The sequence below is a fragment of the Anser anser genome (genome assembly GCF_964211835.1).
Source record: "Anser anser genome assembly, chromosome: 3".
In the NCBI taxonomy this organism is placed as follows: domain Eukaryota; kingdom Metazoa; phylum Chordata; class Aves; order Anseriformes; family Anatidae; genus Anser; species Anser anser.
Window position 1 is genome coordinate 119,049,502 of NC_139722.1, and position 144,179 is coordinate 119,193,680.

Here is a 144,179-nt window from a genome sequence, read left to right on the forward strand (position 1 = left end):
TATTCCAAAGAGTGCGTGTCCACTTAGGGAAGATGGCTTCCCTGTATACATGATTGAGGCTGTTCAGAACATTGCTGATAGCTACCGTTTTAACCGAGACCACCCATCTCCCCACCCCGTGCACGACGACCGTGCCTGGTATATAGATGAACCAAGGAAAATGTACATGAACATTAACTTCCTTGTCAGGGCAGGAGACGTTCTGTCTCTACAGAAAGCATTTGAGGAGGGTGTGCCAGTAGACATAAAAGATAAGTATTACAAAACACCTTTGATGGCTGCATGTGCAAGTGGGAACATAGACTTTGTGCAGTATCTTCTGGAAAAGGGGTAAGATCATTCCAAAGATTTTTTTTTAATTGCTATTTTGGGAGCATAAATTTCCAATAAACATTTGGATGCAACAGACTATAGTTTTCGTATGCATGCTATTTAACATAATAATTCCATAAGATGCTGAATTATGGAGGTTTAGTTTATTATTTTTTTACATTTTAGTAATGAGGAAATAAAAACATCTAAAGGCAAGTTTCCCAGACCTGAAATTGTTGTCTGAGCTACTGACATTTCACTTAGATGCAGGGTACCTAATCTACTGAAGCTGTGGCTAGTTTATATCCACGTCTCAAGTAGTGCATCTTCAAAAGAACTTTCAAAATTAGATGAATGATTTTTTGGAAATCTGACTTAAGTGGCTAGCCTGAAATCATTGAGATACTCCTAGATGAATCATCAAGGAAGTCTCAGACTTCCCTGTTCCACATGCCAGAGCTTTTGCATGCAAATGTTTTAAGAGAATCAGCCCTACCACGAATCACTTTCCTCTGCAGCCTCAGCAGGCTGAGGCAGCAGGATTTACACCAGAAGTGCACGTTGCTATTTAGTCTGTTCCCCTCTTCAGAAGTGCTTCAGCAGTTTTGTAGCCTACAGATACGCCTGTGAAAAACCTTCATAACAGCTTAAAAATGAAAGCAATTTAAGAAAAAATCAGTCATATTTATGTAATAGCATAATCTCTTCTTTTTTTATGATCAAACTGCCGTAGTCCTACATTCAGATAACTGCTTAAGTGAACATTTTTCAAAGACAATATTTACGTTAGCTTTGTTCTCTACCTATTGCTGGAATTCATTTTAATGTTCATTTCTAAGGATAAGTGTCTCTAGTCATTGCTCTAGATCCTGCAGAGACTTAACAGCACATACAAATTTATGCACCCTGGTAATTACACTGACATTCCTGCAGCATATGTAAAGCTGCGTAAGTGTGTATATTCTGGTCTTCCAAAGATAAGGATGCAAGAGTTATCAAATTAATCTAGCAAATTTATCTCCACTGCTTTCATCAGACCTCATTAGACAGTACAGGAGTCACATCTCATCATATTTAGACCTAGAAATGCAATAATAGTTTAAAAAAATGTTCTAGTTTTGAGATTTTAAATTGATTGAAATCAGAAAGGAGAGGAAAGTTTTCAGTACAGTTTTAGCTTTGCATCTTTCAACATTGTGGACTTTCCAACACTTCCATTTTGGCATGGGAATTTAAATACTTTTTACAATATGACCATTTCAGTATTACAAATACATACCAAATAGAAAATGAAATATTTATCTAGAGCTATAAAAAACGCTGAGGTTTAAGCATAAATCAGTGGTATCTACTTTCTACCTTGTTCCAGAAAGATTCAGAAATAAGGCAAATTCACCAATGTTTGATCCAAAGAAAATGCTGAAGAATTTTTAAGTCAGTGGTGTGTCTTTCCTGTTCCCTTCAATCAGTTTGTTTCCAACAGAATGAAGTTAACAAAAGAGACTCAGGGACAGAAAGAGGATCGGTCCAGGCATGGGGAGTGGGAAGGGAGAGAAAGTAGAATAAGTGGAACCCTGTATTTTAAATGAGAAATATAGAGGAAATGACATCTGCATACAAGTAAGTCATAATAGCTAAGCAACTGAAAGATAACAAAGATAAAACCGTTAGATCTGGGGAATTTACTGCTATATGATCTCAACAAAGGCAGAATTCTGAAACAGATTAAAAATTTAAGCAAGAAGAGATGAATAGATTAGTCTGTTCTTTTGATCTACAGTTAAATATTAACCATCTGATCAGATAAGCAAAAAAGCTCTCTGGGCAAGCAGCTTTCTTCTTAGTTTTTCTTCCCTCTCCCTCCCTCTGTGTCTTTCGGGCAGACATCAGCTCTTTGTCCCTTATTCAGTTCAGGACCTCTAGGCTGTCCTAAACACAATGGAAAGTACTTCATTGTGCAGGAGTTTTACGGGACTCCCTCAGGAGGTTTTGACCCCTTCTGAACCCACGCATGGCACACGTGGGAGACAACAGATCCAGGTATGGTCATGGACCATGCTTTGTTCAAAGACATTGGGAACCATATTTCTTCCCTTTTAACGCTACAAAGGGGCACTAGTGGCTCTTGTTCCCCGAGCCTTGCCTTTCCATGACCCCGGCTGAAAAGCTCCCAAGGCAGCCAGCTGCTAAAGAGCTGGTAATGCTTTTCCCCAAGATTCATCTGAAGGCAGCACACTGCAAATATCACCCCAAAACCAGCCCTTGCAGCCTCCAGAACATGCCATTACTAACCTGGGAGGCAGAAGGATCTAGACCAGTGACACGGTAGCTGAAAAGGTTTTAAATCCTCAGCTTTTCTGTAATAGATCTTCTCTAACTCATTTTTAAATAGTGCAGGAAGCAGTTTTGCCATATATTTTGGAGCACGTGTTCTTGGCCTAGAAGTTTTCTTTTTTGGATTCCTTAACCTGTCTTTGGCCATCCTCAGTGAAGCTGGAGCACAAACACTACGAGCATTTTACAGAAGGACTAAGTTGCCCCAAAGCTTATTTTACTCTGTATGTGTGAAAACTTCCCTGGGGAGGACCCTGTATCAGCTTAGAGAGGACCATGATCACCACTCAGGCACACACTTACAATGAATATGACAAGCTACATATCACATTCTAAAACAGTTTCAAAGTAGCAGTAGCAATATGAAAACACTTATTTACATTGAATATGCCACTACAGTGTGGAGTTATCATTGATTGTACTTAGAGCTGTGGAAGTTACTGTATTTAGTATCTGGCATCATCTGCCACAACTCCTCTTACTCTTTTGTAGGGCCGACGTGAACGCAACAGACAATTTCATGTGGACTCCCCTCCACCACGCTTGCTATAATGGACATCTAGAGATTGCTGAGCTGATAGTGAAGGCTGGAGGAGCAGTGGATGCACCTGCAATAGGCAATGCAACCCCACTAATGAGAGCCATTGAGATCTGTAGATTGGACATGGTACATTTTTTAATCAATGCAGGTGCTGACATCCAAACAACAAACAGCAACGGTAAATATCAATGTCTCCCCAAAAGGACTGCTTAAGTGCATACAGGTTTTATAAGAAAAATAAGTTATTGGAATGTTTTGAGTAGTATTCTGAATTTATGACTGGTGTCAGGATTACAATGAAGGTAAAGTTAAGTTCATTTAGTTTTCTACAGTATGGAATCACTATTCTAACTAGTCAGCTTTCCTGCTTTTTATGCACCTATAAAATAAAGTTACATGATTAATTACATGATTAATAAGTACAACCTCCCAAACCAAGACTGTGGCTGAAAACATCCCTGATAAAGCTGTTACTCCTCACACGATAACATCTAGAGATGTAAGTGGCTTTAAATGAAAAAAAAATCTAGGCAGTTATTAGTATTATTGAAAGGAAAAGTAGATTTTAGTTCTGGCCAGTGTGTATTCTGCCACACATTTAGACTGCCTGTAATTTTGTATGCACAGACAACACTAGTTAAATAAAAAATTTCTTGCTGCTTAGCCTGTAAATACTACTCCCCGAGATAAAAGCGACTAACAGAAAGACAAATCTGAACTGATACTGAAGGGTTGCCTCCTCACAGCAGACCCTTCAATGACTATTATTGTCTCTGTTTTAAGAGTAATTTAAACAGTTAACATCGCTTTTTCAGCCCTTGCTATGATGTAGGAAGCAACGCTGCTACGTAATGAGACTTCCTTTCCCAAAATGCCTAGAAGGTGAAACCCTGCTTGTAGAAGCACTGTGTACTCTGCATTTCTGTTATCATGGGAAATTCTATATAACTGATGGTGGCAGTTTGGTCTCGCCATTACTTTAAGGCCTCATCTCATAAGATTTAGAAGAGTTTTTCCTTTATTAGGTTCTGAAGGGGTTCAGCCCCACTTAGACCACAGGGCTTTCCCTTGACTCCTTGCCAGCCACAGAGCAACCACTGGCAGGGGCAGATACCAACAATAACTGTCTAAATTCCAAACCCCGTAATATACTAGCCATTCCCAAGTGCTAAATGCTCTCACCTCTCAAAGATCAAGGTTACAACCTGCAGGACCAGTATATTAAGATGCAAACATCAGGACATTTAGAGCAAAGCAACCACTTCCAAGAATTCCTTCAATATCTTGTTTCAGGGCTCGTTTCTGCAAGCCCTTATTTCTGCAAGCAGTGCTGATGCCTGCCAGCCCTCACACCAACATCAGGCAGCCTACTGGCACATTGAAGGGCTAATAAATTAGATGCCTAATTAAGTTCTGTTGACTGTAGTGTCATTATTCAGTTACAACAACAAGTGTCAAGATTTATTTTCATGGCTTAAACAGGTGTTTATTTTCAAATACAGGAAAGAACGCTCTTGATATTGCTAAGGTATTTGCAGATTCTAGAATAATCGATCTGCTTCAAAATAAACTGGACAATTTACTAAAGGTATCAGAAAAAAAAGGAGCAGAGAAAGAAAAAGTTGCAAAGCCAAGGTCACCTTCTACACTGATACCTGCAGAGATGCAAGCTGTGAAAAAAGAGGTATGAGAGATGGGGAGAAAGGACTGATTTGTTAGTAGAGCATTTATTTCTTCAGTTGCCATCAAAGTCTGTATAAAGCAGTAAGGTTTGTTAAAGTATTCTCAGAAGCAGGGCTTGTTTTTGCCAGTACTACTACTTGTTCATTGTTCAAAACGGTGACTTGATAATTTATATGAATTTTGTGGCTTCTCTGAACTCACTGCAGAATTATGTCCTTTACCACTGACAAGGAATGTAAAAATCTTTCCTCCTTTCCTTCCCCCTAAAGTTAATGATCACCTAACTTTGATACCCAAATACTGAAAACTGCTAACCATAGTTTCTCAAAGGAAGCACATGTTTCTTCAAAGGATAAGACCAATTCAAGGCCCTTCAAGTCGGCAGAAGCATCTTTTTCCTCTTCTAAATTGAGCATACTGGGTTGATATCAGGCTTGCTGACTTCTGATTTTCCCATTTGTCTCATATCCAACTTCCACTGTTGAGAAGAGTCCTATTTCTTAAAGCCCACAGCGATGCGTTTGGCTGTTGTACTTGCCAATGCATTTTCTGCACCCTCCTGGAGCCTTGAGTACCTTACTATTTTCCCATCACGCACTGACATCAGCCTCAGTGACCATATTCTGATTACCTTATTGTGGATGAAGTCTTCCTGATTTACCAGTGTTACCTGCTAATCAGACCTAGGATTCTATTTAGAGAGAAAATGCAGTTATATCTGCATTGCTGGCAGTCTCCTTCATCAGTCCCGCCCTGGATGTCATAGTAAACGTGTCACAGTAGCCACATGGCTGGTTTCTGCCTTTTGAAAGTGTTTTAAGTTTCTTAGGGGTAGTTTCTTAGGGTTAGCATAGGATTTTCACAGAAGGGAGGACGACAACTTCTGACACTCACTCATCACCTGCCACAGGATGGAAACACCAGTGGTACTAGGTGATAGTCTAGTGAGTCTTGAAAAGCAGTTAATGTTTTAATGTCCAAGAAGGAGAGTCATCCCCTACTTTTTAAAGTACTTCCCTCACAAATTTCTGATATATAAAAAAACAGCTTCAAGAAAAACAGATCCTGAATATATTCAGAAAACACATACACACTGTGAATGGATGGTAAAACAAGTATCAGAGGATGTATGCTTTGCTTCCAAACGCAACATGTTTGTGCAATGGATTAACCACTTCTCTTTTAGCTTTTACAGGTATCTCTGGCAGTTGTAGAAAAACCTGATATTGAAAAAGCAGCAGATTCCCTTAAGGACAGTGTTATTTATCTGAACTCGCTGATAACCAGTGGTGCTACTAAGAAAGAAGACATCACATTCGAACCCAGAAAAGTATGTACAGTAGCAAACCTTAAGTACAGTTTATGTTAAAGGTAGACAGATCACATTCTTTGCAGGTCAGTATGTAGAGTTTGGTCACTTCATTAGTGGAAGCTGGACCAATTATACTAGCAAGGAGTCTGGCCCAGAGTCAAAGTGTATTAGCAAAGCGCCCAGCATTTTGCATGACGTGCAGCTCAGAGCCAATGCTTCATTCCAGTCATGTCTTCAGAAGCTGACATTTCTCACATTGTACATTTCTGAACAGCTGATTAGAAAACTTGGCATTCCAACAAAATTCAATGGCTTCACAGTTTTAGCAAAGATGTTGTAGAAGGGTTCACAGTTGATTCCAGTAGGTTTGTTCTAGATCTTGTTTGCTTTCACCTTCAGTTACTGAAAGTCAGGAACATAGGAATAGCTTCTTTCAGAGAGAGAAAGATCTCTTGAAAAGTAGGTGTTTCCAACATGATTCAATCCTGGATCAATTCTGTTTTCTAGCTAGTTATGATTTTGTTAGTTTTTTTTTTGTCTCCTCTGTGAGCAGGCCTTACTGTAGATCCAAAACAAGAATAAACTGATGAAAGGACTTTACAATTTAACTAACTTATAGGTGATATGACATGGAGTAGAGATTGCCACAAACCAACGATAAACCTAAAAGGTGATATGTATGTCTGTATGTATGTCTATGTGTATTATAACAAATCATGGAAATTGAGCTTTCCTTTAAAACTAGGATGAAAGTAGACCACATTAAATAAAAATGCAACCATGTTCATGGTATGAATTTTAATATTCACACAGAACACTTAAGGGATAGGAGTCATTGTTTATGGAACCAGCACCAACTTCTAACTTGCCTTATCAAACACTTATTACCTGATTACTTATGTCGGTGACACTGAATGAAATGAATCACAGCACATTAAACATTTACCTCCTGGAGTTAAAATAATGAAGGTATCACTTTTGTATTAGGGACCTGTTAATACTCACTCACAAATAATTGAGAAAAGGAAACAGGATCATGGAGACAATTATATATATATATATATATATACACGCACACACACATGTATATATGTTAAAGGAAACAAATACCATTACTGACCAAGAAGTTTTGAAGTTTTGTTTGGAATTTACCGTTTCCCTAACTCTGACTTGTGCTAGTTTCTGCAGTGGTCTCAGGGAAATAAGGCTATGCTGCCAATGACTCTGGTTAATTACTGTATTCCACTCAGAGGATCTTGGGCCTGAGTCAGTCATTCTAAACAAACAGCTTTGGGTCTTCTTCCCTGCCATTAGCCCTGAGCTGGGCCCTCAGCATATTACAGATTAGAAGTGACAAGAGTGCTCTGCTTGTATATACAAGATGATGTGGTACCTGCAGGGAAGCTGCACTGGTTTTCTTCTACATCTCAGGATAGAAAGGGGGGCTACAACATAGCTTGGTTTAACTGTTTTCTTAATGCAGAAGCCCTGCCCAGATTAACTACAACTACCTTCATTTTCTAGATTTGGACCCCTGAAGCCACAACAAAGGAACTGGTAAGAAAGCAAGAATTGCTCCGGGAGCGCTCTACTCTTGACGGCAACTCAGAAGTCTTCTTGACCCCCTTTAAGAGAAAGGTTATGGAATAAGCATATCAGCAACAAGAAGCTACTTCAACACATATTTCAAGGGGACAAAGATCAAAGAAGGCTACACCTTTGTAAGAAAAGAATCACGTAGTGCTTAGTAAATGCATCTCAGTTATGATAAAACATCTAGCAGGTTTTTCCTCTGTAAATTACGTTGCTCATACAGACTTTTGTTAAGAGCTTAGTACTGAAAAAGGTTTATCCTCATTATTCTAAGTATTGGAGCTCAGTGTATTTTACAGAACAGCAACTTGTGACACATTCTTTTTAAGGGGTTGGCTTTATGAGGCTATTTTTCACCCCAAGATAAAACTTTTTCATAGACAGTTATAGGGTTGCCCTTCCCACTGAAAGGGCATTAAAATATAAGGATAGGAATATGGGATTTCAGATTTCAGACATGTTCTTGGTTGTCTGCAAAGTCAAGAGAAAATATAGGAGTTAATAGCCCAGACTACCACTGTTGAGTATGCTGCCTTAATGTTCTCTCTCAGACACATACCTCTCCCCTCACTCACTGAGGATATATGACCCAACCGCACTATTGCAAAGCTGTTATCAGAATAATTGTATATTTTCAAACCTTGAGAAACATTCAGAAATTTTGTGAAGGCAGGTTCTTGCATTAAGAGCTACATACAAAACCAATCCAAACCAACCCTTGCCCTCTCACATGAGGTAAGTCATTTGAGATGTTGTCCTGCCACTGAGTTATATGGATGGGGAGAAGTTAGCATCTTAAAAAAATGATCTGACCAGGCTGCTGTAATTTAGTGTAGAGGTTCTGAAATTTTGTTGTAGCAAGCATATAACATCAAGATTTGTGTTATGACCAGGATGAAATAGCACAGATTCTGCTGAAGGATGGAGCATCTCTTGAATTCTGTTCGGTATATCTGCAAAATAGTTGAGAGCACAGAAGTGAGCTTGATTTGGAGCTTCTAAAAGGTAACAACAGATGAGCTTTGGGTGGGCAGAGGCTGAAAATACTGGAAATGTTTAGCTAAGAAGTGGGAGGGAATGCTATGAAAGATATCTAAAGCAGCAAAGAACGTGGAGAACTGAACCAAAACCTATTCTTTTGTAGAGTACAAGAACAGCCAGAACACTGAAAAAACAGGAAAGCAGCACACATTAAATAACACTGTACAATGTGTAAATATCCTACGGAACCCTCTGCCCAATTATCCTTGGAAGCTTAAAAAAATATTTACATAGAGCATGAGAAGAGTCTCGTTAGCTAATGCATAAGGGATAAAATCCCTTGTGTTTCAGGACCTCAGCTAATTACTGTCTGCACATAGTACAGAGTTTTCTAGCAATGCAGTTCACTCCTTGATCATCCAGTGTAGTGATGTTCATGTTCCCCAGGAAAGAAAGCCACTGGCCTGGACAAACACTGTAAATTTGATCAGCATCTGGTTTGATAGCATGCATTTTAAAATTTATTTTTATGCTGAGATAAAATATGCTGAGATGGCCTCAAGAGCCATCTGGCTCCAGAATACAGCTACTTTTCAAGATTTGTTTTCAATTTTACTGGTTTTTAAACTGCAAGTCTCTGGAATCTGAGCTTCAGAAGGTGTTCTTTCCTTCTGGTAGCACTATTTGTAATAAGGACAGATTTTTGCCCTTGTTGATGTGTGCAATACAGCATTTCCATGCCTGAGTTTGTCTAGGTACGAGAAGAGCAGAAGTGCTTTTGGTGGAACTTTGCTGGGGAAAGACCGTGCAGTCATCTTGAAAACACCACTGCTCTCATGACACCACATGCAGCAAACCCTCTTCAACTCTAGCTGCACATCCAAACGTAGAATTCACACCCAAGACAAATGCAAAGCAAGGAGATAAGTCTAGTGAGGTACTACTTGTATTTTCGAATACCGCTACAGAACATATCATTTGGATGAACACAGTTGTGTATGATTAGTTTATGACAAGTTGCTTACTTTCAGAAAATTTCCCTATATGTTTAGCATTTTAATAGTCCAGTATGAAGACAGACTTTAAAGGCAAGTGAGATACCATTTCAACGTATCAGCTGTCTTGGAATTCTTAACATCAGCATATCATCTCCGCCTGTCAGCATAAAACTACTTCTTGGCTGCAGATGATTGCAAGTAACAAAAATAAGTGTTAAAGCTGGGTGCAGAAGACAGTGCAGGCAAGGAGCAGGATGCCCATAAACAGTTATAAATAAAAACCCATCTCTCAAAGGAGAGGCACGGGTTCAATTCACTAAACAATAGCCATCAAAATAAATCAAGCAGGGCTGTCAGAAACTCCTAGTTCATCCTACAAGGTAAAACTGTTTCTGGCAGAGCTATGTTGTGGAGATTAATCAGGAGAGTTCACCCTCAGAGCCAGCTGCTCAGCTCTCCTCTGCATGCGCACTGCAGAGACACTCCTCACTTGGTAACTTGGCTTGTGTCCATTAGGGTAACTGTAAGCAAACGGAAGGGAAAGTAAGTGTGAAGGGAACAAGCTAACCTGGTCAGCAGAAGGGGCCATCAGTTCAGATCACAATGTAGAAGTTAGGTTTGCTATCAAGTAGCCTCTGAAAAGGGCCCCTCTCAGTGCTTTTTTCTTCTGACAGCCGTTTTCAGCTCCCTCAACAAATCCTTATCAGCCTCATCCATGAGCTTTTTCATCCCAGCCAGAATAAGCTGCAAAGTCTTACACAACCTTCATGCGTTGCCCCCCCCCCAAAGGGGGGAACTTGTGCTTCCACTGTATGTAGCACAATGGAGGAGTAGAAATACTTGTGCTCCTTTCACCTGTGTTACTGTTCTACACAGCAGGCAGCCACTCCATCCCTGCACAAATGTGTGTGTGCATGTGGCCCGAAGCAGATAGGAGGGCTCCAGCTTGGAGAAGCACTTTCAGGGACTCTCCCAGTCACGCTACATACCACAGCAACACCCCATGCATGCAGCATAGAGGTGCCTGGAGACATGTCCTTTGCCTGTGAGTGCATTGTACCATCAAGATAACCAGGTCTGGGCAGTAAAGCAGTCCTGGATAGACCTCTAAGTGAAGAACAGGGCAGTCAGCATCCATCTGCTCAGTTCTCCTGTGCATATTAGAGTTATGTCATGTATTTTCAAATAATAAATAATGCCAGGCACACACACAACAAAAACGGAAAACAGGCATTTGTGTATGTCCTTACATTTGTGTCAAATGGTGCACTCCCCAGGAGGAGACCAACCTGTTAGAAGCCATCCAGCCTCTCTGCCCAGATGATTTTCCATACATCCCAGGATGTGGTGAACCCACACATTCTGTCTGACCTTGGTGTGCTGATTACACCCCACAATTGGGAGCAGAGTCATTAGTACCCCCTTGGACTGCTGATGTGAACTACTTAAATGTTTAAAGACCAACTATAAGCTAAACATTTAAAGGAGTAGCAATTCACGCAACAAAAATCTTAATGAACTGGATGCAAAACATCACGTGGTCTTTACACACTAACAGCAAAGCACACACGTACATCAATATGGCACAGTAAGAACGAGCTGTGCTTGTTTTGCCTTCAGTATTAGTCTGTAGGTGTTATAACCTCTATAAATTTAAGAAGCCATCACCCTGTGTGAACAAAAGATGTGCACAGGTAAAGTCATCCATTCATTTATTTTGAAATAGGGGTTCATATATTAAGAATCCAGAGAACTGCATTACTAGAAACAAGCATCCCAGGTAAAGCAGAATGCATCAGCACAACCATGGCAAGGGGTTCTTACCGCTCCTCTCAGTCACCTCAGTGCGGGACTGGCTTCCTGCAGCAGCACAGCACCAAAATAATGGGAGAGGTGAGAGAAGTGTCACTGCATGCAACCTGATGTTAGTCACCCAGCTGCACGCAGCTGGAGACAGCTCACTTTGTGCAAACACCATGATCTGCACAGGAAGGGGGCTTTATTCAACAATTATACTTCTGTGATTTACAACTATTTTAAGCCCTCAATAACAGAGGGCTTCCGTGGCCAAGGCACTGTCTGCCTTATGTCACTTTGCAGCAATGGGGTTAGAGCTGCCTGCTGTCCCTCCCGAGACATCGAGCAGCAGCTTTTCTTCATTCAGAAAGAGCTGCACGGGGCTCTCCCCTCCACAGCTCCAAACATACCCAAGGGACATTACATAGGACTCCCTGACCCAGGAATTTCTACTCCCACCCCCAATTCTTTTCTTCAGCTGGTTTGGTTAGGGCTTTTTGCAGATGATACAAGGCTGTGTTACTGTTTACGGCTTTCAAAGTCTGTCTCAACATTAAGAGTGTATGATCTGAGCAACCACAATGCTGTCCGCTGATGGTATCAAACAATAAATGGTGTCGCTATTGTATATCAGAGCCTTCCCTGCTGTTCCTGTACTCCTTTCCAGGAGGAAAAGGCAGTGATGTTTATTTTTCAGCATGTAAACAAACACATAACTACCTTGTGGCATTTTCAGAGAACAGAGTATAATGAGCATCTAACGCTGACTTGATTGGGTGTTAGATGTCAAAACACCATTAAAGAATTCCAGTGCTCAGAAAACATTTCTGCATGAATAGCCAACTGATTCAGGTAGCCTAAGGCCAGAAGCCAGTGGCTGGGCTCTTTCATCTTTTCTTTTTAATGCTACTGCAGCCTCACTGAACAAGCAATACTGTGCCAGGAGAAGAACCTGGATGCCAGCTTCTGTCAGAGCAGCTGGGTGCACTGAGATGGAAAGTGAGGGTAGAAGGGGTCTAAGGCAGAGCTAAGCTCTTAGACTCTCAGTAGAAGCCAGCCACTAAACACATGCTTTTGGTTAAAAACAAAACAAAAAAGCAACACTAACCCCAAATCCACACCACACAGATATTCCTGAGTCCCAAGTCACATAGCAAGTTATAGATATGGATGCAACAGGTCTGTATGTAAGCAAAATGGGTTCATGACAGCTGGGAAGGTGCTGAGCAAAAACCAAATGCACACACTGAAGAACACGGGCAACATCTCTGGCAGTCTGCCACTATAAAAAGAGCAGAAAAGAGACCAAGCTTAGCAAGAGCCATGTATTTTGCAATAGTTTGAACATGAATATTTATTAGTGCTTTATCTCTGCTGTCCTCAGATAACCACATCTAACCAAGTACAGAAGTGTCAGAAGGGTTTGATTCAGTCTGGCCTTAGACAAGCTCACACAATTTGGGACACCACAAGTCAGCACAGATGTAAGTTTCTTGAGCCTGTTTGACTACTAGTCACATCAGGGTTTTAGTCAGTGTTGACTGAACATCCTTTTGGTCCTCAAACTTAGCAGCTGCATCCAACTGCTCCAGTAGTAAGCGAAAGCTTGGAAGCACCCATTATGTTTTGGCCTCCTACATAGGAAGGGAGGTATACCAGTTTGGCCACAACAGAAGAGAACAGTAAGTCAGATTCTGCAAAAATAGAGGGGTAAAACCCACAATCCATATTTATTCCCCACTCCCCAAGATTTTCCACAAGAAAGCATTGGCATTTGTTTCAAGGTCTCCCCAAGACAGCTTGTTCTTTAGTCAGGGCAGTCAGCAAGACTAAGTAAGCACCAAGATTTATTCCCCATGAAAGCCAACATTCATCAGCCCAAGGCAGGTGTGGTGCCAAACACATGCAGGTCCCTATGGAAGTGTTCAGAGATGACTTACTCCTCCAAGTTGTGAGGCCCAACATTTGCCTCTCACGAATTCCGAGTTCCCACAGCTTGCAGCTCATCCTGCAGCACCCAGACCCAACCTCCACATTGCAGCTTCATGCCTGGGAGGTATTTTTCCCCCCAGTTGTTCATCTTGCTTTCCCCTTGTGAGAATGCTGACAACATACGTTCTTGCTTCAGAAGTCACTTGAAAGTCACCCAAGCATCCTCAGCTGGCAGCACGATTATCAGGAAACCTGGACATAGACCAAGAAACAGATGAGAATCAATGACACCCAGTTTACAAGGCTGAGCAATAGGTAGGATGGGGAAGCTGTCCAGTGGAGAGTGGAAAAAAAAGGCCTGGAAGGGACAATAAGAATTGTTTCCATATTCGTTGGACTTGAGCTCAGTGAGATGAAGGCAGGTATGAGAAGAACAAGCTGAGGGGTTTGGCTGGAGTTGAGAAGCACCTTTCACTATTGTCACCGTCAAGCAAGGTGATGAGTATGTGTCTAGACTTGTACACCAGAGAGCGAGTAGGAGAGTTGTGTGATGCAGCATCAGTGTAAGAAGTTTTTAGGAATACGTAAGTAGGTATCACAAGGGGAGTCGAGCTGCAGAACTTAAAATCGGCACCAGAGGAAGGAAGGGCTTGAGCTTGAAGGGGAGGGATAGCCAGTTCTAATGGACTAGTCACTGAAAAGCTGAGTGGTGATTTGATGGACAGTGTTAAAGGGTATCAAGTGATAGAGGGAGACCTTGGTAGCGGAGAGAAAAGCACCATTCTCCAGGTGAGGGAGCCTTCTGGAAAGCTGGATCAGCTGTGTGCCAGAAAGGGTATCAAGAAAAAGAAAACTTACAGGTAGGAGGTCAAACAGATTGAGGCAGAATCGTGATCTCTTGATACAGGCAGCACAAGTGAGAAATAAATCAAAGCAGAAAACCAATGCAGAAGAATTAAGCAGAGGTCAGCCACACTGAAAGGAGCTGGAAAGAGGACCTCTGCACATCCATGCAACTGAAGACTAGAGGCATTGTACAGCAGTTTTGGCTGATAGTCAGGCCGTAATCTAGCCTTAGTCACCCTTTACAATTTTCCTTCAAAGTTTAAGACACTTCTGAAATCTTCAAGATTGGTTTAAACTAAGGGAAGTACCCGAGGAAGCCTCAGTGCCGAGTAACAAATTCAAAACTCACCAGGTAATGCAGGACACAATAACAACTGTGCACCAAAACGCATTTGATGGCTGAGACCTCACTGGATTATAAACTTCTTCAGGCCTATCTTGAGCTGAAGCTTTGCAACACCTCACCATTGTGCTCCTTTCTTCTCCCATATGGGGATGTGTGTGAAGCCAGCTAATTCCCCTTTACATCACCCCCCCCCAACCCAAATGCACACATTTCTACCTGACGTCAAAATGCAACGTGGCCCTTGTGCAGATCCTCTGTCCCTGAGGCTTCTCTAAGCCACAAGGTAGTTTCACCAGCTTGCCTCCACTGTTGCTGTTGAAGCACTTACAAGCTCTGATCATGTTGTCTAGGCACACAGTAGAAGTCATCACTTGGGGATGACATTAGTGCAGCTTCTGTAACAGCCATAAAACAAAATACATCTGACGAGAAGTCCTCTCACCTCTGACCTCAGGTAATCTTACAGGCTTCCCACATTCAGTCCACGTAGTTCTTCCCATATATCCCCGTTCCAAGAAATACATATTTATGAATTGAAATGTAAGCATATGCTTTTTCTTCCTGCTTCTCATTTTCGATACATTTGCTATTCACAACTACTTTTTGAAGGCAAATTGCAACACAAATATTGTTCCAGTCACAGCAATCTATTCTCTTTTGTTAATACAGAACAGGCAGTACAAAAAGTTGAATTCCTCAGCTGGTGTAAACACAATGGAAGTAATAAATATGGTTATGGCTTATGACCTTTGAATGGCTCTCAAATAGCCCAGATTATGAATTGTTTGAGATTGAACCCCAGGAAATTTAATTTACCCTTACTACTGCTACAACTCACTTGCCATAGCTCCAAGGAACATCTCATTTGTAATAACAGATCAGGGAAGAGTTCCAGCAAAAAGAACTAAAGAGGCTTTAAAGAGCTGGAGGAAGGAGGATTTCCTCATCCCCAGTGAAGGACTCCCCTGGTATCCCCCAAAATGAACTTAGCTTGAACAAGACTAAGCCACAATACATTGTCATTATAAGCATTAGAGACTCTCAGAAGATTTAAAAAAAAAAAAAAGGCAGCAAGAAACATAAAATAGTGAAAAAAAAATATAGTGAAATAAGTAGCGTGCTATTCCCAAAGGGGTAGTAGAGGTGAGGAAGCCCACTCCTACCACCCGTAAGCATAAACCTGACACCCTGCTTACAGGGGAGATGGAGCTCAGGTGCCCTGAAAAAAAGAAGATGGAAGAGCCACAGAAAGATGAGGAGTGGACTATAAGAACAGGAGTCTGCTGGGCTAGGGCAACACAGCTCCAACCTACTGGCTGAAAGAAACAGGAGGAGCCTAGCACGTTACAGGGAGCTGCTGCTGAGCTGTAAAACCATTATGGGGGGACAACCAGAAACATTCACGTGCACCAAAAGTAACTTCACATTGCCCACTAATTCTGAGTGTCTGTGCCAGCAGTTACTATCTGATGGACCAGAACAACATAGCATCCACTAAGGAGAAATGAAATAAATACAAACATTATTTGAAAGAACTTTAAAAAAAAAAAAAAAGACTTTTCATCACAACTTTCATCCCCTCCCTCCTATCAGCCCCCAGTACCTCCATCCTCCTGACAGCACCTCTCTGAAACAGCCTGCACCTCTCCCACCATCCCTCCTGCCCAGCTGAGGGCATCTCATTTACAAAGGAGCACAGCCCTCCCCCTCCCAGCTGCCTCTGGTTGACTTGGCTGTTAATTGCAAACCACTGGGTTCTTCCCTTACCAGCCTCAGAGTTTCATGGTGTCTGTGTCCCTTAAAGCCTAGCTGCTTGAACAAATTTTAGATTCTGCTAACTACAAATACTCAAGTTTGATAGTCAAACCTCTTTCTGTGTGCTAAAAGGCGCCGTCCATTTTTGAAACACTCCTTTGCATTATTTTTTTTTTAAACAAATTTGTTGAGGCCAGGCTCTTAACCCCATGTGGTTTGCTTTCTGTGAGCAGCTGTGGGAGGGAACTTTTCCTGAATACAAAAAATATGCAGCGAAAATGAATTTCAGAGATGCATGTTGCTTTGTTTACAGAAACCAATTTTAAAATGAGCCTTCAGCATTCACAGCGAGACCTGCTGGGGGAATGCTGAAAAGATGCTGAAATATTTCCTCAATACATATTTGATGAGGTTTGTAGTCAAAAACTTCAAAACTGGAAAACTGGCCGTTTTCTTTTGAGCTCCAGATAAGATTGTAAATAACTTAAAAAAAAAACAATTTTTTTTTTGATCCTTAAAATCTCTTTTTAACAGACTTTTCGGAATTCCCACTAATAGTTTTCACCCCAAATATACGTATACCTGTGGGCTTTGGCCAGTTGTATCTCCTTGTATATATTTACATGCTTGGGAGAGGTGGGATCGCTCCCAGGGATGAGTGAGCCCTCGGCAGAAGAGTGGGTATCCTTGCTAGAGCCCTACATTTAAAAATCTGCTCCAAATCTTCAAAAAATCTTCCTGGATGCCAACAAACACCATTCAACCCCATATGCTAAGTCCCTTGTCACCTGGCAGGGCTGCTTATTTATCTCATGCTCAGCACCTTAGGGCCCATGTACAGAATATGCCTCAGAAACTCCCCAGCACCCGTCCTCAGCATTACCACAGCTGCTGCCAACATTTTCAGCCTGAAACCCAGCTGCAGCAAGAAACTGTGGTAAAGATGGTGCTGAGCCCACTCATGTGGAGATCCGTATCTAGAGACTGCTTGTCAGTCTTGCATCAAAGAGGCAGAGGGGAAAAAAGAGCTTAATAACCATGCAGAGGAAGGAGGAGGAAGGATGCAATCCCGGTATGCCCCATCGGAGCGCAGAGAGGCAAGAAGCACCCTGCTCCTTCCTTTTGTGGTAAGAAATGCCTGAAAGCTTACAGAGGCTGATGCTGCAGCAGCTGAGATTTCAGTACTTTTTCATTTGGTTTTCTGCCTGGGATACTGACAACTGTCAGAAACTTGCCTGGAAGCAATAAACTAAGCCAAAAAAAAAAATATAACAAAGCACAAGCGAAAGGCACAATTGAAAGTCATATCTGAACAGTCGAGACACCGTGCCAAAGCAGTCAGCAGCCCAGTGGATATTTTAGACTGTTTAATCCTTCAAAGATATGCCAAATATATATCTGCAAGTCCTCAGCAGACAGCTTTGCTTCAGTGAGAGGCTCACGCCAAAGAAAAGCAACGTTGGTGCCTTCCTTCTGCTGCGGCTTCTAGTAAGCAAAAGTTATAATTTAAATTAATAATTGTCATACGGTGGAAATAATTGGAGGCCTAACGACCCTGTTCTACAGCCCAGCAAGTAGTGTTCCCGAAATGTAAAGCTCAATCACTTTATGAGGAAATTCCCCCATGTTTGAGGTAGCAGGCAGCAAGCAGAGCTGGGGCAGTCGCTACCCAGTGCCTTCCCTTTGGTTTCTGGTAACATTTCCTGGCCTGTCTTGCTGGGCGTTGCCCCAGAAAGCAACGTGCAGCAGCCTGAGAAACGGGGTGATGCTGAGGTGCTGTGGCACTCGCTGGTGCCGTGTTTTACCCTGCTGCAGAGATCTGCTCCCCTGCTGCACACCCGCATGAGCCCAGCCCCAGGAGACAACCAGAAGCTGCCCGGCACCGTCTCGGTTGTGTGTCTGCTGCTGAAGCCAACGGAGGGAAAGGGGCCGACTGCCGCCACGCCGTGAACCCAAATCGCTGCCGGGGGAAAGGTCCCGCCTCGAGGCTTTTCCCTCCGCTGGGCAGGAGGCACCGAGAGCATTTTGCACGCTCTATTTTCCTGGCAGCTCAAAGCAAGGCCTGGGGCTCGGATGTCATTCTGAATTGCTTTTTTTTCCATTCCCTGCAAATATTTAACCACTGCATTTTCCTCCTGCCAGCCAGCTGACAGGAGCGAGATCCTGGTGCAAAGCGCAGGCCAAAAGGACAGAAATATATTTGCATTCCTTCGAAGTTCATCAGCGATGCAGGGCTGAGCCCTCGCTGGGGTTTCTGAGCTGGCTGGGAACCAGGAGGGACTGGGGGCGACCTGCACCCGCCTAGCACACGCAGGTTGCTCGTGTAAACGCACAGCAAGGATAATTCCCCCCTCCCCTTCCTGGCCACTGCTGCAGATTTTTGTCGCGGTGTTTTCTTCCAATCTCTGCCGCCCTCTGCCGACGCAAAGCCGAGGCAGAGAGGAGAGCCCTTGTGATTAGCCGAAGTGTCAGGATTTTTGCTGCAAAAGATAATTCTCATCCTCATTAAAACGTCAGCGCGGTCATCACAGCCTGTGTTCTCCTCCTCTTTGTCCCCAGCATAAACCCTGAAGCCATGAAGCACATCCCTCAGGGCGGCATTTCTTGTTTAATCATGCCACAGTGCTTTAGGAGTTCATTCATCATCACTGCCTTGCGTGAAGCAAATACTGGTTTAACCAATTTACACATAAGTAGGGAAAAAAGGGTGTGTGTGTGTGTGTGTGTGTAAGAAACGGGTTAAAGGCTCTGGCTTGAAACTGGGCCCCTGCACTTTTGGGATTTTCCACCTGAATTTCTCCCTGCACCTCAGGAGCCATTCTGGGAAACTTAGCCCTGACCCATGTATGGCCGCTAACAACCCCAAATTCTCAAGGGGCATCAGCTTCCCATCAGCAACCCCGTGACGGGACTGCTCCTTGCACAGGCTTGCCTGTGCCCTGTGCAGATGTCATTTTTAAGTAAGTTAAGAGAAAAGCTGGCTTTTTGAGAGAGAGAAACACAGTGACAAGCGAGCACAGATGGAGTCACACAGCTACTTGTGTATATCAAGCATCAGCACTTCCCGAGCGCTGCTGTTCCCATTGCCTGCTGCAAAACAGAGGCTTAAACCATGCGTAGACTGCTTCGCTTCTGCTGCGTGTGCAGAACCCAAGCAGGAGACAAAACCCCTCAGGCAGGCTCCTGTCTGCAGGGGCAGACCAAGAGTCTGGTGCCCAGCAGGAAAAGCTCCCCCAGACACCTGCTGGAGAGCCACAAAATGCCAGCGAGGCTGCTCCCGCACGGATCCGCTCAGTCGTGGGAGGGAGGCAACGCAGCCCTGCGGAGAACGCACCGACACAGAAATCCAGCCCCTCGCTTCTCTCCTGCATCTCTAGGAACAATCGCTTCGTTCCTCGACGCCTCAATTTTCCCCTCTGCAAAGCGAGAGCATCATTTCCATCATAAAGCAGCTTGAGAGCTGTTGGTAACGAGATTTATGATTATTGAGGAGTTATTTAGTACGGCTTTTAGATCCTGCATCATTGATTTTGCTTTACAGACTCAGTGGCTCCTGCTGCTATTACCGGTTAACTCGTGCCGGCCACTCGGTAGCTTCTGGATGCTGTTTCTCGAGCAGGACCCAGCATGCTCGGAGCTGCACAGAGAGGAGCATCGGCTGTGACCACCAGAGGATTTAGGCAAAATTAGATCTTGAGTATTTCCGATGAGCTCTGTGGAAAGTGGCAGGTGATGACAGCCCCTTGAGAAGGCCATTCCTCATTGTTCCTGCTGCTTGTAGGACCTGCAGCCACTTCAACACCCCTGGCTGAGCTCTGCACTTCTCTTCTCCTCCATATAACCCCTTGGGAAGTTTGCAAAACAACAGGGCAAAGGGAGATGTCCTGTTCAGGTTACGGTACTTGGTTTCAGGTGAGGAGGTGGGCACACACCTGGTACACACACCTGCTGGCTCCTGGACTTCATTAGCTTGCGTGAAATGGATAGCAACTAGCAGTTTTTCCCCTCAGCACAATCTATACCATTTGGCTTAGTGGGATTAATAACAAACAGCAACAACAACAAAGCAGGTTTGCCACAAGCAGATTGCCTGAACATCCTTTGTGTGCACGTTTCTGAGCGTGTGAAGGACAAGATCCTGAGTCACCGAAGAGAAAGGTCTCGGGAAGCCCAGATAAAACACAAACCACTCAGCAGCGTTTCTGCTTTGTTCACACAGCTGTCATTCAGCCATACTCACAAAACTAAGTCTCCCTCTAAGTAGCTGAGCTGCCAGTTCATGGTCCGGTGTGAAAGAGCAGAAGTTCAGGACTGGTGCTGCCCATGCTTCACCTCTCTGGCCGTCAGTGCCTGGTCCTCACCAAAATCCCACAGCTTCAGTTGCATGCACCAAGGAACCTTGTTGCTCTCACAGGCGATGCCCTGAGGAAGGCAGAAGATGCTGCCAAAGCCTGAGGTGCAGATTGTGCCCAGCTTTCCATGGGCAGGTGAGGAAGAGCATGTACACAGCCCCATTTCTATAGGTTCTAGGCTCAGCAATGCTTCTGACACATCCTCTGAATGCATCATCCCCAATTGCATCATCCTACCTTACGGTTGCTTTTAACCCCAAACAAAATCCCAAGCAGGAGCTCAGAGCTTGGCTTCCAGCCCCCAGAGCTGGGTTTTCATTCAAGCACATTTCTGTTTTGCTCTGACCCCCATTCACAAAGCGATGCAGGACAGACGGCATCTGCAGGCAGGAGACGTCGCGGCAGGAGACGTGAAAACAGCCTCGTGGTACCGGGAGATTTGGCATGCACTGGAGCATCTCGGCAGCAGCACTGAGCCCTTTCCTCTTCAGGACACAAGAAATCATCATTGAGCTGCACTGACAGATTTTGATTTTCATATACTGGGTGAGAATGGTCAATTCTTAATACGGTAATTGAAGTTCCTCTTTAATAAACCAGCATAAAGCATTTTATGGCTCCCGGCTAGCGTCCAGTGTAACTGAAGTTCAGATAAAGGCATCGACAAAGAAACATCTATTGCATCTAATGTTTATTGACCAGATATAAAAGCAGCAGTCTGTGGCAAGAGTTCTCCAGAGAGCTCGCTGCTTCGGCTCCGGTGGGGGATGTCTTTGCGTTTTGGCTGGCATTGCTTTACTGCACGCAACGAGCGCCTTTGCAGCTCCTGTCTCCCCACGGGGAGATCTGAGCTCCTCCGCGTTTTTTCACCATCCAATTCCATCCATTATTGCGACAGTGGCTGGAAGCTAGGCATGAGGCAGCCTGCCTTGAATCAGGCAGCAAGGCTTGGCTTATCACCACCAAAACACGGCTCCCCGCGTTCATTGTTAGGGTGCCGCGCTAATTACTGTATCCGAGGGGGCTGCGGGAGCGCTTGCTGCTTTAGCGCGAGTGCAGTGCAGAGGGGCTGGGTGGAAGTGTGATGCTGGATCCCGTTGCTTTATTTAACTCCAGATTTCTTTGCCTCCCTACAGCGGCAGATTTCTGCCTGCACTTCTCTAATGCTCTCTCCATCACAGCCTCAGGCATCACAACAACTTTGATTTCTTAAAGACAGACAACTGTATTTGTACTGAATTATTTTTACCCGCAAATATCACAGATGTGAAGACGGTACAAGAAATGAGATAGTCTTGACAAAACCAACCGCTCAGAGCCCTGCCATTGCAAGCTGCCTGTGAATAATCTGGAGTTTTCAGGTCAAACTAAAGGCTCGAAAATAACATCCTAGCATCGTCTGATGGCAAAAGCACAGTGGCCTATTCCTGCTGTAATTTTTGCTGGAGAACAGACTTTCTCAGTTTCTGCTACCTGCTTTCATCTTCCCTTTGCACTGCTTTAATCCTTTGCGCCCTTCTGCCTCATTGCAACCACTGAAACCCATCCGTCCTACTCATTTCTCCTCCTCCCCATTGCTTCCATCCCTCCCCTCCTCCTGAGCTGCACCCCACCCTGGGTTCCCATTCCTTCCCTGGGATGAACACCGCTCTTGGTTTCTCCTCCGCTCGCAGTGGTGTTTCCTCTACATCACTTCCAGTGCCGTATGCTTCTCCCTCTTGCATCTGCCCCTTCCTCCCCACAGTTGCCTTCTTTTTTTGTCCCTCCTTTCACTAAAACAGGCAGCCAGTTGGTATTCCCACCCGGGAGGAAGAGCACTAGGCTCCATTCTTGGGTACGGTTTTGAATTCCCATTGCTAACACAGCCAGTCTCCTCCGGTTACCCAAAAGGGAGCTCAGCAGACGAGTTTTCAGCTGCCAGCTAGGAAGCATCCTCAGGAGTATTCTCTATTTCTGTCGATAGCTCCTCCATTGCTGCCACCACACACTGAGATCATATATCCTAGTACTTTTCCAGGGGAAAAGACGAATTAGCTAGAATCTTGCAACTTTCAAGCGGCAATCCTTAATTCTCTCAAGCCTCACAAGAAGCAGCACAAGTGCAGCCGCAACCTGACGTGGGCTGGCTTTGGTGCCCAGTATCTCAACACAATACCACAACGCACCACACCTGCCCTGAGCAACCACCGGCACTGACAGAACCCAGCTCAGGGACTGAAGGGAGTCAGTGGACATTTTATAGGGGTGGCCTCTAGACTAAGGGAATGATATCTGTATCTATACCAAAGGACAGGAAGGGAGCGGTCGTTGATGAGGATGTGCTGGGTAGTATGGGACCTGACCACGACACAAATGGTAAGGAATGAAGGGTGGAGACTGTACTGCCTTTGGCTGGCATAGAGTTGATTATCTTCACAGTATCCCGTATGGTGCTGTGTTTTGGGTTTGTGACCAAAACAGTGCTGATGACACACCGATGTTTTAGCTGCTGCCGAGCAGTGCTTACACGGTGTTAAGGCCTTCCCTGTTTCTCCTGCTGCCCTGCCAGCAACTAGGCAGGGGGTGCACAAGAAGCTTGGAGGGGACACAGCCAGGACAGCTGTCCAAAGGGATATTTCATGCTGTGTGACACTGCGCTTGCCCCACTTGGCATTATAACTGGGGGGAAGGAGAATAAACTTGGGGGTGACATTTAGAGTGATGACATTTACCTTCCCAAGTAGCTGTTACATGCGATGAAGCCCTGCTTTCCTAGAAATGGCTGAACATCTGCCTGCCAATGGGAAGCAGTGAATGAGTTCCTTATTTTGCTTTGCTTGCGTGCACAGCTTTTGCTTTATCTATTAAGCTGACTTTATATCAACCCACGAGTTTTCTCACTTTTACCTTCCTGATTCTGTTCCCCATCCCACTGTGAGTGGGTGAGCATGCAGCTGCACGGTGTTTGGCTGCCTACCGGGGTTAACCCACAACACAGTTGCAGTCAGGAACGCCTCAAGGAAACTTGTAGCTTTTAATGCGGTGGGACACATGCAAACATTTGTCTCATTGGCAGGATTACAATTTGCATTTGTGCTGCTAAAATGCAAATGCAGCTGTGGACCAGCTGAAAACTCCAGCTCTTATACTATGCATGACTGAGCGGCCTTGGCCACTTTGCAATTATAACAGGAGTCCACTGGGTTCCCACCTTCAGGTTAGGCCAGCAGGATACACCTGGAGGCTGCAACAAGACCAAGCAACCCAGTTCCTCTGGCCTAGAGTTTCAGGGAACCCTGCCTGGGTTGACCAAGGGAGGTGAGGGCAGGTGTGGGAGGACAGGCAGCACAAGAGGCCCTGCAGATGTGTCCCTACCAGAGCTGTCAACCCCTCCTCACTCTCCTTCTGCTGCCCGCAGGCAAAGGCCCCTACTCCCCATCCATCGGCCCTGCCCCAGGCTTGCAGGACACCTGTGGTCCCACAGCTCTTCACCTGAGGCTTTGCAGAGACATGCCCACGGAGCTCTGGTTGCAGCATTCAGCCACTCTCCAGTGCTTGCTTCCGGCTTCGCCATCTGCTTCTAAATATATTCTGTTACCGCAGTATTTTGCAGGGGCCGTTGGTGCATAGAAGTAAGCAGGTTTAACAAACGCCATCACGCTGGATTTCTGAAAAGCCAAATACTACGTGCAGCAATCCCTTCGGTGAGTTTAAGTGCTCTGACCTTTACGACTCCACAAAGCGTTGGGAGGCAGGGGAGGGAAAGCGTGGAGAGGAATAAACCCACCCACTGCTGCTGGTGCCGCTGCTACCTCCCCCATGCCCCAGGCGGCTCCTCTCTTCTGCGTGGGTTTGGCCACGCTCTGCAGATGTGCTGGATGCACCAGGCTCTGAGGCCAAACCCCATGGAAAGCACCAGGGCTCTTCCCTCAGGGCTCAGAGGGCTGTGGGTAAGTCACAGTACAGGAGGAAAGACATGATCACAGTCTCCTCTACCCGAGGAAGCTCAAAACTCCCTCCATGGTAGGGGTGGTGACTCGCCAAGGTCCGCAGTCCACAGGAAATTGCAGTGCTTGCTTTTCCTGGAAAATATGCACACTGCTTTTATCAGAGCTGGATCTCTATATTCTTCTGTATTAACTCACTACCCTGTATGTGATATAAAGAAAACTATCACAGACGGAGCTGTGTCTCTGCAAACACCAGCCACATGCCTGAGCCTCACCTTTGACAAAGGTGGGATCCAAAGGACAACAAAGGTAACAGACACCTCTCCAAACTGTTAGACCAGGCTGTTTGCCTAGCTACACATCTCTAAAAGGTAAAAAGAAAATCCCTTCTAAAGATTGGCTGTACATGGTCATATACATAAACTACAATTACATATATGCACGTAAGCTTTATATATATATACACATAGTCTATGTTTACACACATACACACGTTAAAGCCTTTGGTAGTGTTGATTGATTCCTACAGGCTGAGCTATTTGAATTCCTTGAGATAAGACTTAGGCACCTAATTGTATTCACTGCACTGGGGACATTACGCTATGACATTTATATGAAAAATCTCTTATTTTTCAATAGTTGAAACTCTTAAGGCCTTAATCAGGTTAGAGGGATTTAGAAGCTAGATAGTGATCTGCACCATGTTGGAAGTAGAATTGCTTTTTTCTAACTCCCTAAAATAATGATTTGAAAAGGAAAGAAAATCCCACCATTGCAGCAGGCTTCTCTTCTCCATGTCTGCATAAGACTTGCTCCAGCAGCCCTGTGCCACCCTTCTGGTTTCCAGGAGCTCCGTGGCATTTCAAGGCAGTACTGCAGAAAACAGATGTATTTTTATGGTAATCATTTTAACACCTTTGACATTGTTTTATAACTACCTTGGATCCTGTTATGCTTCACAAAGCTGGAGAGAGAGATGAGGGCTGACAAGTCTAAATTTAAGGAGCAGGGCAGACCTGATTCACTTTCTGGCACTGTTGCTGGGTCCCTCCGCGAGCGGGTAAATCACCGGTGTCTGTGCAACGTCTCAGCTTCGTACAGGTCGGCCCAGGAGCCCTTCTTGCTTCAGCCATGTGTGCCAGGAGAAGCTTTCGTGGTGAGAAAGTCAGTGGCATCCAGGCACAAGGCAGTATGTCCCCACCACATGCACACAGGGTTGAGTCTGAGGCCATGGCTGGTCTGGGCTAATGCAAGATCTGCCCAGCAGTACGTTGTGTGGGCAGGCCAAGCCTAAACTCGGTGCTTTGCTGCAGAAATGCCTGTGCCAATGTGTGCCTCAGCAGCAGTGCCTGTGTTTGACAAGTGCTCTGTTTACGAGATCCACATATTAGTCTGTCTTTCTTATGCTACAAGTATTCACCAGGTTTTTTAGAGGGAGGAAATTGATGGCGAGTTGACGATAACATCTGCAACGTGATTTTGCTGTTAATATTTCTGTGCTGTGACTTCTGCCACGTCCAGTGTCAGCAGTGCTCCTTGGAGAGAGTCTCCTTCAAAGCCATCTGCCTGCGTGGGTGATACCTCAGGTACCTGAGAGGAAACGAGCAGAGAGTCACGGCTGCTCCCTTCCCCCTGCCCAACCACCCGGAGCGAATAAAGGCTAAGCCAGGCTAAGGAAACAAATATCAGGCTGGAATACCAAAGATCTCACTGCCCTGAAACAAAGTAAATATCTCTAGTATTTACAGTACCAAAGTTATATTGGAAAATGTTTCCACGGAGACACTGACTCAACGGGAAGTGTTAGTGGGGTTTTGGCTAGCATGTGGACTTAAGCCCCTGCCGCAGAGCCTGCTGCCATCTCCTAAGGAGAGGAGGGCCAGGGACGTGCAGCCCCCAGCTGCCTGGATAAGAAGCAGCAGAGCATTGCTAAGACTGGGGGAAAGGAATAAGGAATATTCAGCCTCCATTTGTCCTCAGTGATATAACTAAGGACCAGGTTATAATTCACATGCCTGCTCCATTGACCCCGTCGCCCTCCTGCTCAACATGTTTCCAAATCCCTCACGATAGCCCGGGGCCATGGGGCCCCACTGCCCCAGCACCCAGACTTCCCCACCACACCACGCCAGCAGCTTTGCTGCAGACATGGGGCAGGGGTTGGTTTGGATTTGCTCTCTCCTGGCTGCCAGGAGGCTGGGTCTGCCCAGCCACAGGGCTGAATGCAGGACCTGGCAAAATCTGAGGCTGAACAACTCACGCTGCCGGGAACAGGGGAAGGCAAGGATTTACCTCTCGCTCGCTACACCCCAAGTCCTCTGTGACCATGTTTTGCTGGAGCTTCAGGCCCTCTGATGGCTTCAGTCCCCAGCCATGGAGCTGCAGGCTCTTGCTGCAGCGTCAGATCAGTATTTCCCAACGTGCTCCTGACTCAGCCTCCGGGTGCAGCACATAGCAGACAGAGGCTGGCGTGCCCTGCTTGGCAAGCTGCTTTCCCTAACTAACTTTCCTCCCAACGTACGTGATTCCTGAATCTCAAACAATCAGGTTTCAGGAGGAAGGCAAGAAAAAGAAAGGCCTTAAGGGATTTGCTTTGTTTCTGGGGAAATCAAAGACTGCGAGGAACCAAGATAAATAACCCTCAGCAGAAGCGTGGAGCAGCTGCTCCACACACAGCACCCTTTCCGTACCGCTCACCCTCAGCAGACCGCATGGAGGACATGCAGCCCTGTCCCAGGAGCCTCACGCCTCTCTCACAGAGAAAGCAGCAGCCCGCCTTCCCCAGCATCTCATTCCCAGCCCTTCCTTTTGCCCTCTCAATGTACACGGATGGTTTCAGCTGCCAGTCGCTCTTCACTCCCCCAAAATCCTCCTTCCCCAGGTCTCTGCAGGCCCACCACCCCCAGGGAGAAGCTGCTTGCTGTTCCAGCACCGTGTCTGTGGTCTCAGCTTCTAAAGATGCTCAGGGCACTCTGAGCTGCAACCCTGGGGACTCCCACACTGAAAGCTCTTTGGTTTTTGTATCCCACACCCATTTTGTTTTGGGCAATGCTGGCCAGGGGAGCAGGGCTGCAGAAAGCAGAACAGTGAGGGGAGCTCCTCGGGCCAGCCACCAGGGCAGCGTTCCCACCAGCACAGGCAAAGAAAGGAAGAAAATATATCTATTTTCACTCAGATGTAAAAGCAAAACCTTCCTAGGCTTAGAGTTTCTTGTTTCTCATTTTGTTCCTCAGACCCACTCCAATGCTTTCAACCCATCTTTGGGGATGGGTTGAGAAGGATTCCCCTCCTCATTTCCCAACAGGTAAAGTCCAGCTGTAAAAATATCCACGTTTACAGCTTCTAACCACATTGCAGCTACCAGCTCATCCCAGGCAGGTTTGAATCAGGATCCTTCGACATCCTCCCTGTGCTCTGCCTTCCCCTCCTGCTACTCAGTGCATCTGGTCAGCAAAGGAGCTCTTTGCGTTTCCCCACTTGGTGAGAGAGCATTCATGTCTCACTTTGCTGCAGAACGGCGTGTAGGTGTTTTCTCATTGCCAGCCACCCCCTCAGCCCTCCCGAGGGGAAGCTCACGTCCCTTGAGCTCGATCTGTGTGCTGAATCCACCGACGCTACCGGCAGTCTGAGCATTTATCGCTAATAACACTATTTCCTGGGGAGCGGAGAGGGAAAGTAACCCAGACGGCCATGGGAACAAGCACAGACCTAAAGTGATGAATCAGAGAAACACAGGCTCATTGAGTACAGCAGGGCTTACGGTAACCATCTCCTTTAAGGCAGAAAACCACTCCTGGGGTCCGTGCTTTGCATTCCTCTCCATCGAGAGAGGAAAACCTGCAAGTACTGACCAGGGGTGGACTCAAACTGCAGGATTTGTCCTAAAAGGGGCAGCTTTCAGTCTTGTTTTGGCCCACAAAACTTTGTAGCAGAGCTGGCTGCCCAGCAAAGCTGCTGCAGTGCCTGCACGCCTGCATGGGGCAGATGGAGGTGCTGAGGGGACAGCAGCTGCTGCAAAAGCAGAAAGGCTGCACTGCTTGCAATTCATTTGACTTACAAAAACTAACTCACCAAAAGCAGCCAGACTGTGGCTAAAAATGTTTACCTCCCTCACCCTTCTGTAAGCTTAACATTAATAGCAATATTTCATTTTATTTTTTATTGCTTCCAATCTGAAACTTCACTTTCCAAATTCCAGCCCAGACCGAACTTCCACCGCTGAGTTACAAACCCTGAAATTAGACACTGAGGGATATGTGACTGCAATAGAAACGATGGCACTGCCTCGACTCAAAAGGGACAGGATCACAGCTTATAAATATCTTCAAGGTGACAGTATATGAGAAGACTGGGAATTATGAATATTTTTAACAGATAGCAGGAGAGGGAGCATTCACTTACAGGTAGTACGGAAGGAAAATATCTGTAGCCAGGGGGAAATTCTTGGTACGGAAGGGGTAGAGAAGCTCACTGCTAGAGGTACCTTGGGCCTGTTTCCTGCCACCCAGCTGATGCAAAGGATGCTGGTGGGCAATGGGGCCAGGTCCCTTTGGTTGGCCATGTCATGGCTCAGAATTATAACACAGGTACAGATTTATAACCTAAGGTACAAAAGGACAGCAGGCCACAACCAGCCCAAGTGTTGGCACGCATAGCATTACCTTCAGCTTCTAATGAAAGGTCACCAATACAAGCGACCAGTAAGTTTGGTTTTTCTCCTCCACATGGAATAGCAAAACTCACCTCTAGCCATCTCCACAGCACGAGGAAACTGTAGGTACTGGGCACCAAAGGTGCACATTTGCTGCTAATTTAATTATCAATCAAGCTAACAGCATCCCAATTTGGCGGTTTGCCATTGCATTTGCAGGCTGATGAAAGAGCACAAAAAGCGGAGGACTGACTTTTGGGTGAGGGTTATCACGTTCCCTTGATAAGCTCTGTGACACCTCGCTGCTGCTGTTGGACAGTTTGACCCAGGCAAGCCTGCAGCATGCTTGCCTTCAGCACACACGGTGTTGGGCTCGCGCAGAAACGCGTGACCCACACTTACACGCGCTGCGTAAGCTGTGGAGTGCTGGTGCCTCCAGCCTGGTGTTTCTAAAAGGTGGAAATAAAATATTAGAAGAGATCACATTTTCTTTCAAGGACTTAACAGGTCGCTTGTATTTCTTTGCAGCTTTTCCAGCTTACAGCTGCAACACAACAGCCTTCAGCAGCAGCACAACAGCCTCTGGGCCCGCTCCAAATCTATGATTTTCTTCACAATTTTCCACGGCAATGCTTCACGCTGTCAGTTTATGTCTGCGTCCCCATCATCCTGAGTACATCTGGGCAGGAGGGAAGGGCTTGGGCAATGCTTCCAGCTGCCCTCGGCTTTGCAAGCAGCTTCGAGACTGCTTCTTTCACTATGGCTTCAATATTTCTCTCCTGTTTGAGAGTCTCAGCACATGATGCTCTACTTTGGCTAATTAATTTTTAAAGAAGCTTTGTATATTAATGCAAATTCTATTAGCGATGCCTCTTGGCAGCCTGTGTATTAAATGTGATGCCAGTAGCATGACAACACTTGACAGTCTCCACAGTGGTAAATTACATATATTATTATTTCATGCCCCTTTTAATGCTTAAGACACATCCTTAAAATAAGTCAGGATTGTTAGCGTGCTTCTCCTAAAGCACAAAAATATTCCTTCTTAATTTAGCAAAGCGTATGTTCCTATTAGAGCTATAGATGCCAGATAAAGACTGGCACACACCATGTGTGGTGTGAAATGGCGTAGTTGTGTTGCCTTCAGCGGGATTGCAGAGACCAGTATCAACAGAGACTCTGACTCGCTATTCCTTCGTGACTGTAACTTGATATTCCAAGTTGGGTGATCATCACCAGGGGTTAATCACAACATCTAATAGCAAGCCCATCTACACTACAAACTGTTTTCGTGATACGAGTTCAAAAATCTCTGCATGCGTACCATCCACTACGGAGGGACAAAGGGAGATGCTGTGCAAGTGAGAACCACCGCTTGGGAGAGTTCATCGCACAAAGCTCAGTGCCTACACTGACTGCCTTGGATTCCACCATTTCATGTTAAAGGAGAAAAATCTGCTGAGAAGTTGTATCCCACAGTGAATAAATTGTGCTGACTGCTCATCATCCAGCAGACCTTGGACACAGGAAGGGCACCGGGCAAGATCCACGCATAGATGATCAGAAGCAGGAGGTGTTACAGAGGGACAGGAAAACTAAACAGGGTCAGAGCACAAATGAATTGAATATCTCAGGGCCACATTCATGGGATCAGCAGGGCTGAAAGCCTGGGATGGGGCAAGAAGCAAGAGGAGAGAGAAAAAACCGGAAAAAGGAGCAGCTTTGGAACAGATGTGGACACAGCTGGCCCCACAGGGATCAGATGTGAAAGACACTTTAAGCAGTGGGAATATGTTAAATCCCAGAGGAGAAACAGAGGCTGAAAATCATTGTGTAACAAAAAAAAAACAACACCAAAAACACATTGGCAAACGCCCTCTGCCTTTCCATGCCTGGTCCAGGTATTCAACATCTTACTGCTCTGCTAGTCCATAAAAGTAAAACTAATCGAAAGATCTCAGACCCTCGTGGGTGTTAAATGTGATGCCACACAATAAAATTTATTTTTTTTTTTTCACATGAGGAAAGGCACGCACAGAGGAGATGGGAATATTAACAATTAAGCTCTCAGAAGTTGGGACATGCCAGAAGCGAGGCCATGCAGGTAACCTCCACTCAGCCCTCCTGGCATCGTACTGACCTTGAGCTGCATGGTCGCACCCTGGTCTTTGTCCTGGCTCCCCGCCGCACTTCGCTGTGAAATACTGGCTGTTTTGCTCCAGCAAACGTCTGCCGTCTCCTGCCTTTCACTTGGTAACCTTAGCATCCTTCAAATGAAAGGGGCAGATCCACTGATAAGGTCAAGCTGCTCCCTGTCCCTGAGGTCTCTGTGGTTGCTCAGATGACTTTACCTAGGTAAGACAGGTATTGTAACAGAAGGCAAGCAGGCAGCAGGCAAAACATGGCCAGAAGATGTTAAGTACCCTTGTGAAAATGATTTGTGACCGGATAACATTTTGCCTGTGTCAGGATCCAGCAAGATAAAATAGGTCAGCTCAGCTTTACGGCCGGCTCCTGCTACAGATGGACCTTCTGGAGATGTTGCTGCCTGCAGACATCTTTGGTTGTGCGCACGATGTTTTTGCTTCCCCCTGCAGTTCGTCAGCTGTGACGAATAACGCTTGCAAACACCACAACACCAGCCAGTGCGCTGTGTGACCGCAGAGGCAGCTGGCTCTGCAGTGGGCAGGCTGCTAAAAAAAAAAAACCACACACAAAAAAAACAACAAAAAAACCACTTCTGTCCATGTTCACTTGCATCTTCTTCATCCCCTTCTTCACTGAAAAATAGATAAAACACGTCCTTAGCCATGTCAAAAAGGGAGAGGGAAAGAAAAAAAGAAGCATTGGCACAGCTGGGCCCAGGGCCACGGTATGCTACTCTACGAGTCCTCCCTCTTGCCCTCTGAATAACCACTTCTGTTCACGGCTCGCAGACATAGCGATCAAAATAGCAGAGGAAAATTATCCGTACTTTTCCCAGCTGTAACTATGACATCTCCAATGCCAGCACCTGCCCTTCGCTCACCCTACTCGGTCTGAGGCAGACGTTTCTTTTCCACTCACTGAGATCTGATTGGTGGCAAGAGACACTTTGGTGCAACATGCTATTCTGAAGCACATGGCACAGATGAGATATCAATGGCAATCATCCCACCCGTAATGTCAGCCCTAAAGAGAGATTTAATCCTACGATATTTGAAGACTTTGCAAGAACAAGTTTCCTTTTTTTAATTCGACTGTGGGATTTCCTGTAACTGAAATAATCTTCAAATTATTCTTTCCTGTTGGAAGGAAAATTTTGCTTTACAAAACATACAGTGATACCTCAGAGCACTTCTTAATCTACCTCCTAGGAACAAAAGGTCACCACGAGAAAAGTGAAGGAAGAGGAGAACTTGCACACTGCAAAGACTGAATGTAGGTCAAGCCTAACCTGCTTTGAATATTTTTTTCCTCTGCACTGAAGAACCAGAGGTCAGCTCCTCCACAGGCCTGGCTGTGCAGGGAGGGAGCGTGGCTCTCCTCCACCTCTAGGCTCCTTTCTAGGCTGCAGTTCAAAGCAGCCCCAAGTCTTGCAGCCAGCAGCAGAGCACAAGAATTAAAGAGATCTCAGCCCAAACACTTTGGTTTTTCCTGAAGGATGGGGGTGCAAAAGGCAGGTTTATCCCAGATGGAGCATTCATACAGTAACTGAAGCTAACTCAGACGTGCTCACACAGCTGCAACCAGACCTGCAGCTGCAGGACATGTGCTGCAAGGTGCTGGGGGTGTTGGCTCCCCATGTGTCCCAGCAGAATCAGCTCCACCGTCAGGTCAGTGAACTTGCCTCTGCAGACTGCGCTCTGTTCCTGCAGTGAACCAAGCTTTTCAACACTGCAGCAATGGACTTTAGGGACTCGCTGAAGGCAACCTCCGTATCTCCATAAAGAGAGATTAAGGCATCAGCAGCTGCAGTCAGGAGCGCTTGCCAACAGCTCATTCACAAAGAGCAAGAAGTAGGGAAAAAGCATCCATCAACATTGGTGTAAGTTCCGGCTTGCTAAAAAGCAGGTGAGCCTTGAAACCTTGGAAGTAGTGTACGGGAGAGTCTTTGAAAGGCCTGATCCAGTCCTGAGTCTCTGGAAGTGCCTGGCACAAAGGGAACTCAGCAAACAGCAGTTTCAGCGGTGCAGGGGGAAGCAATTCGTTCTGTAGCAGAAAGTGAAGGCTCCTGTGAAACACCAGCGTGGAAAAGAAAGAACATAAGTCTTCAATAAACCCAGCTTTATATCCCAGAGTTACAGGAAACCGCTTGGAAATGAAAGCGAATGAAAATGCAACTATCCTGGGTGTTCACTGGTGACTCTAGGGCAGGAGGGCTTTTTTTTTTTTTTTTTTTCTCTATAAGAAAGAGGATTTTGTCCAGCAGGGACAGACAGACCCAACAACCAAACCAAAACCAGCTCTGTAAGGCAAAGGTCCCTTCTCCCCAGTAGCCAATGAGAGGACGTGTGGTGGCAGCACAAAGCTGTGTCAGGGGAGGGTCAGACAGGGCATTAGGAACAATTTCTTTGCCGTGAGGGTGGCCAGACACTGGGACAGGCTTCCTAGAGAGGGGGCGGATGCCCTGTGCCTGCTGGCATTAAGAGGCACCTGGACAATGCCCTCAATGTGCTAACTTTTGGTTAGCCCTGAAGAGGTCAGGCAGCTGGACTCAATCTTTAAAGGCCCCTTCCAGCTGAGCTATTCTAAAATGCTGAAATCCAGGAAAATTCATTGCCATCAGCCCCTTCCTCAGGTTGTTTGAACTTAATCCATCAAGGAAAATGAGGCAAGTTTCCTCATTCTGCCAGTGCCCAGCCTCTTTGCTGAATCCCCGCTGAGCCTTCCTGAATGTCTGTCAGTAGATGACAAAATGTTTCTTGAAGTGCAGCTTACAGATTGCTGCACAAAAATAGTTTATTTGCTTACAGTGCTGGGGATGCAGCATTACAGATACTTTCAAGTCACTTGATGTATAGTACGACTACATGAGCTACTGGAACAGAAAGCCTAAAAAGGGGGTGGGAACAAAAAATTCAGGCTGCCTTTAATGCTATAAGCTTTGGTGTTTTGGTTTTTTTTTGTTCCCTAATGTGACACAATAGGCTGCTTAGGAGCGTGGGGTAACATGCGGCTCCTGCATGGATCCCTATATTGATAAAACAAAATTAAAACCGCATTTGTGATGCTCAAATGTTTCTTTGCATTTATAGAGTAACTTTCAACATTAAGCCCAAAGATTTTTCATGACTATCTTAGTCACAAAATGGCTTTTGAGGAAGATTCTGGATACTCTGTGAAACCCCAGAAGATCACGAATTAGGGCTGCCTACATCACAAAATTATGCTCATCAACTGAGTCAGCACTGGAACAAGATTAGCATTAACAAGACTTGATAGACAATAACAAGACAAATTTAAGGTACTGCAAAAAGTTTATTACAGTGCAGATGCACCGTGCAATGGTTGGCACTGGAAAAATTACTACAGAGTGCGTTTAAAAGCTAATTTTCAAAAATGTTTTGCATCAACTTTGAACGCTTGAATGAAAAATGGGTGTTGCAGAAGTGAAAGGGTTTTGAGCCAGATTTTGCTTTTAGCTAGATGTGCTGTTACTGCAGCTCTTAATGAGATCTGGTCTTAGAACTGAGAATCAGAGCAGTAACATGCTTTTTTTTTTTTTTTTAACTGAAATAGTGTTGATTCAGAGCTTGGTGGAGGAGTAGAGTTATATAAAAAGAGTTCTAAAAAAATAAATATATTTTTTACACCTGTATCTTGGTAGCTGTCAGCCTTTCATAAGTTAAAACATGTCAAATTCCCCATGACCTCCTTCCCTGAAGTGACCCATTGCCATTTGACCTTTGCTTTTGCCTGCCTCCAAGAGCCCCCTCAGAGAGCTGGCTCTTTTTGGAGGATGACAGCCCTCACCATCTCCTCCAAAAGCAGGGACAGTACGACATCCACAGCCAGAGGTGACCAAAACTAGTGACCATCACAATGATATTTCTATCATGAGCACCCCTGAGGCCTCAGATGTTTGGGATGGAGACAGCTTCTGCTCCCACAAGTGCCCCTTTGCTGGACTTAGCCAGTGGGGGAATATCACTCCTTCCAACACTTGCTATTCAGCCTCCTTTCTCCAAAGCTGTTCTGCCTTGTTACTGTTTTGCTCCAGTTTTAGCCATCTCTTACACGGCCGCTGAGAATCAGCTCCCCAGACCTCCCCTGGCAGAGCTAAATATGTTGGTGCTATAGGAAAAACAGCACCATATGGCAGTTGTTTGATCTCTAAGCAGAAGTTACAGTTTTTTGAAAATTGATGAGCTCCACCTGTCTAGAAAGTTCTCCCCCTCCCAGACACCGCAAGCTTGTTTGTGCACTGCACATGTCCCCAGAGTCCAGGATAAGGAAACTTTAGAGGTTTGTTCTAGGCAGTCACTAATTCCTGACACATTACCCACAAGCTGCAGCGGCAAGTATTTGTCTTGAAAGATGATCTAGGGTTGAATTTTCCTCACCATGAACATTTCCAGTCTTTGGTACTCAGGCATCCATAGCCAATGTCTTTTTTCCTGCACATTTCATGGGGTATAGACCCAAATTACAGCCACTATATTTGCACATAACCTCAGGGACATTATATAGAAGACAGTTCAACATTCAACTACATGATTGGGACATACCACATTAATATTCTGCTTTTAAGAGCCTCGGACATTATCTTGGGCTAATTCTGCAGGCCAACAATTCTTGTTGAATGCATCTATGACATTTGTACCTACACTGAAATCACTTAAGTACAGCAGAAGGATTGAGCCTCTCCTGGGACACGCCGAGGTGCTCACTGACCTGCCCCACAGTGCCAACAGGAGACAGATGCCCAGTTGGGTACGTTTTGTGCCTCGCACGCTGGTGTGGACCGGCTGCATCTGTAGCACAAAAAAGGCCTAGCTAAGACACGAGGAGAGGGAGAGTAAGCATGATTTTCCTGCTCAAGATGCTGGCTCTGCTTTCTTTCTTCATGCTGTGCAACTATTTGCTAAAGGAAATCATTTTGCTAAGACGCTCCACTTCCTTTGTGAAATTACTCTTTAAATGCTGATTCTCCATCTGGTGCAGAGCTCCAGATTTTGAAAGATATTTAGGGACCTGGCTCCCAACAATTTCAAATAGATGTCTGACTTGTTTTAAAAATTAAATTCCTCTGTCTTTACTTGCACATATGAGTTTAAGCCTTGATTTTTGGCAGGGGGGAACCACTATAGAAGTCATCTGGAAGTCACACAAGAAAAACTCGACCTTGAAACAAGATGCAGATCATTTACCTTGAAAGGGAGGTTTTTGACCACATCTGCCTCCTACACAAGAATAATAACCGTGCGTTACACCAAAGAGTTCACCTGTTTGTAATAGGTTCTCAAGCACAAACACATGAAAGACGAAATCTCTTCTCACCACACGTGCTGCAGAAGAGGGCTTACTTTAGATAAATTCACTTGCCTCTAACATCTGGCTCCCAGGAAGCTTGGCTGCAAGCCCTACAAGAAGTACCTACTTTCACACTAGCTGAGGTATGTGGAGTGAGTGGAAGTAGGAAACTGCCTCAGTAAGGACTTTCCTGTAGGTTTGCCTATCAAAGCTCCTATCATCTTGTGGGGGTCAGGCATGGAACCACAAGGGTAGGGCGGAAGGGACTGGAGATACCAACAGAGGCAGTGCTCTCTGGTCTTCACTGAGGCTCCTGGACCTCCACCCCTCACCACTGCCTTCACTTTAGCCCTCTGACAAGTCTGCAAGTCACTGATTAGAAAGGTGCCTTGACAATAAACAGTCTTGATAGGGCTGAGCTGCTGACTGCTTGCACATTTTCTCCTTGTCAGTAACTTGGAAATATTGCGCCTTCACCATAGGAACTCCAGGAGTTAAATTTCCCTGGACTGTTCATTTTTAAACAGGTCTTTTTTATCCACACATTTTCACACTCACACCATATTTATACATGCATTCACATTTTGAATCCTTCAGGTTCTATAATTTAAAGGGAGTTATTTTAAAGATTCTTTAAAAAGGAAACACTTTTTGAGTCATCTATCCATGAAGTTGAGCACTTTCACTATCATGAGTCTATCCACAGAGGGCTCCAAGGGAGACCAAACCTAAAATGAATAGCTGTCCTAAAAACCTTTTGAGGTATGAACAATAATTGAAGACCAATCTGTAAGAATCTTTCAGGGCTGATGAATGACTTATTGGAAATTTGAACTAATCTCCCCATAGGTGAAGGTCCCAAACAGCTTTCTTGTTTTTTATATGAAGCCTGAACTCAGACATCATGGCAAAGGCACATAATGCATTTAGCACAAGAAATGTAACAAATCACTGTAAGTCAGTCATATATTCTACTTTTCTGTCACCATGGGATCTTCCGGAAAATTGGAATCTCACTGCAGCTTTCATTTCTCATCACAGTTCCAACAAATTGCCGTGGAGCTGATATGCGGCTGTTTTAAATTTTCTGTTGAAGCAACTAATTCAAGCTTATCGTTCACCCTCTGTATAAGAATTAAGATTCAGCACAGTGCCAAGTTTTCTTCTTGGATATGCAAAGGTCCAAAAAGTTTGCTCCAAGAAATGACTAGCTCTTCCATTCACCCTCGGACCTGTTCATTCTGCAACCAGATGACTGTCTTCCTTCACGTTACCCGAGTATTTGTGCACTGTCCCTCTCATCTTAGGATAGCGCTGGCACAGACTGAACCACTTAAAACCACTTAAAACAACATATTCAAATAAGACCGCACTTCTATATTATTCATTTCCAGAGGCCATTGAATAAAAACCTATTATATTTGTTTTCTTAATAGCTTTGTATGTTTTGCCACATTTGGGTGAAAACTAGCAAACTGCTGTATCTCATAAGAGTACCAATGACACCGATAACTTTGACATACAGCCTAAGTTCTGCTGGTGTTTACAGAATGGGGCATTTTTGGTCCCAGCAGCCCCACAAGACACCCATATAAGCAGCAGTCACTGCCTGCAGACCACATTGGCACAACAGTTTGGGAAGGGCTCTAACAGCCCTCACCATGGCTCTGGAAAGAGCAGAGCATAACCCTGCTTTGCCCTTGGGAGCAGGCACTCAGGGAAGACAAGCAGCAGCCCATCCTTGGGGAGGCAGGGAAGCCAAAACCCCACCCCGGGGGAAAGCAACCCCAGTGGGCTAAGGGCAGCACAGCTTCCATCACAAGCTCCAGGAAGAGGATTTTCTTCCTGAAGGCAAGGCTGTGGTACAGAGGCTGATGGAAAAGTCATGGTGAGGAAGAACCACTGCCCTGGGGAAGAGACAGAGACTAGGTTAAAACCATATCCCCATTTTGGTTATTTGGGGTCAGAAAGAGAGCCCTGGTCTTTCCTCATTCCCCTTCCTTCACAAAGGAAAACGTGCTTCTCCTGGCCCTTCCAGGTCTGCAATATTCATCTCCCCCACGCTGGGGTTTGATGCAGGACCAGGCGGTGGCTCCCAACCAAAGCGAAGCCTGCTGGCCACCACACAAGCTGCTTATGCACCGCTGTCCTCAGAGTCCTTTTTATAGCCACCGCACCTGCTCCCTCAGACCCAGGGGGAAGAACAAGCAGCACTGGTGGCCTGCGGGAGTACCGCAGTTGTTTTGCAGCAGCTCAGAGTTGTTGTACTACATCCTCAGCTGACAGACTTCAGCTATGTCAAGCAGCAGAAATTCACTGCTGCCAGCAGGGCAGTGCTGCAGGAAAAGCAGCCTTGGCTTTGACAGGGTGGGAGGGGAGGGAAGAGAGCTGAGGATTTTGTGAATTGTGCTGTGCTGCTGGCCTCAAACACTTACACGGCAGCACCTCAGTGGCTCTCACAGCCTACCAGGATTAGCTCCTTCCTGAGAAAGTGCTGCACTTGGGGGAGAAGAGCAGCTGTAGGAACAAGTGACAATCCCAGAAATGCCATACCTCTCCCCGCATCTGGGGTCTACAGAAAGCTCTTCCTCCCAGTCTTGCTGTCCTCCTCCCGTTGCACTCCTTGGTGTCAGAAAAATAAGTCAAGCGCCTGCTGAACACCACACTGGAGCAAAGGAAAAAGCACCAAGAAGCACTGGCATGTGTCAAGCCAGGGCTGTGGCAAATCCATGCTGCCACACTGCAGCAATGTGTTGAGCATGGTGCTGTGTGCTTCCCGTCCATGGCAGCCCCAGCCCCACTGACATATCTGCTGTTTTCCCACAGGACTCTGGTCACCACAGCTTTAAGTATTTTGCTTCCTTCTTAGCACAGTATCCAAGAAGGAGGCAGTCGAAGAGCACAGAGGTCCAGGATTTATCGATTCAGACAGGTTATTTTGTTGGCAGGGTGCATCACTGCTCTCACCAGCTGCCTCCCACCTCCTTGTCCTTCCCCCACACAACACTCCTGATGTTTAGGCACTAATGAAGAAGCTTATAGGACTCTGGGGACCGCTTATCAGAAATTCTATGTCTATTTTAAAGGCCTGTTTCATTCACAAATGTAAAAACTTCTCTCCTAAGGGTACTCCTCATCAGCTGATTTACTGGATAGAATGGATGCAATTTAGTTGAAAAGTAGAGAAATGTCTCTGCTGTGTTACTATAAAGAGAGGGGGTGATCAATATTCACCTGCATACTTGCCCACTACCCTACAGGACAGATGCTCCGACACATGGGAAGAGATGAGTAAGGGCACAAAACAAAAATTTTATCCTCTCACCCCCTTTATAGGGCAAACACAACTTTAAAAAAGGAAAAATAGAGACTGCTAGAGCAGTGCAATCGTAGCCTGGAGTTTTCATCTGCCATTCACAACTCACCACTGCTGCTGGACAAACCTGTGCCTGGGCGAGCAGCACAAAGGGGTACTGATGAATTTCATCCACAAAGCATGACTTGGAGCAGAATGAGGTTGCTTTTGGTAGGTTATCCTGTAACCCACTTAAGTAATTTGGTATCAGAGGAGGCTTTGGTATTCTGCTTTCTGTAGGAGAGTCACAGACCCACGGAAATAACAAAGATAGCAGTTACCTTTACATACATACACCAGCATTTTGAGGTTCTCAACCAAACTAGACTCAAGAATGGATTCAGCAAACTTGAAGGTTCAGACCTCTAAGCTGGTTGGAAAATTCAACCTCACCGGCCTGATGTGCCCAGGGATTTGGGTTGCCTCAGGTCTACGATAGCTCCAGTTTTAATTTTGCCCTGTCTGGAAGAGACAGATTGATGAGAACAAGGATAAGACACGTTATCAGGGGATGGTGGAACCAACATCCCATCCCTGCCTTCCCAGGCTGTCCACGTATGACCCCTCATCAGTGCTGTGGGCTCTGGAACTCCTCACACCTAGAAGGGCTGAGTTTCAATGACTGAAAGAATCCTAAGAGATCTCTAAGGGAACAAAGCGATGGACTTGCCCAAGCCATGTGACTTTTGAAGACTCTGCAAGTGAAGTAACCTGTGCAGTCTGCTCTAGTGAACCACAGGGAATAGAGGCACCTCTGTAAGCTGGTCTGCCAGCATTTCAGAGATCAATGCAAGTAAACAGACAACCGTCAAAAACGGGGAGGGGGGAAGTGTCAAATACTTGCTGTCAGGAGGGATTTTCCCCAGAAAGTAAGCTGAACAGTAATCCTGCCCCAGCATCAGTTAGAAACTGACAGTTGGTTTTCCTGAAAGCTCATTTAAGCTCTGATTCCAGCAGATCCTTACACAAACCCGCTGTGGGTATAAGAGCACGAAGTACTTTCCTCCCTTCGCATCACCCTCCTACAGCTGCTGTGGGATTGCAGCTAAGAGCTGCAGAGCCCTTCAGAAAGGGACAGGAGACATATATGCAGCATCCTGAGTAGTCTTATAGCCAGCCCAACCGATGCAGTTGGGTTTGCACACAGTGAGCAGCCACCTGCCCCTCATTAAAAGCCTTGCTGTCGCCCACTCTTCCTGGGAAAGCTAGCTGTCACCATTGCAAAGAACTGACATTACAAGCTGGTGCCAGTACTGGTGCTTTTCCCTTCCTGGCTAAATAAATAACGACAGCAGTACTCTTCGTACGAGAAGGAAACCTGCAATTAAGAACTCAGTCAGGTTCGGATCTAATTGGCTTCTCCTAGGGGAAGGGGAGACTCAGCAGTGTGTTGTGTATGCCGAGAATCAAACAGGACTCCAGAATATGATACCTTAGGAAGTTGTTGGGGTCCTTTCCAGCAGGACAGGAAGTGCAAGGGAAGAGAAACATACACGATCCACTGTCAGAAGAAAATATTTAAGGTTTTTCACCTAATATTTACAAGTTAAATTTTTTGAAATGGATGCCTCCCCCTCTGAAGACTTGCAAATTGCAAGACTCAATAAAAACATGCACTCTGAAGCAGCCAACTGCTGCCTGCCATCTCCCCCACACCAATACAAAAGCAATACAGAAAGTGGGCTAAATTACTGCAGCATCTTCCCTTGCTTTGTTTTTTTTTTTTCTTTTTTTTCCCTCTTTTGTTTTATTTTTAGCTCTCTTCCCTCAGTTCCCAGAACAGCTCCAGCACACCCCTGTCATTTCAGACTCATTTCCCCCAGCGGAGTTCAGATTCTTGTGATATTTCGAGTATCCCTAGATGGTGTCAGGACAGATTAATTTTATTTTGCTTGATCTCAGTACCCCTTTTAATTTTTTATTTACTTTCACCAGGCTTCTGAGAAGTACTTTCTTCTGAAGAGACGGATAGCAGGACCACATTGCACAGTCCTATTTCTTCTACCCAGAAGTTTTGATGCTGGTTAGGCAATGCTGCTACAGCACAGGTTACCCAAAATCAACCCCTTCCACTACCTCAAGCCAACAAACCAGTCTTAGACCACGTGTTCTGAGAACAGCAACAAAACACTGGGACTTCCTCCACCAGATAAACTATGGCTTGGAAGTGGAAGGGATAGTTGGGCAAGTCACCATTTTAGTTCATTTCCACCTGAGACTTCTGTCCTATTATCCACTGTTGATACAATTTCTCATTAAACTACCCTTGAACCTTAAACCAGCATGTTCCCTGCAGCAGGCTTCAGAATATTTTCAAGCCTCCTGGTTGTTATTGACTCATGGAAGAGCAAACTACAACTCCATAAAACAAGCAAACAGCCACCAGGCAGCCTTCCTGGTCTCATAACCATCACTGATGTCTCTTCCATAACCAGTAGTCACGGGAGAACAAATGGGTGAACCTGGCAGCATGTAGGTTGATTCCCCAAAACTGAGCTCTCAACTTCACTTACCTGAAATGCACAGCACTATGAAAGACTTCATATTTTGAGACATAAATCTAATCCTCCTTTCTCAGATGAAAACAGCTAATTCATAGATATTTACAGGCAAAGCTTATTGCACTAGAACACGGGTATTGTGATCTTCCCGTTCCCTCACAGCTTCCACAGAGGATGAAAGATTTGAGCCAGATCTTGACCTAGGAAGGGAGCCATCAGAAGGAATCTGCACTTGGTTGGCCTAGGTAAGCATTGAGTGTTGAGGGTTTCATTGACATTGACTACTGATAAGTAAGCTTATCTGAAAAATACCAGACCTAACATAACAAAGAATATTTTTTAAGATAAGAATATTACATTAATGAATCACGGATTTTGTCCTGCCAAAACAGGTTTCTGCAAGCAGTTTGAGAACTGTGAACCAAACTCATACCTTTATGATGGGTTTTTCCAACAAAAAACTTGTCTGGTTTGGACCTTGTCCTTCCTTGCCCCCATTCAAAATAAGCTATAGACACTTTGCGTGCACATACACATCTGCAGAGACAAAACCCAATGATCCAAGACTGATAATGACTGTTAGACCAGCCCTCCCCCAACCTGCACACTGGCTCAGAGCTACCACACCAAAGAACTGGCACTCCAATGCCCCACGTCCTGAAGCCATTGTCTTCATGGTCTTCCTTAAATCTGGTATTTTAGGCTTGATGGCCATTGGGAGTTTCCCCAGTGCTTCTGACCCCTTTTTCCTAAGGAATCTTCAGGTCTTCATCATGTGGGCTGAACTAGTGTCCACAACAAAACTTCTTATTTGAAGAGTTTTTGCTACTTGAAGTCCTACGCACGGCTGCGTTACACACAGAACATACATCTTGCCATGACATGCTAAGAGCCCACGGGACACTGGGTGAGCACTTGACCCAATGAGCTGCCTTGTTCCTGGTTTGTTTGCGGGCCACTTAGCAATGCAATAACTGCACTGTCCTACCAAGCATTCGTATCACAGGACAGCTTCACACACACCCAATAACTACACTGGGAGACTGCAGACCACTTGCTTACAGCAGAAGCCCTGAGCCAGCTCATGAGAAGGAGGCTTCAAGGACCACTCAATGTACAGTTGTATTCAGTTTGCGGAGCACAGGTTTTCTGTGCAAGGACACTATCCGCATGCAACAACACACATGCACAGGAAACCTGTGCTGTATGGCTCTGCTGGTAGTCTAGCCTAATATGTAGAGTAGGAGCAGTAATGAGGAGTCAGAAAATTCGTCTCTTCCCACCTGCTTCATCCCCCAGTAAGGCAGTTACAAGACTCTCTCTAGAAAATCAGCACCAGGAAAGATTGTTTCCTCAGAGAGGCTGAGTTATGACCAGCAGCATATCAGTGTAAATACCTCCAGAACTCCTGAATTAAAAATAACCATTACCTGGTACAGTCTGGGAGTTCTCAGCATACAGGAAAAGCCTACTGAAAGCAGGAAGGCATAGAGCAGAAATGACTATTTTCTACTGCCTTCTGCCAGGCATTAGACTGCAGACTCACTGGGCAGGGAATACCTCAGTCATTGTATTTGCACACGACAAGCTGTGCTCAGTCTTGCTTTAGGCACTACTGCCATGCTAGTTATTTATATGAGTTACCTTCAAGTTGTGATACACCCACCCCTCCCAAAGCCCCAGTGCTACCCCTCTGGGAAAGTGCTATAGACCAAGAGAAAAAATAGATGCTTTCCATAGTGTTTAAAAAGTCAACATATATAATTCAATAACAACAGAACTGTAACTTTAAAATATTCAGGTTATATCTTACTGAATTTTCCTGCACTGAGAGACAACCACGTCACACACTGCTTTACTCCAGATGCTGTCCCATAAACACTGACGGGGGCAAAACTACAGTTTAGCTCTATAGGATGGCTCGCAACAACAACAAAAACTCTGCTGGAAGCCTCGTTCTTCCCTGCATTCTGATTTTTAGTGCAGGCAGGTGGAGCCAAGGGCTCCAGCCAGCACAGTGTTTTGCTGGCTAGGGATGCAGCAGTCTGAACAGAGATTGCTCAGAGAGCACAGGGAGGGTTGCTAGCAGATTGGTTTTGAAAGATCTCTAATACAGCCAAAAGGATAGAATTAATTTACTCAGAGAAGATGGACCATTTTCAGTAATATCAATAAAATCTTTCAATCTCTACCCCCAAATCCCCACTGCAAATTTAGCAGGGATTTATTATTAGCTGGCTGAGACATGCAATTAAAATACGTTAGAAGATACCTAGGTGAATTCAGCACCTTGTGTGGATATGTAGCAACAAATTTGTTCTCCGGCAGTGTGTGGGAGAATTCCTCCCTGCTGTGGATTCATACCCAGTACCAGGCAAAGCTCCTCCAGCTTATTGCCAAATAAGCAGTGGGACTGGTGCATAGGATGGCAGCAGTCCCAATCTCTGTGCAGGAAGAAAACAGTGCCAGTGCTAATTTCTCATACAGGTAAACTAGATGCATCTCCTGTTCTCCAAGGAAATGTCATGCCAAATATTAATACACACAGGCTGCTTTTCCCTTCAGCCTGTGCTGTATAGTTTTCTGTTTATGGGTGAAGATAAACAGAAAGGTGCAGAGCCTTGACCCTCTCCCAAGACAAAATAACAACCAACATCCCCCCCCAGACCATTACATAGAGTCAAATCCCAATACCTTTGCTCACAGCCAGAGTTTCCTTCAGCTTTTAATATGAATAAGGCTGTGCAAGGAATGATGACCCCATGCAATGAAGTTTTAAGTCTGTTTTGTTGAGCAGCCCCTGTGCTAACACAGGAGGGCACAGCAGCACTGCCCTACCCATGCAGGGTCACATCCCGGCTCCTAACAGAAGCACAGCTACATGGGGAACAAGGAAAGCAATGGAGAAGCCAAGAAAAATTCCTGGGAGGACTCCACAAAGCTAATCAGGCAGAAAGCTTAGCATATGATCCAGCTCCCCTGACACCAGTAAGGCAGCTCCTGCACTGGCCAGCTCTGCGCTGTCTCAATGTTTGGTCCATTTTCACCCCCTGCGGCTGGAGGCATAATGCAGAAAGCTGGGCGTTTAAACAGCTGAGAGCTAGAAAGCCAGGCTCCAAAGGACCAGATCACTTCTAATTTCTTTGAGTACTATGTGTTTGGGGCTGGATTCCCAATGAAGTCAAATAGCTGAGGTTCCTGACACACCAGCACTGCTGAAATCTCCCAGATGAATGATTCCTGCCTTGAAAGGACCTTGGCTCCAGCGTGAAGCTATTTCTGCCTTCGCGTGATCGATCCTGCAAGCCTGCTGGGTTTGTGCAGAAGATCTCGGATCAGCTGAAGGGTACGTTCTGCAGAGAGGCTCCAGCACCGAGACAGAAAGCAATGCACGTAGCAAGGCACTGGGGCCACATGCCAGGTGACTCACAGGAACAAGGGGAAGCTCATAAACCAAATGCAAGATCTTAACTACTGTCTAGGCCTTCCCTGCAGACCTTTCAGACTCAAGGGAGTCTTGTGGGGCATGCTTCCAGCCCTCTGGAAATAGGAGCAGCTCAGCTCCCTCTGCAGCACAACAGCCACAGTCCTGCCAGCCCCAGGGGCTCTGCACCACATCGGGGCATGGCTGGGAAGGCAGAACGGACATCCTGGAGAAAAACAGGAGGAACACAACCAGGATTTTTCATATTTAGACTTGCATGAAAGCAGATGTGACTGGGGGCACTGCTCAGCTGAATGTGTCCCCTGCTTTGGAGCCGGGGTGAAGCTTCACCCCTTCTCCCCCTTCAACTATTATAATCAAGAGCCAGATATAAACGTAATCACATCTTAACCAGGCTTACATGGATGCAGAGTGGTGGAAAACCCCACAGGAACAGATCATTCCTCCAAACACCTCATAACTGTTTCAGATCCACTACTGACGGAGTTTGGAATAAGAACAAGGGAAAAGCAAATGCTCAAGCATGTTTGGTATTGAGGGATATTCAGTCCTGTGACAGCACCCAAGTAGCGCTGAGAAGTGGAGATCGTATTGGGCACTCTGGTGGGGTTAAGCCTTTGAGCAGAATCCCTCCCTTCCTTAGGGGGAGAGAGAGATAACCAGCATAACCAGCCAATAGCTACACCAAAGGCTTACCCCTCCAGTCGTCCCCCATCCCCCCCCTCCCCCCGGATGTAGGAAAAGACAAATAGCAAACGATAAATCTAAACCATGACCAGGAAAGGTGTGGGAAAGAGGCTGCTCTGCCTTGGAGGTGCTCCAAGGGCCACCCCACCCTTCATTCCTGGGGCAACCAAGGAACCCCAGCCCACTTGCTAAGCACATGACTGCAGAGGTGATATCAAATCAATTTCCCACCCACCTCCCCCTGCAACTTTTCTTCTACCAAGACTCACAAAGCCTGCAGAGATGCACATGAGGAGGCCCCAGCTCCTCTGCCCAGCCACAGAGCCACAATGACAGCCTTGCTCCCAGCACAGCAGTCAAGGCCCACAGCACCCCATGAGCCCTCAACAGTGAGCAATGGGAGCACCAGATGCAACGGTCTACTACAGTCTCCCAGTTATCTGCATCACCATGCTCATGAGGAACATATTATTCACAAGCTATGGCTTAAGAACCATTGCTTCAACTGTAGTAAGCAACACTAAAGTAACAAGCCAAACAGAATTTATATGCATTATTTCTCTAGTCACCTTTTAACTTCACCTCTTGCTTTGGAAAAATGCTGGGAGATGAATGAGGAAGCACCAGTCTCCCTGGACATCTTTCAGAAGCAGATTTGGTACAAGCCAGACAGGTGCCACAGGCCTGCTCCGAGGCCAAGAGCAAGAGGCAGCATTGCTGGAGGCTCTGGTGGGAGCTGGGAAGGCAGCTGAGCCACATAATGAGGGCTGTAATGGGCTTCACAGGGGTCACATGGCAAGCACATCTACCTGGGGGTGCTCATTTGTGGTCTGTGCAAGCTCTGAGGGACCCCTCTTAATAAAGGGTCTTTTTTTTTTTAATTTTTTTATTTTGACAGGTGAGAGGTGCAGTCTAACTTGTGGGTGGCTGCTCAGACAGTCATCCAGTAACAAGGATCTCTCCAGCTCAGGAAACAATCTATAAAGAACTATTTAAGTGATCTAACAGCAATCCATACCATCCCACAGTCCAGAGCTGTCCACAGAAGTCCACAGGAAAACTCCTTTGGATTTTGGATTAGACGTCTACTTTGTCCAGTCCTTTGTTTTCTCACACAGCAAGAGCACACCATGATCAGACAAGATGAGAGCTTTCCCTCCAGTGTGTTAAATGCACCCCAGCCTGACCTTCAGCTCCCCCTGCCAAGCCAGGACTGGGCTTCGCAGTAGTGCAGGCTGTCAAGTATCATCACGCTCAAATGGTTGGTACCTGTGTGAGGTGTGTAGGGGGAGTAAATGAAGAAATGTAGATGAGTCAATAAGCTGACATCCCCCAGGTTCAGATGCGTGTTATTCACATGCCCATGCGAAAGCAAGGCATACTAATTACTCAAGAAAAGCCCATATCATGCATATTTTGGAAATATACAGGCCAAAGAACACTCCTTAAAAAATGCTGGGAGCAAGAATTGGGTTAAGAGAAACAGAGTATTCCTCAGTGAGCTCTGGTTCCTCAAAATAATTTGAATGTTTTAGGTTTTCATGAGAGAAGGTAAAAATATTCCACATTCAGAAACTGGGGATTTCTTGACAGATTAACTCCTCACCTGCAAGTTTCTCCAGCAAGTTTCTCCATTAAAAAGTTATTTGCAGAACACAAGGAGGGAAGATGGGAAATTGAAATAACTCTCAGGAAGCTTCCAGGACAATTTTCACTTCCATTTAAGATTTTGGCCAAAAAGCAGAGAAATCACTTTTTCCAATCACGCTCAGGTATATTAAGAGATTGACCTGTAAATCCAGAGATGGACTTTCAGTTAGACTGATGCATAAAATGCATTTTTGCCTTAAAACAGGGTGAGAAACACTACCAGGTATAATTTAAACCTACTTCTACAACATATGAAAGGTAAAGGAAGACAAGGGTGAAAACCTTAAGCCAAATATCTTGCTGCTGTATCTCTAAACTCAGCCTTTCTATTGTACAGAGTAAGCCTGGCCTCCTTTGAGTCACCTGAATTATTCCAGATGCACAGCCATGTGACGGAAAGTCCAAATCATTGCCCAGAGGAGCACTTGCTGTTTCCCCTCAAGTAGGTTCCCTGACTGATATATTTCCCCTTTGGGCAAAGATTAAACAGACTCATCAGGTATTCCTGAGAGCCCTCGGTGACAAATGAGCCTCCAAGAGGATGAGCAAGCTCACATCTTCCCTTCATCCAACAAACAGAAACCTCCTCTCCAGGCAATTGCCCTGTTGCTTTCCGGGCTCTCCTCAGAGAGGTAAGTTACAGAGGCAGCACCAAGTCCCACTGCACTGAGTGCAGGCCAGATACATAGTAAACAGATTAAGAGAAAATATTTACTGACTTAATGGGGGGAGAAAAAGCAATTGGAACAGAGGCTCTCAGGGAAAAATACAACCGCAGCAGCACAGTGTTTTCTGTAGGCCACCACCAAGGACTGTGCTGCTCAGCCTTTACAAGGGGAGGTAACACTTCAATACCTCAGCCCAGAGCACTAACTTTCAAGGTGGAAGTGACTTTTTCCAGAATGGTACACAAAGACTAAGAAAAAGCCTCAGGTCCCTGCCCTTCTCCTAGAGCTTGGCCTCTTCCACTGCTCTGCACAGCCAGTAGCATGAGGCTTGGCCAAGGAGAAAGCACCATTTCTTGCACAGATGAGTGTAAATGAAAACCAGAGGAGTTACCCAACAGTCACAACTGGGTATGTACAATAACCTTGTTCTGATGTGCAGCATACACTTGTGGACTCCGTAAGGAACAGTAACTCAGCCTGTCTGACATACATAACAGCATTAATTAATCTAATCTGGAGCAACAGCTACCAGCGAGCCGCACAGCCTGTGTCTGCATACACTCGGGAAACAGATTAGGCCCATCAGCCCAAGCCCTCCGCTTTTGAATCCCCTAGGCCTGAAGTCCTTTAACAGCTCACCTGGAGCTGGACTCCAACTTCCTCCTCAGAGGGACTCAGCTCAACATCACATTTTCCATTGAAAGCAGCAGCAGGGGATGGCTTAGGCAGCCCTAGAGTAACATGGTCTCGTGGGCAAAAGAGTCCCTGGGTCAGTGCCTGCATTAAAAATCACATCAGCATGCTTGTCTGGGCTGCACATCTCGTGTCATTTAGTCTGAGGGTGATCTGAAATACTATTGCATGGCAATCAACAGCTCTCAGATAAATATTGCTAATACGTGAGGAAGCCTTTATTTTTTTTTTTCTGGATTATTTCTAGAGGTGCCTGGAATGACTGCAAACTATTGCATCAACACTGTGCTATTCCTTCCCATGCATATCTAAGTACAGCCTATCCCCTTTGTAACGTTTTGTCATTCCATTGAACCAAAAATACAAATAATAGGGAGAGGGAAGCCATCCAACAACCTCACTTTCAGCTTCCTGAGTCATTTAGCCTCAACTTGAATTTTAACTACACAGTCAGGCAGCAGCACTAGCTGTTACATCAGGGCCTTGGAAGCAAAGGGAAAGGAGGAGGTGAAGCAAGCCCAGGAGACAGCCAAGAGGAAAACATCTTTAAAGCTCCCCTGAATCAGTGACACTTACCTGTTTGTACTCTTTTATGCCTCTGGGTTTCTCTGAAATGGAGAAGAGCAATTATGAAGTGACCCACTTTCCTCCTGTTTAGCGTAAGGAGGAAATGGGGGGAAGGGGAAGAAGAGGAGGAGAGGGAGAGTTGCAGAAGGAGAATATCAAAGGGGAGAGAGGGAAAGAAACTTGCAAAAGGTAGGAGGGTAAATTGTGATGACCCAGTTTAAAGGAAGAGCAGGAACTAGACCTACTAACAGTCAACACCTTCCCACACACTCCAAGGAAAGGAAACAGCAAGGGAGAGGAACAAACCTATTGCTCATAGCACTTTTTTGTGCTACAAGCTCATTACTCCAGGACAAACCTTGCACGGGGGAAGCTCCACAGCAAAAGAGGGGACTGCTCCCATCAACCTTTTTATCTGCTGGTTTGGTGGGTCAAATTCCAAACGCGAGGTCTCTATTTCCTCCCTTAAAACCTCACACAGTATGACCAAGTGCAACTCTAATGAAGTCAGTAGTGCTGCACCACTTCACGCCAGCCAAAACTGGTGAAATAGATAATGTAGTAAATATATGTATTCTATGTGTGGCAATTATAACCATAAAGGAAGGATTATCCATCCCCTTATCTCCAGGTGATTGTCACCAGCCAGCTTGCTGAACCCACCACAGCTCCACCAATTTCAAAGCCTACAAACCATGAATTGCACTTCTCCATCCTGTAAGTCTGCTCACAGTTTGAAATAGCTGGTGTTTCCTGCAAGTGAGCAATATTCCCAAAAGTATAACCACATTTTAAGTATACAATAAACCAGCAGGTTAACTTGCACTCACTTTAAGCTTAGTGGTCAGACACAGTAGATGGCCACAATTATGTGGGGAACTGCAAATAAATTAGCATTGCTCTACTGTATTTCTGTCCTCACACAAAAATTAGGCAAAAGAAACAGAATTGTTTTACTCAGTAGACTGTTAAATTTAACAGTGATGGGACATTAAAGAAGCCTTCAAAGGACAAATTTGAAGGTCTGTTTTCCAACTACTATCCTACATCTTTGTTGTTGTTTTCAGAGGCAGAAAGTGCCCCCGATGCTGTAGGGCAGTGAGTGCACGAGGCACCAGCCCGCCATGGCTGCTGGGAGCTCAGGGTCCCTGCTCCAGTCGCTGGCTGGGTTGCAGCTGAATGTCGAGACTTTGTTTCTGCAGCTCACAGCTTGAGGTAGTTGGAGCTGGACTCCAAGCGCCTGGCATCTCCCTCCTTTTTCCAGGCTTGAAGGTAAGGCCCGTTTGGGAACAGCTTTACCCAAACAGGCCTTACCTGGATGGTGTTGGCAATGCCCAGCAATGCAGCTGAAGGAGCAGCAGGTGTTTTGAGATCAAACAGAAACCCCTTGTGCCTTTAGGTGGCTTCAGGTCTGCACAGCAGCTAGGAGCGGTTTTATCCCAGGCTTGATGTTCACACCTCTCAGTGCAGCCTTCTGTCCTTTCTTTAATTCGGCTGTTAGACAAGTTTTGAAATGGTTCCCAAGCTAAAGTCACATGCACAGGAGAGGAATTCAAATCCAACGAGGATTTATTTTATTAAAGCAAAGATTGCTGTAATGAAAAATGGAGTTGAACCCTTACCTGCTGTCTCTCTCACAGGCACTGACACACTTGTGTGTATACCCACTTTTGTCCATAAAACATAGAATAAAAGGTCCTATTGTCCCTTCCTCACATCCCATACCCTTGTCACTCTCTCTGTGCCTGGTGTGACTTGCGCAGAGCCTTCTTCTCACATCAGGAATAAGGTGAAGCTTTATCATGCATCCTGGTAGCACACCACTATGGGGCTGATTCTGAATGTGGAGCCTCCTCATGCTATGAGACATCTCCCTAGGAGAAGGAAGGCTCCTCTGTCCCTCTCTGCCGTGCTTGCTAGAGTTACCCAGTTGGCGGGGATGTTTCCCTTCTGGAACCTGAGGGCCTACAGCTCATTCCTCTGAGCCTGAGAACAGCGGCCTCCTTTTCAACTGCTTCCCATGCCTTGCTGTTGAGCCTGGCCTAAAACCCCCATTGCAAGGCTCCTGGAGACCTCAGGCCAGTCACACCTCCACGCCAAATCATAATACCCAGAGATTTGATTATGCTGCGGCTATTGCCCCTTTATATGTTGGGTAATAGATATTAAAGACTGGCATTGTGGGAAATGCCTTGGTCAAAGCACGCTGCGTAGCTGTGGGAAGGCACCCAGCCAGGGCTGTGGGACATGGGGTCAGCAGCGGGCACTCAGATCCACTGAATATTTAAGTCCTAATTGTTCATCAAGCAGCTCATCAGGAATCAGATACCAAAGCACTTTGGGATATGGCTCTGCATGTCTGAAAGAGTAAGCAGGAAATCAGCGGGGACTTGTCTCCGAGGGTTTATGTTAAAATCTTCTTTTAAATCTCTCTACTTTTGAACAAAAGCCTCAGAGGAATCTTGGCTTGGTTTGAATTGGGACACCCTATCATCGACAGGTCCTTAGAAAAGCCCACAGATTAACTGTGTATCTAGAGAATCTGAAAATGCAGAGAAAAAAAAGTAACTTGGGCCTAGCTACTCCCTCAGACTTGACTAGAAGCAGCCTGGGGCACACAGATGCAACTGCCACTGATGGCCAAAATTCACTAGTTACATAAACAGCAGTAAATTCCACAAAATGATTAGAAACTGGGCATAAAGGGCTCAATCCTCAAACTGGTCCAATTGCCCAGCCTTTTAGAGGCTGGGGCATGGTTTGACATCTACGTCCAGGAAAATGCAGAAATCGGAGAGGCTATGAAATGTTCACTGCCAAAGCAGGCGCGTTTTTCTCCTCTCCTTCTTTGACTAGTTCAGTTAGGATTTATTTCCCATCCACATACCTGAGGCACAGATGAGCAGCACTTGGATAAAGAGGGTATTTCCCTCTGCTTAGAGAAAATGGAAATGCCTGTGGCAGGTGGAGGGGACCAAGGCAGTCTCTGTGTTACATCTGACTTGGGGAGAGCCCGGGAATTAACATCCAGGACCTGGTGGCACTGCTCAGCATTTTGGCATTGCGCTTGCTTTCTGCCTCACTGCACAGCTCTGCAGCATGCAGGCACGCGGGCTGGAGGCTGAAGGTGATTCTGTGAGAAGCCAGTGAGCTTCCACTGCGATCAGACCTCAGATTGTGGACAAAAAAGGGTTGTTGTTTCCTCCCTGCTAACGTGCTGCAGGATCTGCCCTTCACTGGCTCCTGGCCGGTAAGACGGGAACCCACATCACGGGAACCCACAGCATGCCACTCACACAAGCAAAAGCATGTTCCCCATCTCATTATTCATGGGCTGTGCCCACAGGTACTAGTTGTTCAGCTTACTGAACATTTGCCTGAATAACTGGGAGGGAGCTGAATCATTCTTAGAGCAAATTCCGGTTTTCTCTCTCTTCCTACTTCATTTTCAGGCTTCACTTCTCACAGCTCTCCTGTACCCAATGTGAAATGAGTGTTTAAATATTATCAGATAAACTCAATAAACCCCTGATGTGTCTTTTTTTTTTTTTTTTAAATACCATCCTCCAATGATGCTAGCGAATCAGCTAAAATTGCTTAGTAGCACTTATTGCGACAGAAATCCCGGTGCTGTGGTGCAAAAGGCTGCCCCCCTCTGCATCTCCTGGGGTAGAGGCATAGACTCTCTCAGCTTAAAAATAACTGTAGGAAAGGTAGCTGTTCCTACTAAGCTTAATGGGCAATGTTCATGATCCATTTAATGATTCTGCCTTCTGTTGTTTTATTAAAATACATGATTTCTGCTGCAGCAGAGCTTGAAAATTAATCTTAAATGGACTCCAGTTTTCTCACTGGAAACCTACCTCTCCTCCTCCCACCCCCTCCTTCCTCTGTCTTCCTTTTGCCATCCTTTAGCCCTCTTTCTCGAAGTTATGCTGCATTTTACTTTGCCTTCACTGCATTTTCCTCCCAGGCTTTTGACACCAGGAGCCAAATTCATCCCTGCTGGTATCCAATGGACTGAAATTCTTCTCAAAGGCGTTATTCAGCTGAATCCAGACACAGCCAGGATTTTGCAGTGCTGGTGGCTTAGTCAGAACAACAGTTTATAATTTCTCTTTCGCTTCCCTTATCTCCCATCAATATGAATAATTAATAAGACCTAGTATTGCTCTCTTGAAAATCGTACTTCATTTCAAAACCACCTATCAGACAAGCCGTCTGAAAATTTCTTCTTAACTTTCTGTGTGCACTAGGAACTCGCAAGGCACAACGCATGCACATGGACAGCCTGGATTTGAGACCGAGCCGTGCTCTGGGATTCCTCCTGCCATCTGCACTGCATGCCGAACTGAAGTGCTGGGTACTCTTACCCCATGAGCCAGCCAGGAAAGGTTTGCCTTCCCAAACTGCCATTTATGATGCTAAATCTGTGCCCTCGTCAGGCTGAAGAGGGCTGCTGTTCCAGATTCCTCGCCTAGGAGGGGGGGTGTCTGCAGAGCGTTTATCTTATGCTGCCAGTCTGCCTTTACAGCCCTTAAACCTGACAGGTTCTCTCCTTCCCTGCGGTTTTCATGTGCACAGCTCATTAGATACTCTAATGCAGCAGGGAGCCCCTCTTGCCTGAGAATTCCTTTGTCGTATATTTAGCAAACTTTTGACTGTTTCCTTCCAAATGAGACTGAAGGACATATTTTCGTAGGAGAGGGTGAGAATTGCAAAGCACGATCTACAATCACGTTTTTCTGTGGGGAACTACAGAGCAGGGGAGGAGGAATCACCGCAGCTCTCCTTCCCCCCGCGCCTTCCCTCCTGTCCCGCCCCCACCCCCGTACAACCATAACACGAGATGAACACGCTCCAAAATACAGCTGCATAGCCTTCCCTCTCTTCCGGTTTTCCCTGCCATGGCAAAAGGGAGAAAAAAAAATGATTAGGGTAGAATTATCGCTAATGTGGGACTGATATTTTGACTCTCCGTCATCCGCAGACTATTTAGAAAAGCCTTTAGCAGGGTGTCAGAGTTAAACATAGCCAGTGCTCGATGATTGCTCACAAGAGAGGCTCAGGCAAGGAAGACGGAGGCATCTCTGCTCATCTGTAGGTCTGGATGGTTCCACAAACGAACGCATGAAGGCTTGTGGAATAGAAAGGAAGGGATCACTGAGGTTACGAAAGAGTGTCGCACTTCAGATGCAATCCCCATCCTTCATTAAATTCCCCATTAAGAGATACCTTTTACAAAAAGACAGCATTTTGTATGAAATTAAATGATTTCCTCCCCATTAGAAATCACACTAGAGACAGCTCCATTTGCTCCAAATTAGGTACACTCTGAACGAAAATTTTAATTAATCCGTGATAAATAAGCCAGTCTCTTTCCTGGAACAGAATTACTGTTTTCCTCCTCGGTGGCAGTGGGATGTTCTCTCTCTGCCGTGTGCATGCACGTCTGTGCCTGGGCTTTTATTATTATTATTATTTTTGTCTTATCTTTCTCTCTCTTATTTTTGAACCTGTCCCTCAAATGATCGGTTACAGCACATGTCCTTAACCGCGGATTTCCTTGTGTTTGGCTGCTCTTACTCGGGGGGGGGGGGGGGGGGGGGAGGCGAGGGGGGAACAACCAGACCAACGCACCCAGACCCCCGGAAGGATGCTCCGAGAAATAAAAAGAGGGAGAGAAGGAAGAATTTGCACATAAAAATAGAAGCCCACGTAGACTGGCCATATATGGAGTACCGGGGACTTCGGAGGGATACCCTCTTCGGACCACCCCTTTGGCGGAGGAAATGGCTGCAGCGGGAGGCCCCCTTCCCCCCTCCCCGGGCGGTTCAGCCCCCGGCCATGGGGCCAGGGCCGGGGCTGGGGCCAGGGCCGTGTAGGGGCGGCGGAGGGGCGGCGGGGCCTCCCGGCCGCCGGAGCGCGGTGCGGCGGCGGCGGCGATGACTCAAAGCCGCCCGGGCCCCGCTCTGCCCCCCGCCCGCTCCCTCCTCCCCTCTCCGCTTCTCCCCCCCCGACCCCCCCGCCGGGAAGGGCTATTAAAAGCTGCTGACGTAGGAGCGGACGGCCATCTTTGATGAGGGCACGGCTCCCGGTCCATTGAAGAAGGAGCCCCGCAGGTCAGCAGCGGCTGTCCTTGCCTCCCAGCTGCGGCACCGAGCACCGACCCCGGCGGAGCACTGCACAAACCCAGGTACGGGCGGGGGGGCACCGGGGCACCGGCTGCGCAGGGGGGAGGGGGCCGTGAAAACGAAGCGAGAAAAGGTGTGATTTAAGGAGGAACCCGCTAGGCATTTTGTCCGCAGCCTCTCGGCTGCCGCAGGGCTGGAGGAAGGCGAGGGTGCGACGCCGCCAGCCTCATCCCCGGCTGGACCAGGGGGGAGGGAGCCGAGCTCTGCCTCTCCGCCGTGCCGGGCTGCCTCGGGGGGGCCGGGAGGCCGGAGGAGAAGGGGAACAAACCTCCATCCTCGGGGAGGCCGGGAGGAGCGGGCTGCGGGCTCCCGGGGGCTGCGCTGCGGCCGCGCGGGCACTGCAGCGCCCTTCCCGCAGCGCGGCGCCGTCAGCACCGCGGACAGCGGCGGCGGGAGGGGGGCTTCAGCACCACGGACAGCTCCGGGGCACCGGCCCCCCGGCAGCCGGGGGTCGGCCCTTCAGCACCACGGACAGCTCCGGGGCTCGGCCCCTTAGCTCCGGGGGGGGTCTGTCCCTTCAGCACCACGGACAGCTCCCGGGGCAGCTCCGCGCGGGGCCCGCCGCAGGCAGCGCGCAGGCGGAGGCGGGCGCGCTGCAGAGCCCTGCGGCTCCGACACCCCCCCAAACACACACACCCCCTTCGACAGACAACCCCCCCTTACTGCCCCAAGCTGGCTCTTCCCCGGACGGGACCTCGGGCACAAAGCGTTGTGGGTTTGTGGGGTCTGACGGTGCCTCGACGTGATAATTTTTTAAAAGTTATTAATAATAATAATAATAAAAAAATGTATATAGGGCGGGATGGCGGAATTGCGCGGCGTTCGGCCTCTCTCCCAGCCCGCTGGTGGGTGGCCTAAGGGCAGCGGGGTTACATAACCCTCGGTCTGGGGGCTCTGCAGCCTTGGGACAGGGGCACTGAGCCCCCTACGCAATGCGACACCCCCGGCTCCCCCGGCCCTCTCCCCTCTGTCCTTCCTGCTGCCCTGCACCCCAGTTTTCCGGTTCCCATGGGCGCAGCTCGCTACTGGCAAAGTTGGGAACTTTGCTGCTTGCTGCAGGGCGAATAAACAAGGGGAGAAAGGGGGAGCGGGCTGGGTGTCCAGACACTGCGCCGCGTAGCTGCGTCAAACGAGGGCCGCGGGATCTGCCAGATTTACGTGCTTGGCTTGAGTAATTGCTGCTGGTTTCATTCCCAGCTGAAAAGGGGGCGGGGGGGGGAGGGGGGGGGGAAGGCTGGTCTGCGGTGGAGCCCGGGGGTGGCACAGCAGCCCCGCAAACCGTACCTGGCTGCAGCATCCACAAGGACGTACCTGTCCCTCTCCTCCCCATGCCGTCCTGGCTCTGGGCATGGAGCAGCTCTCCCAGCACCACGACAACACGAGGCTGGTGTGGGGCAGTCACCTCTGTGGGGTCCCAGGGAAGGGCTGGGGCCAGCCAGGAGGCTGCGAGTGCTCCAGAGGGTACGGCTGGGGAAGCAGCTCCGTCCCAGGGCACCCGTCTCCCTGCATGTCACTACGTCATGGCCAGAGATGCCAGTCTAGGAAAAAAGCAGCAGTGGTTTTCTGTTGCTTCTGCGTAGTGCAGAAGGGGTCAGCCAGGAGGACACCGCTGAAGAGTTTGATACCTAGGGCGAGTGACAAAGAGCCTGCAGAAGTCACAAAAAAAAAAAAAAAAAAAAAAAAGGTGCAGGCAGGACTGTTTGGAAAAGCAAGAGCTTGAGGCTGCCGCTGAAGTCAAGAGGACTTGCAGAAACTCAGCATGTTACGAAACAAAATGCAGCTAAATAGCAACCCCCAAATAAATGTAGTTTAACTTTCTACAGCTAACTAGAAAATTAGAGTGGGATATCCAAGAGCAGTCAGGACCAGGCTCTGTGACCATTGCACTCACGGGGGCAGGAAAATAAAGAACAGCAGAATCCAGCCAGCACCAAGCCCTCAAAATATATCTAATGAGACACAGCTCCAATTTGCCGATTTATTGCACTGGAGGTGGGAGCTGCTTTTCAGGTCAATGGAAAGCTTTTCATTCATTTCCATACGCTTTGGGCATGGCAACAAATAGCAAGATTAAATTGCTAAGGCAAATAAAGCACAGTCTATGCCTAATGCTTGCACTGCTTTAACTGAGCAAGGTAACTAATCAACATACTTCCCTCTTGGTATTAACAACTTAAGCAATTTTTAGGCTTTTGTGTCACAAGGCTACAGCTTCTGCATATGTAGCAACCCTCGGGGAAAAAAGGAAAATATATTGCAGAGTGCAGAGCTCACTTTGTTAACAGTTTCTTTTCTCAGGAATGTAGGAAAGCCTAGGAAGAGAGGGAATTGGTTTACATTTACCCTGGCTCTTCACACAATTACTCTTTTTCTGATAATTTTTCCTGAATCTCTCATAAGTCTTTATAATATAATCACAGTACTTTCATTTATACATATCTAAACACAGGCTCGCACACACATATTTCAGAAATTTCTAGGGTTAGAAGCCAGGTAAAACCACAACAAATGTAGACTGACTTTGGCCTTCACTATTTTTCTACCTGGGAAGTTTCTTCCACCACTACAAACAGTCACCTTTGGGCTGGGCGGGTGCCAGGTAACCTGTAACAGTAGAATTGTTTGAGCTTTTGAGAGCATCTAACGGAGAGAAGAAAAACGCATTGCTTGAGAACTGCAGCAGGATGCAGGGCTCAGGCAGATCACAATTACCTCCAGGAAGCTCAACTTTGGAGCAGGCACAAGGGCTCACATATCTACTCCTGGGAGAATTGGATATAGTTTGTCAAGGCCATCAGTTGTCAGAGAATAGTTAATTTCTTTTGCCCCGTCATTTTTGAGCCTTAACGGATATCTGTGCCCTTAGCTTTGATAAACTCTGTCTTTCTTCCTTACTGACTTTGCAGATTCAGCTCCTGCATCGAATTATAACAAACACTGAAATAAACAAATTGTGTTCCTAGCTCTCGTCTATCGCCCCTTTGTTACTGCCTCCACAAATATGCAGATACGCACTCCCACCAGCAAAAGCTGCTTCTCATCAGATGATAATTGTCAATATGCTGTTCCACATCCCACTGCATTTTCTAGGACTTTGCTTTCTACTGGGCACAAACAGAATTCAACTCCATAGGCTCACAGTTGTTCCTTCCTGCTTTACGATCATCCTATGGCTGATGTTGTGAGACTCAAAATGGCTTGAGCATTAGTGGGTTGGAGTGGCCTAGAGGAAGTGTTTGGACCATTTGCCCTGGTATTCGAGAATGAAGTTTAGATTTGCCTTTACATCTTTCATTGTTTTTGCTTGCTATTTCCTCCTCTCTTACCTCATCTTTGTGCCCACCTGCAATCTTCTTTTCCTTGTTTTAAAGAGCACCATAATGAAAGAAACAAACTTGGACAAAGGATTAACACCCTGATGGGCAGAGAGCTGAATGTGGACTTCTGATTTTGATTATTCCAAGGTGTCTTATCCAAAGCCAGATGAAATCAAGGAAACTACTTCCAGTGGTAACTTTGGATGAGGCTCTGAATAAGCTCGTCAGTCAGGCTGCATGGTGCTAGAGATAAGCACAGGGTATGGAAAACATCTTGCTCCCAGCAATGGGCATGTATTGATTAGCCCTGCAGTCCAAGAGGAAATCCTGCACGTCATTTTGTGGGACTTGTAACAGAGACGACATTTAGTAGTTCAGGTTTTTCAAAGGGAAAAAAGTGGTGTGGATATATCCCCTCTGAAATATAGTGGCACACTGTAATATTGAAGAGAATTCAATAATTGCATTACATCTTTTGCTTTTTCCCTTTCCTTCCTTCCTTCCTTCCTTCCTTCCTTCCTTCCTTCCTTCCTTCCTTCCTTCTTTTCTTTTTTCTTTCTTTCTTTCTTTCTTTCTTGAGAGATAAGGTATCTCACTCACTGAAGAAAGCTGTATTCTAGTACAAGCATGTGGAGAAGAAAGAAAGAAATACTGAGTAATTAATCATGGTTGTTTCTGGCCTTTGAAAGCTTTTTTTTTTTTTTTTTTTTTTTTTTTTAAGATAACAATGCACCATTTCTCTTTTTATAGGGGATTTAACTTATTATTGGGCCACACTGTTGATTGGTGTGCATTGGCATACCTGAGTGCTGCGTTATACTGCAAGCTGATGAATTCCCGAGCTGGGGCTCACCATTCATGTTTTAAAACAGAAAGCCGTGTACTTGCTGAAGGAGTGCTTTTTTTTCTAGGAACAGAAGTATCTCGAAATGGTTTTCCCCCAAACCCTATTTGCACCAGTCTGGTTGTCCGTTGTCGCAGATTCTCAGACAACGTTCAAGTAGCTGTCTGCCTCACGAACGGTGACAGCAAGCAATGATGAAGCAGTGGAGCGGGAATACTGCATGTTCTGGCTGTATTTCAGGTTGGGTTCTGCTGCACTCTGCTGGTATATAACTTCAGCAGAACTTTTTCGATGCTGTAAAACCCAGGAACACAGTCAAGTTTTCCCCAGGTGCACATTTGTGTGCAGAAAAAGTCAGAACTGTATAAATGAATGTGTAATAAAATGAAACCTGCACTTTCAGGTGAATTGATGTGGTCTGATTTCACGGACTGCATTTCCTAGCAGTACTCATTCATTCTTTCCCCACTGGGAAGTAATGGAAAGTTTTTGTGCATTCCAATAAATACACAGGAAAATTATGCATCTTCCCCCAAGTCCTTTAAGGCAGTGTTTTTAATTCTTTGGCTACTCAGCCACATTGCTGGTGCAGTAGAACAAAGTCAAAGCAAAGTCTTACTGTACACATTTCTAAACCAGAAAGAGAACTTTTTTAATACATTTTTATACGTTATAGCGTACTTTGTGCTTTTAATATGATGGAGTTATTCTACCAGAGTTTACTGGCAGAATTCACTAGCAAAATTATAGTTACCAGAGCCTGTGTCGGTGCTAATAACTAAAACGCATATCTTAGACCATGATTATAGAAGGATGCTTCATGTACGTGATTTTTAAAATTATTGCAAGATTTCCTATTTCTTACTCAGAAGCTACCAAATGACAGGGAGTTGCACATGCAGAGGCACTAAAGAGTGTTTTCTGGGGCACGTTTGCGATTTCCCATTGATCACTTCCATCTCCTACATTTTCTCAGTTCTGTATTCTCACTAAAAATCCCAGCCTGCGAATCTCCAAATGCTTTCACAGTCACCGGCCTGTAAAAGAGACTAGAGCACTACTGCAGAGTGGGCTGAAAACTGAAGGCTCTGATCACATCGCAGCTATGGTGTTTGTCACAAGTTCTTCATTTGTTATATTACTCTCCACCCCAATAGAGGAACTCTGTTTCTCAGTTGCAATGCATTTTTACCAGACAAAGTAGATTTGTTTTTCATACAAACCAGCAATTTGGAAGATGTGCCAACTGCTCCTTTGGTTCCTTCCCCTCTCCTGGAAATTATAGCTCACGGTGGAACTGCACACACACCAGTTCATTGATCTGCCCTACAGAGGTAAACATTTCCTCCAGCTACTCTAAAAAATGTCATGAAACAAAAGTATACTTCAGAAGAGCTGATCTGTCAAAATAGCGTTACCATTCACTGATTTTTTTAAAACAGGAACAGAAGTCTTCCATGCATATTTAAGTATCTTTTAAAAGAAAATGTACTAAAATTAACTTCACCACGCTTCAGATGCAAATGAAAGTTTTCTTTCCCCCCTCCGTGTCAGTATTTTTGGTTTAGTCTTGTTCCCATTCACATCCTTAGACACCTCACCATTTACCTCACAGGGCCTCAGACGAGCTGTCATTTCTGTAGGCACGAGGGAGTCACTGTTTGATTCAGCCCTGCGTTGCTCCCGCCTGGCTGGCCTCTGTTCCACCTGCACACACGGGCACGCACCTCACAGAGCTCAAGCAGTGCTGACCCCATAGGTGACCCACATTGTTCGGTGAGAAGTTTCTGTTGTCTGTTTATTAGGCACAGCCATCTCTCATGAACGATTTGTTCTTGCAGGAAGCACTGAGAAAGCTATCACAGTTTGCGTGGACTAGGGATGTTCAGTCATTTTAGCTTCAGATATTGTTGCTTAGTGATTAAAGCACAGGGTCTGCACATAGAATATTGGGATTCAGGTGGAAGTATCACACACTAGATAAATATAACCTTTGTCAAGTGCCTCAATTACCTTCACAAGAAAGAACTGAGATTAAAACAACTTTTAGTTTGCATTCCACAGCTTCAGGTGCAGGACAAGTATTCCATATCTTTGGAAGGATATTTTTATGTATGTTGGAGCACAGCAGTCTCCACTGCCTCATGTTGGTGACCTAAAAATTGACCCATGCAACATTCTCCCAATGTGGGTGTGTATCACTTACTTTGCCTTCAAGGGGATGGTACAAATGATTGTCCCCTCCAAGTGGGTGGGAGGCGTGGCTGGAAGGCACCAGATAGTACCAGAACATTCGTACCACATTCATAGCAGCAAGAGGAGAAAACGATCTCAGGCCAGAGGGCAGATGGAACAGTCACATTTGGTTGTGCTCCCATGGCCAGACGTAACAGGCCACGAGAGCGGGGCTGAGCCCTTTTTGTTCAACAGCACCAGTGCCAAACTGGCAAGGCGACAGCTGAATATACAACTCGGACATGTTTCATGAATATTTGAACATTTCAGCCAAACATTTGCTTTTCCGGAGAGCATTCACCTAAGTGACACTCAAGTATGTGAAAAGTCCTCAAGAAACAAACTGAGGTATGCGAAGCCAATTAAACCGGAATTCACCGCTGACTTCTAACAGCCCTTCTCCCCAGAGAAGCATTTGTTTTATTTGCTCAGCTGTATGGGAACGTGTATTGGTTGCCTAACCTTTTGAAGGATTTCCTACAGGTTTTTGCCATTAAAAACATGTTCTTGAGATATGGCACCCATTTTTCTGATTCTTGATTCTTACACATCTTTTATTATACCAACAAGGGTAGCGGGGACAGAAAGGCCAACGGCAGCAAATGGTTTTAAAATGCCTCTTGATAAATTCATGAAGGGGATTTTATGTTGGTGGTCACAAGAAACTAGACCAGAAAAGGCAGCAAGTCCCTTCAAGTCTGATTTTCCTAAGAGGTTTTCCTTATTAAAAAAAAAAAAAAAAGAGAGAGTGAAAAAAAAAAAGAAAGAAAGAAAGAAAAAGAAAGGCCTGGATGGCTCTCTGCTCTGGTGGAGGCTTGTCAGTTTAGCTCATTTTAGGGTTGAGCACAGCAAGAAAGAGACAGTGGAAAAAACCCTGGAGGCGCCAGGAATGCACGGAGTATAATTTATGATATTCTAGACCACTTTTGTAACGCAACAGTAGGGCCATCTGCATGCCTCCAATTTTCAATATTAGCAAGGTATTTTTAAATCATTGCATTGTCTAGTTCCTTTTTTCTTAATTAACTGTTCTAAATGGTACAAAATGCTCCTGGAGTAACTTCTGGACTCTGAGGATGATTTTCTGAGCCTGGTAAACAATAACTGATGTGCATTTCTGACAGGTTGACAAATAATAATGCAAGGGAGCTGGAGGCACCACAAGACCAGGGTTAGCTATGGTAGTACTCTAATTCCCAGATTAGTGCCCAGGGCACTTAATGTTACAGTATTAAGCCGGATGATAGGTGGTAGCATGTGACAGAAGAGCCTAGCAGCACCTCTTGCCCTCTTGGAGGCCTCAGTAACTCTGCTGCCTTTTAGTTTCTTGGGAGTTTGCGGTCTCTTCCCAGTCCCACCTCACCTCACCCAGCCTGAGCTTTCTGCTCTCTTTTTATTTCCCAAATGATGTGAGGGAAACCACCGTACCAGGAGATGGAGATGCAAGGAAAGAATTTACAGCCAGGATATGGTTTACATGGTCAAAGCACATCAGGGACTGGAATCAAAATCTAGTCTCCTTGAGACATGGCCACCTGTACACAGCCTCCCTCTGTTTTAGAGCTTTAACAAAAGTAGAGTCAGGGAAGCCAGAGGGAGATTCAGTGATGGAAAAAAAACTGCATTGCTCAACCCTATCTTAATTTCTCTAGGTCATAGTGAGCAGCAGTCTCAGCAAGCAGCATGGTACCTAACAGCCCCGTTCAGGACAGGGGGCTCAGTGTGCTAGTATGGACAGAGGAGGGTTTATACAACATGGGGCACATGTAACATGAACGGGCAAGCAGGGAAAGAGTAGCAAGACAGAAACACAGTGCAGGGGGGGTTGAAGAGCTGACTGGGCTCCTGGCCACATCAGCACCATCAGTGCTTCCTTCTCCTTTGCCTGGCCCTTTCACTGAGAGGCCACAAAAGGTTACTCATCAGTAGCCCCCCTAAAGACTATGGGGCTTTTCCAAATTAACTGTTTCTCCAGCAGTACTACTATCCAGTCTTGGTTTCAAGAGTGCCAGTGGTGGAGAATGACAATGCATGCTTTTTAACTGAACAGTGAAATCCCGCAAGTTTTTCATTGTGGACGCAACCATTTGTCCGCAAAGTTATTAAATTGCTACTTAGATTGATGAGAAGCTCTACTGCTGGCCTGCTATGATTTTCCCACTTTCACTCCTATTTCTTTATGGAATAATACTTACCTTCCTTTGTATTGTTCATATTCTCAAGAGCTCTGTTCTTTCCCAGTTAGGATCTCATTATAATTCTGTTCCTTGCTCTCAGAAAGTCTTTTCTTGCACTTAAGAGATTACAAACAAAGGTTTTAAAAGATTCCCCAGCCTGGCAGGTGACAAGATAAAGCACTGATCCAGTGGCCAGGCCAAATTCTGTGATGCTGGGAGATTAGACCTTCAAGTACAGAATGTGGGACTCCAGAGCTGTTTAGAGATTTCAGTTTCTTTATCTTCTTTTCAAGGTCTAGCCCGTTTTTGTGGTGACATCTCCAAGAGGTATGTTGTACATGCAGATGATCTCCAGACAATAAACTCTTCCATTCATGCCTGCAACCAGAATTTATTTCTCAAAACAATCTACTTTCCATAAGAAGTCAGAGTGCCTTCAAAATTTAATCAAGTTTTCCGTTATCATCAAGTTAGTGTTTCAGAGACACAAAGCTGAGCAAAACATTAATGACTGCTATCTACTCACTGCAGTATTTGAGACAAGCACACTCATTCTGCAGCACTTACATCAAAAATAAAAGCAAACCACTGTTTGTGATATCACAAGGCAGAGCCCAGACTTTCTCATTTAGCTAGAAAGCCTAAAAAAAGGCACTCTTTTCAAGTGTGTTAGAAATAGAAGCCTATTTTAGAAGAGACATGAAGTTATCAGTGCAAATTAATAGCGCCAGATGGGGGGTTAAATTACTGCCTCACAGCTGAAGTCATGAGACAGAACGAAAGTGGTAGACTATAAAAAGGGCATCACCAGAAGTGATGAGATCCCACTGTGAGGTGGGATTTGTGAATGCCACGCTCATGCTTGTAAGCAGTTGCTCAGATGAATGGGTTTACGGGCCAGAGCGCAGGAGAGACAGGAAAAAAAGTCACAGTAATTTGAAAGCTCACGTAGGAATAGGAAGTAGCTCACATAGAGTAGGAATAATGTTTTTTTCCTATCTCATCCCCACTTTCAGTGGGTAAAGAGAACTGGAAGTGAAAGAACACTTTTGCTAACTATGAACGGGGCAAGGGAAAAAACAAGGAAGCATCACAGAAAAATGTTCTGATACCGAGTCCTCAGCACAAAAAGGACATTCCAAAAAACAAGTAAGGACATTTTTGCAGTCTTTTAGATGAGCATTTGGAATATCAGTGTTCTGTGGCATAAAGGCCTACAGGAATGCACCAGAAATACTTGTGTAGACTTTTAGCAACCAGAGGGCTGCAAACATGCCACGGGCAGGTCCTCTCAGGCAGAATTAGCCCTTCTTCGGCTGACAGACCATGCCTGGAATGAGACATCCTGCAGAGCTGAAAGAGCCAGAACAATAGGTACAAGAAAAAGAAATTGTTTCAGGGGCAGGGCACTTCCCATTTCAACCGAGCATTTAGTCCCAGAGGCTTAGCTGGGGTAAATCAGCACAGCACCACTGCAATCAGGACAGCAAACCTCATTGGCACTGTGTGGAGATCCTGACAACAACTGACTTAAAAACACACTTTAGGAGGAAGAGGAAGGTCTTTCTGGCAGTAATTAAGCACTTTTTAACTCTCTGGACACAACAACAAAGGGGCCTATTAAAAAAGCAAGCCTCTCAAGTGCAAAAGCATTAATAATGCATAGCTGCAGCACGCAGAAGACAAGCTGTGGAGCTGCTCCTCCTTTGCAAGGCAAGAGCAGTGTGAGGCCGAGCACACGGTGCAGGGTGGAGGTTCAGGAAGCACTGAACACCATGTCTCATGTGCGCTTGTCGTCTTCTGCATGCCACTATGTACATCCCCTGCCTAAATCTCAGAGTTTATAACAATTTAATTCACTGTCTGAGAAACCAGGCAAAGAGCTACATATGCACAGTCATGCAGTGGATTATACAAGGCAGGAATAGAGCCTATTCTCATCCAGTTGAGCTCACTAGGAATTTCGCTATGAATCACGTGTCTGAAGGAGAACTTGGCCAGGTCCTCTCTCCAAAATGGCAGAGCAGAACTGAGTCACCACTACTGAATCAGTTCTTTCAGTCCAGAGCAGGAGCAAAGCTGAGAAAAATGTCTCATCAGCACCTCAGTAATCACACGGCTGAGGTACTCTTAAGGCACATCGCAGCTGAAGAAGCAAGAGAAGAATTTGCAGCATATAAATTATATAGTGAAACCCCAATAATCTTTCTGACTTTGGGGACTGCTCACAACAAATTGTGATTTTTCTTGACTTCCTTCTCATTTGAAATTATTTGCTGAATCATTTTAGAGAAAATCATTTCTAGATATTCAGCCTGCTCTTTGCACACATTTGAAGCTCCACCAGTGCTGCATTTCTTCAATTTCATGTGCGGAGCACAAGGGCTTTCTGCTCCCATGCTGAGTGTGCAAAGGCTGCAGATGTGGCAACAGTGTAAAGCCTGTGTTTCAATCCAGAAATTGCTCACTGTGAATATTCTTAATTAAACAGTTAAAAAAAAATGATGCTTTGGCAACTATTACTTCATGTAATTTGGTCCACAAGATTTTTGATAGGAGCCCTAAAAGTCCTAAAAGAGTCAGGTGAAATGATATTTTGAGGCATCAGGAGGATGCTATTAAAAATGCAGCTCTGCAGTTGTAGGTATGTTGGTCACATTTTCTCAGCTGAGCTACCACATTCAGCTATGCAGAAATAGCAACCGTCTCCAGCAACAGTCACAAGAGATGCTGCCCCCAAAGAATCGTATTGAGCAAAGAATATCCAGGATAGCGATTTAGCTTGTCTGGATTATAACTTCCCCCACAGAAGCTTTAACATTGTTAAAAGGCCTCCTAAAGGAAGATGACAGGCTATTCAGGTCTGCCATGAGTGAAACAGAGCAACAAATGGCAAGTGCAGGCAGGCTGTGTTATAGTATGATGCAGTTATATGAAATATTTTAAGTTGCTGGGGATACTGAAACAAAAGCAATCTGAATTTTAGGAAATCACTTTCTCTGCTGCCATGTGTTGTAATATGGGGAAGAACTGCAAAACTGGCTTTGAACCAGTGAGGTATAAAAAGTTTTTGTTGCCTGGTTGACAAGCTCATTTTCACGAACTCATGCCCAAGAATCACAGATGGGACATAGCACACAGAAGCATGAGATCAAAAAGCTCACCTCTCAAGCCAGAGGTGAGCTGCATTGACCTGAGATAGAGATTTGGGATCTGCTACGTAAAATCTATTATTGAAATTGTCAGGACCTGTCTCTCTTCACAGGAAGAGAAGATGTGTGCATGTGGACTTGTAACGGTCAGCAGCAATCTGGCATTCTTTGAGCAAATTAAACACACTGCAGGACTGCCAAATACAGATGGACCAAAGGGAAATGTCCAGATGTAACTGCAGATGTCATAGGAAATTAAGCCATTCACTTGTGTTTGTGATTCAAGAAGTTCTCTTTCTAGGTCAGATGACAGTTTAGCTGGCCATTACTGCAAACATCTCTGACTGTTCTTGAAGTTTTCTACTTAGAACTCACAAAAAAAGCAAAAGATAAGCACCATTTTTTATGAAAAGCACATTGTAAAACCATGTGAAGAATTAACTTTATAAAGGTTAACAATGAAGGGAGTAAGATGTTAAAGGATGAGATTTTCTAATACCTAATAAAAGATAAATTGAAGAAAAGAGTTGCAAACATTTCTTGCCTCTGTGAAAAGCAATACTGTCTCTTTTGCTTATGTGAAAAAGAAAGCATTTGTTCTTGTAGATAAAATTATTGCTTGTGATTAATTAGATTTTTGAGTAAACTACCAGTCAAGTTTACTAATCTGTACTGTTGCTGTGTCCTGTGGCATTATATTTCAGTATAGATGTTATCTATAGGTAACTGAGAGACAAGCAAATAGAATGCAGAAAAATTGTCTGCTTAATAAATCAGACCAGCAAATAGAAACATTCTTCAACTAGTGCTGTTGAAATTAATTTATTTCATAATTCATTTACTCACTCTGTATGTATCTCCATTACTGCTTAAACTAGTTGGCATTTCCGAAATGAGGACATTTCCATTACACGTTAACACTTGAAAGCTCAGAATGTGAAGTACTGGGGGAAATTCAGTATTTTAAATGAGAATTTTAACCCACTTTCTACCTATTCCAATACCAAAGAGAACACAACTTCCCTCCAGAGGTAATACTACAGCATTTATTTTAGTAGCTGATTAACAAGCATGTGTGCATAAAGTGTGACAAAGTAGTCCGAACTCTAGCCACTGAAAATGCACATTTGCTTTGCAAATATAGAAAAGGAATATATATATTTATATATATAAAATATATTTGCAAATATAGAAAAGGAGCCATTTTTGTCAATGCTGCAAAAAGGTTAAGAATAATTTTAGGTTAAGAATAATTTAAGGTTAAGAATAATTTTAGTACCTGTGCTTTATTTCATTTTCTGCAAAGCTTCCATTATCTATGAAATTAAGAGTTTTAATCTTCTTAGTAAGCTTTTTGATCATTATTTGATGAGTTTATAAAATCAGTGTATTGCACATTTCTAAGGAAATTGAAAACTTTTTTTTTGGTTGTTTGTTTCTTTGCTTACTTGTGTCTGTCTATGTATCTGGCAGAAGTCTAGTTTAACTCCTGCCAAAGAGTCTATACTGCTCAATGACATTTGTACTGTTGTTTAGTCCAAACCCCGTAAAGCATTTAGACTGATTATAGACTGCAGAGCCAAGAAATACTGACATACAATCAGAACTAGAGAGAGAAGAGGACAAAGTTTTGTTGCTTGTGCTTTGGAGATGTTAAAAAAGCTTTTCTAGTCTCATAGCTTTGGAGCTGGAAATATAGTCAAAGTGGGAAATGTTTACATCTCATGTTTGGGTGATATCAAGCAGATGAAGAGTGATTGGCCTTACCATGGATGAGCCATTTCTGGAGATGACACATTAGATGTCTGGGATAATATGGAAGCTGTGCTTGGCAGCCTCTAATATGGGTTCCTGTCTCTTCTGGAAATAGCATCAAGCATAAAGATGTATGGCCTTGAACGTTTTACAGGCTGAAGTAGTGAATGCTGTGCCTTGTTTCAAAAAGGACCATATTTCCTTAAAAAGGCAAACACTTGGAGAAATCATATTTTAATACTGATGGTCTTACTGAATTATTTATTTTACTTGTATCAAGATACACATTTGTAGTTGATCCCTCATGGTGCCTTCTGGGTACCTGCTCTGGTCTTAGGCTCTCAGAGGAGAAAAGCACCCACTGCAATGGCTGCAAAAGGGTACATCAAGGGTCCGAGGCTATGTATTAGTCAGAAGAAATTGCCAAGCTTCTTGCAGGGAGGTGATTTTGGAAACACCTGAAATGCTCTTGTTTTAGGATCTTCTTCCGTCTAGTTTCTGAGTTGATCATGGTTTGAGATTGCCCTTGCTCTCCAGGAGTGGATAACTACTGACGCTCAGAGGACAGGTTCCTTCCTTCCTTCCTTCCTTCCTTCCTTCCTTCCTTCCTTCCTTCCTTCCTTCCTTCCTTCCGTCCTTCCGTCCTTCCGTCCTTCCGTCCTTCCGTCCTTCTGTCCTTTTTTCTGTCCATCCTTCCATCCTTCCGTTCTTCTGTCCTTCCATCCTTCCTTCCGTCCTTCCATCCTTCCTTCCGTCTGTCCTTCTGTCCTTCCTTCTTGCCTTCCTGCCTTCTCTCCTTCCTTCTTTTCTTTCCTGGGTCTGTGCAAGAAGCTGCTTATGCCATGGATTTCCATGGATTTGCCCATAGGCCTTTAGTAGGTGGCCGATAGTGCTCCCAGGTGGTTATGGTCTTTATGTCTGGAAGAAGTAAGGCAGTAAATCCTCGTGGTCAGACCCCTACTCCAAGGTAGGGGGAAGGAGAGAGCATACTTAATGACTCATTGCTTTTCCTCTGAAGTGGGTATAAGTGACACAACGCTGGTTTCGGATTTGGCTCTGGGTTTGGTAACTTCTTGGGCAGAGACACCTAGGGCTCTCCTAATAATTCTGTGTTGGCTCAGAAGGCCGCTTGTCCTGACAGGCCATCTTCATGTCTCACCAGTGCTACCTTTGCTAGCCAAGGCCAAGTGCTCATCAGCAGTGAATGAAGGAGCCTTCTCGGCAGCCCAGACATGGCACATGCCTTACTTAGTCAAGCTTCACTGCCTCAATTACGTTAATTTGCTCCTGACCTAATGCTTCCAGCTCTGCAGTTCAGTATGTTTATTAATTCTAGCGGCAAGCCTTCACATGAATTTTGTTGTTACACTGGGATACAATAAGGTGAAGATATATGGCTTCTACTCCGATCTCCATATCCGTGCTATAAAACATTGTATTTGTTGTGCTGGTGTTATTTGTGAGCTTGTATTAGTGCTTAGCTTAAGGCCTATTGAAATGTCCTGGAAATACAATAGACTCTTTAAGCTTTGGGGTATATTTTTAATTCTTGATCCTGTTTTGAGTCAGAGGAGGTTTGGAATAGGAAAGCTTGCCAAAGACTAGGATTCCTATAGCATCAGAAATTTCACTAACCTACCTAAAATAACTAGGAGAAATCTAGTGGACGATCTCACTCCTGACATTGATCAACTTCTTACCAAGGACTGATGGGTTGGTCTATTTTGTTTTCCTCCTCAGAGAATGCTATGCATTCCTCAGAAGATGACATGAGTTATGATGGAGACAGGTGGCTGGATGGGGCAGGCTCATGCTGTGATGCCGCCCAGGAAGCGCCATGTTTCAGTAGAAAGTTCTCTTTCTGAGAACTTGCCCCCTTTTACCAAAGGGGGAAATTATTTGATATTGCTGAACAGGGGAAATCTCTGCTTTCAAAGAATGGTTATTAAATATGAATAAATATTGATAATTTTCATTATGAATAAATATCTATAGTTAGACAAGGATCTACTAAGACATGAGATTTATGAGCTAGAATCTGCAACCACTTGGTCCATAAGAAAGACTTTGTTGCTTCAGCAGAAGTGAGATCAAATCCTCTGAGAAAAGGCCTGCAGGAGTTTCTTTTTCACCTTAGCTTGACAGGAGAAGGATCTTTAGAGTTTTCCATTACAATGGGAGAGCCTTGTTCCAGCCTCTTATGGCAAGTCCTCAGAAGAGATCTGCTGATTTTAAATGCTTCCCTCAATGAACCCAGTTGATGGTTTAGTTCATGCAGCCCAAGGCACTTCCCTGCTTTCCAGCAGTGAAGAAAAAAATAGGAGTATAGAGCACTTCCTCTCAAGCTGGCTTTGCTTTCTTAAATACAGAATTCATCTAAAAGTAATTTTCCACATTTGCCAGTATCAGCCACAGATACAGCTGTTTCCATACGCCAGGACAAAGTTTTAAATCATGGCCTCTATTTCTGAGGTGCCTAAAATGCTGAGAGTGAAGCTAAGGCTGCCTCACAGACTGCTGCCAGATGTCTACCGGGCATCGATGATGGTTTGTGTTCATCTAGGGCCTGTCTGAAGTTTCTGACAGAGATTACCCTCAACGTCTAATGAAACCCGAGAATGTAATTAGTCTTTTTTGTGACTCTGCTCTTCTGCGTTACTTAACCTGGATTCTAGGCAGCTTCATGGCAAGGAATGGAGGATGTAGGGAAAAGGGAAGAAAATAACTTGTCAGCCTGTCGTTGTTCCTCTCTGCATCTGGGCTCTGAACAGAATCATGGCAGAACACAAAACCTCACTAACAGCTGTAGGGCTCCTCTCCCAGGGAGATGGGGGCTGCCAACCCTGCCCCCTCTCCCCGCCCGCTGCCTGCTGCACCCTCTGCTGCCCAGAGAGGCTGTCTGGGTCCCGCAGGCCTCCAGCGCCAGCTCCTGCAGCACTCTGCACACGCTGCGGCAGCTGAGAGCAAATCCCCATGGCAGAGGGCTTCGTTGCATCAAATATTAAGATGGATACTGCAGTATGCCCTCCCTGCTTTACTCCTGACTGTGTTCGACACAGAGTAAACCTTCTCAGCCTCTTCACTGCAACCTCGGAAGCAGCATTTGCAGGGAGGATTTGTGGGTCTGGCTGCGAGCAGTGGGAGAGGGGAAAGGCATCCAGCTGCTGGTGGGGCTGCTGGGGAGCAGAGGAGCCCCAAGGGCAGCTCGGGAGCTGGCTGTCATTACGAGTGCAAAGTTAATTGAGGCAGACTGCAATGGCCTCCAGCACAGCTCCTGGGCCTGGCACCCTTTCGGGTGAGTCTCTGCATGGCCTGTATTCATCCCCCAGCCTGACACAGCAGCTCCCAGCAAAGAAGGCTCAAGAAATGCAGCAAACACACCATGATTACTCAATACGGAGCCTGAACTAGAAGTGAGAACAGGTAGGTGCTGCAGACAATGTGAAGGCTGATGAAGGGTTTGCATTATATCCCTCTGAGGAGGAGGGTGCTCCTTTTTCTTTGGCAGCCATCCAGGTCCAGGAGTGTAATAAACTCCACAAATAGATTATTTTTCTTTAAAAATAGAGCATGCCCCTCCCACAAGCTCCTTAAATAAATCTCTTGCTCCTGTTCTTCTCTTGAGCTCAAGGTCACCTGGAAGTGCAGCTCTTTCTCTAGCATGTAGGTAGTTCATCACACGAGGGAGGAGGGCAGAGAACCCGAGGGCTGTGACCATGGCCATGCTTGCTGTCTTTGCCCAATGCACGTCTTACCTGGGCTAAGGGCTAAGCCTGGGGCAATTCAAACAATGGTTTGGCTATCAGTCACTGGCCTCCATGCTTACAGGGGCACAGTTACAGTTACAGAGTTGTGTTAAGGCATTAATTGTTTCAAGAGACATAAATTATGTATTTTTTTTCTCAACAATGGATTTTGTTTTTCATTTGCTTGAACAAAGGACTTTTATCCTACCAGATGTGTCCAGGCTAGATGTCCTCAAGATGTGCTGTTTAGATGCATTTTCAAAGCTTGAGAGGGTAACTTCATTTAAAGCTGTGGTCTCCAGTTTACCCGTGGGTTAAGTGTGCAGGCAGCAGCTGCACTACACGATCTCTTACACTGCATAGATTTTCTGCAGTATGTGTTATTGGGGTTTCGTGAAGGAAAAAGCCATCTCCCTCTTTGCATTTCCTTATTGAGAAATAAGTGTCAGCCCTGTGAAAGCAGTTCAATGTGAAATACGTGATCTGAGCAATGCTGCTTACAGAAATCAAATTCTGTATCCAACGTGAAGTTCTCATGTTATTCTTAGGTCCAGGATGAAGATTTGCTGATTCTTCATCCAGAAATTTACATTAAATAAAACACAAGAAAGCAATGATTGCTTTAGATTGAAATTGGGTTACATTCAAGTGGAGTTCATGCCCCATCCTACTGCCTTTACTCACAGGAGTAGTATCTATAAATATATAGTAAATGAGGTCAATATTCTTGATTAGAACTTATTTTACTGAAGAATGATTTCATTAGCAAGTACTGTTCATGTCTTCAAAACATTCCCGTTTTTAAAAATCCTCAAACATATCTGCAGAAGGGGTTTTGGCTGATAGTGAAAGAAAAGCGCATTCCTATCAAAACCTGAGAAGAGGGCTTTCTCTGAGTGGGCCTCAGGGAAGAGACACACACCATGTCCCGATCAGTTCCAGCAAACCACTTGAGTGCACCATCTGCTTGTGTTGCCTTGCACTGAACACCGACCGCATGGCCACTTAAGAGGGGAAAAGCACCTTGTAGGACAGTTTCCTTATTTTCTGACGTTTGCTCTCTCAGACACAGTGTACCAATCCCCAACTCCCCATTTGGGGATGTAAGTAGAAGTCACTTACTGCTGCTGGATGCACCTTTTGGGAGGATGTCTGCTGCTGTCCCTCTTGCTTAGACATTTCCTCATTTCACAGACTGTGCTGGGCCAGATGTGCTCAGTGTTATGAACTGTACATCCCCAGTTCCGTCCCACTTTGCCCTGTGGTGTGGTCCTTGTCATGCTGCAGCTTTGTAAGCAACGGTGCCTCTCACTCCCAGGCTGCTGGGGGCTGAGTCTGGGTGAGTCATCTCTGTAATGCTCTGGAGGAAGCACTGCTGACAGTCGCCTGTCCTTGGGAAAAGCTCTGCTCTCATTTAGAAGGCTAGAAAAGCAGACTGTCTCAGCTGAAACTCAGAACTTCTCCGGGTTTATGCTCAGGTGATTGAGTGCACATCTAAATAGATGTGAATCTTATGAAGGTCGAGGTTGGAAGGCAAATCCCATTTTTCTGATGTAAAACAACAATCATTTAAATGTTTAGAAAAAATCAGATCAGCTTTGACTATTCACCCATTGCAAGGAATATTTTATTCCTTCATTTTGGCACGGCTATTTAAACTCCTCTGGTCTTAGAGGCCCAAAGTCACCCCATGTAACTCCCAGTGGTGGCAGAAAAAGGTTTATGGATTTAAATGAAAAAGAATTGGAGCTTTCATTGCCAGGCAGTGAAGCAAAATCCCTCTGCCCTTAGCAGTGTTGCACACATTCTGCTCCCCAGCTTGAAATCTGGAGCTGTAGGATATTGACAGTGAGACTGTGGGAATATCCAAGCACAATGCAGGGGAAATCCTCTATTTGCTGAATTCTGTGACTTGTTCGTGACCAGACTGTGATTGCTCTCAAATGCCAACACTTATTTTTGTGCTGAGTTTGTTCTTGCCATTGCTGTTGCTTGTACATGAACTGCTCTCATCCCAGCATGCTGCTGTGGTTCGTCGTCTGTCAGCTGAGCAAGTGGGTTAGTTTTGTTTCAACAAATGCCGTAGCCAAAGAATCCGCTTGGCTATGCTGTGTGTACACCTTCCCATGTGATCCTCACTCTGCGTAGCTCCAGGTGTGCTTTCAGTGCTTTCACGCCTTAGATGAACGTAAGGCAGTCTGCTTTTTTTTTTTTTTAAGCACTCTTTTCCCCAGTAAAAACACTTCTGTGCTACAATGGTAAATGCAGCCAGGTCCCCTCTTACCGTCAGCAGTAGTTGTATCTGCATACCTTGGAGGAGATCTGCGCTTTGATTATTAAAGGTTTCCCCATATATCTCCATGCTGCAAAGTAGTTAGCACATCGGCTTCCTGATAGCCAGGCTGCTGGGGCCAACAACCAGTCAATTGTCATTTATTTTATTTACATGATCAAATTTAATCCTGTGGTTTATTGCTCGGCAGAGCCCTCTGAGTCTCATACATCTCCTTAGGACTCACCCAGCTCACACCTTTCCCAAGCCTCTCCCCTACAGATTGTATCACTGCCTATTTCAATATATCCATCTCCCTTAATGAGAATATGAACTTCAGAGGGGAAATGGGGGAGATTTGCAAAACATTTTAAAGCTTTGACCTTTCAGGGCCATCATCTATGGGCTTACTAGATTCAACTGAGAACAATGCAACTGTAAGACCCAGGGAAGGGACAACATTCCCACATGGAACTGAAATATACAGATTGAAGAGAAAAGGTTAGAAACCAGAACAGACCATTTTACATGCCTTTGCAGGCCTTAATTCCCTCACAAACATGTGCAAACTGAATAAAAAGAACTAGCTAAATAAAAATCCCTACACAGAGAGAAAGATTTTGATCCTCTGTTAAAACAGTTTGAGCGGAAAGGATTTTGCAGCCTCTCTGTTAATCTGCTGATCACGTGGCTGAAAGCGATGCCCTTGAGGCACAATCTAGCCTGTTGTGGAGTTGATTGGTCAACAAAAAAAGAAAGGGGAAAAAAAAGGACAGAAGTTGTGCTCCTGTATTAGCACAGCTAAATCCTCGCCTGCAAGTCTGGGTAATCTTCGGTGCACTGGAGGAGCGTGTTGGATTTTTTCATCAGCCTGTGAAGGCTGAAATGGACTTCAGAGGAAAGAGAGGTTTCTAAATCAGCCTCACGAGCCTGTAATAAATAATGAGGAGTTCTCATAGCCTGCATTGGGGAAAGCCAGTGTGTGCATGTGCCCTTGGCCTCTTCGAATTTATATTACTGATTCTTGGGAAATAAGTAGCAGCCAGGCATTAGTTGTAGGTGTGAATCAGAAAGCAGCAGTGGCCTTTGCAAATGAGTGAATAAGTTTTGCATATCCGTGGGGTGCTATTATGCATTCCTGTGGCTAATATAATTTGTTGCTTAGCCTAGAAATGTCAGATGCTTTCAATATTTGACTTGTACAATTGCAAGTGCATTGTAAGTATACATTTTAAACAGTCATTCCCAATTTATTGTTTTTGGTATAAACATTCACCAGCAACGCACAGTGGATATGACACTAGGATCTTCCCATTTCATCTCCCAGTCACGCCCAGTGAAGGCAGCAGCAGCTCCTCTCCCTTGTCTGAATGGCATCTGCAAAACTACAGGCTTTTGGAAGGGGTCGGCGGGTCAGGGGTCCAGCTTTGCTTCAGGGAGATGAGCTGTCTAACGGTAGCAGAATTTCTAGTCCTTGTGACACTATAATAGAGCCTCAAAATAACAATACATAGATCTGTAAAAGGTTTATTGGTTTAAAAATGGGCTCCCAAGCCTATTTACCACATAAAGTGCATTTAAAAAAAGTACTGTGTTGTGTCGTTATGTTGTGCCAGCTGTGTTTTTCGTACTCATGTGTTTATCTATGTATCACCTATATGTAAAGAGAGAACAAGGGTTGTTAAAAACCAAGTAGGGTCCTTTTTTTTATAATGTGGCTGTAGCTACTACTTTTTCTTCCTTGAAAGGGAGTAAGTTTTCAGAGCTCTCAGACTTTCTTTAACTTCTACTTCCACAGTTTAAGTCCCCAGTGGGGACTACTGCACGAAGTCGAAGAGAGCAGAGCCGGGGTTAGGGCTGGGCCTCCCTGGATGTGGCAGGAGATGAATCCTGAGCCAAGAGCATGGCTGTTGGTCTGCAAAGCATAAACATACTCAGGGGTAGTTCGGAGCGCCCTGGGAAAGACCAATCCTCTTTTTTTGTTTGCCCATTATTACAGCTCTGTTGCTCTAGAGAAAATCCTCTGTCAATACTGGAGAGGTACAGATCTCCTGAACTCTCAGGAGATCTCAGATATATTTTGGATAGTAGTCCCTTGACACAACAGGGCTTTGCTTCAGGCCTATAATCTCTTGCGTCTTTGCTATTTCACGTATGGCACTGTGCCTTTACCAGAAATGGGTACGTGCCTCAAGGGAAAGACTCACGTTGTCAAGCTCCCTTCTTTCTTGGTACCTGCTTCAAATGCCATGTGATGTAATGAACAGATGGATGGACAGACAGACAAATTGATGGATGGGCAATGAAATCATGTCATTAAAGACGAGGCCCTGTCTCTTTCATTTGAAAAAGAAAAGCACATGAATAATCAGCTATAACCTAGGGACAGAGAGAGAATGCAATCTTTTCTTCAACATCTTCTTTGAATTCATCAGAACTTCAAAAAATCACCCTTCCCCAGACAAACATCCCATTCTACAGATATCATCAGCCTGGTTTCATAATGCTTATATTTTGTCAGCTGCTGATTTGACTCTGACAACTTAGTTAAAGAAGATTTAGTCTTTCTGCTAAAAATATATTGGGTCTTTGGCTGAAACATGGCCACCCATTTACCATCAGGGAGAAATGAAGGGAAGGAATAAATATCATAAACACGATGAATTGGTTTGTTTGCCACAAGTATAAGCCTATAGGGGAAAGTTGTCTATTTACCTTCCTAATAACCTTCTGATCGAAGCACGCAGAATAGTATTCCCCTGTTAAAATGCTTATATGTAGCAATAGATGCATTAGTTGCCTTTCATTCATTTCTGTTCAAGTTAAAGCTACATCTGCATAGGTCAGAGTCTACAGGACCATCTCTTGCTAGAGGAAGGTGCCCTTTGGCATTGCAGCTGTGCTTCAATACCCACCCAAAGGCACTGCAAGCCAGTGAAACCTCCCCAGAAAAGCCACAGTGAGACCACAGCCTGTTGTCCCTGCAGCCAAGTGCACGAGTGCTTCACTGGCAAAGCAATATTGCACTTACAAGGTGTCAATGGTGCTGGGAGGGTAAAAAGATCATAAAAAGAAGACTGAATGCTGAGGAGTGAGGGAGTAGGGCTTCTGCAGCACCCAGTTCAACCAACACATGGTTATCAAGTCCTGCTCAGCATACGACAAGTAACTCCTTATTGGTATAATAAAGCTCGGGGCGGGGACTGCAAAATAACCTTACAGATAGGAACCACACAGAAAGAAATGAAATGCTGTCTTCCTGAGTCTGCTGACAGCCTGTAACAAACACTGTCACCACCTCACTCCCATCTATTGCTTTGAAATCAAAGCTACAGCAACACTGATGCTGATGGTGTTAATTATTTCACTGCCAACCTTTTTTGCGTTTTTTTTTTTTCCACTAAATTTCTTTCCATATTTTCCTGGCTACCAAAATCTCCAGCCATTCCCTACTAAGCTTGAAAAAATTAGTTTCACTCACAGCTTGTCTCAGCCTAAAAGCACCAAGGTTTGTAAAGAAGGAACAGCACCAAATTAATTATTTTTTAACAAACAAATTAAGAATTCTGTGACTGTTTTAATGACTGAGTTATTAATTGTTCCATCCAATTAATCTAAAAAATCACTTTTTAATTAAATAAAATTACCACAAAATTTCCCCCTGACTTGCAGACTTCCACAAAATTCATCAGAATTCATCACTGCTTCTTGATGGAGGCCAATGCAAATGTGCTCTCTTCTCTTCCTGTAATACTCAAGGGCTTCCTTTCCATCATCCATTTAGCCTAAAATTTCTTTTTCCAGTTGTCTGTCTGCTTTCTTGGGTAATTCTAAGAAATTTGCTGTCTTACATTTTCTGCCATTGATTCAAACTGCACATAATGTAAGGATGTGTAACTCTTCCAACATGGTGGTATTTTACATGGACTTTGCAAAGTCAGGGCAAACTTAGAACGGGTTGAGGCGATGAAGAGTGAAGCCTTTTGAACAACACTCATGTTGAGTGCTCTCTTGCAGAAGCTCAGCTTGCTTTCTCCATTGCCACAGAGTCTGCTCCTTGATTTATGAAGAATGAGAGGGAGACCCATCACCCAGGAACACAAACCCACAGCAGCCAGTTGGTTGCACCACACTGATCTGCAAAACATCCCCACTGGCTGGACTGAAAGCAAAAGAATGAGCAGACAGGGCTGAGCTGCTGTAATTTTCTCACGCCGCATTACATGTTACGTAGCTAAGTGCTCCTGACTCACACGCTAACTGCAGCACCAGGGGGTAGTTAATAGGCACAGGCACGGTTCATTGTCTGTATTGCTGTGACTTTATAAGGTTGAATCAGATTGCTCTGGCCCTCCGTGGGAGCTGTGAGTGAACAGACTGTTTCTCACTGCCCACCACCATCCCACGCTGTGACCAGCCCCTTTCCTTGAGCCCACTGAAAGCAGGTGTTTCATACCACCTGCCAAACCTCGGTACTTAGCAGTCATGGACAGTAAACAACTCTTAAAATAAAGAGGAAAAGGGGCAATAACGCTTTGGTGCATGTGGGCGCTGGTGCCATAAGACAAGAGTGGATGCCAGTCCCGCTTGGCTTCCCAGGAAACATGCGCCTGCCTTTGTCCTGCACTGATTTCCCTGGCACTGCACAGGTTTGATTCCAGCCCTCGCACCGACGGATCATTTTGTTTTGGGATGTTCAGCGGAGGCAATGATTAACTTAAACCAGAAGATACAGAAGAGGCTTGGATGTGTAGATGGGGGCAGGGCGCTGGGCCAGGAGCACTGTGCACTCCTGAGAAGACTGTGCAGAGGGAACAGTGTTGTTCTTTCCAGAAACCCAGGAAGAAGAAATGCAGCGGGCCTCATGCAGCCTGGTGGGAACTCCCCCTGTCCTTCCCAGGAAAATCTGCCACAGAATTTTCCTGCTTCTCACTGTCTCCTGGATCTTTCAGTAAATGTCTTGCAATAATTCAATTCTATACATTTATATATACTTCATCTATCAATCTGTCTATCCACCTACCTGATACCTTTTGAAGAGAAACAGAAGGGGACTGGCAAAGTCTCTAAAATCTGTCTCAAAAGCATTTAGGACTCCAGACACAGCAGTGTTATGTTCGCACACAGACCCCCATGCACATGCTCCACTGTTCATCCTCTGTACGCTGCTGGGATCTAGCAGCACGCTGCCAGCTGGTAGCCCCACCTGCAAGTCCGACCCTGCTCATGGCAGTGGTGAAACTTCCTCCAACTTGAAATGGGGCATGACTGTCACCCCTAGCTTCTAAAATTGGCCATTAATCAGATTTAGTGGCTTAGGAGCAGCATAAAGAAATCCAGGTTGGACTATAATCAAAGGGAAGAGAGACTGGCTGCTTGTCATTGCTGCAGCAAGGGTGAGTACTTTGAGGAGCACGTGAGCAAATTTAGGGTGTCAGTTTCACTGAAAATCGTGACACAGTTGGAAATCTCATCCTGCAGCTGAGCGGATTCCTTTTATTTTTCTCACAGATTCTGGCCACAGAATGTAAATAGCTTTGTTAGGAATCAAAACATTTTCTTTAATCCTCTCTACTAATACCTGGATTTCTTGTCCTGAGCCACCAGCAAGATCCAGCTATGCAATGGCAAGTGAGGTTGGAGGGTATTTTGGAGCAGGTGTCTCCTGGAGGGAAGGGGAAGCACTAAGCCCTTTGAGCGATGCTTATGTCCTCATTTAAAACCCTGTGAAGTTCTGGCCACCCATTTCCAGAGATGACTAATTCAAACTGGAACCAGCAACTCCCAGGATGGTCAGGGCAACAAACAGTCCATCTGCCAAGGAAGGACTAACAGAGTCCGGCCTCCTAGCAGGTCTAGTGGGAACACAACAAACTTTGGGAATCACAGGACATTGCTAAACTATGAATGAAGCTGTATGAGGCAGTCACCTGCGAGAGCAGGGAATTAGACTCACTGCAGCCTGTTCAGTCCAGGTCTCTGTTCAGTGTCCTCCGCACTGCCAGCAGCTCCCTCCAGACGTGATGCCCACTCGTGGTATGAGGGTTTCTCTCTTTAACCTCCACCACTCCGAGTGGTTGCTCTCCCAAATGGAAAGAATAAACATTTTTGCCTGCAATGTTTTTCTGTTGCTGTTGGAAAGAAAAAAAAAAAGAGAGAAAGAAAATGTGTGGGTACATAGCTCTGGAAATGACTGCAGAGAGATAACACCTTGCAAAGTTTATTTTCTAAAGTGGTTTTATTAGCAGTAAAATGGGTAAAAAGTCAAGTTCTTATTTCTCTGAAGTGAAATTGTTACAAAATGGCTGCTCTGTGGTATTTCAATATTTTTTTTTTCTGTGCAGGAGCCTGATAAAGCGACATGCACATGCTGGAGCTGTATAAAACAGCAGTGTTGTCTGACAACTGACAGGACAACAATGCCTTGCTTTGTGTGGGGATAGGGTGGCTCCAGGCATTTCTTTTATGACCTCCTGTTATTCTCTGAGATCTCAACGGCAACTTTTTCCACCTGCCGCTGCTGCTGGTTGCAGCGCCTGGAGGAAGTGTGGGATGTATTGCTCATAACCTCCCGATTTGCAGAAACCGGAGGCACGGAGTGGTTGTGTCAACACAACTTGTCTGCCGCACTGCAACCGTGTACGTGCGCAGTCACACTCATTTACCCACCAATGATCAGGGTTTGCCAGGGACAGGGGTGCCCACGTTTACTGGAAAAAGTGATTCCCCTGGTAGTGCATTTATGGTGCGTAGCTGTATTCACATTAACAAATCATTTTATTGGGCTTTTTGACATTACAGCAAGAAAAGCCCGTAGGAAAACTGCTTTCCAGTTAGTTTTTCCAACACATTCAGCAAATAGTCAGGAATCATAATTTTGTCTAATTATACTTCAACATCCTCAGCTTGGCCTTTGACGGGGGTGTTCTTGCTCCAGCCAGATGCAAGCTCTGACACAGTGGTGCACATCACGCTTGGTAGCATTTACCCCAAAGCCCTCATCCGGTAGCACAAACATCCCCAAATTGAATGCCAGTCAGTGCCCTGAAACACCTGCAATTCCATAGCTAAGAAAAAAAAAGACAAGGTAGGAAGGATGTTGTCCGCATTGTGCAGATGGGAGACAGATTCAGTTGTTAAACATGGACAAGCAGTCCCATCAGAGGGTATCCAAGACATCAGCATGAGGCTGACAGATACAGCCAGCAGCAGGCAACCAAACACCTAGAGCATCTGACATAGCTCCAGAGACGTGTCTTTAGGCAACGCAAGCAAGCTCTGAGAGTAAAATAAGTTGTTTAAAGTGATGCAGGAAGACAGTGACAAACTAGGAATTACCAGTTTCTCCTGAATTCAAATGTGCAAGATCTCAGTGCCTGTCTTTTCCAAAGTCACTCCCTGTCAAGCCCTCACCAGTAGGCATTATTCTCTCCTGAATATGCAGCAAAAAACAGGGAGGAAAAGGCTGTCACCATCCTCTGTCAGCTGGGTGGTGGAGCTGTGCCAAAGACCAGCAAGCAAGCCGCTGTGCGAGAGCACCAGGAGGGAGATTGGACCTTGACGTACCCCCAGGCAGAGGCTGCTCTGTCACTTAACAGGCAGCACGGACGTGACAAAGGTGTTTCTTTGGAAATGGTAACTCTGCTGAAACTCTTGGGGTAACTTATATCCAGGCAATAGGCTGTGCTGCAGAAGGGACGCAAAAAGCAGTCTTTCCTCAAGATTTTATTTCGGAGCTATTTAAAAGTAAAATCCAAACAACAGAGTAATTTTTCATTACCGTGTTTTATACAATATCATAAAATCTTTAAATAGGATTCCTCATTGCAAAAGTAGCTGATTTGTTTTTCAAGTGCTTTCAGATCAATTAAAATACAATAAGAGCAAATGCAGGAAATATTTCTGTTACAGACAGTATTAATTGTGGTGAGCTGTGGGTGAAATGGAGATGACAGAAGTCAAAACCCAGAAGAATTAGAGCTTGTAAGGGACATTTCTGAAAACCCACGATCTATAAAAGCTATGCTCAACCCAAATAAGCTCCCAACCCAAATAATTTCTCACCACCTGTTGTTTCAGACTTAGTAAGGGCTTCTTGCTGGAAGCTGCCTTTCAACACTGTATTCCCAACACAGTTTCAGGGGGAACCGTCAGCAACACACACAGATATTGGTATTTATGTGTCTTTCCACAGCATATTTGCACTTCTGATGCTATTTCATTCCCTACTGGTGTTAGTAGGCACTTTCTGGTCTAGACTGAGCTTCGTGGTTAATGCTGGGACATTTCTTATAAGCCAGCTGCAAAGAGCCAGCCCATCTAGGGAAGGCTGGAGGAGGCGGTGAAAGGCATGACCAAAATGCTGGCAGCTGAGCAGGGAAGAGGATGGGTGCCTTGAGATCCTATAAATCCCCAAAGCTGCCTTGCTCCTGGCCATGTCCTGTGGCTGAACCTGTCTTGTGCAAGACCCAGGGAGTCTTCTGAGTTGCTGCAAGGCAGCCCTGGGGAGAAAGGATGACCCCTTTTATCCACAGCTGAACTTTGTCGCTCCCTTTGGCAGTGTGTGTTTCTCCTTCTGCCAACGACCAGATTAAAACTGAAAGGGGAGTAGCTGTAACACAGGCATCCAGCTTTTAATAACTCAACATCCTTCCTAGGATGCTTGATGACCAACATCTCTCTTTGGCTTTTCTGCAGCTCTGCTAATGCCACAGCGCTGTGGTAATTTCTTTCAATCTTACAAGAAAGGAGCATAAAGTGGGGTATTGACTACCTCTGACTTTTTTAGTAGAATACGCCAATGCAGTCATCCCCTGGCTACAAATATCCATGGGAAGAATAGATGTGTCCTTTAATAACAAGGAGAGTGCTTAAAAAAGAACACTTTATTGCAGTGTTGCCTTCACCACAGTAAATTGCAGCATTTTCATTTTCCTGTATTTATTGCACTGAAGTGTTTATATCACTGTGAAGCAAATATTTGCTTTCAAAGGTCACTCATTGTCTCTCTCTTCCTCAGGGGATATATGTAGGTCTCTCTTAGGCTTCACTATGATTCTGTAAGGATATACAATGTTCTGGCTATGAGATTCTTTATTGCACCTGAGCACTACTAAACTAGCAGATGTAGAATTCAAAGTATAATAGGCAATGCGTTTCCATTAGCCAGTCTCTCTTTACGTTCTTCTGTAACCCTTAGTCTCCTGTTGTGCTCCTCTGCCAGCCCTGCTGTAACACGCAAGACTGGCTCAAGGGGAATTTGATGTAAGTTGCCCCGTTCCCTTGGCTTGGCACATGACATTTTTCGTAACAACATTTGGACTTCTGTCTTCTTTTAAGAGAGCATTACGTATGTTTGTCTGTGAACCCAGAGGGTTTCCCTTTTCTGAAACAGAGAGACCAAGATCCTTGCGAAATTTTGCAACTGCATCTGCGTATACAATTACTGCAAGTATAAACACAAATTGACTGAGTGCGTGCAAGTGGCTGTAACTTCTGTAGCAACTTTTTTATCAAAGTTTAAGATCTAAGCACCTTAAGATAGTACATCACAACTTTGTTTTGCTGATCTGTCACCTCTGCAGTAACCACAGACAAAATAAATTGTAGTTTATTGAAAGTAAAGAGCACGTTTTGTAGAGGTTATGCCCAGTCATACTGGGGATTTTTAAATCATTATAGGCTTTTGATACTTGATTCAAATCAGCTTGAATGAGAACAGAACGCAAAATATCACAAGGAATTTATTCCCTGAGGTCCCCAGTAGAATCTTTGGTCAGTTCCCATTTTACTAAAATAGCAGCAGGTTTTAGCGGGCCAAAGACAGACCACTACTTCACGTTTTTGAAAGCCCATCCGGCAGTCAGTGAGCGCAGCTCCACTACCGCTTACCTTTGCTTGGCCATTCCTGTCATCCGTTGGTTTCAATGTTCTAATAAATCAAGGGGACCACATATAGGCCCCACATTATTTTAAAAAAATCATCATAGAGGGAAAACCTAATTTGTACTGTAGTGATATAATTCCCTTTAGAACATATGAATATGTTCTCTATGGGACTTTATAGATAACAGGGTTTGTTGCTGGAATTTCATGAAATTGGAATTGAATTTAAGCATATATGGGGCTTTTCTTATCTCTAATCTGTCCTAGTCCACCTTTAGAACTGCTAAATTTTAAAAAATAATTAAACCCATTCCTAGCCACCTGCAACATATATGCAGTTTATCATACTGTCTGCAAATAAGTAACCTTTATTGATTCTTGTGCATGGTTTTCTATTAAGTAAAGTTGAATCAGCACTGCTGCAGGGTACTTTTGTTTATGACTAAAACTTGATGTAAAATGACTTGTCTGGAAGAATGCTTTTTGCTATTTCTCAATCCATTCTAAGTGCTTTACAAATACCAAACAAGCTCAATAAACCTGTCAAGTTCAATCACTTGCTACAGAACATCTCTCTGGTTACAACCTCTGACATTTTTTTCAGTTTGATGCAAAAAAAGGATGCATCTGTCACTAAAATGTCAACTGATGCTTCTAATTAACCAAAAAGGAAAACTCCAAAGAAAAATCAAGAAGTTTCACCCCTTTGTTACTTTTTTGCACCACCCAACAATTTTGCTGGTTTGTGATCAGAATTTAATAAGTAAAAGATCAAAAGTCAGGCTGGAATCTACTTGAGAACTGAGCTTTCTGCACATTTTTTACTATCTGCGGTGACTGACAAGCAGACAGCATTATTAGTTATTGTCAGGAAAAGCACTCATCTCACCTTCACTTGCTTACAAGTCTGTAATCATTGAGCTCACATGGAATATGCTTAGAGACTGAACCAAATCCCCTGTTTACAGTGAGGAAAACACTACCAAATAGACATAAACCAGGACCAGGTTTCTGCTCTTCACAGTGAGATGTATACACCAATTAGATCAGCTCCAAAATCATGTCTAAATTTTTGTGACTTTTGCTAAAGATCAATGCTGCTCTTTTGCCAGCACAAGTGTAGCGAGGGATCCAGGCAGAGGAGAATATTTTATTGCTGTGCCAGAGATATGTTAATGCTGAGTTTTGCCTCGATCTGTGAAAAAACACTATTTGTAAAGCAGTGACCGCTCTAGTGCCAGCCTGTGCCAGGTGGGACAGGAGTTTGGACAGTGGTCCTTTATCAAAATCACTTATTTTTATCCCCGCCAAGCTGGCTCCATTTGCTGATCAGGAGCAGCTTCTTACATGAAGCTGCATGATGTGCCACAACAAGCAATGTGCGTGCAGCAGTAGGGTGGGAAGGTTGGGGTGGCCTTGAGAACCTACCCACTCTTTCACGTGCCCTTCAGGAGAGACCAATTCCTGATTCAATTTTTCCTCCTAATCCTCAGAGTGTGACAGTTTTGCAAAGCTTATTTACTGCTGTTTGTGAGCATCCTTGAAGTGCCTGATATCAGTCTGAATATTAGCCATGAAATTAAGCTCCACATTAGCATCATCCGGGGCTGCAGATGAGTTGCTTAAGCTTGGTCCTTCACACCACTGTGACCGTGCAGCTGGCAGAACAGGGTGGGCTTCTTTTCCAGCATATATTTGGGCTTCTAAACGTTGTGTGACCCCTCACAGAATGTCAGCCTCCTTCTGACAAGGACGTAGTGATGTGCTCAGTGATGAAAGTAGGATGCCGTGCCAGTAGCTTCAGGGCTGGCTCTCCGAGATGGATTTCTTCCTGCTGTAGCTTCAAAGAGGAAAAGCAGCCATGAGTGAGGGCAGGGCTAATGTGAAAGCATGAAGGTCACATATCCCTTCGTAGATAAGAAAAACAGTAAATTTGTTGCTGGAGCTGCAGAAGAAATGCAAGGAGTGGTCTGCTTTCCTTACACATTTCTAAGTAAACAGGATGCGATCCAGGAAATATCCCGGCCACCCAGCTGTACCTGTTCAGCTCATACTCCTGTTGTGCTGATGGAAAGTGCTGTCAAAGCAATAAGTGGATTCATCTCAGATAGAAAATAATTTGCTTTTAAAAAGAGTTATTATTGTTAAAATTTTAGAGCCAAACTCTGCCCTGGCTTATCTTGTTTTGTAAAGGCTACACATATCACAAAGACTGGACAGAAAATAGCCTCTGGGATTTTGCTTTCCTACAGCAGCTTTACTGAAAGGGGCTGTTTTTGTCCTCTTTCTGTAATTGAGCATGATGGCATGTGCTTTATGGCTGTTTATTCTCAGTCCCCCACAACTTCCCCACCTCCTCTGCACCTGGGATTAGGTTTTTCTGCAATGAACAAATCTAACATTCAGTGAGCAGTAATTTGCAATGTGGCATGCTTGAATCGAGCAGAGAAATAAGCCAGTGTTGTTGTTATAAAGACCTGACAGATGGTAGGAGGACCCGCCTTTCTTAATCAAGTCATGCTCAGTAATCAGAGCTAGCTCGAATTTATAACAAAAAAGAAACCCTAACCAAATGAAGATTAGTGGGCTGCATCCTGATCTCGGGTTAGGATGAGCTCAGTGGTGTTGACAGCACCAGGTAAGTCCTGCAGTCTTTTCACCTGAAATGAAGGATTCGCTCAGGTAGATAACTTCACCCAATCCAGCTGTAAATATTGTTTCAGAGTCTGAACTGGAGTGTCCTGGACAAGTCGTTAGCTGATAAAAATCTGCAGTTTCATTGTCTTTAATTTCACTGGAGATACATTAGCTGAGTGTCCAGCCCTCCAAGCGATGCAGTTGAAATATAGGATGCGAGCAGCATAGGCTTGACCTTGACCTCCTTCAAATTAAGGCTTTTAATTCTAGGGAAGAATAAATGGGTCTGAAGCCCACTTCTGGTACCAAGCAGTGCCCCCTGAATCTCCAGATGTGGTGTGTATAGCTTTTGAATCATTAAGGAAAAAAGAAGGATTTGTTTTTCCTCAGCGAACATGGTAAGAATAGATCCTTGTTCCTCAAGAGTGATTAATAGCACAGGAGTAAAGCACCACCTTGAAAAATCCTGTGTGCTCTGTGCCGTATAGGAATGACTATCCAGAATGGAAGAGTTTGGGTGACGGCACTCGTAATAAAAGCACTTCTGGGGGACTGACATTTAAGCACATTGCGGTGCTTCAGGGAGCCTAACCACACTGTTTCTTTCCCTTTTCGCTGTCTTCCAGGCTCGCAGGCAGCTGAGCACAACTCCTTGATCTGCAGCTTCCACAAACACACCCACAGCTAAAATGGCGGAAGACGCGGATATGCGCAATGAGCTGGAAGAGATGCAGCGGCGTGCCGACCAGCTTGCTGATGAAGTGAGGCTGATAGCTAAGCAGGAACCCTGGGGCTGGGTGTGGGTGACAGGCACGGCCAGAAACAGGAGATGGTCTGGCAGAGGAGTTCTGGGACTGATTCTGTTTTCTGTCAGCTTTACGCAGAAAGCAGAACTGGAAAAGAGATGAAACAATTTAACATCGTGTTTGGTCCAGATTAAGTAATCTAGATTAAGATATTTATTGATCATGAGTTTGGTTTAGGTACTAGGACATCCATCAGTTTGACTGACTTTAGAGCAAAAAGCAGCAATGTAATATTGTCTGAGGATCCCTTCAATCTGACAAACCTATGCAATATTTATTGTCACCAATTAGGTGACTGAAAAGTAGCTGAACACTGCAGACCGTGTTTCTAAAGTGGAACACCAGCTGTTCCCAGCACCACCGCTGCACCACACAGGCGAGGGGAGCGCATACGTTAGAGCCCGCAGCTGCCCCGGGATGTGGTGGGAAGTGCTGCATCGTGAGCCCTGCTGGGGACCGAGGATGAGGAGATCACCATCACCTGCTGATGGCCTGATTTGGGGGGAAGGCAAAGAGCACAGGAAAAACATACCATCAGCATGAGCCTGCACGTTAGGGAGGGAAACTGTCTTGCGAAATCTAAGTGGCTTTTCCTGTTTTTTTCCAGTCCCTTGAGAGCACCCGCCGAATGCTGCAGCTTGTTGAAGAGGTAAGGACTGAATTTTATTTGAGCTTCTGTTGCGAGCAAAAGTGATGGAGACTCTGACACACCAGGAGGTTCTTTTTTCCTCTTACTTACATTGCTAGGGCATGGCCATGGCTTTTTGTACCACTCTGTCCCTCCTCATCCTTGCCCAGGCGCGAGGGTCATTTGAGACACCATGCCTCAGCTGCCCAGGGTCGAGCTGCAGGCTAGCTGCTGAGGCACGATGTTTTGCCCATATCTGAGTATCCATTGAGCCAGGATGCTCGAGATAAGGCAAGGAAACAGCTTCTGAAGGTGATCTGGAGTGAGGGACAAACAGCTGAGTTTGCTGCAGAGCTCCTGGAGCCTCGTGCTGGCACTGCTCTGATGTCCTTGCCATATTGCTGCAAGCGGGGAAGGTGAGAAAGGCCCTCTGCCTCTTTGGCCTGTCCTCTTTGACAACTCCCTCTACAAAACCACTTGCAGCTATTTATAGAGCATCAGTCACCACAGCGTTAATTGCCACTTTACGCATCTCTGAAACATTTATTAGGGTTTCAAGGCTTATGAGATGTCCTAGATCAACAGCTCTGGAGAAGGAAGTTGTTTCCACGGTGCTGGGGAAGGGGACTTTGGCTCAGCCCCCATGGCTAACACAGCCTGCACCAACCTGCAGGAGTCACCCCCAGAAAGAAAAAGAAATTTGCCCTCATTTCACCCTCTTCGTAACAAAGGGCTTTAAAAGCCGGGCACTAGCAAACTCAGTTCAGGTTAGAGCGATCAGGCATCAGGTGGTGGAAAACTTTGCTCCTGCCTGACAGGCCGTGTTATTTCCAGACACCGTGCGATCTGTGGCTCTGGAACCGGTGACATTTTTAATCAGGGTCATCAGTACTGACAGTCCCGGTAATCCTGACAACTGGAGGAGTCTCCAGCAGAGACAACGGGCAGAACATGACATCAGGTCCCACGTCCAGGAACAAGCACAAGCCCAGCCGTAGGCTTCACAGCCTCAAAATCAATCAGGACTGTGGAGATCAATGGAGTCCAGTGGAGACAAAATTAAATTTCCATGTACAGATAGACGAGCAGATGGGTCATTGAGCATAGTCAGCATCACTTCCCTGCCACAAACACTTCAGATCTAGGCCCCTTGCAGCCAAAACACGTTCTTGTCTTGCAAGCAATCTGCCCCTCTTCTCTGCTCAACTCCCTGGATGTGCCATTTCTAACCTTCACTTCACATCACCTCCCGGCTGGACGCAGCTCCTGCTTTAAAATCACTTCACTGACATGCACAAGTCTTACACGTGTACCTCCACAAACACAAGGCAGGAGAGCCCACCGCCCCAAAATGCCTGTGATCGAAATAGACAACGCAGATGATGAGTGGGAAGAAAAAGAGGCACAGGAAAGGGAAGTGATTTGCCCAGGGCCGAGCCATTGGTAAATATCAGCCTTGTCTCTCCCAAGCTGTATTTGTGTGACCTATGCACTGCTTGAGTTTTCCTAACATATTGAACGAGCATATTGTGAATGCCACTGGAGTTTTAGTATTAAATCACAGCAAATGGCAAAGTGGGAGGAGAACCGGGACTGCTGCATTTACCAATGAATTTATGTAGGACTCTAGTGCTTCTTGGAAGAGCGCAGCATCTCTCTGGACCTGGCTTTTATTCAGATGCTACAGTATCTTCCTGTGCAAATACAGAAGTTTCTAAAACTAGCCCTGAGTAGTCAAGGGAATTCATTTACAATGAGCTGAATATTATTTTCACTAATGTGACTACAAAAGACCTTTAAAATTCTCTTGTGCTCTGAACAGCTGGTTGATTACTCTGACCCCATTTTCTAGGTACCTTACAAAGCATGCAGCAGTTAAGGAGTGAAAGATTTTAGACTAAAAAGACAAGTGGTGAGTGTCTTTGAAATTGAACTTGTGTTTCACTGATTTAATAGACAAAAAAAAAAAAGAAAGAAATCCAATTAGACTCACTTGCTTAGCAGAACCTGTCTAGTGAGTACAGATAGAAAATATTCTTCCTCAATGAAAGAATGCTTTTTACTTTATTCTCTTGATAAAACAAATCCAGTACTCCTTAACCAGGAAGAGCATGCTTCCACGTTTAAGCATTATTCCTATATATATATATAAGGATTCCTGTCATGGTTGGCTCCACTCTGCTAGATGCTGGGGAAATACAGAATAAACAGCCTGACTTGGCTCCACTCTAGAGACAGAGGAGTGCTGTCTGCTCAGGGAAGGCCTATAGCAGTACAATGCTGAAATAAGGCCAGAGCGTGAGGGACAAAACCGATGTCCACAAAGGACCTTCTGGGCACTCCTTGCCCCAGAAGACTCAGCTGAGTCTGAAGACTAAGCCCTGCTGCTGTTTGCAGGAAATGTCAGTGAGGAAAACAGAGCTGTTCTCCTTGCTGAAGGACCAAATCTGTTACTGCGGCTTATTTTTATAACCCAGCTTTGCAAGGAGCTGATTGTTTCAGCCCTAGCACAACAGGAGAAGCCAGAATAAGTGGTGAGTGGACATTGTAAAGTGGCCACTGCTTTGCCCGAGGGCAGCTACGTACTGGGATGGCGGATTACAAAAATCAGTTTTCTCTGTGGTGCTTGGCATAGCCATGCAACACATAGCTACATCCGCATTAACCAATGGCATTGGAACTACTCACTACTCACTGCCACAAATACCTGCATTTTATTACATTGCTGTGCAATGTTTCCACCAAACATAAAATGAAAATGAACATTAAGTAGGAGAAGTAAGACTAAAACACAGTTTGTAGCTGACTTTCTCATTATTTTCTTGTTCAAGCTTTTAACCTCTGAGCCAACCTTACGAAATGCAGAATAATACAGTAGGAGAAAAGCCTTGAGTCCACTACCATATTCTAGTGGAACCACCATCGTCTTTAAAAAAATCGATCATTGTAGGGTGGAAAAGAAGCTTGCTCTGACGCAGCAAGGGAAAAAACATCAACAAGATCAGTAGTGCAGAAAGACCAGCAAGAAAGCACTTAGCAACGAGCACAGACAAAAGAGTTGTTTTGTACATTCAAATCCAGACAGGACTATTTCTCCTCTTACATGCCGCAGGGTTAGAGTCAAGTTTACTAAGATATCAGAGCTGAAATGGTAAGTTATGGAAGTCTGATAACGTCACGATGCTGCTTGGAACAGGACACTGAACATACAGCATGCCATCTTACTTACCTCCTTCATTTGTGATTGGGAAGTTAAGTTTCCTGTGACATTATTACCACAGTCAAATGCCCCTTAATTATAGACCAAAGAATTAAAAAAAAATCTATTAATTTAGATTTTGATCTAAATCTTGACAAAGCTGATTCGAAAAATCCCTTTGACATTATTAGCTATTGGAATGGTTTTACTCAGACAAGTGTTTTAATCTGTGTAATTCCACAGAAACACATATCTGGCACAGAGGAAGGTGATTCATAATTCTGGTGTCAGTGCTTGCCATGCAGGATGAAACCCCGTGTAGCTGGGTCTACCAGCTGCATAGCACTGGAGTCAGGGACATTGCGCTAGATGAAAAGCAGGCACACAGGATTTGACGGGGGTTATACGCAGACCTGTATTGGCTGAGGATCTGAGCCTGAGGATCTGAGCCCCAGGGTGAATTAACAGGCTCAGTGAAGTAACATGGCTCTTCAGTCAGGCACGGAGAGACATTACAGTGTTAACAGGGTGACAGTGAACCTGGAGCTGGAGTTGACTAAATGCGTTACTACGGATGACTAAAAGTGTTTCTTTGACCACATTTTTGTCTTTAGGGTGTTGACATGCCTCTTTAGTGTCACTGGGAACTGCTAGCAGTCTCAGCCTGTCCTGGTTTATAATTACCTGTGTTAATTTATTCAAAACAAACTCTATAATCCATACTGATTAAAGTAAAATTCTTCATTGAAGACGAAGTTTGTGTTCTTCACATAAGTGAGAGTGTATATCTGTTTTTCAGGCTACCTCCTGAAACACAGAGGAAGGGATTTCTAGAATTTGGGTTCTCTGTCTGATACATCATTCCCTTATATTGCTAGGAAAACCAAACCTTGGGCTTAACCGCAGTTGGAGTAGCTGCCTTTTGTAGTGGGCATGGATAGGAAACATACTGTATTTCTGCAGGGACTGGCGGGCCCTTTGAGAAGTCTTCCCAATTCCCTTCCTTGGGAAATTCAGTGACATAGCAGTAATAAATACAGCAATGCATTTCCCCTCCAAAGTGCTGGGCAAATTACAGTGAATGCCTTGTAGATTAATTTAATGGGCTTTGAGTGAGACCCTACTATAAAAAAGTTTTATAAAGCTGTTACAGAAGATTGAGGATAACGTATGTTAAAGACTGCAGCAGGAATCCAAATTATGCTGTTAAACTGGCTTCACTGAAGCACACTGCCTTAGGATGATGTATCTAAAAGCTGAATTAAGCCCAAAGTTTTAAAATCGTATATTCTAGCTTTCTGATCAGTAGCTTAGCCTCTGGTCCAGCGGAGAAACTGGGTGTGTGCTTCACAGAAAGCACGTTGAAGTTGAACCCAAACCAGTACTCCTTGTTGGTTTACCTTTCTCCAAACACTAGAGCATAATGTTACCCAAAGGCCGAAGGACATTGACTTTCATAAGCTGTATGGGGTCTGCAAACATGGTGCCATTTCCCCTAGTGTAACTGATTTTTTAAAGTCAAAAGCGATGGCCTCCTGCTATGAGGGGTCATCTTGTGAGCAAAGTTTGTCAGGTCTGCATACCCCAGGCTTTGCAGAAGAGTTGGCAACACATGTCAGTGTCGGTGGAAATCAAAGTCTGTGAGGATACGCAGGCCGACCTGCTCACTCCGAGAGTCAGGGCTGAGCAGGTTCGAGGGCTGTGTGGGAAAGATGAAATGTTTTACCATCTGCAGTGTACCTGTTTTATGGATAAACAGAGGAACTCCAAAGCTGTCAGTTTAATGCCTCAACAAAAGCAATTCGTGCTGTGCCATTTTCTTCTAAAGAACAGGAGTGTGAGATGTTTGCTGTACTGTGGCAAAATCCAGCAGCCCAAATTCTCCTCTCAGGTGCAGCAGGAAGAGAAAGAGAGTCAAAAGTGAACCCAAAGAGACAAGGATGTTGAGAGATGGATTAAAGTGGCATGCACTCCATGAACTTTGCAGGACCCCATCAAAGATGTACTTTCCTTCTCTCCGGCCTGAACTATCCTAAGCAACCCATTTTTTGAGAACCCTTATTTGCTGAAAACTAGATGGAGGATTGCCTATGCAAAGATTGGAGGGTCTTAACTAATTCCTCCATTGCACAGGAAGACAGAAACACCCTAATCCTGGGGAAAGCGTACCATTAGCAGACATTTTCATAACACCACAGACCTCACTACTTCTGCCCATGCATGGGTTCCCACATAGGATCTCGTTGATGTTGTGTGAGTGGGAACCTTTCCTGAGCCCCTGGACCTGCACCCACCTCCTGTCATGACATGGGCTCATCGGGAACCTGTTATCCAGGTTTTATGATCCGTCGTTGTAAAACATATTCTTCTGGGCTGGCAACTTGCAAACACAGCTTTCGTCACCTCCTGCTACACGCTCTCTAAGCAACCAGTTCGCGTGTCTGCCGACAGCTGCTCCCACTGACCGAGGGCAGTTTCTGTGGTAGTTTTAGTGCAGGGAACGCCAACGTGTTCTGTGCTTGGGAAATCTCTCTCATGAGCCCCAAATACATTTCTTTGGTACCTTTCTTCCTCTGTATTCCTTTAGATGAAGAAAGATTGATATTTCTAAAGATGGCACAGCCTGTTGTCACTGAGGGTCAGATACCCAGAGTGTTTCTCTCCTGCTCAGATGTCTGGATGATGAGCACATTTGCCAAATAGCTCTGTTTGGTTTTGATCTATCTAAAAAAACAGTCACAATGGAAATTAACTTTTGGGAAAGTCTGGATCTGTTTTAAATGTACAAATGTGATTTTATATATATTTTTTCAAATTGGCTGCACATGGTTAATTTTTTTGTGAAAAAACAATTAATGCTTAATCAAAACTTGGAACAGGAGGAGATTGTCACTTGATGTCTGAATCACCTCTTGTCTTTGTCAGTGAGCATCTTTTTATTAGCCTCAATGTGCTTTGGATTAGATCTCAGATGCAGACAAGTGTATTCAATGCACACTCTAATATTTTCACATTAGGATTAATGCTGTGGCAGGCTGAGCTACAGGTCACTTTCTTAAGAGATAGAGTATTGCCTGATGAAATAAAATGGTATTGATGGCCAAGTAAGTAGCAGAAAATTGCACCTCTTTAGCTCTGTGCAAGGATTTAATACGAAACACAAACCATAAGGTCCAATTGCCAAGTTCCTCTCTCAGCATAGGTCTCATTCAGGTCACTGGGCAGCTTAACTGCATAAAGGCAGATTGCTCAGATCTCAAAACCAGCAGAAACATAAGGTCAGAGGGCTAACAAGCATCAAGCATTTCTCAGCCTGGCTATGTTGGACTCATTGAAAGCCAACACCTATCACACCACCAGCTGCAGGTTTTCTAAGTCCGGTATTCAGAAAGGTGCAATATCAGACCATGCTGTATTTACAATTTACAATTATCTTTTACCCAAGAGGACTCAGGACCCGAGCAGCCTCCTTGTGTTTGCATGACGTATGTTTTGTTAAAATACATATAAGTCATTCTGGGTAAGCCACCTTGGGCACCAAGAGCACAGAAAGAGCACCATAACAAGCTACCTAACATCCACTGCTCAGCAGATCTGATACTTGTCCCACAGAAAATTTAAGATCATTAATGGTGGCTTCCTTACCGTATATAGGCAAATCTAAGAAGACCCTTGGACTCTAAGTTTGTAAAGGCTGTGAAAATAAAAGCTGGCTGGGACTCAAGCAAGTGCAATATGAGCTTGAAAGGAGAGCGAGCAGCAGCAGCACCCAGCAGACAGCTGGCCCAAGGGCAGAAGGCTTCTCTCCACCTGCCAATTCCCACAGGGACTGAAGAAGGGGGAGCAAACCAGGCTGCACGCATCTGATGCTCTTCCCAGTTCCTACAGTGACGCAGACACTAAAGACAAGAGCGGGAGTGCAGAGGGAGGCAGACAAGAGCGCAACAAGGGGCATCTCACGTCCCTCTTGAACTGAGTGGGGTGCTCTTGAAGCAGAGCAGAGAAGCACCAGCTGCAGCCGCCAGCCAGACCTCGAGTGCTGCCAGCGGGCTGGTAGCTGAGTCGCAGCACGTAGCGCGCTGCTGGCCAGCCTGCGAGCACCCCAGAGTGCGCCAGTGGCGGAGAGACACCACTGCTCCCCGACAGAAGGAGGAGTGATGGCAGGAGGGATAATATGAAGCCCTGAACATGCTTCTGGGAGGGGGAGGACAGCCTGAAAAAAACAGGAGGGATGGTCAGGACACGAGGTTTCTCTTCCTCGTGTTCCTGTGTAATTGTGGGCAAGCAATTGCCTCTCCCCCGGCCCCTGCAAAATCAGCACCACCAACTTTGTCTGCTTCACGGGGACATGGGTGGCTTTCTGTTCAAGGAAGCAGCTAAATTACTGCCACACATGCCCAGGTAACTCCCCTGGCAAGCTGTCAGGCCACAGAGGACTTACTTCATCTGTTATTGAAATGCAACAGTCAGGATATCATTCAGGCCATTAATTATTCACAGATGTTATCACTGCTCTAAGCAGAACGGAGCTAGTTTTCCCTTTGTAATTAAAAAGGAGCTAATCTAATCTGTGATATAGCTTCGTATCACAGCACCCAGAAACCTGAGACACCTGGTCGCACCCCAGAGTAGTGATAATGCATGCAAAAACTGTATTTGTGAAAGGTGGCCTGCTGCTGGTTCAGGCAGGATGGAGCTCAGAAGTGCTCAGCTTTGCCTAAGCCCTGCTCCCAGCGAAGGTGATGGTGATAAGACTCCATTTAGCCTTCACAGGAGCCAAGATAGGATTGGCATGGAGGGGTTTAAAAGTCCTGCCTTCAAGCTTAGTCCAAAGTCCATTGATGGACGCTAAAGGTGATTGTTGAATGAATTAAAATTTGGCTCAAAACCTTACCTATTTGGTCTCTGAGCCAAAAAACATGATTTAATCCTACTAAATGTTAGCCTGCCTTAAAATGGATTTCCTAAGGAGGTAAGCTTTCTGACTTCTGTGTTGCAAGGACTATGTACAAAGCGCTATGGCTTATTACCAAACACGTTTGTGTGCCATCTATTTCTCCTGTGGGATGAGCATACATCTGCAGTGTCAACACCCCCTTCTTCCCTTCTCCTGCTCAGAGAACTTGGGAACAAACCCTCTTTATAGAAATGGCTCTCGCATAAAGTGATTATTTAATCTCACGGTCCGGGACTTTGTGTTGCTGCAGTAGTTCAGTGTCCCAGTGAATCCTAAAGGGCTGATGGTACAATTTAGATTACACAGTTCCCTTTATGGTGCCCGGTCACATAAGGGCTTTGGATTGTGCCACCAGCCCCTTATGACCTTGTCATTCCTTTCACTGTTTTTCTTTTGTCTTCCTATGTCCCGTGCCGAGGACTGAGAGTTCCCTCACTGATCTCTCTTTCTCTCTCTTTCTTCTCCCCTTCTCTCTCCTTACCTTGCTACCACTATTGGGATGTAGAGTAAAGATGCTGGTATCAGGACTTTGGTTATGTTGGATGAGCAAGGAGGTAAGTTCAGATTGCTTCAGTAAGGACGTAAACCATTCTCAAAGTACTGTACTAACTGTGTGCAACCCTGAATCCCAGGGCCATAAAACACGTACGGTTATGCATGAGAACCCAAGAATCTCTTTGTCTTCAGCTTCACTGTCTGACAAAGGAACGTACAATAGCTGTGTAAGAGTCTGTACTTCTTTTGATCTGTTTCCCATTAATATCAAAGAGAGCTGCAGGCTGAACTCATCAAAATCATCTTTTTTTCAGCAAGCATTGGGCCGAGATCCAGCTACATGATGGGAAGATTTGCCTCCATAAATATAAAATCCAACATTATTTAAGCAGGTGCTATGTAATTTTCTCACTTGTTTAGCTACAAGTGAAAGCCATGCAATATATGCATCCCAAGAGAAGCTAAAATTGTTTGGCTTGTGCAAAATTCTTTTTTTTTTTTTTGTACAGAAATGTCAGTGAGGATAACAGGAGCTTAACATTAAAAGCTACGGAACAACTGGCTCATTACAAGTGACCATATATGAGCCTTTAAACTTAGACAAGTCCCTGCCTGTGGATGACAGTGACAGAGACAGAGCTAGATGTATTCAGTGCATCCCAGGAAATTACATTTTTGCCCTTCATAATACCACAAAGCAGCAGGTAGCTTCTCCTTCCCCCCCAGATAAACTAATATTTGCTGCAGACCCACAGCAACAGCAAAAGAGAGTCTCCAAAGAGAAGTTAATCAACAGAGTATGATTTTCTGCTACTCTATATCAAACCAGCCCCACAAAAGCCCGCATTATTATTTAGTATGTGGCACGGTGTGAAACTGTGCTAGGAAAAATTTTCTACAGAGGTGACACTCTGTAGCTCAGCAAGCCCCAACAACTATTATAAGCAACGTTATGGCATTATTGGGAAATGGACTGCATAACCCGACAAGCCCTTTTCATCTATTACATCCCTGCTTCTCTGGCACTAAAATGAATGAAAAGTAATAACAGGACCTAAACAGAAAGTATTTTCTTCTGTTTGTTGTTAGGTACATGTATTATTGCTTCTTGTATTTTATTTTTTCCTTTTAAGGAAAAGAAATTAAACTAACCAATTTTTTCTCATCTATTTGTCCTGACAAGAAAAATATTACAGATGTTATCTATGGATGTTTCTTATTTCCTGAATAATGTCAGTAACAGAACTATCACTGAATACAGAAAAACAGATTATTTATATTGAAACAGATACAGCACCTGTGTAAATAATGTGTTTTGTTTCAGAAGTGTGTTAACACTTGAAATAAATCACAAATATTGTCAGAGAAAGTCTGCAAATATCCACTTGTATCCAGTAAGGAAATTCAGGGGCAGATTCAGATCAGCAGAAACTTTAGCAGTGCCTCTAACTTCCCTTGTGTTTAGCCTTGGGGAAGTAGGTTTCTTTTCTCTAACTGTTGTTTTTCCACAGATTGTTAGGGGAGGTTATTTTATTTTTACTTCCTTGTTTATTTAGTTATTTCCTTTGGAGTTCTATTCGATCACTACTGGTAAACCCGTGTACTCTCGAGTTATCCCACCTACTCATGTTAGGAAGGACTGTCCATGTCAGCAAAGGCACCGAGGCTGGACCCACCGACCTCTCTGGAGTCCAGGAAGCTCAGTATTAAACTCGTATCGACAGTGAAAACTGGAATGTATGTTGTATGGCCAGAGACATGGATAGCTGATACTTACAGGAAGGAATCAGACAACTTAAAAGCCTCCTTAAATTGGTTATGGTCATGCCTTAAGTGGTTCAGTAAATTAAGCTTGTGATTATAACAGTATGGGTTTCTCAAGAAAAAACAGCCTAATAATGCTACAAACCCTGGGAATTTTTTAATTGCTGTACTATGTTAAATGTTTAATTATGTTTTGTCCATTTTAGCCATATATAGCTGTAATAATTCCTTATTTCTTTTATTACTTTATTTTAGCGATAAAAGACTTCTATTATTGGGCAAAATACACTAATGATTACCTTGAATGCTCTGTAATTAGTGCAATGTGTGCAACTCATGGATGTCTCAACAGATTATCAGATTAAGGAAATCATTTGCTAACACTGCCATGTGATCTCTTTTCAGCTGACTGCACAAGTCACTTAAGATTATTAGGTGTTAAATAGACAAAAACCATGACATTGATATTTCCAGTGGGCGGCAAGCAGAGTATCTAATCATTGCAGTTGCTCGAAGCCCTGTTTCTAGATTTCTTTACAAAATTGTTTGCCAAGTTAAACATACCTCACAAGAAAAACTTCTCTGACCTAAACTCAGGCTCAGTAGCACAAAGCAGAGCTCATTTTTTGACATCACAAGCAGAAGTTTGTGGGATCATAAAAGGAAATAAGCCAACATAATGCTACACAACTCGGTACTCACACAGCCAAGGCAGCTTGGCTAGCTCCTGTTGCCTAGCAGTTTGGTGCAACAGACCACAGTCTGTTGTGACCCTACAGAAACATGGAGCTTCACAAGCAATTTCACTACTCCTTTTTCCCAGAGGATGGGGCTGCCAAGACAACAAGAGACCTTCTCCAGTACCCTTTGAAGTCACTGAGTGGGAATCTGAGTGGGCTTTTGGAGCAGTCCCTATGCAAAACAAACAGTCACCGCCTTTTGGGCCAGGTATTCTCGCCCAAAGCAGTTTCACACTGTCCTTCCCTGAGGAAGCCAACAGGGAGGAGCTGAGGTTGGATGCTCCTGGATGAGATTTTATCCATCAGTGAGAAAGTCTTTCTCAGAGCCTATCTGCATCCATAATTCTTACCTTTTTTTTAAACCTGGCCTTGAGTCCAACTCCCCTGTTGAATTACTTAAATATACATATAACAATTTAAACTAAAATATTTATATTCTACACTAAAAATGTTATGCTGCAAAGGATTATTGAGGAGTAACAATTGCTGTCCTTATTTAAATTTCTTTAAAACATGCTTTCTTAGAAAAATGTTAAAATTTGGATTCATGTTGGTAAAAAGCAGAGTGTAGAAATGAAACTGACAGTACACAGAGGTGATATGAAGATAAACCTGGACTGCAAAACTGGTGTGGTCCCAGAACAGTAGCTTTTTTCCTCCAGTGGGAGGGAATACCCTTCTCCCATCACCGACTCCCATGGGAGTATCGGCAAGCAGAGCAATCTGGACCTTCAAGAATGTTTGGGTTTTTTTTGTGCCTGTGATGATATCTTCACACAGCTTATTACAAAGGATTTTTTTTCTTCTATTCAAAATGAGGTGGGGGGAGAAACATTTCCAATAACAATAGCCACACAGCCCTTTTTCATCCAAGACAAGACAGAGGAGTATCCATAACTTTGCTGAGCTGCAAAAAAAGTGTCAATGCAACTGAAATTTTCTCCCTGCACCAGAGAAACTGCAAGTGCACAACCAGCAGTGCCAGTGACCACAGAGAGGAGCTTAATCTACCCAACAGATCTGTACTCCAGATCAAGTTGAGGTATGGAGGTAAAACTTTGGAATAACCAGGAATAACCAGGAATAACCACATGTAAAACTCAGCTGACAGTGCCCTTGCCAGCTGAGCTCTCTACAGCTATTGCATGAGTTTTGAGTTTTCCAGCTTTCCATGAGTTATGGCTGACCTGTTTCTATGGCATTGGAGAAATGACTGCAGCAAATGCAAACATAATTACAAATTCTTTCAGCCTGAGAGCAAAACTATGGCCTTATGTGCAGGCCCATTCCCCAGCTTATCTCCTATTTAACACCTACCACGAAAATTGATAAGCAGTGAGATGTCAGAAGCAGAGCTGCTAAAGGCTCTCCAGCAACACCTATGAGCTGAGCTGATTACAGTCAGAGATGGTTTGCTAATTAATGAAAAAAATGGTGGGTATCAACCATTCCAGATTCTACAGGGAAAATGGCATTAATTATGTTGAAAGTGTAGTGCAGAAGAAAAGACAAACGAATCCCTCACAAAAGCAGGCTGTGCCTCGTGTATCGTTATTTTTAGCACCACTAGATGTGGGCTCACAAGCACTTCCCCCCAGCTTCCTTCCATTTGTATGCATACTTAGCAATGCCTTTCAGAGCACAGCTAGGTCAGGACTCAGGCTTTCTGAAAAGGCTGTCCTAGAAATGTACGTTGCTCCAATATGATTCTCCTTTATGGAAAATGGGATCACCAGCTATCATTGGAAATAGTTAATCTGCTGATTCTCTTTCAAACTCAGCCCTCTTCTATGCAATTATGATTACAATGTACTCTTAAATGTCCTTTTTTTTTTTTAATTAAAATTATCCTTGGTGGAAATTGCTTCATTGCACCATACACCAGGCAAAGGGCACGTTCCCTTCTCCGAAGGCATTTCACTGACATTCAAGAAGCCCAGGCCCCAATACTTGCCACTAGTTGAGGAATATTTCTTATAAATTGCAGATGGGCTGCAAAGGTGGAGCACACCACACTTGTCCTGTCCTGGTCTTGCATCTCACATTGTGCTCAGATGCTTTTATAGATGGGTTTGCTCAAGAGACCACAAGAGGAGCACAGGGGTGCCCTTGCCACAGCTGCCCCCTCCCAGCCACTTCCCGGGTTCAGTCACAGAGCAGGGATTTGCCAAGCTGTCACAGAAGATCACTGACAAAGGGCCACAATGCTACCATGAAAATAACAGAGCAAGCTTACGGTCCCTCAGTCACCTGTGGTATGAATACAGTTAAAAAATATCCTTGCTTATAACCTAAGACCTGCCACTCGTTTGCTGTAAGAGCTCCAAGCAGATATATGGCCACTACATTTGCATTCAAGTGACATTCTCAGCCATAAATGGTATCAATATGCAAAAGGGGCTACTAATTTGTAGAGCTACCTGGAAAAAAAAAAAAAAAAAGGAAATTTCAATCAACATACCCCTAGTGTGTATTCTGCCTCCAGACTGAGGCAATGCCAGTTATCTTATATACTATATATAAGTGTAAGGTATATATGTATATAAACATACATATAGACACGGTATATTTAAAGACCACTGCAACAAACTATCTAATATGTTTAAGCTCTGACACAGAAATGCTTCTGTAAATTAGAGATAAAGGACTTGATCTTTGCTGGTGAGAATTTACATGGATTCGTGGCAGTGGATGCCAGCAGACTGTCTGTCCTAAAACCTTTAATACAATACACAAAGCTGGAAAAATCTTTGAAAACAATAAATTAAGCTTTTGATAGCCATCTAATTTCTTACCAGCAATGATTCTTTCTAGGCCAGGTTTTAATATCATTTATACAAAAACAATTCAGAGCGACCTCGTTAAGTTAATTCCTCTATAATATTTATGCCTCAATAATTGTGGTTAGACTCATGAATCTATTTACTTGCCTGTGGGACCAGATCTTTGACAGGTATAAATCGGTGTTGCTCCATGAAGCCAGCATAACTACGCTGATTTAAACAAGTTAACGATCCTGCCCACTATATTAACAGCTAGCAAATGGTTTTAAGGGCTGTCTAGACTTCTGGGCTACAAACATGACATGGGCTTTTTACACTGATGAGGTTTCCTTTAAGGAAAGATAAATTAGTTGCTGATCCCTTTTCTCTTCAGAAATACCATAAGCATCACAGAAAAATCCTGAAGCGGGAAATATTAAGCCAGATTCCTGGAGAGAGCAATAACTTAAAGTCTTTAAATCATGTAAAATCTAATCCTCAGTTAATACTCATCTACTCAGGCAGAATAGGAAACAGGAAAAGAAAGTTCAGAAGGCTCTATTATATACCTGGCCTCAGACACCTGAGCAAGGAAGCCAAGACTGAAAGCCAACCAGTGGTACCTGATCTAGAACTGATCCCTGCGGTCTTAGGTGGTGTTTTCTATTGCACAGCCAAGGTTAGGAAAATGCGGGCAGCAAAGCTGGTGGAAGAAAGGTCAGTTCCTCTTGTCCCTCCCAGTGTCAAAATACATGTGTGGAAACTGCCTTCTTTTAACTGAGTGCCTGGAAAACCAGCCAGACTCTGCAAACACAGTTCTCACAAGCAGACGGAGGGAATCTGTGATGGAAATTAGCAATTCCCATCACGCTGCATAAGCCAGCAGAAAAGCCAGCTGACGCTGCCACAGCTGCTTCCCAGAGCAAGGGTGAGCATTGCCCAACTCTGCAGGATCAGGCAGGACTCTGACCTAGTGAGGAGCACAAGCACTTAGAAGAATATCACCTTTTTCCATGTGCTCACATTTCTGATGAGATTCACAATCTGTGGGTACAAACGTGAACTGAAGCTTCTGCTCAAGCCTCCAGGCCAAAATGTAGAATTACCGTGTGCATTAAAACAATACAGCCTTGTATTTCTGGTTCTTTGCTCAGCAGTTTATCTATCTGGCGGAACACGTGCAATGAATCTCTCAGGTTTCCTTATTAAGTTCCTGATCCTTTGCTCACATTGTACGTGCTCCTTTTAGAGGACACTGCCGGGTAACTCTGATCCTCCTTGGGTTTGGGATGCATAATGCCTGTGGTATCAGGAGACAGGCACATCCAGCTGAGGAGAATGAGGACTGACAGCTGAAGAGCAGATGCAGCTGGCAATACTGACATGGCACCTCTCCTTCTCCCAGCCCAGCATCATGCAAGGATTAAACAACAGCACAAGTCCACTATTTGAATTATTTCAGCTTGAATAATTTAGGACAGGATTTTCAAGGCCCTCTAGGGGTGAGATGCCCAATTCCCATTAAAATTAATTAAATAGAATTAATTTTAATGGGAATTGGGCATCCAAATCCCCTGGACAGCTTTGAAAATGTAAGCCTCAATTGTTAGTAGAAACCCAAGTAAGAAATTAGGCCTATTCCTGTTCCAAAACAAGTTAAGAGGAGTTTCATACTGACGTCAATGATTTTTTTTTTCTAAAATGCCTTTTTTTTTTTTTTAAATCTTGGCTGGGCTCAATTAATATCAGGCATGACATTAGGTTTCTTCTATAACCAGTGCTGTCTTAGTTCCTTTCCTCTCAAGTCTAATTCTGCATTTATATTTTCCCTACTTGGTACAGAGAAAACGAACGTGATTGTGTTTTACTGGGATTGCTTTACTTAGACTCCTTAGGTATAGTTAAATTTTTTACTGCTACTCCAAGTAACTTTCTCATCCCATGTAATACTTATTTGAGTTTGTCCTTCAAGAAAGAAATGGTGAAGCTTTCCACCAATGTAAAATGCCATAGCTACCACAGACTGCGTGTAAGATCCCTGATCCCATGGGATCCGTATCTGTTTACATCAGTGAGGATCTGGTCCTACAATTTTACATTGTGGTGTTCTGCTCCTCTAACACACTACATTATTCTGAACTACCAACTCACCAAGAAAACCCTACATCATTGTCTGCCTCAGGTGGAAAGAAGACAAATTCTGTTTGATGCCAGCCAGGAGAGGCAGTGCCTGTATGAGGCTGGTTACTGGGCTTGATGCTTCGGGCACTTGCCCTAGACCAAATCAGAAGTGACCCCAATGAAAAACCTTAGTTTTCACCTATTATTTTTGTTTCATAAAATGGCTTGGGGACAGAGACAATGTACATTGCGGCCAGTGATCCTCTTTCAGTGAGCATCAGGCTTCTTTGGTGGTTGTAATTCCTCTATGTTTGCTGGGGTTATGCCTGATTTGCAGCATCCATGTGAGAAGGAAAATCAGCCCCCAAGCCACACTCAGATCAGAGATTAACCTCCCATGCTAATCAGAGCTGCAGGTCTCAGGTTCCTCAACCTCTGGAAAAAAGGAGCCCTTGGACATGGCTCTTTACAGCTCGCACCATCTCTGGTCCCATTACTACCAGCTCCCTCACTCAGGCACCCACTAACCCAAGCAGTTACACTGCCACATCTCACCTAATTCCAAGGTATTTGTAAGCGTAAGTAACTGGTATTTTCCATGGAAGGATACCTTTTCTCTTGTATTAACATGAATAAATGCAAAATAATAACACTTTATCTTTCTTTCTCTTGGATGTCATTGGTGTCTTAGTAAGTGGATGTATTGTAATATGTTAATGGACCTTAAAGTTTATAACCCTTCCTTTTTACATCATTACATCTTGTTTAAATTAATATATTTCAAACATCTTCCTCCTTTGTTTTACTCTTTCCATATTAGTAAAAAACGTCTTCGGCATCCAGTATGGCTTACATCCTTTTAACAATGCATCAGCTGAGATTAATGCATTGTAATGTCATTATTGATTCAGTTCTACATGGCCATTTTTCACGTTCTGTTGAAGACAAAAACAAACAAACAAAAATACAATTCATTCCACACTGTCATCCCTTTGTCCTGACCAGAACAACTCGATCGTGTTGAAGAAGGCATGAACCATATCAACCAAGACATGAAGGAGGCCGAGAAAAATTTAAAAGATTTAGGGAAATGCTGTGGCCTTTTCATATGTCCTTGTAACAAGTAGGTACTGGGTACCGGCTCTGCTATGTGGTGTCCAGTTTTTTGTCACAGTGAATGTCTGAAGTTTTTGTCTTTTTTTTCTTTGTCCTTTTCCATCTGCTTCATTCTGTGGGGATAAAATACTTGTGTTTAATCAGAACAACTGGAACGCATCGAAGAGGGAATGGACCAAATCAATAAGGACATGAAAGAAGCAGAAAAGAATTTGACGGACCTAGGAAAATTCTGTGGTCTTTGTGTCTGTCCATGTAACAAGTAGGTGCTGCCTGCCTCATCTCTTTGAGCACTTAAGGCTGATCCCAAAGGCCTTGTGAAGCTCATCCTTGCTAGGCACATGGACAGGATGAGCATGTGGCATGCAGAAAGAACGATTCTGGTTCAAATGCATTCATCTCATAGCATAGACAACTGACTGGGAATTACTGTAGATGCATTAAAATCAGGCATACTGCAGTGAAAGCTTCACTGTTGACACCTTTTAATGGTAAAAGTTTCAACATTTTACACAAAGTGTACTAAGTGGTTCCGTTTTCCAACGAACAAAACCACTGGGGCTACTTTATTCCTGGAGGCCCTAAATTTTAAAACATATTTTCACAAACAAGTTTAAAAAACAACAACAGCAACAAAAATTGTAGCTCAAAAATGCAGAAGAGGCAATAATAAACATTACTCAAAATTATGGATGAAAACCATGCTTCTTTTCATTGTTCAACAGAAATTGTCCTTGATGAGAGCCTGAACGAGACATGACATTTCACGATTGGAACCCAACTTGAAATGGTTTTCATCCTGCCAGAGACAACCAAATTTGAGAAAACCCAAACACGTCATGCCAAATTTCTCTCATTTGGGTAGCATGTACACTAAGCAGAAATGTTGAAATGCATCAAATTTGCTTGCATGCCATCACTCTTGAACGAAACCGTCCTCCAAGTAATGCAAAGCTTGTTTTAAGTGCCAAATGAAAATGTGATGTGCTGTTATGTGGGTGTAGGAAACAGGGAACAGAGTGGACTGACCAGAAGTCCTCATGGAACAGCAAATCCAGCATGCAGTGAGTCAGCTACCACCCAGGTTTCAGTGAAACCATTTACACATGGTTGGCCAGAGGCAACTGGGCAGAGTGCAGTGGTCCTGCAGTATCATCCTCCCTTTCTGTGTGGCACAGAAACTTTGTTCACAGGCGATCCCACCACAACTATCAAGTCCAAATGAAAGAGATCAGTCGTGGAGTTTGGTAGGAATTTGGTCTGGAGTAGGAAGGGCAGGACTGGGCTTCTGCCTTATCAGGCACCATTTCTTTTGAAGCGAATTCCCTTGGGACACAATGCAGACACTGCCTTAAATTTCAAAATCCATTTTGCTCCTGTGTTCACAGCCACAAATACTTTGCTGGGATAAATATTCTGCCCAGATTATGCATACTACTGCCTGGTGTGCAGAGTGGGAGAGGTGAGGAGGAATGGAAAGAGCTACACACAGACTCAGCCCTGGTCAGCGGGCCTGCCTGCAGCCATATGAGCTCTTGGACAGGCTGCATCCTGCCCTCCCTCTGCACCAGAGCAGGAGGCTGACCAAGAGCAGAAGAGGTGCAGGTACAAGAGCATGCAGCAGAAACTTTGACACTCCCACACTCTAAAAGCTGCTGCATCTTAAAGAGGAGCAAGCCAAGGCAGTTGGCTTGCTTCTCCTGGAGAAATCTAGCATATGCATACATCAAAAGATCTTCCTTGAAGCACAAAAAAAAATCCCCGTGCATTTTGCAGGATTTTTTATTTACTTTTTTTTTAGAACAGATTTAATATTCTGTACTGTAGGAAAGGCTAAGCTGACAGTCAGATCTGTGGCATGGATGGGGTTAGTACCTGACATGCGGCCCTAAAGCATTTACCACTGCACAGTGATTGCAGCATCACAAAATCAACACGTGCAAGAACAGAAAAATACTGCATGCATTCAACGTTCATTTCTAGAGGTGTCTCCTCCCTGCTTTAAGGCAGTATTCTGACCTTTGCAGACTGCAGCCAGATTTCATAAACTAGCACTGCTAATCAGTGAACATGTTTAGAAACAAAGTGTGGATGAAAAATGCTTTTAGAGACTGTTCCTTGAACTGTGCCAGGAACCAACTGGTACAAATAAGGTGATATTCTGAGAAGTGGAGTGTAGGAGGGAGAGAAATCCATACAGCTCTGGGCATCACTATTACCGTGATCCCCTAATGCTCTTCTGGCCAGTGGTAAATTATATGCATATATTTCAAAAAGATTGACCATTTCATGTATGACTATATGCCGCTACTTGTAAATGCAACTCGGTGAGACATACCAAAATGTAAAGTCCAACCCTATGTTCTTAAAAGACCCAGAATGCCCATGGCATGAAACTTTGTCCAGACTACAGTCGAAGTACAACTGCTGCTGACCATGAGCAAGCCCAGACTTCACCTGTTTTAATTGCAAGTCCACAAGAAAACAAAGATTAAGCTCTGGGTGTATAAAATCATTCACTTTAAATGCAGAGACTGTGTCACTTTGAGTTGTGCAGGTCGAAAGAGCAGACAAATATCTGTAAATGTGCATGCAGCAAGAGAACTACTTTCACTCATTTCTAGAAATGCCAACGTCAATGTGTAGTTTCAGAGAACTAAGAAAAAGGAAGCCAAGCACCCTATTTTTAACTCTTCACAAATTGTAATAGGAAGTCAGCAACAAAACAGATAAATATTTGGGAAAGATCCTCTTTGCATCTGTATTGTAATTCTACATCAAAGCATGCAACACAACTTCAGGCTCAACAGATGCTGAGCTGCTTCAGGGGGCATGGAGAGAACATAATACCAGAGATGGGTTTGTTGTGTCCTTTCCCAAAGCCCCCAGAAGCATGCCAAGTATCTCCCCCCAAATCCAAGCCACAGGGCTGTTTCTATGACTGAAGAACAGGGGAACCATGGGGACTGGCAGTTCCCAACAGCTTTTTGGAAACTGCTCCACTTCTCAAATAAAACCAAGAATTTATAGCTACAGACCCCAAACACTCACCCTCTCCTGTCACAGTGTTCGATCTAGTCTGACATCCCCAGTGACAGCAACCCTAAATATGCTGCACATGCTAATCTGCCACTGAAGGTATGCCTGGATTTTAATTTTCTGTCCACGGCAGCTCAGTCAAAAATGGCTCTCTGAAAGCTACTCTAACCGTCATAAATAATAAACATGGTGACATGCTAGGCTATTTTAAAGTCCTGTGGTTTAAAGCTCCTGAAGGAAGTGATGATCCATTTTTGCCTGTGTCTTGCTTATTGTGAAGGCTGTTACTGCTGATGCATTAAGAGTATGATGAACTATTGGGGCAACTGTGCTTAGTGAGAATGCTTTACTTCTTATTCATGCCTGTAGCTGGTGCATGAAGAAAATGTAGATAAATTTCCCTTTCTGATGCTAGATTGCTTGTATCTTTTCTTTTCTCCTGCACTCATTTCACTTCTGCCTATTTTACTTTTTGTCTCTGTGGACAAAGGTTTGTACATCAACTGTCGATGTATGATTACTATTTTCAAGTACCGATATATTATTTAAAAATCTAATAAACCCTATGAATTTTATGATAAAATCATCCCCAAACCACCGTGGAAAAGGTTAGTGGCTTTAAATGCCTATCATGCCACATAAATGTTAACAGCAAAAGCTCAATCTTCTGCATGGTAAATGTTAAAATTTAGCCAAATCCATTTTTCTCTAAGAGGGTGTGTTGCTGTGATGTGATGTACACACTATACTTGGCAGTTTTGTTTTTATGTCTGTCTGCCAGTACGTTCTCTGTGTTTGATGTCACAATGTATGTGTCACTGAAATGAAATAATGTTTTCTAGTTATCTGTATTTCTTCTCTTCTTTTTTTCTTTCCTTTTTTTTTTTCCTTTTCCTTTCTGGAAACCAAGTCAACATCCAAAAACCTGTCTGAAGTGTTGTAGACTTGACAATTGCAATTCACCCTATTGGAAACAAAACCTCTAACCATCACAGTTGCTGTGGCAGTAAAGTTAAAAAAAAAATAAATCCTTTTATTCAGGGTTATGATATATCGGTATACAATCAATGACCCTCTATCTGAAAACTCATTTGCTTGATTCAGCTTTTAGCTTGGAGAAGTAAAGAGTTTTGCATTTGTCCTTGTCCACTTGATGCTTTGTTACTCATCATCTTTTTTGCATAGGCTTAAATCAAGTGATGCTTACAAAAAAGCCTGGGGCAATAATCAGGACGGTGTTGTAGCCAGCCAGCCTGCACGTGTTGTAGATGAACGGGAGCAGATGGCCATCAGTGGTGGCTTTATCCGCAGGTGAGCCTTTTTCTCCACTGTTTTCTCTCTATTTTCCTTGTCGGTGATATATTTAGATTTCTTCCATATGGTCATGAGTTCTGTGATGCTCGTTAACTCCTTCAGCGGTGCTGGGTACTGCAGTGAAGCCAGTGTTTTCCACTGGGTGGTGGGTACTTAGATACAGGTCAACACCCACTAGGACAGGTGCTAAGGACCCACTGCAGCCAGTGACTCCCCCCAGCCCTGCTGGGACTTGAGGTAGCGCAGAGGATGGTGATGTGCCATGAGTCCTGGATGTCAGAGTTTCAGCCCTAAGAATCAGAAGATGCTTGAAAAAGCAGTCCTAAACCTTTCTGCTTGAGACTGACCAGATTTGGGCAATAATAAAATAGAAATAATACCTAGTTGCATACTGCACAGCAGCAATGTTAGAGTGCAGACTCTCACAGCTGGTCAGCCCTGTCTGCTGCACTCCAGTTCCCTGGAGGCAACAATGTACAGTTGTCAAATACTTCAGAAATGAAGTGCCAGATAAATACTGGTTTATGATTACTGCCTCAAGATATGTACTGCTCATTATCCATCCTTGCTAGAAAATGTACCAAAGCATCCAGCACCTCTTCCTTTCTTTTCAAAAAGAGAAGAGCCTCGGGCTCTCTGCCAAAGCAGAGCCAAGTGCAGCACCTGAAGCACACTTTATACCAGAGGTACATAGTTTTTGAGAAAGCCACTTCCCTGCTCATGACTATCCAGAAAACCTCACTGACCAGGGAACGATCACAACTGTGGGGAAACATCAACACCTCAGTGGCAACCCCTGTGCGCTCAGATGAAAGCCAGTTTGAAACACACAGCTATACTAATGGCAACCAAGCTGTAAACTTCCAGCAACATATAGGGATCCAGCAATAAGTACATACCGATTACAGTGTGTATAGAGCATGTATTTAGATGACAATGCCATCAGCTGAATGGATAAAGGCATACCAGTAGGCAAAGCTTTGATCTCTGAAGATTAAGGACTCTGGATTAATAAGTAATTATCTTTCCAAAAACTATTATCCACTTATTTTTTTGGCTGCTGTGATAAAGGGAAATCAGTGTGATAGAAACAATGCTGTCATGCAATCTGGAGCGTGGGATGGAGTTGCCATTTAAGTTTGTTGGGTCTGCCAGTCACTGTTTTTTTTTTTTTATTTCTGGATGGCAGCCCCATCAAACCAAAGGCTGGGACATGCTAACAGAATAGAAGTGAAGAAAAGTTATGCCATCCCATAATTCTTTCATGACTAGCTTGTAGCACACTCTTGGCACCTCTCTGAACACAAATTACACAAGAGGCTCGAAGTAGTGATTTTCTGAGCGGGATCCATGGCCTTGCTTTTCCAAGTGCCAGTCACCACAAGCCTCTCCAGTCGCTGGAGCACTGAACTGTGCCCTGGCCCACGTGTGAGTTTTTCTTTTAAAAAACAAGCAGCTGTAAAAGATGGGGCTAAGAGGAGAGAGAAAAGATCTTTGCTAAGATCTTTCTACTAAGGCAAAGAATCTGAGAGAATCTGATTCTACCATCTACTGAAAATACATTTAATTAGACAGAACGTTGGGTCAGGATTTTCACCACTGAGGCTGTCCTTGCCCAATATTTCAGTGAGCCCCAAGTCTGCGAGGACTGGATGGTATCCTGTGTAGGTCAATGCAGGTAGCTGGTACAGCTTTGATTCCATCATGCTCCGGTACTTCCACGTGCTCTAATCACAAACAGATCCACGTGAAGCATCCTTCCACTCTTCCACATCCTTTGAGAAGGACCATTGCTAGCAGAGAGGTGTAATAAGTGGAACAGAGAAGCTCAGACAAAAACACGTCTAGGAACAGGAGTGAGTAGTGACAAACCCAGACAATTAATCCCCGCATCCAAAAAATAAGCATGTGAAGGTTTTCAGGCTAGCTGCTTATTAATCCCTTTTCTTCAAAGCTGAGCATAGCAGCATGCTCCACAGGTGACAAGCGAAGGAGGATGCAGAGGAGGTTCTGGGTGAATCAGACTTTCGGGGGAACTTCCTCTCTCTTTGCTTCAAATAATTGGTTTTTGTTCCCAGGGTAACAAATGATGCCCGGGAAAACGAAATGGATGAAAACCTCGAGCAGGTCAGTGGCATCATTGGCAACTTACGTCACATGGCCCTGGACATGGGCAACGAGATCGACACACAGAATCGCCAGATTGACAGGATCATGGAGAAGGTAAGAACTTAGAGAATCCCAAAAGGGGCTGTGTTTTCCCTTCTGCAAGCACAGGCTGTGCCCAAGAGGGGCAGAAGGTGTGTCTTCCAGCCTGCCCACACAGAGTAGTAGTTTTAATTCAGCTCGGAGGAGGACTAGAGATGGAAATAGCTCCTAGAGTTCCTTTCCCTTCTCTTTCCCTATCTCGGGGCCGAAGCAGAGCTTGCTGCTATGGATCTTCAGTAACCTTCCCTGCAGGTTGGGTTGACCTTGCACTGTTGGTTTTGCAAGACAACAGCTGGCGAGGAGACCCCTTCCAAATAAAGTCTCCTTCTGCAAGGGCTTTGGGAAAGGAAAAGTAACCTGAGTTGTACAGAACTGTGGAGCTTGGACCCTGGCACTTCCTGGCAAGTTTTAAACCTTCCTGGACTTTACTCCCCTCAGAAACTCCACAAGAGATTCAGAACAGGATCACTTGTTTAGAGGACCAGTCCCAAAAAGAGAATGGGGACATATTAAGCAAGGCAGTATGGTAATGGTGCAGCCACCAGCTCTCTCAGCATGCATACACATATCGGGACCCTACATGGGCCCAGTGAAGTCCAAAAGCTCAGTCTTTCTATCATGAAATCACCATTTGAAAAGGCAGATAGCACCGTGCCAGTGCCAGGCTGCACTGCAGGTTTCTGAAGCAGATAGCAGCACCCTTCAAACCCGGCTGGGAACTCACTGCCGTCCTCACATCCCGAGATCTGCAAGCCATCTGCATTCATACTGGCAGAGCTCCAGGCACAGGCACAGCCAGGCTGAAGTGATATAACAGGCTAGATCTTCATCTGGTGCAAAATCAATACAACACTTGATTTCAGCTGAGATTTACACAACCTGAGGATCTAACCCAAGGACTTACATGTGCTGCTTAGACTTAATGCTGACCTTAAGGGGTAGAGCTTTTACTCCTGAGCCTTCTGACATGTGCGAACCTTCTTACATGAGCAGGATGTCCACGCCTGTTTTTCATGTCAAGTAATTATATCAGAGCCTAGCACACCAACAAAAAATTACAGAAAATATTGCAGTCAGGGATTCACTCAGATAACTTTCCTTGCTAGGGTTTGATACCAAAGAGAATTGGGTGAAATATAAGTTGTCTTAAAGGCAGGAAACTCATCTCACACAGCACACAAGAGTACACAGCTTTGTGTATGCATGAATGCAGCCATCCTGACAAGGATTATCCTATCAATTCGTGCTTGTAAACATCTTGATACTGAAATCACTGACCAGGCCCTTTGTGGTCCCCCACATGAAGCACATGGGCTCAATCTCTAGGCAGTGCATGCTGAGAGCAGCTGGCTAATGGAGGGACTGGCCTTCCACATCTGTGTGGTGTTCCTGCAGCATCAGGTGTACAGCATTTCATGCAGCCATGGGGAAACTGCAAGCTATTGCCATTTGTTAAATTGAAGACCAGCGACACAGTTCTGAAAGATGGGCTCGCAGTGTACACAGAGCAGTCATCATGAAAGCAGCACAAAAACAAGACAGTCTTCAGTCTCAGTGAAAATATACTGAATTTCTCTGAGTAAGGACATGTGGCCCGAGCAGTAATGAGATACTAGAAAAAGAAACACAATTAGGAAAACCTTCTATAAGAGACAGGAATGACTGAAATCTGGGTAATACTGAAGCGACACGTGCATACACATCCACTTTGCAGTGCGATATGGTGGCAGGCAATAGGGCATTGATGGAGCGGCTTCCTTTTTCTGACCAGCTGGAGCACTGTGCTTTTGATCAGCCGTGATCATTAGAAAGACCCGGGGCTGGCACACATTGCAAACACTGGGGTACATCACAAAGCTAGCCCAAATGCCTCTAAAGCACTTATGTTAAACTGGATGCATGCATCCAAACCAGAGCAATCTCATAATGCAGAAAGTAATCTGATCTATCCACGGTAATGGGGGACACAATAAATAAAAGGCTTTATCCTTCCCTCAGATCAGAGAGAAAAAGAGAAAAACTAAAATGATGATGTGGTAAGTAGGTCAAATGGGCCAGACATCATCACCAGAAGCCACCCTGGCCCTAAAATGAGCCATTATTGGGAGGCTGGGAGGAAAGCAGAAGGGGCTGAGAACATTTTGTCTTGACCCAGGTGGGAAGGTCTGGGCAAGGACTCCCACTGACTTGGATGAAACATCATCCAGTTTCATCAATACTTAATAATCAATGTGCATGCATTTCATGACAAACTTAACTGCTTCCAAGCCATTAAGTTATTTTTTAGATAGTCTTTTGGCAAAAGCACATGAAACTATTCCGTGATAGACAAGGTCAAATTCATAGCTAAAATAAAGAAGTGTGGTTCATAATGAGTAGTTATGCTGATTTACGCTTGCTGAGGATCTGGCACATGCTGCTGTACTAAAAATACACATCTACATAGCATTTGCCAGATCAATTATGGAGAGAAGCCCAAGATTCTTAACAATGATTTATTGCACATCAGTATAACCATTTTTAAAAGGTTTTGAAATGTATGTGGGAAAGTTGCTTCACCATTCTGCCTTGGCAAATTGGAGATTTAAAATAAATCTGTACAATTTGGATACACCCCAGAGAAGGGGGAATAACCATTAAAGTTTTAAAAAATGAAGACATCAAACCACAGAAAAGAGCTTGCTGTTTGATGTCATGCTTTTAAAGCAGTAACACAACTCTCACCTTTCCCACAGGTCTGATTTCAAACACTGAAAGCATTTTCTGTCTAGTCCCTCTGCTAGCATAAATCGACGTAGCAACATGGGCTTGAAGGGAGCTTTGACAGTTTTTGTCAGCTGCAGCAATGTCTTTGTCTCCAAAACTAACTTCTGCAGAGCAACAGAAAGCCACAGTGAAAGGCTCTGCCCACTGGAAGAGCACTCCTAAACCTCCAAGGTGGTGCTGCTTCATTAGCGGCGTTTTTTAAGCATGGGAAGTGTTACAACAAGGAAGACAGCTAAATTAACAGTTCAGCCCACGCTGGACTAAATTCCAGTTTGATTCTTTCAAATAATGGTAGAATCCCAAGTGGTGATAGACTCCCTTCCTTTGCTTAATCCCTGTCTGTGCTGCTTCCCAGATGAGAGGTTACTGTTTTGCAACTACGCTGGTGAGCTTTTTGTTGAGAGAAACGACTAATGGCACCACTCCTACCTACTCCTTTCTTGTCACGTGTGCAACCAAGAGATCCAGATGGAGCCCATGTCCACTGAATCTAAGTCTTACAGAGCACTGGAAGCTTTTCGCTGGTGAAGTCCACATGGCAGATCATCAGTTTTCATGCCATCATCCATCACTGTTAATGGTGCAAGCAAATAGCACCAGCTACAGAGCTGGCAAGGTGTTTAAGAGAGTTCAGTGAGGCTGAATACAATCACAAAAGCTCTGCTTGAAGGCTACCTTAAGCATCACAAAACCAGGCTCACCAGTAATTTCCATTTGGGTCCCTAATACCACTGTAACAACAGTTCTCTTTTTCTCTCTCTTCTCTTCTCTTCTCTTCTCTTCTCTTCTCTTCTCTTCTCTTCTCTTCTCTTCTCTTCTCTTCTCTTCTCTTCTCTTCTCTTCTCTTCTCTTCTCTTCTCTTCTCTTCTCTTCTCTTCTCTTCTCTTCTCTTCTCTTCTCTCTTCTCTTCTCTTCAATTTTTCTGCTGATGTAGCCAACACCAGAGGAGTGTCATCAAAGCATTGTACGTTTGCTCTTTGACACTTAATAATTTGTCTCCTGTGTCCTTCCCTAGGCCGATTCCAATAAAACCAGGATTGATGAAGCCAACCAGCGTGCAACAAAGATGCTCGGCAGTGGTTAAATGCAGCAAAGTGAATTTCCTTTTAACGCTGTCCAAGAGGGCAGTACCTTCATGCTTTTATCATGGTATTTACCTACTAGGTTTGCACACATGCACATATCAACCCCATTGTAAATGTTGTCCTGTGTAGTTTGTCAGCTTTCCAAAAATGATACTTGTAATTATTTTTTTCTAGATATCTTTCTTTCCAAAGGTTGTACATAGTGCTGATTTGATGGCTATAGCTCACTATGATGTTTTTTGGGATTTCTCCTTTCCTTGTTTCTGTTTGGATTCCTTTTCTTTTTTCCTCTCCTCCTTTTTTTTAAATGATGTTTGCTGAATGACAACAATGTTGGAATGCTAAACGTGCTGTTAACCTTTAAATATACAGTATTGTTCTTGTAAAACTGTGACATTCCACAGAGCTACTGCCATGCTCCTGTCTTTGGGTATCATGATGTTTAAGCACTTAAACCTGCTGTCTTCGGTTCTTCATTGCCATTATCTGTTGTTATGATTTCATGATTAGACAATGTGGAATTATATTACTATAACAAGCATTGCACTACAAAGTGATGTGATTTATGCATTTATGCATGAGGAATAAATAGACTTTTAGACTCCTACTTAAACAAGACTTTTTCCCATGGCAGTAGCACACCAACAATGACAACAAAAGCATGCTCAGTATTCGGACTCTTTTGGGACTATGTTATACCAGCAAGTTTGCAGTCGTGCCACTTTTTTCTTGTTGATATATATAGTTATTAATCATGATCATTTATTTATTTTTTAATTATGAAAAAAAGAGGGATTTGGCACTCACCATTTAGCCATTGCCAGCAAATGAAGCTTGGCTGAAAATATGTCAAAGACAAAAAGAAATAAGTGTAATATATTGGGTTTGTCTGCTGATTTTGAAGACTATCTTTTGGAGGAAACGACTACCATATGAAATGGTGCAAAGAAATGTAATTTTTATAAGGCTCTCTCTTACTAGTCGCTATCCCCATGTGGTTTGTTATCGGTACAGTTCTCTGTTGCTTACCTAGAGCTATGCACACCAAATCGCTGAGATGTTTAGTAGCTGACTTAATTAAAAATAATAAAAAAACCTAAATGAATGAACTCTAGATAAACTGTGAGATAAATATAATTTACAGCATGTAATATGAAATTCCTTATGTCTCCTGTCAGTTTGTGAAGTGATTGACATTTTGTAGCTAGTTTAAAAATTATTAAAAACTATAGATCTCAGAATCCACGCTTGCTTTATCCATTTGTTACTCTACGTGTCAGTGAGACCCAGTTATTTGTCGCTTACTGGGAAAAGGAGAAGCACAAAGAGGTTTAAAGACTCTCTACAAACTGTTTTTGTATGAGAATTTTATGAGAAATTTCTGTTTGTAATACTGTATAAGAGGAAAAGTATCTTGTCTAAAAATAGCATTTTGCACTAAGCACAAAAAGAATATTATTTTAAATAACCTGGCTTGGATTGCCAAACACTGAATCAAAATATATTTTCTTGTTCAAGGGAAAGGAAAATGAAATAAATGATGTGGTGCAAAAGGGTATAGTTCTTTAGTCAATAAAATTCATTCCTGTAGTGGATCCAGCCACATGTTAATATACTCCTTTTCAGGGAACACTTTGAACTACAGAGTTTGTACAGTCTGCTAAGAATAATTTTCTCAAAGGACTAACAACAACTAATGCTTACTGCCAATGAAAAGTGTTATCATATTTTCCTATTTTTTTCCCCTATATGGACAAATTATAATTAACTCTACATGAGTGACAGTTCACTCATGCGTCTCACATGGCCCTAAGTCAAAATATACAAAGCACATAAATGCTAGCATAATTAAAATCACATGATAATGTATACACAAGCTGTATTTTCTTTAGCAGATTTTTATTTTTAGCATCTATTAAAAATTCATTTATGTAAATATTTTCCCCCACTACTTCAATCCAAAGAGTAAATTTCAAACAAATATTGTTAATCTGCTGGCCATTTCCAATTCTGTTTATTCAGGCATTCCAGTATTTGTGACAGCACTGTCATTCTGCACCGTCAAAGACTACTGAAAGGAGGGCAGTAATCGTACTGGAGAACATGTCAATATGAAAACATAAAAATACAAGGGTATTTGAAAAGGGTAAGGAAAATATAAGAATGCAATGATTATTTTAATATAGGTACTCTCATCTGCATGATGAAAGTACCCTATCTGAAGAAAAATAGACTTCCAAAGTATGTTTTAGCTGCTCAAAAATATAAGCTGTTGCAGTGAAGGAAATTGCTATGGTTCGACATCTGTTTTAGTCTCAAACAAAGATGAAAAAACAAGCTATTGGAGCTTTTTGCCAAAGTTTAAAACAGAAATATTGAAACGTTAAATTGCATTCATCTTCGTATCCTCTCCCACTGTACTCAGGGTCTCTGAGGAGATGGCTGGAAATGGCTTAAGTAAGTAAACATAATATATTGCATTTCTCTGATGTTTTTGAAATTGACTTTTGTAGGATTAATTGTTCTTGAAACAATTCAAAGAAAGCTTCGATCTTTTGCAGTTTGCTCCTAGAGCGATCCACTTCCATTCATTAAGTTTCTGACATGCCACATCCCCAGGGGAGTAGCTGCCCTATGTTACGATGCAGGCTTCCCCAAAGTCTGCCTGCTGGAGGGGCAAGGCTCCCTGCGAGGGAGGGGATGGTCAGGGGGCCAGAATCACAGCTCCCACAAGATAAAGTGGTCACGCTGACTGTAGAAACAAAACATACCATTTTTTTTCTCAAAGGTAAAGCCATCTTTTACCAGCAAGAAATGTCCCTTTGACCGTGACATATTTTCGGATCAGCAACTTCTTTTGTTGTAGTATGAGTGCCATCTAGAAGGCCAGGTTTGATACAAGAAAGTATGAAGGTGCTTGAAAAAACAAAGCTTCATTAACCATCACTTAATTGTAAACTTGCAGTGCAATTTCATGAAATGTTTGTGCACAATACGGCCAAATTTTCATGTTCATGCTGGGTTGAGGTGACTGTAAGAAGTTTTTTTCATATTCTCAAATGCCATAGCTGAATGAAGTACCCAACTAGATTACTTAAAATCTTGCTTAAATTAAAACTGAAGCCCAACTATAATACAGACTCTGTTGAGCTCTGTAAGTGCACAATTAACAACCTCTTTCATATCATGCTTTCCCCTCCTTTCCTAGAAATAGAAATATCAAAATAATCTCACAAAAGTATACCTGAATATTATTCCTCAACAGAACAAAATACGTAAGTAGTGTAATAAACAGTGCAAAAAAAATGTCTTAATTAAATACCTCGCCTGATGTCAGCAGTGAAAAACTAAAAAAAATTAAGATCTAAATAACATCAAGGAGGATTATCTGAAATAACCTTAAAGCCTTTAGGATGTTGATGCTTCCCAACATTAGCATAAACTCACCAACTGTATACTCAGAAGAGCTGGTTACAGTTTTCCAGACTGACACAAACACACAAAAAGAAACCATGGGTCATACTCAGTACCCGGTGGTTTGATAGAGCACATGTTAGGAAAAGCACATGGACTTGACATAAGGTACAGCATGAAAAATAATTGATTAGTATTCCTGGAAGATTTGGTGGTATTACTGCATGCAACAAGAAATGACAACTCTAAAGGACAGCGAGGAGCATACATTTTTTCAAAGAAATGTACATTTTATTAGCTTATGTGTTAAATAGGATGCATTCTTCTGAAGAAAACTAAGTATGTCACAGTTTGCATGACAAACTGTAAAGCACCTCCTCACGGAGATGCCTGTACCACATGACACGCTTGTTATGGATATACATTAAACCCTCTAGAAATCCAGGCAACTATTACTCTCCAAAATATTCTGTGCACCACACCAGTAACTGACAATCTCCACAGGCTTTGGATTTGGACCCAGATCTGGTGAGATTGCTCAAGGCTTATCTGGGGGATCTGGAGGCAGACAAATCAATTCCTGCACTTCTTCCCTCCCTTTCTTCTCCTACATGTACATAAGCACATATAAATCTTTTATTTTAAAGGCACTGAAAAGGGAAGAGCTGAGCACTTAGTAATAAGGAAAATTGTGTGTCAGAGACAGCTTAAGTATATGCACTGCTGCTGTGTGTGCCTGTGGGCGTAGGTGTGCAGGATGTGACTGCTGTCTTCTGAACCATTTTGTTGCCTTTCTAAAAAGAGATGGGGACAGTTACTTTGGAAGTTAGTAGAACACAGTATTTTTAAACCTGCAGATAGCTCCAAGAAATGCAGACATAAGAGATGAACCCTGCTGAGAAGTTAGGGTACTGTGATGTTTTGATGGGGCGGGAGGTTATGTTTATTTTAGCTATTTATTTTTCAAAGCACTTGCCAAACGATGTTGGATCCTCTGTGTAAGAGGATTCAGAGAGATTATGTTTGTATTGTAAAATACTAAGCATTTTTTATTTGTTTAGTTTTGAGCGGTACTTCATAATTAAAAAAGTCAAGATGGCAAGATGAGGGAAATCAAAAGAAATTAAGTGGGACCACTCTGATTTACAGCCACTGGGGCTGCGTGCCGAGATCACTGCTGCCTGTGCAAAAACTGCATGTAATGGGGTAAATGGTTTGCCCTTCTAGGGGCCAAGGAGTCAGCAGCACATGGAGGGGGTGCACATTTTTCTTGGTAGGCTCCACAGCTGCTTGCTGAAAGTGAAAAGTAGCAACTAGGGTATCAGGGTTGTTGCTGCCTTGGTATAAACAATAAAATAAATGCTGTGGGAATCTTTCATGGGAGAGTCCCAGCCTCAAACTGCCTTTTCCTTCCCCTGGACCAGCCTCCAGCTCCCTCCACGCTGCTTCTACTCCGGCCTCCAGTGCATCCTGCACCTTTGTCCCACCCCCTGTTTCTCCTCTCCCTTTCTCCCCGGCTTCTGTCAGCTCTGCTCCCTCCCTCCTTTGCCGCCTAGCACCTATCCAATTGCTTTTTCCTTCTTTTTTTTTCAGCTGTGTTCAATTAGCCTTCCTTCAGCCTTCTCCCTCATTTCACTTGCTTCATGTCCACCTACTTGCATGTTTGTCACCCCTGGGCTATCAAGTCAGGCCGTCTCTTCCATGATCTCAGCAGGAGGAACACCAGAGAAACAAGCAGCCTCCTGCTTTCCACTCCACAGCTGAGCACCACACCACTCCACCATCACTCGGAGGAACACCTATAAGAAAGTCTTGCTCAGCCCTGTCAGTCCCAGCAGGCAGCATGCAAGTTGCCAGGAAAATTTTTTGGATAGTTTATCCAAAAGGATCCAGAAAGTGTCTGTAGGTTGATGCAAGCAAAGGTGCTGGGACAGATGCGGACAGAAGGCAAAGCACAGACATACAAGTGCGGGCAGATATTGCACAGGATGGCAACAGCTGAGGCTGCTAAATGTTGTGTCTGGCCCACAGTCCTAGTGGGTACCAGTGCTCCTCTGTGAGACAGCTGGGTGATCTTTTTTAACACAGGCAAAACAACTCTTCTTTACTTGCCCAAATTTCATAAATCAAAAAATAATTTTATTTTAAGCTGAAGCTTTCAAAATTGTGTTTTTAAAAAGCAGGCAGAGGAAGTAGGTTTTCCTCATCCCACCTGGGACAGATCCCCAGTGCTGGGTTGTTTCATCCAAAATCCATAACAGCTCGAGTTGGCATAAGAAGGTTAAAATGAAATAGTGTACCAGAAATGGTTTAGCTAACTTCACTATAGGAAGTCCTAAGCTAATTTGCTAAGTGTTAACTTAAATATAGGCAGCTGGAAGTTCCACTTACAGCACAGTAGGTTTTCCATCTAAATACTGATCAAAAGTTCATTAAAAGGAATAAAACAGTTCTTATCCACATTAGTGGGGGGTTGATTAGAGCTCCAAAGCATAAATATGCATAAATCCCATTGTACTAAAGGTTTTCTTGGGTAACAAAACCAACAGTATACAAACATGAGCAAAATACCTTTAAGAAAACATACCTATTTTGACTTTATTGTATAGTACTCCCAGGCTTGACGATATTAACAATAAGCCCATCTGACAACAGCATTTTACAAACTGCTTTTGCTATGTGTAGGACCCCTAAAAGCCTAGGTGGCCCTTCAAACAGCTGGGCCACAATATAAACCCCGTGAAAACATATGCTTAAAAGTTTGTTTGGAGAAAACAGCATGTATAATGCTGACATTCAGCCTTAAGCCTTTACCTTAAAACATATTTTCAGTGCCCACTGCACATTTCGGTTTGTTAGATTCAATTACAGCACGATGAGAAACTAAGCAGAAACAGAAGATTTAATGAACTGCTGCTCCTCCCAGGCTATCCTTACAGCCTTACCCTCAGAGGCCAGCCCATATTCACTGACATGCTGGGTCTTGAGGTGAAAAAGAGAGAGCCTATCTGCCCTCAAACTAAAGTAGAATTACATTTTAACCCCCCCCCCCCCCCCCCCCAAACATGCAAGAGAAGCACTGCTCAGACAGCTGGAGGACAGGAAAGCACTGGAAGCCTTAGGAAGGTGCAGAGGACGAGAAATCAAAGCTGAAAGTGGACACACTAAAACACATGCTGAGAAGCAGAGCTGCTGTGGTGGATGGGAGGATGCAGCAAGAGCTGGAGCAGCAGCCTTGCAGTGGTGCCCTTCTCTGAGGTGACCTGACTGAAAGACACAGACAGCAAGCAGTCAGAAAGGACTTGGAAGGACAGACCACTGCACACATGTACAGTTACTTGAATGAGCGAAAATTGGACTAAGAGATGAAGAGCTCAGTTGAAACCAAGTGGGAAACCTGTGGAAACCTATAGACTATCTATATTACTGTATTATGAAATTAATCTAGAATAGTTCTTGTTATGCTTAGTAGCAAAAGTTAAATCAGGAAAAGCAATCTGGGGGAGAGAGAAAAGCATTAGGGTAACAATCAGAATATTGGTTTATAATTCCCTTTAAAATGCTTCTATTTAGAGACAATCAGCAGAAGGGGAGCAAACAGCCCTAATTCAAGCGAATACAGGAGCAAGGCACTGCAGGAAGGGGTCTGGCTTGTTATGCACTAGGTGCCAGCCAGATGTTCTCCTCACCCATCAAATCCTCTGCACCAATGGCATTGGTTTCACAGCAGCACCTCGAGGGACGCAAAGTCCCTTCGGTGCACGCAGCCCATCCCTGCCCCAACAAGCCCACAGCCTAAGCAGACAAGGAAGGACAACGTGTAGTTACAGAAAGGGAACTGTATCTTGGTTGAGTTTGGCTGGCAAATTTGTTGACAGTGCCAAAATCTGAGTGAACACAGTTCATTTTTCCATGGCTATCTAGAGAGTCTGCAATGGTCTAAGTCATCTTACACTAATCAAAACCCACCTACTATTCAGTCCAAAACATCCAGCGTGTTTCTGCAGAGTTTTAAAAGTGAAAATGGCTGCTGAGAATTAACTTTTTTTTTTGATGTATTACTCCTTTAACCATTCCCATGCACTGACTTTGATTTTCACCCCTTATTTGACTGTACAAAACAACTAAGCACATTAGTAGTAATTGTCATTTTGATTTCCAGTCTGACAAAATACTAAGGAGAACTTGTGAAATGATGAGAGGAGTTGCAGCCACCACTGATATCTTTAAGCTTCATCTTTAGCCTTTGTATTTTACATCTTGCCAGACCCTGTTCAGTCCTCCCTGGAAATGCTCAGTTCAATAATTCTTGCTTAATACAAACTTCTGAAGCTCTGAATACCATGAGAGGTAGAAAATACTTTAACAATTTCAAAACAATTTCTGGAAAGCCTTTGAAATGCAGAAAAATCTTTTGAATGGAGAGAAATTGTAAGATGAGGGCGACAGGGCTAGAGATTTTACGGTTTCTATGAAAACCTGACAGATAACTAAGCAGAACATTTGTTCTGCTTTATTTCCCGTCTTCTGACAGCAACTGCTAGCTACATGCTCAGTCCTGAGCCAATGCAGCAAACTGGCCAGTTTCAGTGTTGAGTCTGAAATTGGATTCCTCAATCCTATTTTATTTAAATGGGAACTAATTAGGACACGTGACTTCAGTCAATGAAGTGACACTGGCAACTAAAATTAGCCTGGAAAATAAAAAGGTGCAGGCCCATAACAGCTCTGTAACGCATGCATCATCTCCTCAAACAAAGGTACTCAGAACTATTGTCACTATTCCATGAATACTCTCCAGGATTAAAAATCAATTTTAAGTGTTACACAACGCTATGGTACAATCAGCTTTTTATGAAGTTAGTGATTCACAAACCACTCAAATCAACGAATCATAGAAGTTGGAAGAATTAAATCTGATGGAAATACACAAGTCAATGGCTGCATGATACACGTGGACACTGACTTACTGCCAGTGAGTCACAGGAACAAAAAAAGTTAACAACTGAGGCAATAAAAAAAGCAGAAAGCAAGCTGAGGAAGGGAAGGCTCTCAGCAGCCCTGGCCACCCTTTCACAAAGCTGTCAGAACTTCAGAGAATACAACAGCCCCAAATGCCTTGGGTCTGCTACAGTCCTTGGGTTTTGCCCATCTCTTACAGAATGCCCCTACAGATATTTCCTGCCCCTCATCAGTGGTACTTTCTAACATCTCATGCTATTTACTTAAGTGACCTGCCACATTAAACCTATTTTTACACTAAAGAAATTAAGTTTCTTGAGTATTTTTTCCTCCTAAACAGTGTTTTCCAAGGAATAATTTCCATTTTTCTATTAGAAACCACCATGTTGTTTAGGCAAGTTAAAACAAAGTCTAGCGGTTTTAAAACTTGACCGTACTACCTCTGGTTCTTGTCTTGTCTGAGCTGGGTTTCAGTACTGATGTGGGACATAACACAGTGTTAATGCAATCATGTGTTAATAGGGAGTACTGTCAGACAAAGAGGGTTATCCTGGGAGGAAGTGGGGAGTAAAAAACAAAATTAGAAAGTGCACAAAAGACCTGGACAGCAACTTCCATGGAACAAAATAGCAGAATTTCTGGACCAAGTATTTTTTTTTTCCCCCTTCAAATTTTATCTTTGTTTCTAGGTGATCTGTGAAAAATCTGGTGATTTTTCCCTTTTAAATTAAAATATTTGTATTTTTGGCATAGAACAGTCACTTTTGTCAAAGTGCCCCTACATTTTTCAACCACCTCTGCCCCTTCCAAGAAATGCCTGACACCTGTAAAGGTATATACCATGGCACCTGATTTTCACAGCTGAAAGTAACTTTGGCAGAAAGGTTATTTTGCAGCTCCAAGGGTAAAGAAAATATGCTGTCAAGACAAACTACAGCTGTTTAAATCATTCCTCTGTGAAGCAATGGTTTCCCACAGGGAGAACTCCCAGAAGTGTATTTTTACATCTGCAAATGCCTTAGCTGCTCTTCTGCCCAGCACAGCATGGAGAAAACTGAGAAGATGAAGTCATGCTTCCTCTGCTTGGGGTTTGGTTGTCTGTTGTTGCTGGGTTTTGAGCAAATACTTGAGAAAAGGACAGAGCATTTCCCCTAAATCAGCATGGCTGTACAACTGACAGAGCTTGAAACACAGCACACATACTGTGGCTGTCATAGGATCTCTGATGTTGACATCCACATGCTACAGCACGTCACAACCATGTGAATGCAAAGAGAAAAACTGAGAAAACACTAATATTCCATCTAGTTTTGCTCTGAGGGACTTGGATGCCTAGATAGGGGACACCTTCAGGAGATCACTGGTGCTCTGGGCCAAATATTAGTCAAAAATGCACCAAATTTAACCTGGAGTTACTCCCTAAAGCGGATGGTGTACGGTGATGATTGTCTTTGTTTCAGAAATAGATTTACCTGGGAAAGTTAGGCAGTGGATGTGTTTTCTTGCCAGCAGGCATGCTCTGGAAATGCAGTCTGTATGATGGGTGAATCGCCACCTCGCCATCCCTCCCAGGGTGCACACCCAGAGCTGTGGCACTGCTTTGTACCAGGCTCTCTGGCCTCTGGAGACAAAGTTGTGCCATCATCTCCATCAGAGCAGTCACAGAATAAAATGAGGTCTAAACATCTATATTAGCCAAAATGAGAAAGTCAAAAGCTTATTTTTTTTTCAGATAGGGCCAAGATATACAGAGCCTTTACCAGTAAAGTAGGGCCATATGAATAGGTAGGTAGGAAAAAAAAATCACTGAGAAATGAGTTAAGGTTAAATGAAAAGAAAAACCAGCTTTGAGTCTGCCGTTATTTTCAATGATCCTCAGCTCACTCATGGAAACAAACCAGGTCTCTGGATAGGCGATGGATTTGGTCATGCAGGATGCAAGGACACACCGCAGACCACAACCTGCACTCCCCCAGAGGTGTGCTTGTCAGTATTGCTTTTAAAAGTCACTGATGCAGACTGGAGGCCATGCCTGTCCTGGCACATCAGCTCTTTGTTTTCAGCACTGGCTCTCCCAGACACTGCATCTCCTTGTGTTGCTGTAGCCTCCGAGGACGGAGGGCTGAGGAGCAAGAACAGCAACACAGCCCACGGCTTTGTGCTGCAGCTTTGATGTGGAGGGCTGTGGTCATCGGGGATGATTGGAAACTGGTGGCCTTGCACACCCTGGCTGACCTCCTCTGAGCACCACATGCCATACGAAGGACTGCTAGCCATCAAGGGCTGAGCTGCAAAGGCTGAAGCAAGATTTGTTAATGCAGCTCTTCAGGGAAGTGCTGGATTAGCCCGGATTAGCAGCTGACATCGTAGTTGCACATAATGAATTATGTAAAAATGGTCCTGTTCATGTAAAGCAGATGTACTACCACATGACTACAGCACATGAGCTGCAGGCAGTCAGGAATAAAATAGAGTGGATTCAGCTAGGGGGAGGGGAAAAAGGGATTTTGTATACCTCCCAGCATGCACTGTTTCATATTGCTTATTGCAGTGACGTCTGAAAGCAACACAGTACAGCGATTTCAGCATGGGAGGTAAGACAGTTCATCACTTACGTTCAGGGGAAATCATTTTCCTTTGCTTCTCTGTTCAGAATTACATGACTCAGGAAGCAGCATACAAGCCTCCAGGAACAGCAATCACCTGTAGCCACTCTTGAAAAGATACTGAGGATGCAGTCTCATCATTTCTCATTTAAACAAAAATGCTTCCACCTAATAAGATTAGTCTATACATTTTGATAACATGCTTTCCTTCAGAGTTAGGTCTTCTATTAACTTAAGGGTACTCAACTGCCAATTAAACAACCAGCACAGAGACATTCATTGGCCAGCAAGAATAAATGTGGGACAGTTAACTATTGGGAAGAAGGAAAGACAGGACAGTTAATGTTTTCAAAACAAACATGTATATGTATGAGATTAATTTAGATTGAAATGTGGTCAATAACCCCACATTACACATGGAAACACAACTCCTCGAGTCCAATGATACCAGACATTTCTTACCACAGGCAATCTTCACACAAGCAAGTGCTAACCGATGTAAAAATACACGAGGAATAATTTCTCCACAGTGACTAAGTAAAATAGCAAAGGCAGCTAGAAAGAACTGTCAGTGGAGGTAAAATCATGTGATTGAAGTATTCCCTGAGAGAACAGCCCTTCCCTTCTGTTTTGCTAGGCTGATGAGTCAGAGCTCCCCAGTTACTGACCACTATCAGAGTTTCCTTTTCTGCACAGCCTCACAAGGATTTCTCCAACCCACAGCCATCAGTTTCTCTAAAGCTTATACTGTGGGTCTGCCACTGGATGGGCTTAAGCTGAGATGCAGAACTGAAAATACCTTAGCATCACTGATGTACAATATGATGTCACAGAATCATCTAGGTTGGAAGAGACCCCCAAGATCACCGAGTCCAACCTCTGACCTAACAATAACAAGTCCTCCACTAAACCATATCACTAAGCTCTACATCTAAACGTCTTTTAAAGACCTCCAGGGATGGTGACTGAACTACTTCCCTGAGCAGCCCATTCCAATGCCTAACAACCCTTTCAGTAAAGAAGTTCTTCCTAACATCCAACCTAAACCTCCCCTGGCACAACTTTAGCCCATTCCCCCTTGTCCTGTCACCAGGCATGTGGGAGAATAGACCAACCCCCACCTCGCTACAGCCTCCTTTAAGGTACCTGTAGAGAGTGATAAGGTTGCCCCTGAGCCTCCTCTTCTCTAGGCTGAACAACCCCAGCTCCCTCAGCCGCTCCTCATAAGACTTGTGCTCCAGACCCCTCACCAGCTTCGTTGCCCTTAAGGGATGAATGTCAAAGGAGAGGAGACAGACACTCGCCTTCTTCTGCACCACTGCTGCACCGACCAGCAGCAGGAAAGGTGTAGTCACAGAAGGGGTTAGGTTGAAAGGGACCTTAAAGCCCATCCAATTCCAGCACCCTGCCATGGGCAGGGACCCCTCCCACCAGCCCAGGCTGCCCAAAGCCCTATCCAGCCTGGCCTTGGGCACCCCCAGGGATAGGGCATCTGGGGATGGAGACCCTGCTCTGCATTTCCCAGACGTGAGTGGCAGGGCTTTAGGGGATTGCACTAAATGGTTCTGGCCCTTCAGGAGACAGATGTCCCTGTGAAAAGGGATGCACGCCCTCCACTGGGAAATTAATCTCCTGATCACACAAGAATCATTTATTTCTCTTCCTGCTTCCAGCACTTACACTCAGCCACTGGGTGAAATATTCAGACTACGACTCCACTGCCAGCCATACACACTCATCGTTCTTCTGCTCCCTCATATACAATTTGCTGCTAATGCTAGCCATTTAGACAAGATCAGTTTGCCAAAACAGCTGAGGCTGGTGGGAGGAATACAAGAATAAAAAGACTTCAGTGCTTGCTTTGTCAGTCTGCTCTTCATGCCAGTGAGATATCAGTGGAGAATCCAAGAGAGGCTTTAGAGATTTCATCCCAGCCCGGCTGACTTAGACTTGATCATGCGTAGTTTGCAATATGTTTGTACACATTATTTAGCACAGTTCTACAACTGCAGCATAACGTGAAAGAAAGGAGCCAATGGCTAAGTGGCATCAACGTGGCAGTATTTTACACGGTCAGGAGCCTGGTTGAACGGCAACAATCCCGTATCACTATGTCATATCTGTGATGGTTTTGGCATGTGTGAAACACTACGAAAAACAGAAATTAATCAAACAGGAAAGAGAACACTCAGCAGTTTGAGCAGGACAAAGCCTTTTTATCTGTCTCTTAGAACAAACTCTTACAATAAACTTCTCTAAGGGTTCTTTCCCCTCCTTCAAAACCACAGGTTTTCGATGTTTATTTTTGCCTTTTAAATTGACCGTTTTCACAAGAACGTATTTTATCTTTTCAAAGTAACAGTAATCCTCTGCATGTGCATGGAAGAGGAAATAGAGAGTATTATAAACGCTGCTCAATTCAGAATCTAGATATTAGTCTGAAAAAAATAATGGTACTTTGATTGAGAAAAGATTTATGAACAAACAAATGTAATGGCACGGAAGTTGCCCAGAAGTGTGTGCTGCAGCATTTTATATTGCAGCACTCTGAGCCGCCTGGGAGATCTGTACATTTGGGGGATTTTCATTGAAATTCAGCACGGTACATTGCAGGAAGGGAAGCCTGCCAACGATTTTATTTTTAAGATGCAGCAGCTACATGACCCATTTATGCCTTCAATAACAAGAAACTTCTCCCTCAACAGAAAAAGAGAAAAAGCAGTGCAGGTTTCAGTACCTGCCCTGTGTTTTGATTTCTACCATTGCCACACAGATGATGTGGAAAAGCAGCAAGGATTGACAGCAGACAGCTACAGAGATCTTCCTGTTTTCCTGCTTCATTTTTCAATTTTTAATCTCCTCATGTCCAGAAAAAAAAAGTGAAAGACTGAGTCAACCCACTTCTTAAATTGCCAAATAAATTAGCACGTGGCTATCACTTGATGAGGCCCTGACAAAAATGAAGATCTTGGCTGACAGCATCAGCAAAACGAGAATTTATCATCCTCTCCAAAATGGCAGCGTCCTCTGCCACCCCGTACCTCTCAGCTAATGCTTTGGCTGCGCATCAGTCAGCTGGTCCTCTCACTGCCGAGATGGTAGAGGTCTCCGGAGTCCATTATTTATGTAACACTACAGTGGAAGAAAACAGACTGTTCCTTAGGTTTCCTATGGCTCACTCTTCCAGGAAAAGCTGTACTCCCTGCCCACTGGAAAGAATAAAGGTTGCTTGTCCAGTTCCTCAAGATGGGTTGGACGTTGCAAAGTCAGAAAACGAGACCTGTGGAAAGAGAGGGGGGTGGCAAGAAGGAAAAGCACACAGACAGCAGCTATGGAGCTAACAAACGACCAGCTGTGCCATGGGCAAGTATGTCTCACTGTGCACGTCAGTGGGAAAGGAAGTGTGCTCCTTACACATCTCTGGGACAAAATACCTGTATGGGGCAGGCTGACTCATCGTGACACCCCGCTGGAGTCCTCCACCATGTACACTAACCTAACCCACAGTTTTACAGCCAGTGTTAGCCACATCAAACCTTGCAGCCCCCTCCATCCCCACCCACCCTTTATAAGGTAGATCAAAAGACTGTCTTTATAGTTGTGGTCTCTACCTGCTTGGAAACTCTCTGATTCAGATTTTCAAGCTTCTCTGCAGACAGTATAGTTTTCATTTTATTAAAAAAAAAAAGAAGGGAGACTCCAAGTGCTTGTACTTGCAAGAAGAAGCCAAGCTCACAAGAGTTTCTGCGTAAACTGCAGGCATGCCTACAACTACTGCCTCAGTACAGACTCCTCAAGAGTTAAGTTTTGTTCTGCCAACATAAATCACTATAACTGATTATTTAACACTGCAGTAGAGAAGTATTCTGGTATTCCTAGACAGAGTGGACATTTGCACCATGATTTACAAGGAATTAACCAGACAGTAAGGCTCCTACAGCCTTAGGGTGGAACTGTTGTGGCTGTTTATGCATGCTCTAAAACCCCAGGGGACACTCGAGATCAGTAAACGGTCATGAATGCAAGAGTACCATGGCAGAAATTACGGTTACAGATTATCCCAAACTAGCAATTTGGGACAGATTTCTTGTTGTATGCCGCCTGCCTTTGTCTTGTTGCACACACAAGAACCTCACTAGATTTTTATTAGCTGCAGAAACACGTGTGAAGGAAGAGCTGGGCCTTATTTACAGTCCAAATTGTCAAAAATATCACAGTTTTGAGTAAATGAAAGGAGTACTTATTTGATTTTCCCCTGTACTTCTGCAAAGCTGACTTAGACTCATTTGAGATTAACACTTCATGATGGCCTCTCTCTAAAGCTCTAAGCAAAAACCCCACTAATTTACATACATGCATATATACAAAACATTAAAGCAAAAATTAGTCATCCGTTGCAGTGGATGACTTCCCAGGAATGCATCTTACTGACACTGTGAACAACTGACAGAACTGCTGTAAAATGAAATAAGGCTGAAGTGAAGCAGTGACCTGAAATGAAAGGAACCCTTTTTATTACTGAGAGAATCTGAATCAATTCCTGTTATTCCTTTGACATTAATTTGGCTCTTTACCATTAGTTCCTATCATCTAAGCAACCAGTCTTCTTTGACCTCAGAATATGGCAACTACAGTTTTTTTTGTTTTGACTCCAAAAAGGAATTTTCTTAAAGAATTTCACTTGGTTTCCCAGCACATGTACAATATCTCAACCAAACTCCCAAACCTCTCAAATTTCCTGATACAGATTTCAGTGACTCAGTGCCCACCCTCTATCCCAGCTCTCAGGACAGTGTGATGTCCAGAGGCCTTCTGGTGGTCCACTTTCTACAGTCACCAGTATGAGAAGTTGTTTACAGCCCAAAATGTCGCTGTGTATAAAATGAAAGCCATCTGCATGCTACTTCCCTTTCTATCGGACCTTCTACTGTGTTTGCTACTGCGACAGTTGATCAGAGACCTTCCCGGGAGCAACAATATACACATACAATGGGCATCTGAGAATCCACGGAGACTGAACATCACTTGAAGCAATTCCCCAAAAAGATCAAGGGACATAAAGATCAGTGCAACAAGGCTGGGACTAATAATAGCCAATCCACTACTGGGATGAAGTGAATCAGATCTTCACAGAGCTCTATTTTTTTTTTAATCTTTCTCTACTGCTGAGCGTCTTTCACAAAGTCAGAACAACTCATGGAGGAAAAAGAGGACACAGTCTTTGGATTTGACATAGGAACTACCAAAGTCACAAAATATAGAAAAAGCAGCTTTGTTGCTTTAGAGAAGTAATTGTAGGATTTAAAAATATGTGCCTAAATTCACAAGGTCACTGACAAAGAGGAGTATTTTGGAAATTTTAATCATGCTTGTGTTTATTGTACTGGTGGAGCAGGCATGATGCCACCAAAGGACTGCAACCCAGACACAGTTAAGAAAATTTTGGGATTGGTCTCTAGCATCTGTTGTGGCTACCAACAAATCTCATACAACCTTTGCGTAAAGGCTCTTTGCTTTTCAGTAAAGATAGCAGTCATCAGTTCTGCATATTATCTGATAATAAACCATGGAGCTATATATAATCTACAGTTCAAAGTTTTTACAATTTTTGAAGTGCTATCTTAAACACTCGCATCCACTGCACAAAAATATTTTCTTAGATACACTGGAAAAAAATATCTTATTATTTGAAAAGCTTAATCTGGATAGAAAGCAGAAGCAGCATAGATAACCAGTTTTAAGAAACAAAGACTCAAGAATACTCAACAGCCATTTCCCCAGTAAATCATCAGTCAGAAATAGTAGAAATTTATTCCATGATTGTCTGCGAGTTTGTATTCCTGGGGATGCAAGCCAAGAAATTTTAGGGTCTCTGTGCACAGCAGTCAGAACAGAGAATCCCTGGACCAAGCACACCAAGAAGTCGCAAAACAAAGACAAATCTATGTCCTGAAATCTCTGGCTATTCCTTTTATTCCTGCACAAATCTGTTTCCCACAAATTTCTTCTTTGACTTTTAAACAGAATTATGCCAGGATTTTTCATTAATTTTGAATGTACCTATGAAATCTTTTTTTTTCCCCCTCAAAAAAACCTTCTAATTTCTGTACGTTAACATAAGGCAGACAATATTCACCCTTACTGAGTAACCTTTAATTTAATGAGGCCCTTTCAAACGTGTCTAAATACTCAAATTACAGAGCACCAGCTCTTTTCCTCCAAAAAACTGCAGTAATCCTTTTTTCATCATATCCTTGGGTGATCAAGACATGTTTCATTGCATTTCAGCCTAAAACACCAACTGAAAAGGGAAGATATCAGAAAGCACTAGTCTCAAATGGATTCAATCAAGTTCCTGCAGTGAAACAAGTTTAGTTAATGATTACTTTACTCGTATCTTTATTTCCCCTCACATTAAACATCAATTTGCGCTATTATAACAGAAAAAAGGGTTTCTGGTATTTTATTTTACTTTGTCTTCTCCATGTGCAAAACCAATATTTTCATGACAAGACCTCTTCAGTAACAAAACTGCATTTCATTACTGAGGATGCTTTCCTTTATCAAGCAGATTATACACCATAGCATCAAATTCTGAAAGCTGGCTGAATAGTTCACCTCTATCAATTCTGCCTTAAAGATTCCCATATTCAATTAACCAAGCAGGTGGAATGAGATATTTAGGTAAAAGGTGAAAACTCCCCCCCCCCCCCCCCCCCTTTTTTTTTTGGTAAAGAAATCCTGCTGATGCAATACCCTGATACTGACGACACCAAAGTGCTGTATCAGCTACAAAGATGAGACACCTTGGAACCACTGGAAAACTAAAAGTCCACACAGAAAACATGCATGAAAGTGGAGAGTAAGAGTGCTTATTTTTTTTTCCAGGGGAAATTATCTGCTGTCTGGGCCAGCCAGCTGTAAGAGAACTGAGAAAAAGCAGACAGGGGAGAGTCTGTCAGCAAGCACAGAGGCTGGGAATGCAGAGGGATTCTTCTGCATGGAGACCAAGTGGTGCAGAAAGCAGAGCCAAATGTAAGCTCCCAAGTCGGCATCAAGATAGCCCCACCTCGCTTGAAGGCTGTGCTAAGCGACCCACTTAGCAGCCTCCACCTCCCAGCGTGCGGTCAGCTCAGGCCAAGCCTGTGCAGTGCTTCCCCAGCTCGCCCAACTCAGAGCTCACACCGAGCAGCCAAAATATATGCAGGCCAAGAGGACTGCCTAGCTGTGAATTGACAAAAATACAATGACCAGCGTAGCCCTAGGCCAGCCATAGGAGTGCAGAAACACTCCTGCTGTTGAGTCATGGCAGCACGGAGTAGGTGTGAAGGAGTTCAAGAACTGCAGACCTATCACAGGATGACAATTTTCAGTGATGACTGGTGATTTGCCCCATGAACAGTCTGTACACAATTAGTGCAAAAACCTGAATGCTGTCTTTTCTTTGTGAAGAAAACGCCTGGCACCCTTTGGGGCTGCAGTCCCTAGGGCACGTCTGGTGACTATGAAGTCACAGGGTCACTCTGCCTACGAAGTGCAGGAGGTGAGGACGACCAACAGATGTTAACAGGGCTCACAGCTCAGGACCAGCTACTGGCCTTGTACTAAGTATGCAAACTTATGTATCGAGCCACAGCAACAAGCACCCACCAAAGTCACCCCGGACATTTTCAAATAGGCAATGAGCCATTTAAGAATAGAGAACAAATCATGGGTTACGTGAGGAGGATTTGCCCGAGCCATGACAATGCCATGTACTAAGATGCTCCTCAATGCATGCTATATGGCAACACCCCAAAACTATATGTTTATCCTTCGTGTGATAGAAGTATTGAACACCCATGTGTCTCGGTCTTCTGAATGTCACGACATTCCTGGCTGTGCAATTAAAATAAGTAACAACAGGCAAGTGTGCAAAAAAAAAGTAGTTTCTCATTTTTTCCAAGTGCACAGGCTGCACCCTTTGCTGCTGGAAATTATTCCCATCAGCCAAAATTAGGACAGACCAACAGGTGAATCCAGCAAATATATTAGATAATGAAGTAACCGGGTCAGGACATTTTCAGACACAATTCACTATCTCTTTGCTTGGATAAAGAAAGGAAAGTTAAAACTTTGTCTTAAAAATAGAAATCCTGAGACACAGCCAGACAGAGGGAAAACTGATGTTTTGGAAGATGCTTCATTCAGATTAGCTCCTAAAATGCTCCTTTTATAGCACAGCATTGCTTTACTGCCAGTCACCACTGATCTGCACTAAGAAGCAGAGGGTTAAATGCTGCAGTGCAGCAACGCAAGCAGATGGGCAGGCCAGACCGCTGCGGGTTTTGACCTCTGTGCTCCTACTGCTCCCGCTCACCAGCTAGAACCAAAACATTTAGGGAATCCAAGTTCAAGTTTTGCCACGGATGCCAGCTATTTCACTTCCCAGTTTTGTGAACCAGCTTAAGCAACGCTGCAGTGTTTCACTGGTGTACAGGAGGTGGAAGAAGAATTCTGCTAAGGCCTGAGCTGCTCTGACAATGCTGTGTCCAACACCAAGACAAGTGTAAACTGTACATTTACAACCCAACTCGATCACCATCCCAAATTTCACATGCATTTAGTGTAAACTAAACCAAAGGATTAGCAATAAGGTTTGTCTGCCTCACCGCAGCAGCTTGAGAGCAGTCCCATGACAGTGCTGCAGCAAGCCAGAGTAACTGATGACTTTGCCTTATCATAGCAACCCATTTATTTTATTTTTTTTGCTAAAATGGTCTTGGAAGGATTGGACACGTGCCATTTTCTGTCCTTCACTTATTGCCATCTGCAGCTGACAAAAGTGTTAAAGTATACAAACAGCAGACGGAAGAAAAGATGCAGAAGCAGAGAAGCAGAGTCTTGCCTTTGATTTGCATAGTTATGCCAAACAAATTCAGCAAAAGACACAGATTTTATCTGTGGTTGTTTCTCTAGTCTAACAATTTGCCAAAAATCTACTAGAAGAACAGACTCTCTAGTCCATGGTATTAAGGGCATCTCGAAGGTTTCAGCCTTTAATGCAACATGAACTTCAGTATTAGCTTGATATGCAGGTGTAGGAGAACTGTGGTATTGAGCAGCAAAATCCCAAATGTCCACATCAAACAATCCCCTACTTTTTAATTTATTAGAATGTAAAACAGAAAATCTCAGGCCCTCTGTAGACAAGACATGAGTTTAGGACTCATGAGACAAAAGATCAAATACCGTCTCTTCCCACCTAAGGAGTGACCTACAGCATCTTAACCTGGGCTTCCTCTTTGCATCTGTAGGAAGCTGCATCTCACTACGCTTGCTCTGTCACACTGCTTGTCTAACAAAGCGCATGTGACTCTGCCCTTATTATATATACATATATATATATATATTTTTAAAATAAAAACAGGAAATGCATGTTTCCCCCTCACCCCTCAAAAAAAAGTTTCAGCCTAGTAGATGGAGCACTCTCATGAACCACAGATACTGCCACAGCACGCTGCTTCTAACTGGATTCCCAGGTGAACACCCTGATCAGCAGAATATTGACCACAGTCGGATAGGTCTCTCCTAAGCTCCCTCATCTCTATAAAAAAACAAATATGGCTTATTTTACTGTAATTATTATAGCATCAAGGAACAAATCCAAAGCTAAGATCCCAATATGCATTAAAAATGTTAATTTCACCTTGTGGACTCTCACCAATAGCACATACCTGATGAGTAAGTCAAGGCTGCTCCTACCACGTAGGACAGTACTCCATCTCTGCAGTTGGATTTTTGAATCAGTTTTGCTGGTTTGCATGTTTTTATCCACTTAGCACATTGGTTTACTCAGAGCAACGCAACCACGTGGGCATCAGGAGCCAAAATGGTCTCAACTACTTGCTTTTACAGTACAACTAACCAGTCTGGAGTACATTTATTATGACATAAGTTTCCCAGGCAACTTCATATGTAAATCTGCATTCAGCATTATGATGACTTATCACTTGAGTCTGAGCTATTGAAGGCACAGCATTCAGCACTGGTGGGAAGAAAAACAGGGACACCACGGGAATTCACCAGTAAGACATGCATGTTTTTTGGATTTGTTTCCCTGCTGTTAAACATTAAGCCTGTTTGGATCTTAAACTGAGCCCGGCAGGTCTGTTGCCAAAGCAGGTAAGTGACCTCCACCATCTTGTGATTCTTTAGACCAAAGCAGAGCCTGAAAATTTCTCTCTAAAGCATTACCCATGGTTTTAGAGACAGTTCATATGGAAACTTCTATATCTCATCCTGCCGTTTAAGTATTTTCACCATGACTTTAAGGTACTGGTGTTAGTCAGAACCAGCACAAACAAGGTCCAGTTCTTGACATCCTCCTCTGAGATGTGACATCTCAGCTGAGTACCCGCTTTTGTCCTTTTGTTTTCTTTTTAGACAGGTCTTTAAAAAGTGATTCTGAATAAGGACATACCTAAAGAAACGCACATTTAGGCATAACTGAGAAGCAGTTCTAACAGTGCCTATTAGAATTGCAATCAATGCAGCCCAGCCCTAAAGTCCTCAAATTGCTGATTGCTGAAAGCTAAGAGAACAGTCCAGGTGACTTCTTGCTACTCCAAGCACCTATAGGCCACCATAAAGAATAAACATAATTGTCAACATTGGCTTGTATCTCATCTCAGACTGTGCTTACTCTATCTCATCTTCAGTTCCTTTTGAGGACAAGGACCATCTCTCTTTTGTCTGGTCCTTGCTTTCTGCCTTCTTTACTCAAATAGCATCAAGGAACTGACCAAAATCTCAACATACTGGTGGGGAAGTGATAGACTTTTCCACACTGCCAGGACAACCAACAGACAAAAGCCTCCTTTACAATCATGAAATGACCCAAATTTTGAATGTTTACCTTTAAAAAGAAAAAGGAATAAAATCAGTTTTACAGATTTTCTTACCATACAAGTCACTCTAATTACCATCATTAAATAAAAGCAACACCCTTTTTGACTATCAGAACATCAGACAATCAAAAGTAAACATGCCAGTGTTTTTGAGTTCAGAAGGCCTCCTGGATCTCAGCAACTCCAGCTGCTGTAAGCTAGCCTGGCTCCACAGCATGACAACATCCTCCCCAGCATGATGTCTACGGCCAAAAGAAACCAGTAAGAGCACACAAGAGCCCTCGGAACAGTTCCTGCACCTACCTTCAGGCTGAAGCTGACAGTCCCCTTGGAAGAAAACCCCCTCTTCACATAAAATCTCCGAGTTCCCCCATCAAGGTCTACGCACAGAGCACAGCCTGCCCTACTGACAATAGCCAGAACCACGCAGAAATATGACTGTCTTCAAATTCATCACATGAAAAACATTCCGTTAAGATAATTTCTTAAACTCAATTTATTATCAGCCTGCTCCTGAGGAGTCTGCCGGGAAGAGGCTGAAGCACAGAGTTTTGCCTTCTGAATAACCCCTTATCGCTAAAAGTTCTTATCTAAGTGACTTATCTGCAACAAAGATAAATATCATTTTCAGCTCAGCTTCTACTGACAGATTCCTGGGTAGTTCAAATTTCTTTTTCTTATTACAGCTATAAAAAAATACGTCTTTGAAAGGAATTTAGACTAATTCTTGATGAAACGTTACTGAGTGCAAGTGACAAGCACAGCGTATGCAGTTTGACGATCTCTACCAAATACAGTTGAAGCTTACTGTATTAGATAAGCAACGTAGTGATTTTCTGTTAAGGTTTTCTCTCCACTAAATGCACAGGGAAAGACCATCGCGTACTTGCTATACAAGCTATTTTATGTTTTTATTACCTGGAAATATCAATCCAATTCCCTATTCAGGGAGCCCTTCTACACAATTATGATAAAATTGAGTGCTTTTTCTCCTCCATGTACAGAAATAATCTTTTGGCCTGTGGCTCCAAATCCACTCACTCCTCTGCATTTCTTGGCTGTTTCTAAAATTGTATTTATTACAGCTATGGAATTGATTTTGTGCCTTACAATTACTGCTGGGTTTGCCACTCACCATGCCTAGCCATCACTTACGCAAATATTCTCCATCTGGAGACAGAAATATAAATACAGGGAAGTAAGAAAGACTTGCAGTTCTAGCGACAGTAAGCCAGTGATGAAATGAAGGCAAAACTCAGCAAGCCAGGCAGCCTTGCCACAAGGTCTCACAGCAGAACAAAGAAGTATCTGACTTCCAGAGCAGGTTTGCCCATTATTTTTGAATCCTTTAATACCATCTGCTTGGCATCTTGCAACAACTACATACGACCAAATCATCACAGCAAATAAAGAGGCAAATATTGCTATTTCCTAATAATACAAGCATTCCTTCTAAAGTTGGTAGGCACGTTCAAGAGAGGTTAGTATTAACCTGCTTTAAGAGTTAGCTATCTGCAACATCCTTCCCCATGCAAAGCTTCAGGCAAAATGTCTGTCAGCAAAATGTAAACTCATCTCTGCTTCATCTCAGAGGTGGAACTACTCCTAGCAAAGCCTGATGAAATGTTAAGCCTTGGTTTTTGTTCAGTTCACAGGGGCGCTTCGCTCAGAATATGCAATTCAGAGTCAATTATGTCCCCCAAATTTTCAGGTTCTGCTCACAGCTCTTTAAGGAACAGTAAAGAACCACTCAATGAATTTTCCTCCCAAAAGTGTCAATTGCCCCAAAGTAATTTATTTACAATCACTTTTTTTTTTTTTAAATGGGAAGTACATCTCTTGAATCACTTAATGTTGCTGGGGATTTAAAAAAGAAAACAGAAAAGGGAAAAGAATAAGTTCTTTCCTCCTCCTCCCTCCCAAAATAATCACAAGATTCAAAAAAATGTGGGTTTATGGGTGGGTAGGAAAAATTAATTATGTAAAATATCAAAAGCCAGTAGCAGAATTCAGATTCTGCATTTACTGAAGCTGAGGACACGCATGCTTGCAAAGCTTTTAAAACAGCAGAATTTTTACTAATATCTAAAAAAATAACAATTGAAAACTGAACTTTTTTTTTTTTTTACAAAAAAGTGTAAAATTTTGTAAATGTAAATAAGTGTAAAAATATAAGATGTGAAAAAATGTGAAAATTGTAAAATGTATTTTTTTTTGTGATGCCAAAGATATCTACAATTTTTAAGCTTTTGCCTCTAACAACATACGATCATTAAGTGCAATTTTCTTAAAACAGAATAATGTGGAGCTATATTGTTACTTTTACTTTTAAAAATCCCACTTATTTTTATAAAAAGTACATTTTAATACTGTAAAACTTATTTTTTTCCCCCCCTCAAATGTAAGAACAACTCAGGAACTATATTCAATAGGTGTAGTCCTGGGTGACTTTTTCCCCAAAAGTGAGAGTTTTAAGCAATGAAAATTCACCTATAAAACAAATATCGTGCTTTCTACTCCAGTGTCTTTATAACCCATAGCAAAGTAGGTTTTAGATCCCTACCAGTGTGCATAACCAAATCAAAACAAAGAAGTCACGCACTGAAAACCATACTCCCAAGATTACATTCAGAACTTGCAGTAACCGCTCTGGAGTTTGTGGATGCTTATGATTCTCTGTGAGGCAGGAATTTAGTTTTGGCCACCTTGCCATGACAATTTTAGCCCATCTTTTATAGCACAAGCTACATATAAAGTCATACAAGATGTGTATGACTTTAAATCAGCACCATTCCAAGAAACGTAAGACTTTGATTCTGGGCTCCCATACAAAGGAATTTATGATAAAGTTAGCTGAACTAAAACCATACAAGAACAGGTGCATAAATAGCTCAAACTATTTGCCATAGTTTGCTTAAAATGTTAACTTCATCATGAACATAAGAAACCTAATGACAGTCCTAAAAAACGGTTTAGAACAATTCAGCCATACAACTGCATGTTTTTCCTCAGTTAATAACACCGTTGTCTTAAAACATAAGCCATACATTAGAGAAAGGTATGTGTTACTACTCAGTGCCCAGATCTCTTTATAAATTGGTTCCACACCATGCCAATATACACAGATCCAAATGGAGACAGTCCAGACACTGTTTCTCTAGTACGTAAAACAGCAATTTATGGTTAACCTCAGAAATTCTGTAATGTATTGTACCTATTTCTTAACATACTCTTTATTAAATGTAAACAGTAATGTTGTGTGTAAGTATTCTTGTGCAGGAGGAAATTCTTCTCTGGCCCACATACAGAAAGACTGGAGTGACATCTGCTGTTTCGCGTGCAGTTTTAGGAATGAGCTTTTTCATTTAGCAGCCATTTTGATTAGGCAGATGCAATGGATCTTCATAATTCCTAAAAACAGGATGTGAATACACTCATTTAGGTTCCTCTCAAAAAGCTGCTAGCCCATTGAATGCTGATATAATGAAGTCCTTGAAGAGATTTTACATTCAAAATGACATCAAATGCGTACAGCTTTTCTTATTTGACCCTATAGAATTTCAACACTCAACGGAAGATTTTACACAGCAATTTTCATTATTAAAAATCTAAACTAATTTCTCCACTGTTTTACTTTGGACGTGAATATGTTATTTGGAGACCCTCGCTGTACCACTAAAGTGCACGGGATTATTCAACATGGGGTTTGGCTATTCCACTTTCACAGCATTTTGTATTACGTACTTCTCATTACTGACACACACAAAATAGTTTATTTTCAAAGAAAGTAGACAGCAGGGACATCTTTCTCTGTCTTAGTTATTGCCTGATTAATCATGTTTCAGCTGAAAGCAACTTTCAATTAGAAATGTTCCCAGCTGGGGAACACGAGCATATGTGACTGCCCAGACCAAACGTTTTCTTCAGTGCCTGTATACAATACGGTAAAAGCATGGTTTACAGTCAAATTCATGCCTACAAGTAAAGCATCATGACGGGACACATCAATACCTGATTTAATGAACACATCTACGCCAAATATAAAGAATGGAAATAACTGCAGCACTGCTCACAGAAATGCGTGATGTTGAAATAACACAACGAGGGACAGTTCCAGGACACTTTCTAGGATCGGGATTTTAAACACCTGAAAAGAACTTAGTTACAATTTAAATATAATTTTCTCATCCCAGCTGAACCCCAACAAGAATGAAAAACAGGAGGCCACGGTTATGGCACAAAAAACAAGTGAATAATTTATCTCACCTTCGTTTGTTACAAAGGCAATCATTGTTTGCTTAAAATGGAAGTAATGAGACAGAAAGCAGAAAGAGAAATAAGGTTGGCATAGACAGACGCCCACACGACACATACCACTAGTTCGTAGGCACTGTGCCAGTGCAAAGAAAATATAAAAAACTCACTTTTCTGAGTCACCTCCTGGATTGCAACACTCACTGCTCTGCTGTGAGTTATCCCTACACTGCAGTAACAGCAGAGCGGTGGATCCTCCTGTTTTATCTTGTATGCTCTTGTATCTATGGACCACACTTAAACAGGCTCTTGTGGGTGGTTTTCCCATGAAAACAATGTCCAGGGATCTCCACACGAAGTGGATCTTGGTCCATTCCCAGCTCACAGGATCCAGTGGGATTCCCCTCCTTGGGGATGTTCCCTGCTTCCAGCAGGCTCCCTGTTCAGGGAGCTCCTC

At 43.9% G+C, this 144,179-nt stretch overlaps 2 protein-coding genes and 1 long non-coding RNA gene across 6 annotated transcripts in view; 2 read left to right on the forward strand and 1 right to left on the reverse strand.

Moving 5' to 3' along the window:
- The window catches only part of ANKEF1 (ankyrin repeat and EF-hand domain containing 1), an 18,864-nt gene extending 11,018 nt beyond the window's left edge, over positions 1-7,846 (forward strand). For all 3 annotated transcript variants that reach the window (XM_083828912.1, XM_083828913.1, XM_083828914.1), the window contains 5 exons: positions 1-330; positions 3,139-3,365; positions 4,690-4,871; positions 6,057-6,200; positions 7,707-7,846. The exon at positions 1-330 is cut by the window's left edge and continues 493 nt beyond it. In XM_083828912.1, coding sequence (XP_083685038.1) covers positions 1-330; positions 3,139-3,365; positions 4,690-4,871; positions 6,057-6,200; positions 7,707-7,832 — 1,009 coding nt within the window. In that variant the 3' untranslated portion in view covers positions 7,833-7,846. The remainder of the gene's footprint in view (positions 331-3,138; positions 3,366-4,689; positions 4,872-6,056; positions 6,201-7,706) is intronic.
- Positions 7,847-12,715: 4,869 nt separating this feature from the next.
- On the reverse strand, positions 12,716-16,367 carry LOC310896549. The gene is made up of 3 exons (XR_014581593.1): positions 16,279-16,367; positions 13,667-13,735; positions 12,716-12,833 (listed from the first exon to the last, which is right to left on the reverse strand). It is a non-coding gene; the product is annotated as an uncharacterized lncRNA (long non-coding RNA).
- Positions 16,368-56,164: 39,797 nt separating this feature from the next.
- Positions 56,165-118,838, forward strand: SNAP25 (synaptosome associated protein 25). 2 transcript variants are annotated; one of them, XM_083828950.1, is made up of 8 exons: positions 56,165-56,579; positions 89,224-89,358; positions 90,011-90,052; positions 98,693-98,741; positions 107,330-107,447; positions 111,410-111,535; positions 113,617-113,761; positions 117,528-118,838. In XM_083828950.1, the coding sequence occupies exons 2-8, from the start codon at positions 89,287-89,289 to the stop codon at positions 117,594-117,596; spliced, it is 621 nt and encodes a 206-aa protein (XP_083685076.1). In that variant the 5' UTR covers positions 56,165-56,579; positions 89,224-89,286; the 3' UTR covers positions 117,597-118,838. The 2 variants fall into 2 exon arrangements, with proteins under 2 accessions (XP_083685076.1, XP_083685077.1); XM_083828951.1 differs by lacking the exon at positions 107,330-107,447 and adding an exon at positions 107,075-107,192 and having other exon boundaries at positions 56,211-56,579.
- The last annotated feature ends 25,341 nt before the right edge of the window (positions 118,839-144,179 follow it).

What these genes read in the sequence shown, in the direction of transcription:
- SNAP25 (XM_083828950.1), top strand. Translation starts at nt 89,287, where the DNA reads ATGGCGGAAGACGCGGATATGCGCAATGAGCTGGAAGAGATGCAGCGG. An exon ending in TGCTGCAGCTTGTTGAAGAG is followed by an intron (nt 90,053 to 98,692) that starts GTAAGGACTGAA and finishes ATTGGGATGTAG; the next exon opens with AGTAAAGATGCTGGTATCAG. An exon ending in TGTGTCTGTCCATGTAACAA is followed by an intron (nt 107,448 to 111,409) that starts GTAGGTGCTGCC and finishes TTTTTTGCATAG; the next exon opens with GCTTAAATCAAGTGATGCTT.